This window comes from Aegilops tauschii, chromosome 5, assembly GCF_002575655.3.
Source record: "Aegilops tauschii subsp. strangulata cultivar AL8/78 chromosome 5, Aet v6.0, whole genome shotgun sequence".
Classification (NCBI taxonomy): Eukaryota; Viridiplantae; Streptophyta; class Magnoliopsida; order Poales; family Poaceae; genus Aegilops; species Aegilops tauschii.
The window spans coordinates 504,264,782-504,408,960 of record NC_053039.3 but is presented as its reverse complement, the minus strand read 5'-3'; the positions used below and the strand labels follow the sequence as shown (position 1 = coordinate 504,408,960).

General features: G+C 44.5%; 4 protein-coding genes and 2 pseudogenes across 6 annotated transcripts; 4 read left to right on the top strand and 2 right to left on the bottom strand.

The window, feature by feature from the left end:
* Positions 1-87,377: 87,377 nt before the first annotated feature.
* LOC109732563 (putative ALA-interacting subunit 2) lies at positions 87,378-90,273 on the bottom strand. 2 transcript variants are annotated; one of them, XR_006664616.2, is made up of 9 exons: positions 90,066-90,273; positions 89,521-89,582; positions 89,349-89,423; positions 89,140-89,256; positions 88,843-88,913; positions 88,452-88,746; positions 88,062-88,363; positions 87,777-87,861; positions 87,378-87,665 (listed from the first exon to the last, which is right to left on the bottom strand). XR_006664616.2 is itself a non-coding variant. In XM_020291738.4 (9 exons), the coding sequence occupies exons 1-8, from the start codon at positions 90,133-90,135 to the stop codon at positions 87,807-87,809; spliced, it is 1,035 nt and encodes a 344-aa protein (XP_020147327.1). In that variant the 5' UTR covers positions 90,136-90,273; the 3' UTR covers positions 87,378-87,665; positions 87,777-87,806. The 2 variants fall into 2 exon arrangements, 1 of the variants encoding a protein (XP_020147327.1); XM_020291738.4 differs by having other exon boundaries at positions 88,074-88,363.
* Positions 90,274-90,380: 107 nt separating this feature from the next.
* Positions 90,381-96,873, top strand: LOC109732562 (uncharacterized). The gene is made up of 7 exons (XM_020291736.4): positions 90,381-90,623; positions 91,724-91,970; positions 92,463-92,586; positions 93,234-93,574; positions 93,697-95,437; positions 95,859-96,109; positions 96,334-96,873. The coding sequence occupies exons 1-7, from the start codon at positions 90,529-90,531 to the stop codon at positions 96,403-96,405; spliced, it is 2,871 nt and encodes a 956-aa protein (XP_020147325.1). The 5' UTR covers positions 90,381-90,528; the 3' UTR covers positions 96,406-96,873.
* A 178-nt stretch (positions 96,874-97,051) lies between these two features.
* LOC109732564 (transcription termination factor MTEF1, chloroplastic) lies at positions 97,052-98,536 on the top strand. Its single transcript, XM_020291739.4, has one exon. The coding sequence runs from the start codon at positions 97,190-97,192 to the stop codon at positions 98,171-98,173; it is 984 nt and encodes a 327-aa protein (XP_020147328.1). The 5' UTR covers positions 97,052-97,189; the 3' UTR covers positions 98,174-98,536.
* A 28,229-nt stretch (positions 98,537-126,765) lies between these two features.
* On the top strand, positions 126,766-129,257 carry LOC109732545 (uncharacterized; annotated as a pseudogene).
* Positions 129,258-132,457: 3,200 nt separating this feature from the next.
* LOC109732565 (uncharacterized) lies at positions 132,458-133,744 on the bottom strand. 2 transcript variants are annotated; one of them, XM_040390995.2, is made up of 2 exons: positions 133,486-133,744; positions 132,458-133,377 (listed from the first exon to the last, which is right to left on the bottom strand). In XM_040390995.2, exons 1-2 carry the CDS (start codon positions 133,727-133,729, stop codon positions 132,620-132,622), a joined length of 1,002 nt encoding a protein of 333 aa, XP_040246929.1. In that variant the 5' UTR covers positions 133,730-133,744; the 3' UTR covers positions 132,458-132,619. The 2 variants fall into 2 exon arrangements, with proteins under 2 accessions (XP_040246929.1, XP_020147329.2); XM_020291740.3 differs by having other exon boundaries at positions 133,525-133,744.
* Positions 133,745-135,905: 2,161 nt separating this feature from the next.
* On the top strand, positions 135,906-135,986 carry LOC120965759 (small nucleolar RNA U31b; annotated as a pseudogene).
* Positions 135,987-144,179: the final 8,193 nt, after the last annotated feature.

Below are 144,179 nucleotides of genomic sequence, written 5' to 3'. Positions count from 1 at the left end.
CATATGGATCCGAGTCATCATACGGACCAAATTCCTCACGTGGATCAAATTCCTCTAGAGGATCAAAGTCCTCATACATCATCGTGCTAACACCTCTGTTTCACAGGGAAGAGCTAAGGGCCATGAATATGAGCATTATTATTCTAACCATTATGTTCATAAGTCCTCGAAGAATTTCTCTGCTTATTCATATGCTTATCCTAACCCCTCTTATGAGAAACGAAGTGGACTGGCTTCTATGCCACCTTTCTCGTACGGAGCTCGCGGAGTGATGAACCCTTTGCCACCCCTTCAGATGTGGGTGGTGAAGAAAAAGAACTAATTTCTTCTGCAGGGTCAGGTCTCCAAACATGCTTAAACGTCTGAAGAAATTGCCGGAGACCTAAAAATGCCTGAAAGGACGCAGGTTAATCATGAAGAAATGAATCCTCATTTCTCATGTCCTCATACTGCTTTATCTGTTTTATTGCTTGATGAAATTGATCTGATCAAATTGATGTCATATTCTTCACTGATGAAGTATATGAGTTCGTAAGCTGCACTAATTCATTTGCAGGATGATCAACCCAAAGCCAATGAGTGGGTCCTCGATAGTGTATGTACAAATCACATGACTGGTGACAAGAACCTATTCATGAATGTTCCCTTATCTCCATCGCATCTGAAGCATATCATCTTCGCTGACAAAGGCAAAAGCAAGGTATTGGGTCTAGGTAAGGTTGCAATCACAAAGGATCGACACATGGTCAAAGTCATGCTTGTCGAGTCCTTAGGATACAACCTGATGTCTGTCTCAATGCTTTGTGATCTTGACATGGTTGTTGTCTTTGGCAAGTATCGTTGTGTTGTGATCATGGAATCTGACAATTCCAAAGTCTTCGAAGGCTTTAGGAGAGGAGATTTGTATATTGTTGATTTCTCTACAGGACCTCAACCAGCTGTATGTCTACTTGCAAAAGCTTCAGGAGGCTAGCTATGGCATCGACGACTTGGTCATGCTGGCATGAGGAATTTGGACACGCTCGCGAAGAAGAAGCATGTCATTGGCATCGAGAATGTCAAATTCCTCAAGGATCATTTGTGCGGAGCCTGCGAAGCTGGAAAGATGACCAAGGGCAAACATCCAGCGAAGACTATCATGACTACCACTCGACCATTTGAATTGCTTCACATGGATCTCTTTGGTCCTAATCATTATTCAGCAGTTACAAATGATGCATCTCTATATGGCTTTGTTATTGTTGATGATTATTCTCGTTACACATGGGTGCATATTGTCACTTACAAACATGAGGTGCAGGAAGTCTTCAAACGATTTTCCTCAAGGGCTTCAACCAACTTTGGTGTGAAGATCAAGCACATCAGAAGTGACAATGGAACTGAGTTGAAGAATTCTGGTCTTGATGACTATCTTGATGAACTTGGTATTACTCATGAGTTATCTTCTCCTTATACTCCTCAACAAAATGGCGTCGTGGAGCGCAAGAACAGGACTCTTGTTGAGATGGCTCGCACTATGCTTGATGAATAGAAGACGCCTCGTCGTTTCTGGATTGAGCAATTGATACTGCGTGCCACATCAACAACAGGGTATATCTTCACAAATTCTTCAAGAAGACTGCATACGAACTCCTCACTGACAAGAAACCCAATGTGAGTTATTTCGATGTCTTCGGTGCTAAATGTTGGATTAGAGATCCCCATCACAACTCTAAATTTGCATGGAAAGCACATGAAGGTTTTATGCTTGGTTACGGAAAGGACTCGCACACCTACAGAGTCTTCAACAACGTTCACCACAAGGTTGTTGAAACTGTAGATGTGCGGTTCGATGAAACTAATGGCTCGCAAAGAGAGCACCTACCTTCTGTGTTAGATGAACAGTCACCTGAGGAAACTATCAAGTTCAAGGCTACTGAGGATGTTATTCCTACCGAAGAATCTGCTGAAGAAGTCATTCCAGAACGTGAAGAACGTCATGCTGATGCACCTGAAGAAAATGGCGCTGAAGAAAATGCTGATCAAATTCCTCAACGACAACCCGCTCATCCTCGCGTTGCAAACGAAGTGCAGATTGAGAAAATCATCATCGACATCAACATTCCAGTGATGAATTTGCCTATATGATGAGTGAAGAATATCAAATGTCTATGATGGGAGAATTGAAATTCTTCTTAGGTCTTCAAATTTGTCAACAGCGCAGTGGCATATTCATATCTCAGGAGAAATACCTCAAGGATGTACTGAGGAAATTCGGCATGCAAGATTGCAAAGGGGTCAAAATTCCTATGCCCACAAATGGCCATCTATGCACTGATGAAAATGGTACTGACTTCGATCAAAAGGTATACCGCTCCATGATTGGTTCTTTATTGTACATATGTGCATCTAGGCCAGATATTATGCTTAGTGTTTGCATGTGTGCCCGATTTCAATCTACACCGAAGGAATCACACCATAAGGCTATGAAACATATTCTTCGATATCTAGCTCACACACCAACACTTGGATTATGGTACCGCAAGGGCTCGGCTTTTGATCTCATTGGATATTCAGGCTCTGACTATGCTGGTGATCGTGTGGACCGCAAGTCAACATCAGGCACATGCCATTTCCTCGGACGATCTTTGGTCTGTTGGTCCTTGAAGAAATAGAACTGCGTATCACTATCTACTTCTGAAGCTGAGTACATTGCTGCTGGTTCTTGTTGTGCTCAATTGCTGTGGATGAAGCAAACTCTCAAGGACTACGGCGACAACATGAAGAATGTGCCTCTCTACTGTGACAATGAGAGTGCAATCAAGATTGCTCATAACCCAGTTCAGCACTCGAAGACAAAGCACATTCAGATTCGTCATCATTTTCTTCGTGATCATGTGTGGAAGGGTGACATCTCTATTGAGCATGTACGGATTGAAGAACAGCTAGCCGATATCTTCACTAAGCCCTTGGATGAGAAGAGATTTAGCAAATTGCGATGTGAGCTAAATATCTTAGAATCTTCGAAAGTTCTTTGAAAAGGACACTCATCCTAACACTTACGCAAAATTGATGACTTAGATGTGCAACACATGAAGAAACGTTTTTCTTCAATCAATGAAGACTAACACTCTAAGTGTGAAGAAATTAACGAAGAATTTGATTCTCAGAGCCCTACGACAATTGTACGCGGTGTCTGAAATCGTCATTCTTATACGGTGGGTCACGCCACCACCAAAAGTTAAAAATCTTCAATTTGAGTTTTTCCTCAGTTTTGAAATCAGTTAGTTGTTCAATTTTTTCAACTTTGCAATGTCTTCACCATTTCCGTCGTTTTTCTTCATTGGCTATATATATATATATATATATATATATATATATATGTATGTATATATATATATAGGTAAATTGTGTGGGGCACCTAGGTGCCTGGGCACCTAGACCCATTACGGCAAGTCACATCCATTAGTGCATGCTATACAATCCACGTAATAATAGCTTTCCATATTCTGTTTGCATGCATTATTACCATAATGGTCTACGATTGCTTTCCAAAAAATAGTATTCTATTTATTTGCTAGCAATAGTCCTTTTCAAAACAAAATTGTACGGTGTTTCTTCTATATTAATACATGCTAGTGTCGGTTCTACAAAAAAGATGGTGTATCTACGTATATACACAAGATATATTTAATTTCAAGGTATCTGAACTTTTAAGAAAAATTAAGGCCAGTTTGAAATTTTTAACGACTAATTTATCTATATAATTTAATGTGACCAAATAATATATATGCAGTACGAGCCTTTCCTACTATTTCAATGGTCAACAAAAATATAATACGTCGTCCTATTATGTTTCTTACTTTTAGGTATGTAGAAAGCATGTGCGTACCGAGAAGCAATAGTTTTGCTCGTACATATACCTAAGGTATTGTATCCATATACTTTTTTTAATAAGGTGAATCATGTTGTACAATTGTTACTCAACAGGTATTGGGTGCTTGTATTTTGGGCGTTGCCATATATACACATCAAATGTATGATACCCAATATATCGTATGACTAATGTATGATACCCCATATATCATATGACTAATGTATGATACCCATGGTTTCATATACCCAACGATGATAAGAGTACAACAGATCTCCTATTCGGTATACGTTGGGTATACCCATGGTATCATATACAAATGTACTGTATCCCTAATGTCCACAAAAAATATGTATACTCATTGGGTATATCAATATACCTATTGAGTATCCCATTGGTATCGTATAACCAATGGATGTTCTTGTGTATTTTTTAAATGATTTAATCTTCAAGGTACCTAACATTTAAAGAAAATTAAGGTTGGGTTGCACTTTCTGACAATTAATTTCCCTATACAAATTAACGTGGACAACTAATATAATATGTCATCCTAGTTATTTTTTTGTGTTTTAGGTTTGTACAAAACATGTTGATGCCGACGGCCAATTTTTTCATTCGTACATATACCTAAGATATCGTATCCATATACTTTTTCTAGTACACTTATATTCCTTGGAGATGTACACAAAACTGATATACTTTTGCATGGGGATATACCAGAAAATGATAGACCCTTTGCTGATACATGTATACTCGTTCGAGACATACCTGTAAATGATACTGGAGACATACCCAAAAAAAATGTATACCCCAAGAATATATAAATAAATGTGACATACTCGGAAATTATATACCCAAAATCCATATACTCGCATGTGATGTACCCCAGATTAAGTACGAACTATAGGTCGAGAATACATCAAAGGTAGGTATATACCCAAAACATTAGTATGTGCATTTATATTATATGCATAAGGACGCACATGCATGCCGCATAAAAATACTAAGTTTGTACGTATATACCTTCATAGGAGTTCCCGTTATACGTCCAATGAAATAAATTAAGAAGAAATTGCATTTATCACTTTCCTATTCAACGCATGTTATTAATACACCGAAATCATACATTTATTGGTACTTGCCAATTACTTCCATAAAGCATATATGGAAGCCGCTTAATATACTCGCACCCATTACTATCTACATGCATCTGTCTAAGATCCAACGGTCACGAGGTAAGGAGCCTGGGCACCTAGGTGTCCCAAACTGTTGTCCTATATATATATATATATATATATATATATATATATATATATGTCCTCTACAACATTCACTTCTTGCTATTTCTTTATGTTGTTTTTTTTGCTAAGTGAATGTGATCACACCCTTCCCCCTCTATGCTAAACTCAACCCAAACTATTCACAAATTCTTCATGTGCGTTCTATTTGAAACTCGTTCAAAATCTTCACTGTGTCCTTGTCAGCTGAAGAAATTGCGAACGGAACTTTAAAATATTCTAATCTGAATTTTCGGCTGTTGCCGCCCAAACAATTCCACATTCCACGATAATACTTATCTATTCACCCACGATCTCACACGATCACCACCTCTCAGTACGTGGGTGACACATATCAAGCGAATGAGAAGGGTCAGGGACACGTTCGTCCAATTTCTTCGGACGATTGGTTTTTCACCTCGGCTATAAATACCCCTCCCCTTCCTCACTTCGTTTTTACTCCGCTCGACCTCTCTCTCCCGCTCGAGCTTCTCAAAACCTAGCGCCGCTGCTACTTCATCGTCGCCGGTGAGGAAGAGCTTCACTGCCTCGACCTCGTCGCCGTCGTACTCGCGCCGGCTGCGGATTTCTTCACTCAGCCGCCGCCGTAGCAGTCTTCCTCAGCCAAGTTAGGGCGTGGAAGATCTGAACCGATGAGCTTCACATCTACACTTCCCAGTTCGTCGTGTTCTTCGTCCAGGGTAATTAAAAGTTACTTTTACTGCCCTCTTTGATTCAAATGTTTTCTACAAAATCTTCAAAAGGTGTTTATTCTTCAAATCTTCACACACTGAACACCTCACATGGCATCTGTTCTTGATCCTTTTCTCTAAGCAACATTTTTCTTCAACATTCCTCAATTGTGTGGATTTTTGATCTGTACAACTCTGGAACCTAAGACAAAGAACGCTTAGTGAAATTCTTCAAGACTCATCTGGTCAAATTCCTCAAACTTGTTCTTATTGCAAAACCTTCTGAGAACGCATATGACCTCTCCAAATTCCTCGCAACTATACTCTGTTCACAGGTACAAATGTCCGCTGCTGAATCACTAGGTTCTCATCAACTTAACTCATTTGCAGTGTTCCTTGAAGAAAAGTTGCACACCTCTTCAGAGAATTCCATTGCTCAAATTCCTCAGCTAAAGAAAATGGATGACGGTAAGAAGCCACGGAAGGGAGGAAAGAGGCCTGAGGTCAATACTGCTTTTGAGATTCCTGATGACATATACAAGGATTATTGCACTCCTGATGAGGCCAAGTTTGGCAAGGAGGACAAAAATCAGCGCAAGGTGTGCATACAAAGAATAGAGAGGAGATGGGCACAGGAATGGAGGGAGTACATATATGTTACTCCCAAGTATATGAAGAAATTCGCTCTTAATCCACCATGCCCAAGACCTCCATTGGCACCTGGCCAAGAAGCTGATCCCACCAGCCTCAAGCATGGTGAGGACTATCCTGATGAATGGGCCAAGCGCCAGGCCAAACTTGCCAAAATAGCTAAGGAAGCAGTGAGGAAATTTAATGAAGACTCTGCTGCTGCTGCTACCACTGTTGAGGCCTCTACAAGCAAGCCAAAGAAGGCCATGGCAAAGAAGCCTGCTCATAAGAGAAGTGCTTCACTCCCTATGCCCTCATGGCCAAGTTCCTCAGCAATGCCCTCACGACCAGATTCTTCAAAGCCCTCACGGCCAATTCCTCAAGCTGCTCCAGCTCCTCCAAAGTCCTCAGCTCCTCCGTCAAAATCCTCAGCACCTGTGCATCTCGCCACGTGCCAAAGGACAACAGGCATCTCTATTGCCTCAGGAGCTTCTGCTAGTTCTTCAGCACCACCCAATTCATCAACTGGCCCCTCTCTGCTGAAGAAAAAGGCCACTGCTGGACGAGGCTCTCGACCAACTCCTCACAAGAAGCAGGTCGCCTTTCAAGTGCCGTCTGATGAAGACGAAGATGATGATGAAGAACTTGCTGAAATCATCAGAGACAGGCAACTCAGGGCCGCAAGAGCCAAAGGCACAAACGTGCCTCTGCTTTTGGATCCAAAATTGATCCTTGATTACATTGATCTTTGGCACAAGGACCCCAACACTCCTATGCATGACTTCAAGTTGACTCCTGGCCAAAGTCATATGTTGACTGCCTTCATTCAGGAAGAAAAATGGAAATTTGAAAAGGCCAGGCAGTTGAAGAAAACGCAGTACAAGGAGTGCTTCCTGAAGAAAAACGTTGTCTCTATGATAACTGAAGAAGTTGTCACTAGTCAATCTGAGATCAAGAAACTCAGTGATGAATTTGACGCTTACCGCGCTGATTGGCTGGGAGCCAAGGTCCGTTTTGTGAAACTAGCTGAAAAATTCACTTCCAATGTTGCAGCCCCAACGCAACAAGAAAATCCTCAGGCTGAGGCATCTGCTCAGTCTACTGAAGATAATGCCAGCACCACTAATGAAAATTAGGCTGCTGAAGAAACTCAGAGTACCAGGGCTGATGACTGCATTCCAGCCGCTGAAGAAATTGCCAGGGCAACCACTAGTGTTGCGCCTGAAGAAACTGAAAAAGTTAGGGCAACCGCATCAGTTGTGCCTGAAGTAAATGAGCCAATTCCCTCTGCTCCTCCTGTGCCTACACCAAGTCCAATTCTTCCTTCTGGATCAGATGCGCAGAAGACCAAGGCTACGGAGCGTGCAGCTATGAAGAAAAGGAAAGCATCAACTTCATCAGATTCTTCAGCTCCGAAGAAGATGAAGCCACTGACTAGCTCTTTTGCAAATTCGATTGATGTTATTCCTGTCTCATCCATGCCATCAAAGGACCTTGTTCCTTTTGATGAAGAATATGTGATCCCAAGCGGATCAGATGAAGAGATTCCTTCTGCTGCTTCGTCAGAGCAGTTGGATGAAGAAATTGAAGCGGACGCAATCCCATCAACCCCAATAGTCTCATCGCCCATGCCTCAGTTCACTGCTGAAGAGGCCGGCGTTGAGGAAAAGAGTGAAGAAGAAGATGTGGACATTGGGTGCACAACTCCAGTGTTGAAGGATGACTTTTGGGAAAGTCAGCATCCCAATTCTCCTCTGTTCACACCTTTGCAACAAATTCCTCAGTCCCCAGTGACTACATTTCAAATGGGATCTGAAGATCCTCATGCCACACCGTCTGTCCATGAAGAGATTCCAGCCACTAGTGCTGAAGAATGTAACATCCCAAAATTCTAAATTTTGGAATGTTATAATAAATAGATAGATTTGATTGTTTGTTGGATTGTTGTGTGATTGATTGAGTGAAATTGAGTGGAATTCGAAATCTTTTGAAAGTTAAATGAGAGGGAATAAAAGGACTTTCCCAAACTTTCATTTTTGCTTTTATGATCTCCATGAATTCAAATTCTTTTCACCACAAAACCCTGGAGAGAAGATGACATGACTTCTTCCATTTATTTAAATGACAAGGGGTGTTGAAAATATTTGAATTTTATTTGAAAATATTTTTCATTTCTGAAACTTTAGGCAACTCAATGATTTTCACGAGAGAAGATAAAATGACTTCTTCAAAACAAATGAAATAGGAGTTGGGAGTTTCAAAGGATTTATTAAAAGTCCCATTGAAATTATTTTTCAATATTGGAGTTATTTGAGTTTTATTCAAATTATTTTTCTCCAAAAATAAAATATACAGAAAATAGGGTAACATGATTCCCTACATCAGAAAATTGGAGAAAAATAAATTTGAAATCATTTTGGTATTTTTAAAATGATTTTTATTGGATTTTATTAAGGCAGTAGCACTTTTTGCTTTATTTAAATTTGTGTGGATTTTATTTCACTTTACAAAAATGTCCACGTTGTAGAAAAAAAATTCTGAAAATTTTGATATATTATATGCCTATATAATATTTTTAATTATTTCGTTTTATTATTTTCTTTGTCTGAGAAATGTTTTATAAAAAAAAAACTCCCGCCGAACTGGGCCGGCCCAGCTCCCCAGCCAGGCCCAGCGCAGCTCGTCCCCGACCCCGAGCGGAGCCCGCCGCCCGCACGGCTCGCCGGAGCCGTCTCCCCGCTGGACTCCTCCTCTCCTGCCCCCTCCCGCACGCCACCGCGCCGCCCCTCCCCCCCTCTTAAATAGCCGGCCCCGACCCCTCTCTCTCTCCTCCTCCCCGCCGCAACCGCCGCCCTCGCCGGAGCCCGCCCCGATGAGATCCGCCGCCGCCGCCGCGCTTCGTCCCATCGCCGAGGACCGCCGACGCCGCCGCCATCCTCCTCGCCGCGACGCGCCGCCCCTCCCCGACCCCTCCGTTGCCCTCCTCGACGACCGGAGCCGCCGGACCCGAGCCGCCGCCGCCGTCGCTCCGCCGCACTTCGCCGGCGAACCCCGCCACCGCCGACCCGGTCCGCCGCCAAAAACCGCCGCGAACCGGTATAACCCGATCCGGTTTGTTTTTACTTTTCGGTTTTTCTTTTTAGTCCGGTTTAGTTTTTTTTAGTTAGATCTATTCAATGAACGTTCTCTGTTTAGAACTAGTTAGCGAGCGTTCGCTAATTAGCTTTTTCTTTTTCTGCTATTTTCGCCAGGGACCTAGTTGTAGTTATTTTATTTACAATTTAGTCACTGTTCTTCAAACGTCTATAACTTTTTACTCGTTTGTCCAAATCCAACGAAACCAACGCCCACGTCTTCGTTATGATCTCCTCTATCCAGTAAAACAACTTACACATGTTTAAGTTTTAAAATATGAATTCAAACAGAGTTGTATTCAAACTTCTTTTGTTCATAACTTAAGTTTCGTAACTCCGTTTGAGTTGATTCTTTTTGCAAAGTGAAGCTCTTGACCTAAACTTTCTGATAAGGCCAAATTCATATAATTTTGGTACTGTTAGAAATTGTTTTATGTTGCAAGAGTTATTTGCTTGGTTTTGATGTTTTCCGAAGTGTCTTCTTCATTCTTTCTGATCTTTCGAGTGATTGCTTATGTGTGGTTACCATTGCTGCTCTCGATAGATTGACCGGAGTGTGACGAGTAGATCTATCAAGAGTTTAGAGTGCGAATCATCTTCATCAACATTGCAGGCAAGTTCACACTTTGATCATACCCCGTTCATACCCAGTTTTTATTGCATTAGATCTGTTATCCTCAAACAATACATGATTAGGATCTAATTAAACTGTGGGTATTGGGAAGTAGTTGAGGTAGTACCTATTACCTGTTTTCTTATCAAACCCTTGGGAGTTACTTCTACGTTGCTTTTCTTATTGCCATGCTATGCTCGTAGACGTGGATTGGGTTTGAGTGATATTCATGACAGATGTGAGATGTTTATTAATGGTTCAACTTAAGGTGGCAACTAAAACTCACATCTGGGTGGATTGAGGCACCTGGAGAACCCAGTGTTGTCTGTATGTATAAGGTCCGCCACCCAGGCTCAAAGGGATCATAAGATTATTCATGCTAGAAACTTCCGTGTGCAGCCACAAGCTATTATGGGCTCTAGCATAGCTGAGTAGGTTACAGGATCTCTTGAAGAGGTGGACTAGCAGATGTAGGGGAAAGTAGGTGTACCGGTCCATCCAGAGTAGAGAGTGATTGTTTCTGAAAGACTGTGTCTCGGTCATCCGTTTCTCAAACACCATGTAGTGCGAGAATCAAGCAGAGGCGATCGAGTCTTGTGGGGAAAAGTGCACAAACCTCTGCAGAGTGTACAAACTAATCATGGTTAGCCGTGTCCCCGGTTATGGACATCTTGAGTATCTAGTTCTTGGATTATCCCGTTGATCTCATCATGTTACTTTAATTAATATTGTTGGGTTAATGATGATACTTAATTGGGATTGAGATGCTGTCAACCATCTCAATGTTTCACAACCACCATGATAGTTAAATAAAATTTATTCCTTTGAAGTAGGGAAAAATTGGCTTTTCGCAAAAACATTATAACCATAGAGCTTTTCCACCAGCCATATATGCATGTAGTGATAGCCTTTGTTCATCATTTCTCTATGGTGTGAATTTTGCCAGTACATTCAATGTACTGACCCGTTTTCGGGCTGCAACGTTTCATGTTGCAGGATATCTTACGACGAGTAAGAGATACGTTAGGGTTACGATTTCTACACTCAACTTTGCCGTTGGTGTTGATGGGAATCCACAACCTTGTTACTTCCGCTTTTTGGATGGAGGTAATGGTATTTACGTTACTTTATACATGTGATTTACCTCTGTTATAAATCCTCGAGTACTGTGTGTGTCAGCATACCGATCCAGGGATGACACTTAAGCACAGAGACTTGATCCATTCGGGTCGGGTCGCTACAAAGAAAATGTTAATGAAGAATTGAAGACCCAGGCTGCCACTGACGCAGAAGCTGAAATTCCTCAGCTTGTGGATCCTGAGATTGCGATTCCTGAGGTGGTGATGCAATTGACCGATACCCCTCCGCCCAAGCCAAAGGATCCCTTATCGAAGAAGCAGAAATTCAAGGCTGATGACTTCTTCAGTGAGCATGTGTTCTTCACAGACTATAATCCTTATGACTCTGCTCGTCTTAGAAGGAAGCGCTTCTGGACTGCCAACCAAGCAAATTTTTTTTCTTCACTGCTCTTCAACAAGGACAAAGTCTTCGACCACGAGCATATTCCTCACGTATACATGGAATCACTGCCTTGCTTTACCCCAGTCCTCAGTGTGCTTCATGATGCAAGACTGCTCAAATTTTGCACGGATATTTGCGATTGGAATGAAAAGCTCATTCTTCAATTCTATGCAACTCTGCACATCACCGGAGACGCTGATGATATCAACTCTTGGGCATTGGACTGGATGACCGAAAACACTCACTACAAAGCACCGGCCTCTGAATTACTTCATGCCCTGCTAATCAGTCCTCCCCTTGAAAGAGCTCGTTGCCTGTACCATGAGCCTGAACTCACTGCCCATTACATGCAAGTGTTAATGAAGCCTCTGAAGCCCGGTCAAGCCCCAAGGACCAAATTCCTCGTGAAGGAATTTCTATATGTGCCAAGAACTATCTATCGCATTCTGACGAAGTCTTTGAGTCCTATCAAAGGCCACGACTCAACTGATGAAGAAGTCGTTTGCATCATGAAGAATCTGCTATTCAATATCATGCATGGCATTCCTGTCAACTATCATGATTTCTTCATGAGGACTCTAGCAAATGTTACACTCTCTCCATTTGAGTTGAAGCCTTACACACCTTGGATTATGAGATTCCTCAGAATAAGGTCTTCACTCAACTACAAAGCTGATTTTCAGAATCACCTCAATTACTTGCCCCCAATTGAAGTCCTCAAGCGGACATTTTCCTCAGCTGATGAAAAGGGTAAGGCCACTGTTGTTATTGATGAAGGCAATCGTCCATTGGATGGTCAATTTCGCAAAGCTGCATCTTACTCCACGAATGGTGATTCTGCTACTCATGATTCTGCCGCTAATGCATCAAAGCCAAATACTCATGCCACAGCTCCCAGGGTGATGACTGACCGTGAACTTCTTCTTAGTCTTCACCATAAGGTGGATCGCAACCACAAATGGGTTAAGCGTCAGTTTGGTTCTATTCATCACAACATGACTGCTACACACAATGCAGTGAAGAAAAACCATTACTACCTCCATGAAGTCTTCAGTCGCACATGGGCTATTATGTCACATCTGTATGGTGAAGAAGATCTGAAGCAAATGGGTCTCAAGGAAGATTTTGACTGGTCTGCTCCTCCACCGAAGAAATTCAAGAAAGTCAAGGTTCCTTGCTTGGTGGCCAGCTCATATTCTTCATCGCGCGAAGCCGGTGAGCATGAAGACTTGGACGACACTACGGCAGGCCCTACAACAACAAACGACCCACACAATGTTGGCGCTCCTCCATCAACTTGATTTTCCTCAGGGGCGTTAGTCCTCATTTTTCGATCCTTTTGGTCATTTGATGACAAAGGGGGAGAAATTTGAGTTAGTCTTCAAGCGGGTCAACCTATATGGGCGTTTTTTTTTGCAAAGTTACAACTCTCATTCTTCTCAGACTTTATTTGATCGAGTTGTAAACTTAAACTCTATGGTGGTCTGATACTTTTGCTGTGTTTTTCTGCATGCTTATTCCTCATTAATGTTAATGCCCGCATGTTGAATTACATCAGTCACCATATTTCATCATGCATTTCAAATTCTTCATATTATATGTCAAATGCGTGTATGAATTACAAGATATAGGGGGAGATCTCCATGATTCTACTCTTCAAGTGTGCATTGCTTCAAAAGCAAATTCCCCACTATGCACATCTTCAGGGTGAGTTCTTCTATATCTTGCAATCAAATTCCTCAATATCAGCACATACACTTCATATGTTTATCCCCGTTGAAAACTTAGCCTATATTGTCATCAATCACCAAAAGGGGGAGATTGTAAGTGCATCTAGTGCCCCTTAGTGATTTTGGTGTATTGAAGACTTATAGCTTAAGGGACTAATGTGTTTATGAGTGTACACAGGTCTATAAGTCTATGAGGAGTTTGATATTTACAGAGAAAGTCGACCCCTGAAAATGGAGTTCTTCGACTGAAGACTTTGGATTTCTAAAGACTTTGAAAGTAAAGAAATTGGTGTGACCTTGAAGACTTGGTATTCATTCGAGGAACATGAAGCATGAAGACTTTTGTTTTTGTAGTTTCATTTTCTCTTTCTTGAGTCATAGGAAACACCGTACTATTAAAGCGGGTCGCGGAAATACTATGGAAAAATTTCCAAGTGATGATTAACTCAATATCCTACACCTACCAATCCCTTCGAGTGAAGCTATTGGAAATCTCATACAGCTCAGTCAATTTCTTCAGTGACAGAGACGAAGTTCTTCTGGTCTCTGAGGAATTTGTTCTGACTGAGGAGTTAGGAATTCGCCAGTGCGGATTGCCTACACAGTGAGGAACATGATAGCCCTGAGGAATTTGATAGCTCAAATTTCTGACCGTTGCTGTGCTACGCGCCAGCTGTCCCAAAATATCTACCCATCTAACGGTCATATCATTGAAGGGCATTTATGTTTTATCATGTCGGGCTGCTCCCTAGGCTATAAATAGCCACCCCCTACAACCACTAGCTGGTTGGCTGCTCCGAGAGAAACTGACACTTGTCATTTGAGAGCATCCCATCCTCCGAGGACTTTGAGCGAAAATCATCAAGTGAGGAAAACCCAAATCCAAACACCTACAAACCCAAAGTGATTGAGCATCACTAAAGGGATTGATCCTGCGTGGATCCGACGCTTGTTACCTTTGAAGACTGTGCTTCTTCCAGACGGTTAGGCATCATGGTCCAGAGCATCCAAGAGGAAATTGTGGATCACCGAGGGACCGAGTTTGTGAAGGTTTGGAAGTCACCTGAAGACTTACCACGAGTGATTGGGCGAGGTCTGTGTGACCTTAGCTCAAGGAGAATACGGTGAGGACTGTGTGTCCGGGACTGTGTGTCCTCAGGTTTAAATACCTAGCCACTCCAACTAGACGTACAACTGACACAGCAGTTGGAACTAGTCTACCAAATCATTGTCTTTACCAAGCTTACTGGTTCTATGTCCTCAACTCCTTCATTTCCTCATTACAGTTGTTGTGTGCTTGTTAATATCTGTTTGAAGACTTTGACTGAAGACTTTCTCAATTTCCTCAGTTCAATTTCTTCAGTCTGTTTGTCCTCATCCTGTGTTATCCTGTGTTTACACTTTCTGTACTCTGTGCTTGTCTTCATTTCATCATGATGACCATGCTTGTGTTCTGTTATGTTTACATCTGAGTACTTTTTCCGCTGCAAGTAGTTCTTCGCTTGTGGAATTTCCTCACCCACAAATTACTCGGTGAAGAATTCATAAAAATCGCCTATTCACCCCCCCCCTCTAGTCGATATAACACACTTTCAATTTTGTAGGGATGAGCTTTCTTTGGCTATGTTATTTTGAGAGGGCATAATTGCTTGGTTAGTATGCTTGAAGTATTATTATTTTTATGTAAATATTAAACTTTTGTCTTGAATCTTTCGGATGTGCACATTCATGCCACAATAAAGAAAATTACATTGAAAAATATGTTAGGTAGCATTCCACATCAAAAATTGGGTTTTTATCATTTACCTACTTGAGGACGAGCAGGAATTAAGCTTGGGGATGCTTGATATGTCTCCAACGTATCCATAATTTTTGATTGTTCCATGCAATTATATTATCCATCTAGGATGTTTATATGCTATTTTATATGATTTTTGGGACTAACCTATTAACCTAGAGCCCAGTGCGAGTTTCTGTTTTTCCTTGTTTTTGAGTATCGCAGAAAAGGAAAACCAAATGGAGTCCAATTGACCTGAAATTTCACGGAGATTATTTTTGGACCAGAAGAAGCCCACGCAGTATTGGAGATGGACCAGAAGAGTCCCGAGGCACCCACGAGGGTGGGGGGCGTGACCTACCCCCCTGGGCGCACGCCCCTACCTCGTGGCCGCCTCGGAGACCCCCTAACTTGTTCCCGTCGCCAAAAATCCCTATAAATATAGAAACCCCCGAAAAGAAACCTATACCGGGAGTTCCGCCGCCGCAAGCCTCTGTAGCCACCAAAAACCAATCGGGGCCCTGTTCCGGCACCCTGCCGGAGGGGGGAATACCTCACCGGTGGCCATCTTCATCATCCTGGCGCTCTCCATGATGAGGAGGGAGTAGTTCACCCTTGGGGCTGAGGGTATGTACCAGTAGCTATGTGTTTGATCTCTCTCTCTCTCTCTCATGTTCTTGATTCGGCACGATCTTGATGTATCGCGAGCTTTGCTATTATAGTTGGATCTTATGATGTTTCTCCCCCTCTACTCTCTTGTAATGGATTGAGTTTTGCCTTTGAAGTTATCTTATCGAATAGAGTCTTTAAGGATTTGAGAACACTTGATGTATGTCTTGCATGTGCTTATCTATGGTGACAATGGGATATTCAAGTGATCTACTTGATGTATGTTTTGGTGATCAACTTGCGGGTTCAGTGACCTTGTGAACTTATGCATAGGGGTTGGCACACGTTTTCGTCTTGACTCTCCGGTAGAAACTTTGGGGCACTCTTTGAAGTTCTTTTTGTTGGTTGAATAGATGAATTTGAGATTGTGTGATGCATGTCATATAATCATACCCACGGATACTTGAGGTGACATTGGAGTATCTAGGTGACATTAGGGTTTTGGTTGATATGTGTCTTAAGGTGTTATTCTAGTACGAACTCTAGGATAGATTGAACGGAAAGAATAACTTCGTGTTATTTTACTACGGACTATTGAATAGATCGATCAGAAAGGATATCTTTGAGGTGGTTTCGTACCCGACAATAATCTCTTCGTTTGTTCTCCTCTATTAGTGACTTTGGAGTGACTCTTTGTTGCATGTTGAGGGATAGTTATATGATCCAATTGTGTTATTATTGTTGAGAGAACTTGCACTACTGAAAGTATGAACCCTAGGCCTTGTTTCCTAGAATTGCAATACCGTTTATGCTCACTTTGCTACTAGTTACCTTGCTTTTTTATATTTTCAGATTACAAAAACCTATATCTACCATCCATATTGCACTTGTATCACCATCTCTTCGCCGAACTAGTGCACCTATATAATTTACCTTTGTATTGGGTGTGTTGGGGACACAAGAGACTCTTTGTTATTTGGTTGCAGGGTTGTTTGAGAGAGACCATCTTCATCCTACGCCTCCCACGGATTGATAAACCTTAGGTCATCCACTTGAGGGAAATTTCCTACTGTCCTACAAACCTCTGCACTTGGAGGCCCAACAACGTCTACAAGAAGAAGGTTGTGTAGTAGACATCACTTCACATACTCCATATTCTTCTTCAGAGGAGGATGATCCTGTTGTGCAAAGACAAGAGGACAACTAAATGCTAGCATCTCTGTTTGCTCGGAAAAAAGGAAAGGAAATATTTAAAACAACACAGATGAAGCACTTCTCAAGGACAATACCACACTCTCATGACAGTATCTAAATAGTAGCACAACACCAATAGAGATGACAAAGCTCAGTCATATGGATGAAATCCGTGGGCGAGTACCAACCTTTGTCAGGAGGCTTATTGTGTAGAGCATACACAGATCAAGCACTTCTCCGGAACCATCTATTGTTATCTACTGTGGTTGCCATGCTTACTATATACTCCTCAATTAGTTTAATGTTTCCAACATCTTCTTGTGCATTTCCACTAAAATAAATGGTATCTTCAAAGAAGATCCATGTTTGCACAAGTAGAGATAATTACATATTACATTAAGAGTGGCATCAAGTCAGTGGCAAAACAATTGCTCGTTCCAGCCATAGCAATAAATTAAGATGCAAAACTATATCATTACTTGTGTCATCACAGTTCCAGTGCTTCATTATAGCACCGGGAGTTGATTCTTGTTTTTCTTCTGCTTGTTCTTCCCCTTCATCACTTGGTTCAATAACAGACAAGTTTCGCCTTCAATGTAAGATTTGGCATGTCAATTAGGGAGCACAAGTATAGCACTAAACAACGACATTAATTTTTTGATGAAAGTGGCAAAATACAAGCCAACAGTTGTGAAATATCCTTATCTTACCTCAATGGGATATTACGGTGCACATACAGATTGGAAGTCTTGTCTCCATTTCTGCAGTTCACTAAAATCAAGCAACATTACCGTACAAGTAGCACAACATATGAAAGCACACTGCACAATCATGTGAAAGAAAGCTAGTACTGACCTGTCATGATGCGGAATTCAAACAACTCACAAGAAGAAGATCTGAACCAAATTTGCCAACACGGAAAGGAAGTAAGATCTCCTCTTGTGCAGTTCCACTAAGATCAAGCAATCAAGCAACATTGTCGGTGTGACATTTTGGTTGAACTGCACAAAACACTCTTAAAACAAAAGTGTTTTGTGCAGTGCAACAAAAGGTCACAATAGCAACGAGGTGAAGTAGATAACCCTGTTTACATAGAGGTGCAAAGGAAACAACAAGTGGTCAATAACGGTGGATGACACAGAAGACAACAAAAAGAAGCATCTAACTTATCTAAATGGGAAAGAAAGCAAGACAGTAGCATTTCTCAAATGGTGGCATTGATTAATATTAACAGAGAGATTATATTAACAATAAAATTCATTAAACATGTAATTTGCTTTTAACTGTGGCATTGCATCAATTTTCCAGCGGCATTATTAGAGGGTGTTTGTTTATAGGGACTTTTTGGTGTAGGGACTAAAAAAAGTCTGTGTCAGTCCCATCTAAACCAAACAGGAGGGACTTTTAGGGACTAAAAGTGGGCATTTGGGACTAAAGAAAGAAGACCCCGAGGGAGAGTCTTTTTGGGACTTTTTCCAACAGTTGCCCCTGCCCCGCATCGCACCTTGTCTCTATTAGTTCATTACTAGGGGTAACATGGTCTTTTAGCATGTTATTTAATAACCTCTAGTCCATGTTTAGTCCCTAGAACCAAGCAGGTAGGGACTAGGGACTTTTTAAGCAAACAGGGCCTTAGATTAACAACAGCTAAAGAGTTGCACGGGACAGTGGATGCACCAGCACCATGTGCATCTACCGATGTATGAAGGGGTGATGCACAGTCTGTTGCAACAAAGAACAAACAACCAAGGAGCATATTTGTGTTGGTCCCAGATTTGTTGTCTTTAGACACCTTTCCCTATGTGAGAGCAGCAAATCTAGTCATGCTCAAACTCTACAGCCTTGTCCCCCAAAACAAAAATATCAGTTCGTTACAGATGTGCGTACTGTGTTTGTCATTGTTTTCCCTTTTCGACCAACGTAGGTGCTGGATAACCAATCTGTACTAGTACTTTCCCCCTTCCTTTCCTCTTTGAACCACGTCCTAGATTCATGCTATACGACTTTCCCCACTACGTTCCCCCATTCCTTTCCTCTTTGAACCACGTGTTAGATTCATGCTATACAACTTCCCCACTACTTTCCCCCCTTCCTTTACTTTTCGAACCACGTCCTAGATTCATGCTATACAACTTTCCCCACAATTTCCCCCCCTTCCTTTCCTCTTTGAACCACGTCCTAGATTCATGCTATACAACTTTCCCCACTAGTTTCTTGTTTGATCCAACACCTAGATTCGAGTGCAGAAGCGGAAAAAGCCCACATGGAGCTAGAGCAATGCATGTGGAATAAGTAAATTATACCTTAAGGTTCTTGGGGTGTGGTTCGGTGGGCGACTGGAGGCCGTTCGTCCCACACTACGTACGATGGCGAGGAAGAAGGGGTCGGAGGCCCTCCCGCGCCGCTGCTGGGTGAAAGAGAACAGCTCCGCCGGTGGTGGATTCCCTCCCTCGCCCACGGTGACAGCGTTAAGCCTCCTTCCCTTCCCGGCGGACGGATCCTGCCGGCTCTTTGACCAGCAGTGAGGGGAGAGAGAGGCCAACGAAGTCTTGTTTAGATCTGGAGAGGGTGAGAGAGTGTGAAGAGAGCAACTACAAGCGCTGAGGCTCCAGCGTGTATATATATACTGGAGAGAGAGTGTGAAGAGTGCAAACCCTAGAAAACAAGCGTCGAGGCTGCAACGTAAACATGATGAGGTGATTATACGGTCAATACGAGATCGTATAGCTTCGTATCCATCCATTTTGACTAGTCAAAGAATCCTCCCGGCACCGCCCCAGGTCACTTTCTCTCTCTGTCATGCGGGGCCTACCTGTCATTGGGTGGAAGAAAGAAGTCGAACAAAAATAAAATTATGCTCAAGTGTAGTTATCCAACCCGAGACCTCAAGTTTGATGAGCGAACAGGCTAACCACCTACACCACCCTCCCGTTATGTTCAACGAGAGGAAAATAACATTTTATACATTCCTGCATTCGTGTGACAAGCATGCCGTGTTTTTTTTGCGTGCGAGTCATTGGGATTTAAATCATAATCGTGTCATGTGGCTTTGGTGTAAGGTCTTTTGGGATTTAAAGTAGTGTTGGTAGTTAATACGCGTAGTTGCGCTCCATGCATTGGGTTTCCGGGGGAGATAACAAGGCAGGGTAAGGAGCGTTTGGTTACATTGCTTAGGCTAGTCATAGTGGTGAGTAACTTGGACTAGTAACATGCACGATATTCCTATTCTATGAACCTGTGTGTGCGTCTGCGTGTGTGTTTAACAGTATGTGTGTGTTAGACAGAGCGACACATCGACCTACTCCTACAGAGAGATGGTGTGTAGTGTATGATTAAGCCGCGAAAGTCGGTGCATCCTCTTCCGGGTGTCCGGTCGGGACAGGCGGACCGCTGCCACGCCCGCTCCTGACCACCCTGGCCCACCCAAAGCCCCTCCATCGCCCGCGCGCGCTTCCCACCCGAAACGGTCAGCGCTGCTCCAAAGAATCGGTGCCGCATTCATTCCCGGGCAGAGCGGACGCGACCTCTCACTGGTGCCTGCGTTGAAGAGAGAAGCGGATTCAAGAGTGATGGTTGCTTCGTCCGTCCAACTTACTGCTGAGTCTATGTGATATGACGGCTCATTGGTCACTATTACTGAGGTGGTAGGACTACTAGATGTCCCACGCTTTCGACGAAAGGAGGTACTACTAGATTACAATTTTCTCCATTCTTACATCTGAGGAGTGCGAGAGCAGTGAAAACACGCAGGCTCAGTGATTACATGGCCCACCTTACATTATCACCATATTTTCTGGACACCGTGCGACACCGAACTCTTTACATAGTACTACTAGTATAGTACGTACTGTAATTTATCAGCGAGATAAATTTATACAATGCTATGAAGCTTCCAGCTTCTGTTTCATGTATCTTGCGTCCAAGGTTACCCGTTGCAACAATTCATCAAATACAAAGGAGACTAACATGCATGCTATTGCATCTCAATGATTGACAGATCATAGCCAAGATGTACTCCCTCCATTCCAAAATAAGTGTCTCAACTTTATGCAAACTTTAGTACAAAGTTGTACTACTACTAAAGTTGACACTTATTTTGGAACAGAGACACTTATTTTGGAATGGAGTCCCTAGCCCTTGAACCGTAAACCCTAACCAGGCTTTAATTTGTTGGCAACGCTGGAGCTTCCAAAGAAATGAAGTTTGCAACACTTTGACCATCCGATCATTTTGTGCAGTTTCACAAAAATCTTGATGAGCATCCCTGTGGCAAAGAAATTGCAGAAGCATGATTAGAATAAGATTACTGGGACTAGTTGATGAGACATAAACTCATCACAAATACAGTACGTAGAAGCCAGTAGAGGTATCTGCGGGGCAAAGAAGTAGAGAAATATCCACATGGATTGATGTGGGCAGCTGGAGCAGTGGTGCAAGCCGGCTATAAAGGGAGTTGTACCTGAGGGATGTCGGGACGTAGCTCAACCAAGAGGAGGGCGACGGGAGGCGGCTGTTGGGGAACGTAGTAATTTCAAAAAAAATCCTACGCACACGCAAGATCATGGTGATGCATAGCAACGAGAGGGGAGAGTGTCGTCCACGTACCCTCATAGACCGTAAGCGGAAGCATTATGAGAACGCGGTTGATGTAGCCGTACGTCTTCCCGATCCGATCGAGCCAAGTACCGAACGCACGGCACCTCCGAGTTCAGCGCACGTTCAGCTCGGTGACGTCCCACGAACTCCGATCTAGTAGAGCTTCACAGGAGAGTTCCGTCAGCACGATGGCGTGATGACGGTGTTGATGAAGCTACCGACGCAGGGCTTCACCTAAGCACCGCTACGATATGACCGAGGTGGATTATGGTGGAGGGGGCACCGCACACGGCTAAAAGATCAACTCATCAACTTGTGTGTCTATGGGGTGCCCCCTTCCCCCGTATATAAACGAGTGGAGGAGGGGGAGGGCCAGCCCTGTATGGCGCGCCCTGGAGGAGTCCTACTCCCACCGGTAGTAGGATCCCCCCCTTCCCTAGTTGGACTAGGAGAGAAGGAAGGGGGAAAAAGGGAGGAAGGAAAGGGGGGCGCCGCCCCCTCCTAGTCCAATTCGGACCAGAGGGAGAGGGGGCGCGGCCTGCCCTGGCCTCCTCTCTCTTTCTCTCCACTATGGCCCAATATGGCCCATATACTTACCGGGGGGTTCCGGTAACCTCCCGGTACTCCGGTAAAATCCCGATTTCACCTGGAACTATTCTGATGTCCAAATATAGGCTTCCAATATATAAATCTTTATGTCTCGACCATTTAGAGACTCCTCGTCATGTCCGTGATCAAATCCGGGACTCCGAACTACCTTCGGTACATCAAAACACATAAACTCATAATACCAATCATCACCGAACGTTACGTGTGCGGACCCTACGGGTTCGAGAACTATGTAGACATGACCGAGACACGTCTCCGGTCAATAACCAATAGAGGAACCTGGATGCTCATGTTGGCTCCTACATATTCTACGAAGATCTTTATCGGTCAAACCGCATAACAACATACGTTGTTCCCTTTGTCATCGGTATGCTACTTGCCCGAGATTCGATCATCGGTATCTCAATACCTATTTCAATCTCGTTACCGGTTAGTCTCTTTACTCGTTCCGTAATACATCATCCCGCAACTAACTCATTAGTTGCATTGCTTGCAAGGCTTATAGTGATGTGCATTACCGAGAGGGCCCAGAGATACCTCTCTGACAATCGGAGTGACAAATCCTGATCTTGATCTATGCCAACTCAACAAGTACCATCAGAGACACCTGTAGAGCACCTTTATAATCACCCAGTTACGTTGTGACGTTTGGTAGCACACAAACTATTCCTCCGATATTCGGGAGTTGCATAATCTCATAGTCATAGGAACATGTATAAGTCATGAAGAAAGCAATAGCAATACACTAAACGATCGAATGCTAGGCTAATGGAATGGGTCAAGTCAATCACATCATTCTCTAATGATGTGATCCCGTTAATCAAACGACAACTCATGTCCATGGCTAGGAAACTTAACCATCTTTGATTCAACGAGCTAGTCAAGTAGAGGCATACTAGTGACACTTAGTTTGTCTATATATTCACACATGTACTAAGTTTTCGGTTAATACAATTCTAGCATGAATAATAAACATTTATCATGATATAAGGAAATATAAATAACAACTTTATTATTGCCTCTAGGGCATATTTCCTTCAGTCTCCCACTTGCACTAGAGTCAATAATCTAGATTACACAGTAATGATTCTAACACCCATGGAGTCTTGGTGATGATCATGTTTTGCTCGTGAGAGAGGCTTAGTCAAGGGGTCTGTAACATTCAGATCCGTATGTATCTTGAAAATCTCTATGTCTCCCACCTGGACTTGATCGCAGATGGAATGGAAGCGTCTCTTGATGTGCTTGGTTTTCTTGTGAAATCTGGATTCATTTGCCAAGGCAATTGCACCAGTATTGTCACAAAAGATTTTCAATGGACCCGATGCACTAGGTATGACACCTAGATCGGATATGAACTCCTTCATCCAGACTCCTTCATTTGCTGCTTCCGAAGCAGCTATGTACTCTGCTTCACACGTAGATCCCGCCACGATGCTTTGTTTAGAACTCCACCAACTGACAGCTCCACCGTTCAATAAAAGCACGTATCTGGTTTGCGATTTAGAATCGTCCGGATCAGTGTCAAAGCCTGCATCGATGTAACCATTTACGACGAGCTCTTTGTCACCTCCATAAACGAGAAACATATCCTTAGTCCTTTTCAGGTATTTCAGGATGTTCTTGACCGCTGTCCGGTGATCCACTCCTGGATTACTTTGGTACCTCCCTGCTAAACTAATAGCAAGGCACACATCAGGTCTAGTACATAGCATTGCATACATGATAGAGCCTATGGCTGAAGCATAGGGAACATCTTTCATTTTCTCTCTATCTTCTGCGGTGGTCGGGCATTGAGTCTGACTCAACTTCACACCTTGTAACACAGGCAACAACCCTTTTGAACTTCTTCAAAACTTTATCAAGGTATGTGCTTTGTGAAAGTCCAATTAAGCGTCTTGATCTATCTCTATAGATCTTGATGCCCAATATATAAGCAGCTTCACCGAGGTCTTTCATTGAAAAACTCTTATTCAAGTATCCTTTTCTGCTATTGAGAAATTCTATATCATTTCCAATCAACAATATGTCATCCACATATAATATTAGAAATGCTACAGAGCTCCCACTCACTTTCTTGTAAATACAGGCTTCTCCAAAAGTCTGTATAAAACCATATGCTTTGATCATACTAACAAAACGTTTATTCCAACGCCGAGATGCTTGCACCAGTCCATAGATGGATTGCTGGAGCTTGCACACTTTGTTAGCATCCTTTGGATCGATAAAACCTTCAGGTTGCATCATATACAACTTTTCTTCCAGAAATCCCTTCAGGAACGCAGTCTTTACATCCATTTGCCAAATTTCATAATCATAAAATGCGGCAATTGCTAACATGATTCGGACAGACTTAAGCATCGCTACGGGTGAGAAGGTCTCATCGTAGTCAACTCCTTGAACTTGTCAAAAACCTTTTGCAACAAGTCGAGCTTTGTAGACAGTAACATTACCGTCAGCGTCAGTCTTCTTCTTGAAGATCCATTTATTCTCGATGGCTTGCCGATCATCGGGCAAGTCACCAAAGTCCACACTTTGTTCTCATACATGGATCCCATCTCAAATTTCATGGCCTCAAGCCATTCTGCGGAATCTGGGCTCATCATCGCTTCCTCATAGTTCGTAGGTTCGTCATGGTCAAGTAACATGACCTCCAAAACAGGATTACCGTACCACTCTAGTGCGGATCTTACTTTGGTTGACCTACGAGGTTCGATAGTAACTTGATCTGAAGTTACATGATCATCATCATTAGCTTCCTCACTAATTGGTGTAGAAGTCACAGGAACAGATTTCTGTGATGAACTACTTTCCAATAAGGGAGCAGGTACAGTTACCTCATCAAGTTCTACTTTCCTCCCACTCACTTCTTTCGAGAGAAACTCCTTCTCTAGAAAGGATCCATTCTTAGCAATGAATGTCTTGCCTTCGGATATGTGATAGAAGGTGTACCCAACAGTCTCCTTTGGGTATCCTATGAAGACACATTTCTCCGATTTGGGTTCGGGCTTATCAGGTTGAAGCTTTTTCACATAAGCATCGCAGCCCCAAACTTTAAGAAACGAAACTTTGGTTTCTTGCCAAACCACGGTTCATAAGGCGTCATCTCAACAGATTTAGATGGTGCCCTATTTAACGTGAATGCAGCCGTCTCTAAAGCACAACGCCAAAACGATAGCGGTAAATCAGTAAGAGACATCATAGATCGCACCATATCTAGTAAAGTACGATTATGACGTTCGGACACACCATTACGTTGTGGTGTTCCGGGTGGCGTGAGTTGCGAAACTATTCTGCGTTGTTTCAAATGAAGACCAAACTCGTAACTCAAATATTCTCCACCACGATCAGATCGTAGAAACATTATTTTCTTGTTACGATGATTTTCCACTTCACTCTGAAATTCTTTGAACTTTTCAAATGTTTCAGACTTATGTTTCATCAAGTAGATATACCCATATCTGCTCAAATCATCTGTGAAGGTGGGAAAATAACGATACCCGCCGCGAGCCTCAATATTCATCGGACCACATACATCAGTATGTATGATTTCCAGCAAATCTGTTGCTCGCTCCATAGTTCCGGAGAACGGCGTTTTAGTCATCTTGCCCATGAGGCATGGTTCGCAAGTACCAAGTGATTCATAATCAAGTGATTCCAAATGTTCATCAGAATGGAGTTTCTTCATGCGCTTTATACAAATATGACCTAAACGGCAGTGCCACAAATAAGTTGCACTATCGTTATCAACTCTGCATCTTTTGGCTTCAATATTATGAATATGTGTATCACTACTATCGAGATTCATCAAAAATAGACCACTCTTTAAGGGTTCATGACCATAAAAGATATTACTCATATAAATACAACAACCATTATTCTCAGATTTAAATGAATAACCATCTCGCATCAAATAAGATCCAGATATAATGTTCATGCTCAACGCTGGCACCAAATAACTATTATTCAGGTCTAAAATTAATCCCGAAGGTAGATGTAGAGGTAGCGAGCCGACCGCGATCACATCGACTTTGGAACCATTTCCCACGCGCATCACCACCTCGTCCTTAGCCAATCTTCGCTTAATCCGTAGTCCTTGTTTCGAGTTGCAAATATTAGCAACAGAACCAGTATCAAATACCCAGGTACTACTGCGAGCTTTAGTAAGGTACACATCAATAACATTTATATCACATATACCTTTGTTCATCTTGCCATCCTTCTTATCCGCCAAATACTTGGGGCAGTTCCGCTTCCAGTGGCCAGTCCCTTTGCAGTAGAAGCACTCAGTCTCAGGCTTAGGTCCAGACTTGGGTTTCTTCTCCTGAGCAGCAACTTGTTTGCCGTTCTTCTTGAAGTTCCCCTTCTTCTTGCATTTACCCTTTTTCTTGAAACTGGTGGTCTTGTTGACCATCAACACTTGATGCTCCTTCTTGATTTCTACCTCCGCGGTCTTTAGCATTGCGCCGAGCTCGGGAATTGTCTTATCCATCCCTTGCATGTTATAGTTCATCATGAAGCTTTTGTAGCTTGGTGGTAGTGATTGAAGAATTCTCTCAATGACACTATCATCCGGAAGATTAACTCCCAGTTGAATCAAGTGATTGTTATACCCAGACATTTTGAGTATATGCTCACTGACAGAACTATTCTCCTCCATCTTGCAGCTGTAGAACTTATTGGAGACTTCATATCTCTCAATCTGGGCATTTGCTTGAAATATTAACTTCAACTCTTGGAACATCTCATATGCTCCATGACGTTCAAAACGTCGTTGAAGTCCCGGTTCTAAGCCGTAAAGCATGGCACACTGAACTATCGACTAGTCATCAGCTTTGCTCTGCCAGACGTTCATAACATCTGGCGTTGCTCCTGCAGCGGGTTTGGCACCGAGCGGTGCTTCCAGGACGTAATTCTTCTGTGCAGCAATGAGGATAATCCGCAAGTTACGGACCCAGTCCGTGTAATTGCTACCATCATCTTTCAACTTTGCTTTCTCAAGGAACGCATTAAAATTCAACAGAACAACAGCACGGGCCATCTATCTACAACAACATAGTCATGCAAAATACTATCAGGTACTAAGTTCATGATAAATTAAAGTTCAATTAATCAAATTACTTAAGAACTCCCACTTAGATAGACATCCCTCTAATCATCTAAGTGATCATGTGATCCATATCAACTAAACCATGTCCGATCATCATGTGAGGTGGAGTAGTTTTCAATGGTGAACATCACTATGTTGATCATATCTACTATATGATTCACGCTCGACCTTTCGGTCTCAGTGTTCCGAGGCCATATCTGGATATGCTAGGCTCGTCAAGTTTAACCCGAGTATTCTGCATGTGCAAAACTGGCTTGCACCCGTTGTATATGAACGTAGAGATTATCACACCCGATCATCACGTGGTGTCTCGGCACGACGAACTTTGGCAACGGTGCATACTCAGGGAGAACACTTGTACCTTGAAATTTAGTGAGAGATCATCTTATAATGCTACCGTCAATCAAAGCAGAATAAGATGCATAAAAGATAAACATCACATGCAATCAATATAAGTGATATGATATGGCCATCATCATCTTGTGCCTTTGATCTCCATCTCGAAAGCACCGTCATGATCACCATCGTCACCGGCGCGACTCCTTGATCTCCATCGTAGCATCGTTGTCGTCTCGCCAACTATTGCTTCTACGACTATCGCTACCGCTTAGTGATAAAGTAAAACAATTACATGGCAATTGCATTTCATACAATAAAGCGACAACCATATGGCTCCTGCCAGTTGCCGATAACTTTGTTACAAAACATGACCATCTCATACAATAAAATTTAGCATCATGTCTTGACCATATCACATCATAGCATGCCCTGCAAAAACAAGTTAGACGTCCTCTACTTTGTTGTTGCAAGTTTTACGTCGCTGCTACGGGTTGAGCAAGAACCGTTCTTACCTACGCATCAAAACCACAACGATATTTCGTCAAGTATGTGTTGTTTTAACCTTCTCAAGGACCGGGCGTAGCCATACTCGATTCAACTAAAGTTGGAGAAACTGACACCCGCCAGCCACCTGTGTGCGAAGCACGTCGGTAGAACCAGTCTCGCACAAGCGTACGCGTAATGTCGGTCCGGGCCGCTTCATCCAGCAATACCGCCGAATCAAAGTATGACATGCTGGTAAGCAGTATAACTAGTATCACCCACAACTCACTTGTGTTCTACTCGTGCATATAACATCTATGCATAAACCTTGCTCGGATGCCACTGTTGGGGAACGTAGTAATTTCAAAAAAAATCCTACGCACACGCAATATCATGGTGATGCATAGCAACGAGAGGGGAGAGTGTCGTCCACGTACCCTCGTAGACCGTAAGCGGAAGCATTATGAGAACGCAGTTGATGTAGTCGTACGTCTTCACGATCTGACCGATCCAAGTACCAAACGCACGGCACCTTCGAGTTCAGCACACGTTCAGCTCTGTGACGTCCCACGAACTCCGATCCAGCAGAGCTTCACGGGAGAGTTCTGTCAGCACGACGGCGTGATGACAGTGTTGATGAAGCTACCAACGCAGGGCTTCGCCTAAGCACCGCTACTATATGACCGAGGTGGATTATGGTGGAGGGGGGCACCACACACGGCTAAAAGATCAACTGATCAACTTGTGTGTCTATGGGGTGCCCCCTTCCCCCGTATATAAAGGAGTGGAGGAGGGGGGAGGGCTGCCCCTCTATGGCGCGCCCTGGAGGAGTCCTACTCCCACCGGGAATAGGATTCCCCCCCCCCCCACCTTCCCTAGTTGGACTAGGAGAGAAGGAAGGGGGAGAGAGGGAGCAAGGAAAGGGGGCGCCGCCCCCCCCCCTCCTAGTCCAATTCGGAGCAGGAGGGGAGGGGGCGCGTGGCCTGCCTTGGCCTCCTCTCTCTCTCTCTCCACTATGGCCCAATAAGGCCAATATACTTACCGGGGGGTTCCGGTAACCTCCCGGTACTCCGGTAAAATCCCGATTTCACCCGGAACTATTCCGATGTCCAAATATAGGCTTCCAATATATCAATCTTTATGTCTCGACCATTTCGACACTCCTTGTCATGTCCGTGATCAAATCCGGGACTCCGAACTACCTTCGGTACATCAAAACACATAAACTCATAATACCGATTGTCACCGAACGTTAAGCGTGCAGACCCTACGGGTTCGAGAACTATGTAGACATGACCGAGACACGTTTCCGGTCAATAACCAATAGCGGAACCTGGATGCTCATATTGGCTCCTACATATTCTACGAAGATCTTTATCGGTCAAACCGCATAAAAACATACGTTGTTCCCTTTGTCATCGGTATGTTACTTGCCCGAGATTCGATCGTCGGTATCTCAGTACCTAGTTCAATCTCGTTACCAGCAAGTCTCTTTACTCGTTTCGTAATACATCATCCCGCAACTAACTCATTAGTTGCATTGCTTGCAAGGCTTATAGTGATGTGAATTACCGAGAGGGCCCAGAGATATCTCTCCGACAATCGGAGTGACAAATCATAATCTTGATCTATGCCAACTCAACAAGTACCATCGGAGACACCTGTAGAGCACCTTTATAATCACCCCGTTATCTTGTGACGTTTGGTAGCACACAAAGTGTTCCTCCGGTATTCGGGAGTTGCATAATCTCATAGTCATAGGAACATGTATAAGTCATGAACAAAGCAATAGCAATATACTAAATGATCGAATGCTAAGCTAACAGAATGGGTCAAGTCAATCACATCATTCTCTAATGATGTGATCCCGTTAATCAAACGACAACTCATGTCCATGGCTAGGAAACTTAACCATCTTTGATTCAACGAGCTAGTCAAGTAGAGGCATACTAGTGACACTTAGTTTGTCTATATATTCACACATGTACTAAGTTTCCGGTTAATACAATTCTAGCATGAATAACAAACATTTATCATGATAAAAGGAAATATAAATAACAACTTTATTATTGCCTCTAGGGCATATTTCCTTCAGCGGCAACTGCCCACGTCGCGGCAGTGAGCAAGGGACGAAGGCAACCTCGCCGGCTTTGTGAGAGAGAACGACGGGGACCCCTGATCGGGACGTGCCGACAGTGGGTTTTCGCCGTCGGCGACGGCGACCGCATCTACACTAAGCATCCACCCCTTCCCTCGGCGGACGTGATCCGCCGGGATGTTGGAGAAGTGGCCACAGTCGTTTTGTGCGAGAGAGTGTGAAGAGAGCAACCCCAGCAAGCAACCGTGTAGGCTCGTCCTGCCTACGTATATAGTGGAGCGGTTTCCTTTTCTCTCCATATGAACCTATTTATATTGCGTACGTGCCACTGAAGAAAAAAAACTTTATTTATAAATGACGCGGCACCTACTACTCGTTCTCCTATAAACCTTGCGCTTGGCATCTCCAAAATATTAACCTTGCGATTGGCTCTTCGCCACTTCGGGAAGTCGAGCAATAATAGTACTGCAGTATATATCGTTCTAGCTATATGAGACTGAATGAATTGCTGCACGTCCACCACGTGGGCGAGGGCCGAGGGGCGAGGGAGAGTGCGTACTATTACGTCCGTTTCAATATGGACTACATATGGAGCAAAATGAGTGAATCTACACTAAAATACTTCTATATACATCAGTGTTTGGAGTATGTACTAGTAGTTCATATTGAAATCTACTAAAGGACATATATTCCAAACAATATGATAATCTCTCTAACTAAGGTAGGGACGAGGAGTAAATGGAGGGAGTAGTAAAATTTTCTCCTCGTCCTACGAGCCACCGCGCGCATGGGCGAGGGAGCGGGCGTAAGGCGTAGTACTACTACCTCCGTCCTGGTTTATAGGTCACCTTTGTAGTTCGTGCCAAATTTTTACCAAATATTTAGCTATAAAATGTTAATGCATGTCAACAAAAATTATATCGTTGGATTCGTATTTCAACATAGTTTTCAATGATATAATTTCTGGTAACATGCACGAATGTTTTGTTAGTATCTATAGTCAAAATTTGACACAATATACAATGGGGACCAATAAACCAATATACAATGAGTAGTAGTAAGCAAGCTTCACCTCGTCCAGCGAGTCACCGCGCCCGTGGGCGGGGGAGACGGCGTAGTAAGCAAGCTTCTCCTCGTTCTGCGAGTTGACGGGACACATCAAAAATAATACGTACAGAGCATCTGAGTGTATAGAACCTTGCCTCTAAGGTAGGCCCCACATGGTTTGCGTCTTTTTTAACATAACACGTCAAGTCGCAATTTGTTTATCCACCCGTGGTAGACGATCCTCCATCAAGTGGACAACCAGTACACGTGTCGAATTACCACGTGGGTTGCCTTTTCATACAGAAATGAGCTCCACCGTGTACCCGCGCGAGTGTGGTTGGGAAAGTGACGGGAGTACGTGTGTCGTGCGTGCACCACTTCTCTTCGTGCACGTCCCCCACCTACGTGGGTGTGTGTGAGAGAGATACAAACCTAGACAGATGGCGTGTGCGTTCGTGAGTGTTTTTTGTTTGGGGGGTGTGATTTCATGAATGTATCTATGGGAATATGTGTCGATGACATCTCAAACAAAATTTTGCATGCAATGTGTGTGAAATAGAGGCATATCCATATCATATATAGAGGGGGCGATCCACGAGAAGAGAGGGAGGGGTCATAGATATCGATAGATTCGAAGAGAGAATCAAGTGGGCGGGTCCGTGATCGATGAAGAGAGCCGTCGAAATTATGTGTGTGCAAGTCAAGGATATAGGGCGACTGACCTACCGGAACGTCAGAGAGGGCACAGGGCAAGTTTGTGTGTGGCAGGGAGACATGACTAGAGCACTCGATGTATCGGTGTGTGTGTGGGGGTGGGGGGAGGGGGGAGGTAGAGGCCTAACTAGAGAGGTAGAACGACTCGTATATGTGTTGAGAAGGAGAGGCCCAGCTAGCTATGTCTTGAGGGAGAGCGGTCGACATCCATACATAACTGAAGGACGGGAAATAGGTTGGGACAGAGAGAGAGAGAGAGGAGAGAGAGAGAGGGAGAGGGGTAGAGTGCTGGATGGTGATGGAGTTGCTTCTCGAAGATGGTGGGAGAGGCCTACTAGACAAACTGAGGGTAGAACTGCAATATTATCAATAAGAGTGGCGATGTGTTTCTGTGTGTGCCTGTGCGTGATAGATCTGTCGGGACGCATGCATGGATGATGAAGGGGAACCACTTGTTTGGTAGGCAAACATAACTAGATCGGTAGATCAATTGTTATTTGTCGGAGGAAGGGAGAGACATAACTAATGAGGTAGATCGATCGACGCGTGGGGAAAAACGAGTTATAAGGACCTAGCTAGCTATATGTATAGCGGGAGATCGGTTGGTGTACATCCATTTGTTAGAGGCAAATAAGGCCCAGCGAGACGGATAGACAGAGATAATGGAGCTAGGAGGTGGTGCGAGAGGTCGAGCTACTAGCTAGATAGGGGGAGGAGTGTGCGGTTGTGAGATCGATGAAAAGAGGGGCGAGAGTTTACACGTGTGTGGGACCGTATGAGAACCACGAGGCATGGACACAGAAAGGAGGAGATGGAAGGTGCGTGTGTATGTTGTAGGCAGACATCGCTGGAGAGGTTTATCAATTAGTGTATGTCAGAAAGGAGTTGTGGAGACTGTGGGAGAACGACCTAAAGAAAAAAAATGAATGTGCACGATGGATAGAATGCTGAGGGAGGGGGAGGGCGTGTGCGTGCACGAGTGAAAGTTAGTGCTAGCTACAAAGGTTAGAGGACTGTGGGGGTGTAAGAGACTAACAAATATCATAATTTGATATGAAAATGGATTCATATATTTGAATACGAGATCATAGTGTTATATATAAACATATGCATGCATGAATATAGCGGTGATACACGTGCTGTGGTTTTGCACATGTTATACCATAATGTGATAATGCATGGCGTTTGCAACTCACAGCTAAATGTCGAACAATCTAAACCATACTATACATCGAACAATCTCACATTTTATTTAAATTAGTGATAATGTGTGGCGTTTGCAGCTTACAACTAAATATCGAACAATCTAAACAATACTATATATCGAACAATCTCACATTTTATTTGAATTTGTGGTAATGTGTGGTGTTTGCAACTCACATCTAAATACTTGTAGGCGTAGGGGGCGGGGCACCATACATTATGTAAACACATTATACATATGAGACATGGTTTAGATTATGAAGATCTAGCTAGAGCTTGAAATGTACTGTGATTTGAAAAAAACATAAAGTGGATTCAAAAAATCGAGTTCGAGTTCATATAGTACACATAGTTTAGATCTAACTCGAGAGTAATCATGTGGTGTGCTATGAAGATAATACACAAATGATGGTTTAACTTGACAATAATGATGATTGTAGATCTTATTAAAATAGAGAAACGAATTCAAATGGTTTGACTTCACAACAATCATTATTGTAGGTCTTATTCAAATAGAGAAACAAATTCAAATTCAGGTCATATTGAAATGGTAGTATATACGTTTGGAATGCACTAAAACGTTCATTTGAGTAGCAGGTTGCATGCATTATACATGTAGCGAAATATTTTAATTGAACATAACATGAACTCAAAGTTTTGAATGACATTTGTAGTGCGAATTGATGTGGTACAGTACACGAGACTAGACTCTCTTGTGTGCTGCGAATTGATTTCTTTTTGTTTTTTCGTTGACGGAAGTGCGAATTGATTTGCTACAGTACACGTTAGGCTTGTCCGGAAATTTCAACCCGCGCCTTGTTACCCCGAAATATTTAAGATATATCTTTGTCTCGTTGTGCTCCGACAACTCCCTCCATCTCAACCCGCGCCTTGCTATTCCAAAATTACAACGCGCGCGAAAACTCCCACCTCCTGTGAAATCCCGACACGCGAAATGCCCGTGATACACCTGAGCCGAAAGAATCGCCTAGGTCAAATCAGAGGGGGTATTTTCATAACTTACCCCACATTTCGGACAAGCGCATCCCTAAGCCATGGTTCCCCACTCCCATCCCATCCGCCCACCCATTCGTACACCGAGGCCGCGAAAACCCGCGAAGCCCCACACCCTCCTCCGTCCGCCACCCAGCCGGAGCCTCTTCCCCGACGACGTCGTCCACAGCAACACCTCGACGTCCCTCATCCACCATACCGGATGAGAATCCGTCGTCGATCTCATCGTCCCGCCGGTTCAGCCACCCCGTCCTCCACCTCCAAGGAGCTGCCCCGACGTTCTCCTCGTCTTTTGCGCCACCTCCATTCCCACACCGCCGTCTTCACCTGCACCACCGGAAGAGCATCATCATCACCGTTTCCTCGGATGAAGCTGAGGCCTAATCGGCGCCACCAAAGAGGTTGTACACTAATCGCCGCATTTTCTTCTTGACTCGATCTCACGGTGCTGCCGGCGCTCGGTCCCGAGCTGACACGGTGCAGCTCCATCCACGGTGGCGTCGCCGGCCACTTCCTCCACGGCGTCACTCCCTCGGCGGTGACGTCCACATCAGTAGGATCTGCTGCTGCTTTAGCTCTCGCTCGCGCTGCTGCTCTGCTCTTGCTCTCGGTCCCCTGCTTGGTCTGCTCTTGCTATTGCTCTTGCTCGTGTTGCTGCTCTCGCTCTTGCTCTTGCTTGTGATGCTGCTCCGATTTAGCTACACTTCGGTCGACTGAATCGACTTTTGGGTTAGTCGATTTTCAAGGGGTGGGGGGCTCGCCAGAGTTAACGAAGAACCAGCCGCAGCGGGGAGGGGGGCTCACAAGAGAGGTACCCCACTATCTATCTTAGGGTTCAGGCTGGGGGGCGGTGGTCGCCGGCGGTGGCAGGGCGGTGGCGTGGGGATCGCCGAAGAAAAAGCTTGGCACGGGGTGGCAGTGGTGGGGAGTGGTTTCGGGGCGGTCGGGGCAGCGGGGGGCGGCTCTTTGGCCGGTGGTGGCTGGCGGCTCAGGGGGTGGAGGTTGAAGATGAACAGCAGGCCCTTGATTTCGTATCCAATGGCTGGAAAATTGACTGACCAGAGATGAAAAAGTCAGGCGACTGACGTGTAGCCTCACCTGATGCTACTACGCGACCAGCTGCCCCGGCTCTCGCACGCGCTGCTGCAGCTACTGCTTTTCTGCTACTAGTGCATTCAGTTTCGACAATACAATTCAGTTTCGACAGCAAAATTCAGTTTCGACAGTTAAGTTCAGTTTCGACAGTTCAATTCAATTTCGACAGTTAAGTTCAAAGATGAGTAGCTGATGTATTTTACATCTAGCACTTTGTGGTTATGTATTTTACGTCATCTATTGGAGATGCTATTAGAATTCCACTCAGGTTAACGTTGTCTCTCATGTCCTGCTTCAGCCTCAGCATTGTACAACTCACCGGAGCTGATCCAACGACGAAACCCTCCATCACGGCGAAGTAGTACCCCGAGCTCCATCTCAAGATGCCTAAGATCTTCTTCCCCTCCTCCGACGGCCAAGTCAGCCGGATCATCCTCACTGACCAACCCAATCACGCTGAGATCGACATGGCTTCGCCAAAGAGGTTGTACACTTGTTGCATCTCTTTTTTACTCTACATGTTATATATATTGTCCACTGAGCACACGCAGTAACGTGAAATATGATTAGTTTCTCCTACTATATGACAAGCAGTGAGGTACCAGGCAACTTAGCTATCCGTGATAGACTCTCTTGAACGCCATCATTATTTATCTCTATGCGTTTGAGTTGTGCATTTGTTGATGGGCCTGGGAGTTGAGCTAGTAGGGCAGTTGCCTGGGTCCAAAGTAGTAGAAGTAGCACAAAAACATTTTTTGAGTGTAGGCTTTTCCTTGCTCAAGCCTGCCTACTAGAATCGCCAGTGCTTGAAAGGAAAAGTGAAGGAAAAACATAGGAATTGGAAAGTTTCCTATGGTACTACTATTCATGCATTTGGTTCAAAGGAATGGAGCAAAGGAAAACTGTAGGATTTGTTCCTTTAGTGTCTCCTTGAAAGAAAAACCGTAGGAATTTTAATATCCACTTGTCCTCCTTTTCAAATTCCTATTCCTGTAGCACAAGACTAAGAGATAGTAGCATAATAGCATTATAACCGTACATTTTCTTGTGGTTTGACTTAATCTCACCATGCTTCTTTGCATCCTGTGGTCTTCCAATTCTGGTGAACCAAACACCCAGATTGGCAGAAATCCTGTGTTTTTAAATTCTCTGTTTTGCACGTGCATTCCTATCCTAAAACTGTGTATTTCCTATCCCTGCTTTGTTAGAATCCTCCAATTCAAATGAGCCCTTACAGAATTACTTGTCTTACAGATAGTTGTCAAAGAAAACCTTGTGTGGTTTGTTCCGCTCCTGCTGCGCCATGTCCACCCCAGCTCAGCTGCTCCAATGACAGAAGGGTCCAGCACAGCAGGGATCCGGCCTCCAGACTGTCTTTCGCCGCCTCAGATCTTCTTCCCCGCCACTGGCAGCCATGACAACTGCATTACCATCATCAACCGAGCAGATGACCTCGAGGACTACACGGGTCCGCAAGACAGGTCGCACTCTTTCATGTCTGCTTACGTTATGCATCACTTAATATTACATGCTACTTTATCGTCCTGTTCACCGATTAGACTCTAAGTCAGCTCCAAACTAATGGTCAAACTTGAGTTTTTAAATGGTTGTGGGGTACATATCGAGGCCGCAATCAATAGTATCTATCTACTATCTGGTTAATCTCTGGTGTCTACTATGAGTTTCATGTTGGGTGGGAAACAAACAGTAAAGAAGCCACTATCTGTATTTTTTAACTGAAGCCATTATCTGCCTGCTATCACTGGTTTTGGGTCTATCCACAGATTGCTACCATCACTCTGGGTTTCTGCATGCACTCTTTACATAATCTCACAATGTTTTATTCCTATGCATGTTAGTTATTGTACACAATGGAACTGAACATGTGGAGCAAAAGAGGCGAGCCTTGCATGGCAATAAAATTTCATGCAGACGTCGCTCCATGGTAGGCGCAAAGGCAGCCCCCCCCCCACCCGTTTCGGATTGTAATCGGGAGGCAGATATCTGTTCTGAGGGGGATTCAGAAGGAGAAGACCACTCCTATTTACCCCCTGAGGTCTTTGCTCTAACTTGGCATGCTGATGTTGGTTATATCATGCATATGGTGCCTTCAATTGCTTACTTTATACATCAAATATGTCATCTGCTTAGTTTAGACATGCTTTGTGTGAATGCCATCTGTTTAGTTTATTCATCGTTTATGTGAATTATGCAACGCCTTCTTGTTTATCCAGGCATCATATATGTGAATTTTGCAATGCCATCCTGCTTATCCAGTCATCTTATATGTGAATTATATTAGGCCATCCTTTTTTCGTTACGTATTACATTTGTCAACAATGTTAGTACATTCAACTACTCTTCGTGTGCATCAGCCATTTGACACGGTGATGGAAAATTCTGGAGTGGAAACAAGGTCTTCAGAGCAGACTATGCGATCTGACGAAGCGCATATCTCACTGGTTACGGATAGGTCCTCAGAGGAGGATTCAGAGAAAGATGACCAGTCCTATTTCCCCCCAAGGTGTCTGCTCTAACTTGGCAAGGTTATGTTGCTCATATCGTGTGTATGGTGTCTTGCATTGCTATGTCATTTGATTAGTTTAGACATGCTTTGTGTGAATGCCACTTGTTTAGTGTCTAATTACCATATATGTGAATTATGCATTGCCATCTTGTTGCAAAACATTATATATGTGAATTATGCAATGATGTCTTGTTGCAAAGGCATTATATATGTGAATTATCCAATGCCATGATGTTTAGCCAATCATAATGTATGTGAATTATATCATGCTATCATTTTTTGTATTACGTGTTCCATTTGTCGACAACATTTGTATATTCAACTACTCTTCTTGTGCATCAGCCATTTGAAGCGGTGATGAAAGTATCTGGAGTGAAAACAAGGTATTCAGAGCAGACAATGCTACCTGCTGAAGTAGACATCTTGCTGGTTACAGAGAGCTCCTCAGAGGAGGATTCAGAGACTGATGACCAGTCCTATTTCCCCCCTGAGGTCTATGCTCAAACTTGGCAGGGTTATATTACCCATGGCATGCATGTTGTCTTGCATTGCTTAGTTTTTACATCATATATGGATTGCCATCGGCTTACTTGCTTACTATATAAATCATATATTTGAATTATATCATGCCATCATGTTTACATACACAACATCTATCTGAATTATGGCATGGCAACCCATTTAATAAAGACATCATATAGTTATATCATCTCATCCTGTTTAGTGTTTACAGTCATCATATTTTGAATCATGTCATTCTATCTGTGAATTATATCATGCTATCATGTTTCCATAGGCGGCATGTATGTGAATTATGGCATGCCAACCTATTTAATAAACACATTATATAGTTATATCATGTCATCCTGTTTACATAGTCATCATATTTCGAACTATGTCTTTCCATCTTTTTTAGTTAGCCATCATAATGTGAAATTGTGTCATGCTATCCTGTTTAGTTAGCCATCATATATGTGAAATTGTGTCATGCTATCCTGTTTGGTTAGACAACATAAATGTGAATTATTTCATGCCCTCTTTTATTCCCCACTATCCATTGCACCTGTCTTATCATACAATGTTTGTACATTCAATTACTTTTCTTGTTTATCAGCCATTTGAATTAGAGAGGGTGATGGCAGTATCTAAGGGAGTAACAACACGGTCTTCAGAAAAGATAGTGCTACCAGTTCATGCAAACAGAACCACGGTTGTACTTGCCCAAGAACTAGCCCCACCACACATAACCCAGACTACCACAGATTGTACCCCTACCCAGTTGGACAGAGAACCAGCTACACCCCTTCTAACCCCAACCCCAGCAAATAGTAACCCAGTTCCAGTTGACACAACACCGTATCCACCATAGAGCACCAAAACACAATCAGTTAGTAAGGGAACTACAGTGCCCAAAGCACGAGGACCACCACTCCGAATCCCAACTCAACGCTTAAAGGAGAAGAAGAATTGTTCTCAGGTCAGGTTCTGTAGCTATGGTTCATACTCCTTTGCTCTTGCATCACTGTATTTACTCATTCCAACTATTTTCAAATTTGAAGGATGGAATTGAAACTCCAATGGCGCAACAGGTATGTTTCAAAACCTGTTTCTTTAACTGGTTTGCTGTTGTAACTTGCTCTACGTTGATTTCAGCTTTAATTGAATAAACAGTTATGTTCTCATGCCATGCACATTACAAGTGTTGTTATTGCTCTATAGTTTCCCACACTTATATTCTGTCTATTCTGCTTTGTCTTGAACAAATATTATTTGAACTGTGTCTCTATCTTGATTTGGCAACAAAAACTAGAATGATATAGACCATAAAGTGACCATGGTATATAGATATATGTTTGTTTCATGTTGTTATCCTGTCCACTTTACTGCTAAACTGATTTACCAAAATGAGTTTCATATACAACATGGTAAACCTATGATGTGTCTGCTTGTTTCTCTTTTAGAATGCGGACAAAATATTGGAGAACGGTACCCCGTTATGCAATTGTAAAGGAAGTAATGCAGATAAGGTTCAAGATAGTGAGACATCCTTGTTGGTCTCCCAGAAAGCTGATAAAAATTATCTTGCCGACAGTGAGAGAACCCAAAAGTCATGTCTTGATGTAGTGTTCAAGTTACTGGCCACTACTGCTGGCACAAGCTCTTCGAACTCGCTGCCTGAATCAGTTCGTCTTCTTGAGTCTGAACTTCAAGTTGAAAGACATCAATCAGATGTCCTGCGACAGGAAGCTGAAGGACTGAGGAAGTCCCTGCAGAATTCAGATGCATACTTTCTAGTGCAACAGCAAGCGCTGGAGGATTTAAGCGCCAAACAAGAGAAAGTTAATAAGCTTGCTAAGCATCTTGCAAGCATTACGGGTACCCAGGATATTGTTTCTTGAGATCTTCTAAAGTGGTTTTAGTTCTGGGCTTGTTTTGCTGCGGCGTTTATTTGCATTGGTCGCCAACTTTGACAACCAGTGTATATGATATGCTGCTTTGTTCCCCATATTTGCACTGGTGGCGAACTTTGATGCCCAGTGGATGTAATATGTGTAATAGCGGTGATAGCCTAGCGTAAGTTGCTTGCTTATTTATTTCCTTGTTTTCTTGTTTATTTGTTTGCTTGTAGTCACTGCAGTTCTTTTTCCGTGGTTTGCTAGTGGCCGCAATAACCTATTTTTTAAAACTAGGCCACAATAACCATGGGCTACATATTTACTGTAGTTACCATGGACCTCCTACGGGCCGTAGAAACAATGGGCCTTGTAAGGGCCGTAGAAACAATGGGCCTTGTAAGAGCCGTAGAAACAATGGGCCTTCTACGGGCCGTATGATCGATCGGCCAAAATGGGCCAATAACAGACCGCAGTATGGGCCGTAAACGGGCTAGATTTGGAATCGTCCGTTTATGGGCCAACAATAAAGGGTCGTCGTTAATCGGCTATATTTGATGACGCTATGAAAACGGCCCAACTAATTAACGGGCCGATTGTAACCACGGGCTGAATTTGGCCCACAAGCAGAAAAGGCCAGTAACGGGCCATAAGTAACCGAATGCTGGAAATAAGCCCAATAATAAATGGGCCATGAGAAGGTCAAAAGATAACACGGGTTGGAAACGGCCCAATGGAATAATGGGCTGTTAGTGGGTATGAAGCGATACACTGTTCATTGCGGGCCAGATTCACTACGGGCCATTAATGGGCCAAGAGTTACAAATGGCCTCGTATAGGCCGAAAGACATCATGGGCCATACATGGGCCGGAAGTTACAACGGGCTGGAATCATATTGGACGGCCCAGATGAAGCTACTGGGCTTAATTCCGATAGGCCGTAATGGGCCGTGAGTTAGCGGGCCGTAAATGGGCTATATAGGTAAAGGCTTTCCGCGGGCCGGCCTGATACGTCCATTTTGCATCATGCTTTTATATCGATATTTATTGCATTATGGGCTGTTATTACACATTATGTCACAATACTTATGCCTATTCTCTCTTATTTTACAAGGTTTACATAAGGAGGGAGAATCCCGGCAGCTGGAATTCTGGGCTAGAAAAGGAGCAAATATTAGAGACCTATTCTGCACAACTCCAAAAGTCCTGAAACTCCACGAAAGTTATTTTTGGAAATAATAAAAAATACCGAGCAGAAGAAATACTAGAGGGGGCCCACACCCTGCCCACGAGGGTGGGGGCGCGCCCTACCCCCCTGGGCGCGCCCCCTGCCTCGTGGGCCCCCTGTTGGCCCTCCGGTGCCCATCTTCTGCTATATGAAGTCTTTCGTCCGAAGAAAAATCATAAGCAAGCTTTTGGGACGGGACTCCGCCACCACGAGGCGGAACCTTGGCGGAACCAATCTAGGGCTCCGGCAGAGCTATTCTGCCGGGGACACTTCCCTCCGGGAGGGGGAAATCATCGCCATCGTCATCACCAACGCTCCTCTCATCGGGGGAGGGCCAATCTCCATCAACATCTTCACCAGCACCATCTCATCTAAAACCCTAGTTCATCTCTTGTATCCAATTCTCGTCTCTAAGTCTGGGATTGGTACCTGTAGGTTGCTAGTAGTGTTGATTACTCCTTGTAGTTGATGCTAGTTGGTTTATTTGGTGGAAGATCATATGTTCAGATCCTATATGCATATTAATACTCCTCTGACTATGAACATGAATATGCTTTGTGAGTAGTTATGTTTGTTCCTGAGGACATGGGAGAAGTCTTGCTATTAGTAATCATGTGAATTTGGTATTCGTTCGATATTTTGATGAGATGTATGTTGTCTCTCCTCTAGTGGTGTTATGTGAACGTCGACTACATGACACTTCACCATTATTTGGGCCTAGAGGAAGGCATTGGGAAGTAATAAGTAGATGATGGGTTGCTAGAGTGACAGAACATTAAACCCTAGTTTATGCGTTGCTTCGTAAGGGGCTGATTTGGATCCACTTGTTTCATGCTATGGTTAGGTTTACCTTAATACTTCTTTTGTAGTTGCGGATGCTTGCGATAGGGGTTAATCATAAGTGGGATGCTTGTCCAAGTAAGGACAGCACCCAAGCACCGGTCCACCCACATATCAAATTATCAAAGTACCGAACGCGAATCCTATGAACGTGATGAAAACTAGCTTGACGATAATTCCCATGTGTCCTCGGGAGCGCTTTTCTCTATATAAGAGTTTGTCCAGGCTTGTCCTTTGCTACAAAAAGGATTGGGCCACCTTGCTGCACTTTATTTACTTTTGTTACTTGTTACTCGTTACAAATTATCTTATCACAAAACTATATGTTACCTATAATTTCAGTGCTTGCAGAGAATACCTTGCTGAAAACCGCTTATCATTTCCTTCTGCTCCTCGTTGGGTTCGACACTCTTACTTATCGAAAGGACTACGATAGATCCCCTATACTTGTGGGTCATCACGGCCCGTTACCTTTTGACCAAGTCAAACGGGCCGGCCTTTTCACCGGAATGGGCCTCTGTTGGGTCGTGCCACGTGTCGACCTATCATAGGCGCCTCCTGTCCAATGAATGGATGACATTTGTCCTAACGGTGAGCCAACACGTGTTTCCTCTGGCCAATGACAATTTTACACATGGAAAATCCTCATTGGTCCGGCCTGTTAACAGGTTATCGGAACCAAAACCGGACCCGATAGCTTAACGGCGACCCGTTACGGTGGATGCCACGTGTCGGTCACCCTTGACGAAAGCACTTCCATGACGCGCGATTTATCGTCATGGAAGTGGACACTTCCGTGATGATCATTTTGGTAATGTCATGGAACACTTCTACGACAGCATAGGTATGACTGTCTTGATTCTGTCTAAAAATCGTCATGGATGTACATGCATGACAGAAAACGTGACCTACTGTGACAAACACGTATCATCACGGAAGTGTATTTTTTTGTAGTGTAAGCTAGCTTCTCCTCGTTCGGCGAGTTGACAGGACACATCAAAGCAGTACTAGTACTAGTCCTTTTTGGTAATATGGCTTAACTTGAAACGAAAAAAATACACTGGCGGTCAACATATGTAACAATACGCTCTTTAAGGTCACTACATATAGTTTTGCGGTGATTATACGATCACTAGCTCATCGTAGAGCACCGTATTGCACCCTACTGACCGGCCACATAGTTGACTGGTTAAGTTGTCACCTGGTTTCTAGGTCCCACCTGTCAGTTGGCAGAGCAAAGAAATCAGTTAAACAAAACTTTACGCGGGCGCGACAAGAGTCCAACCCTTGCGCGCAAACCACCCTGTCTGTGTATGTGAGTGCATGCATGTGTACTCCCTCGGTCTTCCAACAAAGAGTGTACATCGGCTAAGAAACAAAGAGTGTACATCTACACTTCCAATGCATTTAGCCTTTAATCTAAAATCGATATTGATTGACTAATGCACCAACTTGTGCTCTAGCTATAGGCTACATGTCTATCCTTAATTACAGCATGCAACAACCTTGATTTAATCTTCTTCTCTCAATGGTCGCATGCACACATACATCTGCTACTTTTGGGCATTAATTATGCCCTGGTCAATGTGTAAATCTCTAAATGTACAATCTTTCACGGACGTAGGGAGTAGGTTGAGCACTTGAGCATGAGCGTGTGTGTTGTGTCGTATGCTGTGTGCCGCATGGGTGTGTGAGTGTTGCGTGCGTCCATGTGTACGTGTGAGTGTTGCATGTTGCATGCATGCATGAGGCTTTTACTCCCTCCCATTGACATGTTCATATTTCAAGCTTCCTCTGTTCCCTCCATATGGTGATACTCCCTCTGTTCCCAAATACGGAGTAAAAGCCTCCCTCTGTTCCGAAATACGGAGTATTTGTCTTTCTAGAGATTTCAACAAGTGACTACGTACGGAGCAAAATGAGTGAATCTACACTCTAAAATATGTCTACATACATCCATATGTTGTATTCCATTTCAATGTCTAAAAAGACAATATTTAGGAACGGAGGGAGTAGCAAATAAACATTAAGTTCTCTTGTTTTTCCCTCCTTGGTCACGGTGCACAACCAAAGATGACTTATTCACCTGGATGGAGGGAGTAGATGGTCAACGTTTGACACAAAATTAATGCATTTGTAAACATAATTTGTTGGGGAAAACAAGTGCATTAATTGAGTGTTTTTGCAAACTACAAAAACTATTCCACCACTCATCATCTACCTTGGTTGATGAGATTTTGAATTGAGCCCTATAAACCGAAAAGGAGGTAGTACTAGTACTCCTACATTATTGGCGTCGGGTGCCTTGGCCAATGTTTCATCTTGTTGGACAGGATGATGAGCATACAGGCATAGGGATACTGTAGCTAGGAATTCTTCGCGATCCAGTATTCCCCATCTCGGTCAGAGAGAACTATTCAACTAGTCTTCACAATGAAGTGACAATACACGCTGCAGCAGATGGGACACTTAATTAATAAGCTGAACTAGCGTGTTGGTGTTAATAAATCAGCCTTACCCAGTACTGCCAATCATGTTTGCCAGTGGAGCACGCTTCCGCAAATACGACTACACACCTCTCTCCTCCATTAACTGACATGTGAGCCCTCTTGAGGTAGACCCACATGTCATCGGCGTAACTATTTACACTCCGAAGGACGGTATATCCTGGTAGTAGTACTAGTAGAATTGAGATTTAATGCACTTTCTTCCCCGTCTTTCACTCTTCTTCCTCCTCTCTTCTTCTTACTCCTCTCTTCCCCATCGTCGGCCGCACACCATTTCCCCCCACGCACTGCTCGCCTACCCGCGCCATCTTCCTTGGTAGCTCGTACGTACCATATCCCCCCGCTCACTGCTCGGCCACACACGCCATCTTCTTCGCTCGCCCGCCCGAATCCACTTCCCCGCCGGCTTGTAGGCACCGAAAACCCCAGTCACTCAGCGCCCTAAAAAACCTATGGCATAACCGACTGACACGCAGATCCGCAATTGGAATTCCCTCCCCGATGTTCTCTTCGAGCAGATCTGTAATCGTATGGACCTGCTCAGCACCGTCCGTATGGCCGCATGCTTGGTGTCTTTGTACCATCTACTCGTCTGCAACCGGTCGTCTCTTTTCAAGACACCCTTCTTGCTGATGCTCGATCCTCGCAGGTGGCCCAGACACCGACTCGACAATCCTACGGAGGTTGTCGTGGTGCCCCTCGACAAGCTACCACTACCCGTCCACCTGTCCTTCATGCGCGGCCACTGCTGGGCGGGCATGAAGGCCAACTGGATCGTCCTCATCCACCAATCCAGTAGTCTGTGGCGTCTCGTGGATATCTACACCTAGCGAGAAATCACCCTTCCATCGTTGGATACCACCGCCATCAAGCCTCGCGGCCCACCGGACACTCCTGCCTACTACGCACGAGACGCGTCGAGCTTTTGGCTCGACCTCTGTTTGCTGAAGGTTGTAATCTGCGAAGTGCCCACACCATCAGAAGACTACATGGATTACAAGCTCATTGCCGTGTTCAACATGGGATTAGCCTATCTGGAATCCGGTCACCAGACATGGTTATGGCTCATCGTCAATCCTCTTCAGCCAACATTTCTGTCTGATGCTATAGTGCACGATGGCATCGTTTACGCGGTCGACGCACAGATTGGCTGCTTATACTGGTGGAATCAATCATCGTGTAATTGTTCTATATCATCTCATCTTTACCTTATGAATACGACTGCATGTTCATTGTTAAATATTTAGAATATATAGTATGTCTATAACCACATCGTTGCTATATGTTCCTCTCAGTTCCTAGATTTTTATTACCACACATGTTATTGTTAGAGTTGATATGAGAACAGTTGGCATCTAATGATTGTTAGAATAGATATTATGAGTATAACCTCATGATTGCTATATGTTACTCTCATTTCCAGGATTTTTATAACAACGCATGTTATTGCTTAGAGTTGATATGATAACTGTAGTAAGTGCTATGGTAGAATATGAGTAGGTCCTGTCATATCTGTTTTCCTCTCATTGTTACATGATGTTTGAACCATGATATATTGCTAGAATATGAAAGCCATTGGCTTATTTTTTTTAACTTGGGGTATGATTATGACCACGGCATTGCAATTCTCTGTCTATGATATGTGTCACCGTTATAATAATCTTAATTCCACACATACTCTGAACATGATTGTTTGTTTTTGTCCTTTTGGTCTCCAATTTGAATTGTTGCAGCAGACGCAAATGCGCTGGCCTTCATGATTCCCAGGCCTGGAATCATACCAGCCGATGGGTGGTGGTTTATCGCTCGTTCAGCTGACGGCGGTCATTTGATGCTCATTTGCACGTACCAAATTGACCAAACCATGTCATCAAACCACATGCAGTACAATGCCTGGGGCATTCGTGACATTGATGGCTATGGCTGCTTTGTGTTCGAGAAAGATCCCAGCTCCGTTGGGCCAGGCGTATTCAAATGGAGGTGGGTTTACAGCCTCGGCAACCACTCGATGTTCCTCGGGCTCAATTATCCGATCAACCAACCAATCCTCAATCATATCACCGGCGATGATTACCGTGCTATGCAACTTCCACTCGCCAGGGGGAACTGTGTTTACACATCGGTCACCGCGCGAACTCTGGCATAGAGCCACGGCTTGCCATAAATTCATGTTTGTCGTGTTGTTCTTGATGAGCCGAGTCACTCCATGGGTTCGAGTTGATCACAGGTGCGCTGTGGGAGTCGGTTTCTTCCTGGGAAGTTTTTGGTCAGAAACTTGTGAGGTTAACTGTGACCAAACCAGAGAGTTTAGGGCTGATTTTTGGTGGTTAGTAGTTTCTTAGGAAGGTAATGAAGCTCAAGAAAAATCAGCCTTATAGGAGCAAGGAAAAATATACTTGCTGTGTAAAGTGCCAAATCTGTCCAGAACAGAAATGATTTTCTGTGGTAAAAATATTACAAAAAGTGATGCAATATTTTTGCTCAGGGAGGTGCCCTAGGGTTAAAATAATATTTGTGAATTTATTCAAGATTTTAGGAGCAAGAAAACTAGGGGTTGCTTTGGAGCATAATTCTCTGAAGTGATTTTCAGGGAAGAAAATGAATATTTTTCTTTTATGAAAAATATTCCTTGGGCTTTTGTTGGAGTTTTTCAGAGAAGGAAAGATGAGCTAGGGGTGGATGGGTCACTTGGGTGAAAATCAAGGGTAGGCCCAAGTGATCAAGTCCATGTGAATTGATTCAAAACTCCAAATCCAAAGCAAATGCAAAAGAAAGTCCGAAAAAAGAGAGAAGGCAAATCCAGGCTGTCACATAGGTTAGTCCCAAAAATAATATAAAATAGCATATTAATGCATATAAAACATCCAAAACAGATAATATAATAGCATGGAACAATCAAAAATTATAGATACGTTGGAGACGTATCAACTACAAAGCAGGATAGTACCATTTGTAAAACACTGTAACTGATATATAATAACAGAGACATTATCTCAACAATACGTTTCTTAAACATGTACTCCCGTCGATCCCTAACAGAAATGGTACTATCCTGCTTTGTAGTTGATACGTCTCCAACGTATATATAATTTTTGTACTCTCGTCGATCCCTAACAAGTTTTGCAGTTTTGAACTCAGATTCAGTAGTTAATTCTAAGAGTGGCATTGCTTAATTTTACCAGTGGCATTAGATTAAAAAAAGCATAAATAGTTCCAGGGGAGAGTGGGCGCAACAGCACCATGTGCTTCCATCTAATTAAAGGGGGTGATGCAGAGTTTGTTGTAACAAAGCAACAAGCATCATGTCTGGGTTGGTCCCATTTTTGTTCACTTAATGGGAAAAGACAGCAATACAATCGCTTTAATTCAACATTTATTTAAAACAGTACCACTACACAATCATGTGGATGAAGGCTGGTACTGACCTTTCATGAGGCAGACAATCTGCCAACACGAATAGGAAATCCAATCTCCTTTTGTGTAGTTCAACCAAATCAAGCAAACTTGCCAGTGTGAGATTTAAGTTGAACTGCAAAAAACACTCTTAAAACATAAGTGTTTTGCGTAGTGAAGCAAATGGTCGCAATAGCAATGAGTTGAATAGATATCCCTATTTTCAGAGGTAAAAAAAGAAACAATTACTAACCAATAAAGGAGGATGAATCATATGGCCACAAAAAGAAGCATCTACCTTATCTTGATGGAAAACAAAGTAGGACAGTAGCATTTCTAAAACCGTTGCATTGATTCATATTAACAGAGACATTCACTTAAAATAACATTCGTTAAAAATGTAATTTACTTTTAACAATGGTATTGCTTCAACTTTCCAGCGGCATTCTTAGATTAACAACAGCAAAATAGTTGTATGGGACATGGGACATGCCAGCACCATGTGCGTTCACACGTATAAATAGGTGATGCAGAGTATGTTGCCAAGCAACATATCTGTGTTGGTCCCATATTTGTTCTCTTTGAACCTTTTTCCTATGTGAGGGCAGTAAATCTAGTCCTGCACAAACTATCCGACCCCCCAATTTCTTTCCTTTTTCAACAAAGAGATCGGTTCCTTACAGATGTGTGTACTGGGTTACCCCCTTTTTCCCTTTTCAACAAACAAAGCAGCTGGACAGCCAGTCTATACTACTTTTCCTCCCTCCTTTCCTCATTGAACCACGTCCTAGATTCATGCTCCACCCCACCCTCCCTTCTTTCCTCTTTGAACCAAGACCTAGATTCGACTACAGAATGGAAACAGATCTGCATGCTAGAGCAATGACGGTTTCAAAGAAAGTTATAACTTAGGGTTGTCGGGATGTGGCTAGGCGTGCGGCGGGAGGCCAGATCTGCCCACACTACGTACGACAGCGAGGAAGAAGGGGTTAGAGGCCCTCCCGCACATGCACTGGGTGAAAGAGAACAACGCAGCCGGTAGTGGATTGCCTCCCTAGCCGAAGGCGACAGAGTGAACGTTGCACCTCCTCTCCTTCTCGGTGCGACGGGATCCGGACGACTCCTTTACCAGCTGTGAGGGGGGGGAGAGAGAGAGAGGGACAGACACAGTCTTGTTTAGATCTGATGAAGAGGTTGAGAGATTGTGAATAGAGCAAACCCTAGCAAAGGAACGCTGAGCCTCCAGCGTGTATATATATATATGTGTAGTGCAGCGAGAGTGTGAACAGTGCAAACCCTTGCGAACAAGCGCTGAGGCTCCAGCTTATATAGTACTAATATAGTGGAGTGGTTTTCTTTTTCTCCCCATAACAATCGTTTTAAATTGTGTATGAAACGAAACTCTTTATTTAACGCACCAGTGAAGAAACCTACGATCAAGTAACGATCCACGCGTCCTAGTCGCACTTCCTGTCGTTCATGTGCGGTACACTACCCTCCGTTAGGTGAACAACCACACACGTGCCAAATTATCGGAAAGGTGTGAGAGTGTGTACAAATAAAGAAATTTAATTTCAATTATTTTGTATGTATAGTTTTCCCTCTCAATAATTATGGTTTGTTGTGTTAAAGTTTGACTTCAGTCAAATCTAATATGCAGAGTAAATAAAAACAGAGGGGTACTACCTCCATCCGGGTTTTTAGTCCACACCATATTTTTAATCAAAGTCAAACCACATATTTAGTTAAAAGCTGGTCAAATAAAATTACAGGGTAGCTGAAGACAAAGTTGTTAGAAGGCTTAGAAATCAATACAAAACTTTTTCTCTTAGTACCAACGTCGATGCTTCTTCGAGGAAACATTTGGCTCATATCCAATTGGGTGATAAAATTGCACCAACGTAAACGACTGCTCCAAGATGAACTGGTGAAGAATATCGTCTTTGTGGTAACAAGCAAAGAGCACTGATGGAAGACAGCCCGTTCTTCATTAAACATCGATCAGCTTCACCAGCCGATGCAGCCATGAGACGCAACCATGAGCATTGATAGCTCATCGTGGTGTGATGCATCATAAATTTTGGCATCATGTTTGGGTCAGGCACCAATGAAGTTTGATAATCCTCACTGTGGTTTGTTTCTTCTCGGTGATCAAGCTTGAGAAAGGAAGAACTGAGCAACAGTGGCCATCCAATTTTGTGCAGTTCCACTAAAAATTGAGGAAGACATGCCCGAGTATGGAGATACGCATCCCTGTTTGCAAAAATATAAAAAATGATATTTAAGTAGTGTCGTTACTTTGTTTTAGCAGTGGAACAAGATTAACAGCGGCATCTTAATTGTCAATAAGAATTAATGAAACGTACACCAGAAAAAAGAAGCATCATCATTATCTTGTTGGGAACTAAAGCAGGATACCCCAAAAAAACTAAAGCAGGACAGAAGCATTCATCGACGCCTCTACATGGGAATTGCTTCATTTTACCAGTGATAGTTTTAGATTAGTAGCAGCGATACGAGCATATGGACAATGACCGCACAACCACCATGTACTTTTTGTCGGGAAAAAAACATGTATACCTCCACCGATGCATAAATGATAAACCTAGACAACTTTTGGAGTGGCATTTCCTCTATAATAGTAAAAATAGGTGATGTTGGACCAGCCAATGAAACCTAGGTATTGTACATGGGGAGCTGGGGAGTAGTGGTATAGAAGAAAACCCGCATGCAGAGTACAATGAAGCATGAAATCCGAATGAAGTTATACCTCAGGTGGGTAAGATGTAGATTAGGCAGGCGGGCGGGATCTGCCCACACGATGGTAGCGAACAAGGGCGCGGAGGACCTTCGTCCGCGCCGGCGCCAGCTCAAAGAGGACGGTGCGCATCGGTTTCCTCCATCGCCGACGGCGACAACATCAACGTTGGACCTCCTCACCTCCCGTAGGGGACGGGATCCGGCCGGATCTGTGACCACCGGTGAGGAGAGAGATAGAGTGGACACTGTCATCTTGTTTAGATATGGAGAGGGTGAAAGAGCGAGATGCGAGAAACCCTATCAAACAAGGGGCTACATATACAATGGAATAAAAAAATCTCTCCATAGCAGTGATTTTAAATAGAATACGCGCATTCCCGAAAAAAAGAAAAGAAAACTGGCGGACAAATCTTTTTTTAATGTACCAAGAAAGAAAACTTGATAAATAACACATCCCTGCTTCCTGGTCACAGTTTGTATCGCTCACGTGTGGTCCCCGACCCTCCATTATTAAGTGAACAAATTAAAGGGTCAAATTATTACGTAAGCTGCCTCTTCGTGTACAAATGCGCTCCAACGTGTACTCGCGGGTATCTCAGAGGCAGAGTGAGTGTGTGTACATTTCTTCTTGTACGTGGTACTCCATTTATCTCACATCATATTTTTTTCCACTCCTATGATATTCCTATCCTAGGAACAAAATGAGGCGGTTAAGTTTGTGTGTGTGTGTTGGGAGAAGGAGACATCGATCATGTGTATGAGTAGTCACGAGAGTCGTCGCACACACACACATAGACATAGACATGCATATCGGTGTTTACGTGCATATTCGTGTTTACATAAAATTCCATCTCCAATCATATTTGTCCAACTAGCACATTATTTATGTTATTAATTACACAGCAATATTTATGTACAGCATCTCTTGTTTGCGGGGCGTCTGGACCGCTGCCACGCCCGCTCCTAACCGCCCTGGCCAACCCGAATCCTCTTCATCACCCGCGCGCGCTTCCCGCCCGAAATGGTTAGTGCCGCCTTCATGCCCGACCAGAGCGGACGCGACCTCTCACTGGCACCGGCATTGAAGCGGTGTGTCGGCTGAGAGAGCGTTGCCCGCGCCGCTTCCCGGTGCACGCGACTGCTCCACGTTCAAATGTCGCCACGGCCGGCCACAACATGCATGTAAAAAAGTTCTTGGGAGTCCATGCTACAGCTAGCTATCCTCCCCCTCCTCGTCAATCTCTTCCAGTAGTGCTAGTGCTCCATGGTGTGATCCATCGACAAGCAGACGGGAAAGTTATCGTATACTCGGTTTGCGGTGAGTGGCATGCCGAGCGACCATGTGGGGTGGAGGAGGGCCAGACACGAACGCGACAGACATGATTTAAACATTGGTTTTGCTCGATGGCGCGATCCAACGAAACGAAACGTTGGTTACCAAAAGAATACTGTACTTCATGAGAGAGATAGAGTGATGGTTTGATTCTTCGGTCCAATAACAATAACGGGTCTATGTGATTTGGCGGCTCATTGGTCACTATTACTGCGGCGGTTGAGCGTCGTAGATCGCCTGCACTCTTATTTATTTATTCTGTGATAAAACTAACTTTCTGCACTCTTACACCAGAGGAGTACGAAACACGGCAGCGCAGTGACTACATGGCCCACCTCCCACTATCACCATATTCCTTGGACATTGTGCGACACCTCCAGTCCTTTTTTCTTTGCGTAGTAGTACATTTTACCACATGACCCACCATACACTCTCACATACTACCTCCGTCTTGGTTTATTAGTCCCCTATGTAATGTATGCATGATACTAGTATATGATACTCCCCACTATGAGTAGCCTTATACGCATACAAAAATGGACCGGAGGGGGTACAAAGCTATATGATTTTGTTTCATGTATGTATACTGACCCCAAGGTTGCCCCGTTACAACATTCCATCAAATACAAAGGAAAACTAACACGCATGCTGATGCATCTCAATGATTCATAGATCATAGCAAATATTTACTTCACAACTAAAGACAAAAGTTGTGAGAGTGTGTACAAAAAAAACAACTGATGGGGTCTCTACGCCGTAAACCCTAAACCCTAAACAGGATTTAATTTCCTGGCTAGGTAGAACCTGTCGAAGGAAAGAAGCCTGGCACCCTCGGATCATACGATGCTTTTGTGCAGTTCCACTAAAATCAAGCTGAGCGTCCCTGTTGGCAAAGATATTGAAGAAGTGTGATTAGAATAATAGTAGTGGCACTAGTTCATGAGACATAAACTCATCACAAATAGAAGCCGGTATAAGTAGAGAAAGATCCACATGGAGATGGAGCAACGTGGGGAGCTGCGGCAGTGGAGCAAGCAGGCTCCAAAAGGAAGTTGTACCTGGGACGTCAGGGTGTAGCTAGAAGGGTGGTTGGGAGGCGGCATCAGCCCATACCGCGGGGACCCCCGATCGGGACGTGCCGACAGTGGGTTTTCTCCCTTGCCGCTGTCGAATGCGTCTACGCAGAACATCGTTCCCTTCCCCCAGCGGCGGGATCAGGCCGGATCTGTGACCAGCGGTGTGGCCACCGTCGTTCTATGCTTGTGAAGAGAGCAACCCAAGCAAGCAGGCTTGTAGCTTAGGCTCCTGCTAGTGTATATATAGTGGAGCGGTTTTATTTTTCTCTCCATATCAACCATTTTATATTGCATACGTGTCATTGAAGAGTGAAATGATGGTTGCTTCGTCCGACTAACTTACTATGTGATTTGACTGCTCATGAGTGGCCCCTACACGTACTCCCCCTACGTGTATGACCGTTCCTGAGTCTCACTTGTACTTATCTCTATTTTCTTGCATGACACGTAGACAGGATGCACATAGACGATTTTTTTACTGCACGTTGTTACGTACTACTAGTACCTACTCCCTCCTTCCGGCTCACTACTAGTACTCCCTCCGTCCTGGCTTATTGGTCCCCTTTGTACTCAATTCATGGGCTCGTTTTCCTCAAGAAATTGTCTTTACCAACGTATTAATATTGGGAATGCATGCGTGAACAAGGAATGATTAAACCTTGCATGCAACATTTTGACAAAGCATTGACTTATGAACATGTGAATGTGAGGGACTACAACCTCGTGGATGCATGCAACATTCACACGTACACATGGACGCAAAAATGCGCACGACGCCCTAATGCATGCATGTCCAAGCACACGACAGAACACACATGGTCACGCTCAAGTGCTCAACCTACACGTGCATGCACACACATACTCAGCCAGGGTGAGCTAGCGACTGTATAAACACCGAAATATGTATATATTGACTGCAATGAGCGTATTATGAAGTCCACTGACCGTATTTTTACATATTTATGGTGACAGACAGTGTATTTATCTCGTTCCAAATTAAGCCATATTAACTGGAAAGGAGGCAGTATGGACTAGCATTACTTTGTTGTGTCCCGTCAACTTGCAGAACAAGGAGAAGCTTGCAGGACAGGAGAAGCTTGCGCGCGCGTGGTGGCTCGCAGGACAAGGAGAAACTTTTGACTAATGCAAGCGCTCCCTCGCTCAGGCGGTGGACGTGCAACAGTTAATTCGGTGTCAGATTGCCAGAAGCATACATTGTACTAGTACCTCACTGTTCAACTTCCCGAAGAGAAGAACAGCCAAGCGCAAAGTTTACTACCCCGAGTACTAGTATTACATAGTACTACTAGTACTACTATACAGGTATGTACTACTAGGAACCGCATGGTGGAGCGTCTGCACTCTTATTTTATTTTAATTTGTGATAAAGCAATCTTAAACACATTTGGTTCTCTTCGAGGGTTCTCGCATGTGGAAGTTGATTGCATGGAACACTCGCCACAATTCTCGCTTAATTCTGGCTCCTATCCTGTTAGAAATAGGAGCGCTCAGTAATATTTTCTTTCTTTTTTGTTATTAAGAATGAAACAGGTCAGCAAACCTTGCGGCGCATCTTTGTGCGAACCGTGCTTGCTACACTTTGAATGTGACTGAGAGCTGGCTTGATGAAACACCTCGCTTCCTTCTTCTTCTTTTTGCGGGGTACCTCGCTTCCTAGTGACCAGTCTCTTGGCTGATTATCCTAAGAATGCTTATATATGAATAAAGCTCTCTTATTTACCTGCAAAAAAGATTAAGCCATATTAATGGAAAGGAGGGAGTATGGACTAGCACTACTTTTTGGTGTGTCCCGTCAACTCGCAGAACGAGGAGAAGCTTGCAGGACAAGGTGAAGCTCGCTTATACCCTCTCCGTCCACCTCAAGCTCGGTGGCTCGCAGGACGAGGAGAAGCTTTTGACTAATGCAACCTACCCTGGCCCAGGCGGTGCACGTGCAGCAGTTTATTTGGTGTCAGATTGCCAGAGGCATACACTGTAGTACCAGCATTGTTCGACTTCCCGAAGAGGCGAAGAGCCAAGCGCAAGGTTTAGTAGTACGAGTAGTACTACTAGTATACAAGTACTAGGAACCACATGGTGGAGCATATGTACTCTTATTTTATTTTAATCTCTGATAAAGTACACATTTATTCGGGAGAAGTGCGGAAAACGGCAGCCCAATAGTACTATTAAAAAACGTCGAACATGTAATGATGATATCGATCAACCATGCTCGAATATATCTTGGCCTCCGTGCGAGCCCGTCTGTGTGTTCTCGCTCCTTGTCTCTCTCAAGGAACGGCGGGTTGGCCATTTTGCCATCAATTGAGATCGGTTTGCTCACACTCCGGTCCCACATGTCAGTGATATGCCAAGAGGAAGTGCGTTGATCGACAGGCCATACGCATACTTGGTTTTGCACCTTCATACTACTCCCTCCATCACAGTTTACAGGGCGCGCTTCATTCTCATCCATTTCTCTCCATGCATTTCCACCACCAGAGAGATTTTAGACACGTTTGGTTTAATGCTCAATTAATTAGGGCGTGGTAACCGCAGTCATGTCCACAATTTTCTCTCTTCATGTAGGCGTGTACGCGGAGTGGAGTAAGTGCATGCATGTGTGTACCCGGGGTGGAAGCACTACATGCATGTGTGTACGCATTATTTCCTCTAGTAATAGACACCGTGCTATAACTACCAATGCTATTTTTCAGGTCGATCGCTAGTCACCTTGGTCCTATAGATTTTTGAAGCATGCTCTATAAACTGTGACGGAGGGAGTAGTATGAGCGGATTCAAAGAAGAGCGTATTGATGGTTGCTTCTTCCGAGCAACTTACAGTGGGAAAGGTGGGGCTTATGATTTGATTTCTCATTACTCACTATTAGTGCGGCGCAACCTCCGGATGCTGCTTTAGTGACTTAGTGCACCTGCCTTTGGGTGTATGACAGGTGGGCCCAACAGGTGGTCGGCTCACCTGTCATACAGCCAAAGGCAGGTGCAGTTAAGGCACTGGAGCTCATTCCCGACCGGGCTGAGTCTCCCATGCAGTTGTGCACTATAATTTGGTGCATGGCACATGGACCCGGATGCTGAAGAGGCTTCTGGCAATGCTATCAAGCTTCCAGCATTTGTTTACATAATTGACGTACTATACAAATAATTTTCCAACGACATGAAATTGTACAATGCTGTGAGCTTTCAGCTTTTGTTTTGTGTGTCTTGCCATCCATGCTCTTTCGGAAAAAATAAAAAACTAACTTCCTTGCTAATGCATCTCAATGATTAGCAGATTAGAGCTAATATTTACATCACAACTAAATACAAAGTTGTGAGAAGGTGTTAAATTAAAATTGATCCATGCTTTCATTGGCGACAACTCCCCCCCCCCCCCCCCCCCCGCTCAGTCTAGATCAACAACGCATGTTGGGAAAAAAGAGTAGCTGTCAGGAGCATGCAACATTCCGATCATTTTGTGCAGTTCCACTAAAATAGAGTTGAGTCCCTGTTCCAAAGATATTAAGTGTGATTACAATAATAGAGGACTGTTGATGAAACAATAAACACACAAATTGAAGCCGATCACCTTTGCAGACTCTCTTAAGACTAACTAGTTGGAGAAGATTAAGCAAATAGTTTGAGAAGATTAGGCTCGGAGTTGGATGAGAAGGATAGATCAAAACCAATCTCCCTTTGCACTACAAAACAAAATACACTTCCGTGATGATACGTGTTTGTCACTGTAGGTCACGTTTTCTGTCATGCATGTACATCCATGACGATTTTATGACAGAATCAAGATAGTCATACCTATGCTGTCGTAGAAGTGTTCCATGACATTACCGAAATTATCATCCCGGAAGTGTCCACTTCCATGACGATAAATCACGCGTCATAGAAGTGCTTTCGTCAAGGGTGACCGACACTTGGCATCCACCATAACGGGTCGCCATTAAGCTATCGGGTTCCGGTTTGGATCCGATAACCCGTTAACAGCCCGGACCAATGGGGATTTTCCATGTGTAAAATTCTCATTCGCCGGCAGATCCACGTGTCGGCCCGGCGTTCGGACAGTTGTCATCCAGCCAATTGATGGGACGCGCATATGATACGTCGACACGTGTCTCGGCCCAATAGTGGCCCATTCAGGTTAAAAGGCCAGGCCTGTCAAAATAAGCAAGCCGATCCTTTAGCGGCCTACTTGAGTCAGGCCCATTCATAAGCACGGCCCATACAAGTTACACAGAATCGGCCCATCAAAGGCCCATTCTAGATTTGACAATTTCCAGCCCATCGTCAGTTTCAGCCCGTTAATGGCCCGCTACGTCTTTGGGCCCAATTACGGCCCGAGCTTCTGTCGGCCTGTTAGCAGCCCATCGTCAGTTCCAGCCCGTTAATGGCCCAGAACATCTTTCGGCCTTTTCTCGGCCCATTCTGCACTTGGGCCAACTTCTAGCCTGTTGTGACTTTAGGCCTATCCTCGGCCCATTCGGTAAATGGGCCAATTCCTAGCCCATTTTGTCTTTCGGCCTGTTAACGGCCCGCACAATAGTTGGGCCTTTGACTGTGCAATCTAATTTTGGGTCCATTAGGGGGCCATGTTCCGCAGGGCAAAATTTTAGCCCGACGCGACTTTCAGCCTGTTAAAAGCCTAGTTTGCAAATTGGGCCTCCTCTGGCCCATAACACTTTCAGCCTCATACTGGCCTGTAAAGTAAAAGGGCCGAGACAAAATTGACATTTATTTCAGCCTGCTAGAGGCCTGTGGGCCATTTCCATTTATATGGCCTTATCGAGCTTTTGGCCTGTTAACGGCCTGCTAAGAGCCGTTGTTACCGTGGGCCACATCATTTGGGATCCACTAAATATTATTTTGACCAGCCCAATTAAGGCCCGCTTTGATTACACATGTTTGTTCGTTCGTATGGTGTCCAGGAAATGTTTGGGCGTGTTGGTCCTCATTTCAACGATATAGCATATTCAAAGAATTATCCTACTCTACACTATCGCCTCTAAAATACATACACTATACAATAAAAAGACTAAGGCATAGAAACGTAGAATAATCCTACACTATACAATAAAGAAATTACAGCTGATTATACCCACTCGGCATTATAGTTCAGCACCAGTGATAATAAAGCATACACAAACAGCAAATTACATACACTGGGCAAATAAATCTCATACATCATGGACATGCATCAACAGAACTTACCATTTGAACTATAATCTCTTCAGAAAATAGGATTGGCCAGATTCAGATAGCACAAATTTCAGTTTGCAAAATCTCCAATTCCTTCATGGTTACCTCAGTGTCTCATTTCATTTTTTTTTGACTCCTGCATCTAATACCTGCAAGTCCAGTCTCAACTTGTTGATTGCACGTTGAGAATCATGTACACGTTGTCTTGCCACCTCTAGTTGATGCTCGAGAACATCAGCACATTCCAATTCCAATCCATAATCATTTGGTAATGGCCATGCCGCACTGCTCGCAGATCTTTGTGTTGATGTCACTTCATCCTGAAATGTTTCTATAAGTACACATGACTAGGGCAAAAATATAGTTACAACAGCGAAGCGAGCAAGACAAACTATTCTGTACATGGCAAAACAGGACTAACAATAATGTTACACATCATGAAGCATAAGTAGGTGATATTCTAAAAATTATAAAAATGGTAGTCTTTGCAGCCCGCATACAGAAATCTCTCTTAGCTCACCAGAGGAGCATGATGTTGGGGCCAAATCCAAAACACAGACAGGTTACAAATTTAGACAACACGTTGCGTATAAGTAAGCAAGTAGTTGGCCATTTTGTAGCTCAATTAAAGTCTTAGGGAGCATAATGAACAGCAGAGGGATTCATACAAACCTACTACAGCAGGCAAAACTATGCAATCATTAGCCTAGTATAAACTAGATTGTGAGCCTCATGCAGTAATAGGTTAGTCCCAAAAAATGATATAAAGTTGCTATAAAATGATTGTAAAACATCCAAGAATGATAATATAACAGCAGGAACAATCAAAAATTATAGATACGTTGGAGACGTATCACGGACTCTTGTGTTGGTTTCACGATTTTAGAGAATTTATAGAGGTGGAGTTAGGTCAAACGGAGCCACGTGGGCCCCACAACACACCAGGCACACCTACCCCCTGGGCGTGCCCTGGTGCCTTGTGGGCCCATGGTCCATCGTCTGGTCTTCTCCCGAAGCTTCTAGTTGATGTTTTGTCCAGAAGAAATCTCCAAAAAGTTTCATGGCATTTGGACCTCGTTTGGTACTGATATTCTACGAAACCAAAAACAAGCAAAAAACAGCAACTGGCACTGGGCAATAAGTTAATAGGTTAGTCCCAAAATAATAATATATTGTTGCTTGAAAGTGTATATAAAACATCCAAGATTGATAATATAGTAGCATGCAACAATCAGAAATTATAGATACGTTGGAGACGTATCAAGCATCCCCAAGCTTAATTCCTGCTCATCCTCGAGTAGGTAAATGATAGAAACAGAATTTTCGGTGTGGAATGCTACCTAACATATTCATCATATATTCTTTTCTTTGTAACATGGATATTTGGACTTGAATGATACAAAGCAATAGTCTATAATTTGACATGAAAACATCAATACTCAAGCATATCAACAAGCAACCATGTCTTTCAAAATATCAACGCTAAAGAAATCTATCCCAAGCCCATTATGCTCAATCATTGATCCATCCATGAAACACACTCAAATATTAGCTACATCCAATAGGCAAGTATGACAATAGTGTTCCCTAGTTGGTGCTTTGTAAGAGAAGATGGAGACTCCAATAAAAATAAAATTGCATAAAAGTAAATAGATAGGACCTTCGCCGAGGGAAGCAGATATTTGCAGAGGTGCCAGAGCTCAAAGCTTAATTTAGAGATAAAATTGTTTTGAGAGACATGCTTTTCCTGTCAACGCTACAACCGAAAGTTCCCAATACCTTCCACGCTAGACACATTATAGGCGGTTCCCAAACAAAAATAAAATTTTATTTCTTTTCCACCTTTCTTTTCACAAGCCATGGCTAGACGTATCCACGAGCGCTTTCCATACAAACACTTTCCAAAGAATTTATTATTATCATCGTATTACTATTTTTTTTCATTTCGGGACCGGGCATCCCTATTACCTGCCACACTCTTGTGCACTGACAAATGAATAAACACTCATCATGAGAATAACCTGCCTAGCATGGAAAACATTGGCCACCCCCTGCCGCCACATCAGTAGTATGGGCACACAAACGGAAATTTATTTTTCCTAATTAGAGTTGGCACATGCAAATTTACTTAGAACGGCATGGAAATACCGCATATAGGTAGGTATGGTGGAGTCATTTGGCACAACTTTGGTTAAAGGAATTGGATGCACAAGAAGCATTCCCGCTTAGTACAAGTGAAGTCTAACAAATAGATTGAGAAGCGACCAACCAAAAAACGAAAATGATCATAGACGCGCATTAAACATAATTAACATTGAATAATGCACCACAAGTAGGATATAACTTCATTGCATAACTATTGACTTTACGTGCTTGCATAGGGAACCAGAAACCTTAACACCAATATTCTTACTAAACCACAATTACTCACCAACATGACTCACATATTATCACCTCCATATCGCAAAACTATTGCAAGGAATCAAACTTATCATATCCAATGATCTATATGAAAGTTTTTATTATATCCCTCTTCAATATCCATCACTTTGGGACCAAATTCATATATTGTGCAAATTACCATTGCTATTATCAACTCTAAAAAAGATATAAGTCAAGCATGAGAGTACAAATATTTCTTCAAAAAAATCAACTCTCAAAATATTATAAGTGAAGCATGAGAGTGCATTTCTTTAAAATTTAATCATATCAACTCTCAGAATAATATAAGTGAAGCATGAGAGTGCATTTCTTTAAAATATAACCACCGTCATGCTCAAAAATATTTAAGTGAAGCATTAGAGCAACTGCCTAGCTCAAAATATTTAAGTGAAGCACATACAGTATTCTAACAAATCATGATAAGCGTGTGGCTCTCTCAAACAAGTGTGTTCAGCAAGGATGATTGTGTCAAACTAAAAAGAAAAACAACCAAAGACTCATATAATACAAGACGCTCAAAGCAAAACTCATGATATGTGACGAATAAAAATATAGCTCCAAGTAAAATTACCAATGGTCGTTAGAAGAAAGAAGGGATGCCTTCCGGGGAATCCCCAAGCTTAGTTGCTTAGGAGTCCTCGAATATTACCTTGGGGTGCCTCGGGCATCCCCAAGCTTAGGCTTCTGCCACTCCTTATTCCTTCATCCATCGTGATCTCACCCAAAACTTGAAAACTTCAATCACACAGAACTTAATGAAACCTTCGTGAGATTCATTAGTATAATAATGCAAATCACCACTTTAAGTATTGTTGCAACCCATAAATATTTTATTATTGCATTATACCTACTGTATTCTAACTTTACCATGACTTATACCCCCCGATGCAATCCATAGATTCATCAAAATAAGAACACAACGCAAAAAAAACATAATCTGTCAAAAACAAAACAGTGTGTAGTAATCTGAACGCTGACCATACTTCTGTAACTCCAAAAAAATTTAAAAATTAGGACAAGGTGGGAAATTTGTATATCAATTATTTGTAAAAAAAATTCAGATCAAAATTATGTTTTTGTGAATTTACAAAATTCCAGAACTGGGCATAAATTTTTTAACAGAATCAAGTCAACTATCACTCCAACCATCCTAAAGGCTTTACTTGGCACAAACACTAATTAAAACATTAAAAATCACAATCATAACAGTAGCATAATTGTGTGTTTTTTAAAAGCATAAAATAAACAAAAAAATAAAGGATAACTATTGGTTTGCCTCCCACAAGTGCTATTGTTTTATGCCCCTAGCTATGCATGATGCATGGTTTCAAGTGTTGTCACCTTTGGTTTTAGTTCCATAGGTGGCCGTCATGATTGACTCATATGGTGGCTTAATTCTAGTTCTAGGGAAGTGTTCCATACCCTTCTTTAATGGAAACTAAAATTTAATATTCCCTTCTTTCATGTCAATGACAGCACCTATAGTTCGTAAAAATGGTCTAGCAAGTATTATGGGGCAAGACGGATTGCAATCAATATCAAGTACAATAAAATCAACGGGCACATAGTTCCTCTTTTCAAGAATAAGAACATCATTAAGTTTACCCAAAGGCTTTTTTATAGTAGAATCCGCCAAGTGCAAATTAAGAGAACATTCATCCATATTGGTAAAACCTAGCACATCACATAGAGATTTCGGAATTGTGGAAACACTAGCACCCAAATCACATAAAGCATTGCACTCATAATTTTTAATCCTGACTTCAATGGTCGGTTCCCATTCATCATATAATTTTCCAGGAATTGATATCTCTAATTCTAACTTTTCTTCTAAAGCATTCATCATCGCTTCTACAATATATTTAGTAAAAGCTTTATTTTGTTCATAGGCATTGGGTGAATTTAGCATGGATTGCAACAAAGAAATACACTCAATCAAAGAACAACTATCATAATTAAAATCTTTGTAATCCAAGAGAGTGGGCACATCACTAGTTAAAGTTTTTATCTCTTCAAACCCACTTTTTAGTAATTTTTTCATCAAGATTTTCACCCTCCGACTTATGGGGACGCCTTCTAGCTAAAGTTGAATCTTCTTCAGTCCCCTCTTCATCAAGTTTTATATTGCTAAACATGGAATCAATAGATGAAACACCAATCAATTTAACCTCTTCATCGTTGCTATGGAAAAAATCGGGTGGAAACGCTTTCTCTAAAAATTCTCGTTTAGCTCTTAGCATAGTGGTTCTTTTCTTATTCTCATCCATGGAGACATTTAAAGCTTTAATTGACTCATTAATATCAACCTTGGGTGGAAAAATTTTAGTCTTAAGATTTTCCACATCATGAATAATTTTATCAATGCTCCTAGACATATCATCAATTTTACTCAATTTTTCTTCTATCGTAGTGTTGAAAACCTTTTGAGCATTGATAAATTGTTTAATATTACTTTCAAGATCAGAGGGCATCCTATTATTATTATTATAAGAATTACTATAGGAATCACGATAGTTACCGTCACCGAGTTTCGGTGAAAGAAAAACATGTCGGTGTTGATGAACGATCCCGCGAACCGCTCACGAACAATCCCTCGAACCAAAGACCCAAAACATGACCTCTCTACTTGGTTGCAAGCATGCAGCCTTCATGATCTGGTAGCGCTTCGCCGTCTAGAGCTAATCATCGCCGAAGAATTAGAGGGAGGAGAGAACCACACTGGGATTCTAATTATGAGGACAAGAGCATTAGCCTAGCTCTAATTAGGCAACTAGGCCAAGTATAACTAGAGCTAGAAGAACTAGAGGAGGCTCCAAAACATGTATATCCAATAGAGCAAAAAACCCTAGTAAATATAGGTTGGAGGAGGACGAGGGGCAGCCACCATGGAGGGGAAGTCCCTCCTTGGGGTGCCAGCCAATGGGGAGAGGATTCCTACTCCTCCCCTAGTCCAATTCGCCCCCCCCCCCCCCCCGCCCCCCGCCCTATATGGCAAGGGGGCGCCACTTCCTTATGCGCCTTTGTGGCGCATGATACGTCTCCAACGTATCTATAATTTTTTATTGTTCCATGCTGTTATGTTATCATTCTTGGATGTTTTATAATCTTTCCCTAATAATAAAGCACGGATTGACTCCGTGGGTTCACTGTCACAATACGCTTCTTCCCGTGAATTTACGCTTTCAGTTTTTTTCACCTATATTATTTTCTACATCCGAGGTGGTACTATTCATGTTCACGGTCATCTAAATCAAGGCCCCACCAATAAGTTTAATGTACGCACTCCCAACCCGTCCGTGTGCTGCGGCTGGTGGCCCAGCCCACCTATCCTCCTGATCCCGACGAGTCAGGCCAGGGCTGGCATGCACTCCAAACCTGCATGTGTGCTGCGGCTGGTGGCCTAGTCCAACCATATATCATGATCCTGAAGAGCCAGGTAGAGGCTGGTATTAGGTGATGTTGGCGTGTTATTAAATTATAAAGTTTGGTCAATTCACATGTTAAATAGTCCCACATCGCCAACTTACATCCAATACATCCAATTTATACACATCTTTGATTTTTCTAGGTGTTAAGAAGCCATCTAGGAATAAGGAATGATCTTAAGGAGGGGGAAAGAGGCCAAAGGGAACAAAATAAAGGATGAATGAACTTCAAATTGGGAATGGATGGAACTGGAACGGAAGAAAAAAGGTCATTATGGCGTCCTCACTGGAGGACAGCCTCGCGAGCAATCGGAGCAGAGGAATGGAATTGAACGGGATGGCAACAAGGCCGGCGTCGGAGCAGAGAAAGAACGGAACAAAAAAGGCAAGGCGACGACAGAACAAAAAAAGGTCATTGTTGGTGTAGTCGCCGCGGGGGTCAGGGGCGGGCGGGAGAGAGGGCAATGCGTGGTCGATCCGGGGTGGGGGGGTCGATCCCCTGCCACATGGCGGCAGTTTGTTGTGAGCAGGGAGGAAGAGAGAGAGGAGGGGGTGTGGCTAGAGCACGCAGGGAACTGGGGCGGGTGCGGGGCGGAGAAGAAGAGCAGCGTTGTGTGGATAAGGGGGAGCTCTCTCGGTGTGGATTTTTGATGCTTTGCTTTTTTGAATGGTAGTTGTACCGATCATAAGCTGCTGGATCAACTATGTGTGCTACAAATTGCAAAAAAAAGTTCTGAATGAGCACCGGCTATATAATTTTTTCTGAATTTACTTCATGTTGTTTGTTGTTACTGTCATAGTTTAATGTTCATGCCTACCACATCTTATCATTATCAGATAAAATAATTAAAAGTGAGTGAAATATTGGAGTTAAAAGTGCACTAATCCTGATCCCAACGAGGCCCGGTGATGTTGTCTAGGGAAGTGGCCATGTTGGCGTGAGGGGTGTCCTCCTACTACTGTCGGCAACATGTCAACAAAAGAGCGCCAAGCATTGTAAACTCTTTACCTTTCGGCCATCATATTTTTGAAGTGGGAAATTATAAATATGAATATAGTGATTGCGAGATATAGGAATTAATATATGATCTACTGAAGCGGTTACATGTATGTGAATGATGCGCAAGCCACTGATCTACCAGATCGATAAATGTTTAGATTTCTGTATTTATTTTTTACGGAGGGTTGTTGAATATCAAAAACTTATTATACATAATCCAATATCTTTTGAGCCAGGTGAAGGAGTAGGTTTTATTAACAAAGAAGAAGATTACGAGCTTTTGGAATACAATGGGATCTTCGTAAAGTGGATCCTTATGAGTCTTACAACCAATTTGATTGGAAAATCTAATTATTTGACCATGACTGCAACTCTTGAATAACATAAGGAGTCAGTCCCCTACGTTGGCCAAAGGGCCCCGCATCTTCTCTCTTCTTATTTTTATTGGGTCATGATACGTCTCCGTCGTATCTATAATTTTTTATTGTTCCATGCCAATATTATTCAACTTTCATATACTTTTTGGCAACTTTTTATACTATTTTTTGGACTAACATATTGATCCAGTGCCCAGTGCCAGTTCCTGTTTTTTGCATGTTTTATGTTTCGCAGAATATCCATATCAAACGGAATCCAAACGGGATAAAAATGGATGGAGCTTATTTTTGGAATATTTGGAAAATTCCGGAAGAAAAATCCACGCGAGACGGTGCCCGAGGTGGCCACGAGGTAGGGGGCACCCCTGCCCCCCCTGGGCGCACCCCTGGCCCTCGTGGGCCACCTGTAAGGCGGTTGATGCCCTTCTTCGGCCGCAAGAAAGCTAATTTTTGGTTAAAAAAATCACGGTGAAGGTTTCAGTCCAATCGGAGTTACGGATCTCCATATATATACGAAACGGTGAAAGGGCAGCAGAGAAGAACGCAGAAACAGAGAGAAACAGAGAGAGACAGAGAGACAGATCCAATCTCGGAGGGGCTCTCGCCCCTCCCACGCCATGGAGGCCAAGGACCAGAGGGGAAACCCTTCTCCCATCTAGGGAGGAGGTCAAGGAAGAAGAAGACGAAGGGGACCCCTCTCCCCTTCTCTTCCGGTGGCGCCGGAACGCTGCCGTGGCCATCATCATCACCGCAATCTTCACCAACAACTTCACCGCCATCATCACCAACTCTTCCCCCCTCTATGCAGCGGTGTAAACTCTCTCTTACCCGTTGTAATCTCTACTTAAACATGGTGCTCAACGCTATATATTATTTCCCAATGATGTATGGCTATCCTATGATGTTTGAGTAGATCCGTTTTGTCCTATGGGTTATTTGATGATCAAGATTGGTTTGAGTTGCATGTTTTATTATTGGTGCTGTCCTATGGTGCTCTCCGTGTCGCGCAAGCGTGAGGGATTCCCGCTGTAGGGTTTGCAATATGTTCATGATTTTCTTATGGTGGGTGGCGTGAGTGACAGAAGCACAGACCCGAGTAAGTAGGTTGTTTGCGTATGGGATAAAGGGGACTTGATACTTTAATTCTATGGTTGGGTTTTACCTTAATGATCTTTAGTAGTTGCGGATGCTTGCTAGAGTTCCAATCATAAGTGCATATGATCCAATTAGAGAAAGTATGTTAGCTTATGCCTCTCCCTCAAATAAAATTGCAATAATGATTACCGGTCTAGTTATCGATTGCCTAGGGACAAATAACTTTCTCGTGACAACAAGCTCTTTACTAAAACTAACTTAGTTGTGTCTTTATCTAAACAGCCCCTAGCTTTTATTTACGCGCTCTTTATTTTCTTGCAAACCTATCCAACAACACCTACAAAGTACTTCTAGTTTCATACTTGTTCTAGGTAAAGCGAACGTCAAGCGTGCGTAGAGTTGTATCGGTGGTCGATAGAACTTGAGGGAATATTTGTTCTACCTTTAGCTCCTCGTTGGGTTCGACACTCTTACTTATCGAAAACTATTGCGATCCCCTATACTTGTGGGTTATCAAGACTCTTTTCTGGCGCCGTTGCCGGGGAGCAATAGCGTGGGGTGAATATTCTCGTGTGTGCTTGTTTGCTTTATCACTAAGTAATTTTTATTTATTGTTCTTAGTTGTTCTCTATCTTTAGTTATGGATATGGAACACGAAATACCAAAAAAATAGTTGTACCTACTGAACCAATGGTTGAAGAACCACTCAAATTCTATCACACTCCTGAAGCTTTTTACTTGGATCATCTTCGATCCCTTTGTGCCCGTGCTGAAACCCCAACTAGCTTAGTTGAGGGCAAATCTTTAGATGAGCATGCTTGTTATGTGCGACACCGAATATCTGAAAAAGGGAAAATTCTATTGGGTCAAATTCATCGTTTGCAATGCTATGCTTGGAATTTATGTTATATGTATGATGTTACATGTTGTTCTGAAAACCCTAAGAAACACCTTCCCTACCAATGTGAGTTTATTGATAATGGAATCTTATCTTCCTATGCTAAAGGTGTTTATAGTTACTATGATGTTCAACAAATTGAAGAATTTGTTGCTTTTAAGGGTGCTTATGAAATTGCTTCTTTGATTGAAAAGTATGGTGCTACTCTTTACAAATCTGAAAATTTTGCCATACTTAAATATTGCTATGATAATTATGCTTCTAATGCCTATGTTCAACCATATATTGAGGATTACCCTGCTGTCCAAGAAGAGACTAATATTTTGCAGGAGTCTATGCAAGAAGAAATTACTGAAACTGTGAGCTCATTGGATGAAAAAGATGATGAGGAGAGCGAAGAACAAAAGGAGGAAGAGCGGATTAGCTACCCGTGCCCACCTTCTAATGAGAGTAACTCTTCAACTCATACATTGTTTAATTTCCCTTCGTGCTTACCGAAGGATGAATGCTATGATGATTGTTATGATCCCATTGATTCTCTTGAAATATCCCTTTTTGATGATGCTTGCTATGCTTGTGGCCAAGATGCCAATATGAATTATGCTTATGGAGATGAACTTGCTATAGTTCCTTATGTTAAACATGAAATTGTTGCTATTGCACCCACGCATGATAGTCCTATTATCTTTTTGAATTCTCCCAACTACACTATATCGGAGAAGTTTACCCTTATTAAGGATTATATTGGTGGGTTGCCTTTTACCGTTGCACATGATGATTTTGATGAATATAATATGCATGTGCTTGCTGCTCCTACTTGCAATTATTATGAGAGAGGAACTATATCTCCACCTCTCTATGTTTCCAACACGATAAAATTGCAAGAAACGGTTTATACTATGCATTGGCCTTTACTTTGTGTGCATGAATTGTTCTTTTATGACATGCCGATGCATAGGAAGAGAGTTAGACTTCGTCATTACATGATATATGTTACTTTTTGCTCACTACTAAATTACAAATCATTGCTAATTAAAATTGGCTTTGATATACCTTGGGATCCGGGTGGATTCACTACTTGAGCACTATATGCCTAGCTTAATGGCTTTAAAGAAAGCGCTGCCAGGGAGACAACCCGGAAGTTTTAGAGAGTCATTTATTTCTGTTGAGTGCTTTCATATAGTTTAAAAACAACAAAAATAAAGAGGGGAACCCATAACTTTTTCAAAAAGGAAAGTGAAAGTGAGAGAGACAAGCATTGTTGAAGTGGGAGCTAGCCTTGAACTTTGTTCATGCTCACGGAAACTTTGTGAATATTGATTACAGAAAATTTTCAATAAAAATAATTATCGCCTTGTACAATTCCATTGTATTATAAAAATAATGTGCCAAAGTTTGCCTTTAGGATGTTTACAATACTTGTTGGTTTGTACGGTGCAGGACAGAAACTTTGGCTGTAGTGCGCGATTTTTAAATTTTTACTGGGACGTCAAATGGTTCTGATTCTTTTTGCAATCTCTTTATATAAAAATTGTTTATTTTTCCTAATTTTGGCAGAATTTTTCAAGTATCAGAAGTATGGTTAATGTTAAGATTATTACAGACTGTTCTGTTTTAGACAGATTCTGTTTTTGATGCATAGTTTGCTTGTTTTGATGAAACTATCAATTTGTATCAGTGGATTAAGCCATGAAAAGGTTATATTACAGTAGACACAATGCAAAAACAAAATATGAATTGGTTTGCAACAGTACTTAGAGTAGTGATTTGCTTTATTATACTAACGGATCTTACCGAGTTTTATGTTGAAGTTTTGTGTGGATGAAGTGTTCGATGATCGAGAAGGTCTCGATGTGAGAAGAAGGAAGAGAGACAAGAGCTCAAGCTTGGGGATTCCCAAGGCACCCCAAGTAAATATTCAAGGAGACTCAAGCATCTAAGCTTGGGGATGCCCCGGAAGGCATCCCCTCTTTCTTCAACAAGTATCGGTATGTTTTCGGATTCGTTTCGTTCATGCGATATGTGCAATCTTGGAGCGTCTTTTGCATTTAGTTTTTTCTTTTACGCACCATGCTGGTATGAGATGGTCCTTGGTTGATTTATAGAATGCTCTTTGCACTTCACTTATATCTTTTGAGAATGGCTTTATAGAATGCTTCATGTGCTTCACTTATATCATTTGAAGCTTGGATTGCCTGTTTCTCTTTACATAGACAACCACCATTTGTATAATGCTCTTTTGCTTCACTTATATTTGTTAGAGCATGGGCATATCTTTTGTAGAAATAATTAAACTCTCGTGCTTCACTTATATCTATTTAGAGAGATGACAGGAACTGGTCATTCACATGGTTAGTCATAAAACCCTACATAAAACTTGTAGATCACTGAATATGATATGTTTGATTCCTTGCAATAGTTTTGCGATATAAAGGTGGTGATATTAGAGTCGTGCTAGTTGAGTAATTGTGAAATTGAGAAATACTTGTGTTGAGGTTTGCAAGTCCTGTAGCATGCACGTATGGTGAACCGTTATGTAACGAAGTTGGAGCATGAGGTGTTTATTGATTGTCTTCCTTATGAGTGGCGGTCGGGGACGAGCGATGGTCTTTTCCTACCAATCTATCCCCCTAGGAGCAGGCGCGTAGTACTTTGTTTCGATGACTAATAGATTTTTGCAATAAGTATGTGAGTTCTTTATGACTAATGTTGAGTCCATGGATTATACGCACTCTCACCCTTCCATCATTGCTAGCCTCTTTGGTACCGTACATTGCCCTTTCTCACCTCAAGAGTTGGTGCAAACTTCGCCAGTGCATCCAAACCCCGTGATACGATACGCTCTATCACACATAAACCTCCTTATATCTTCCTCAAAACAGCCACCATACCTACCTATTATGGCATTTCCATAGCCATTCCGAGATATATTGCCATGCAACTTCCATCATCATCATATACATGACTTGAGCATTTATTGTCATATTGCTTTGCATGATCGTAAGATAGCTAGCATGATGTTTTCATGGCTTGTCCGTTTTTTGATGTCATTGCTACGCTAGATCATTGCACATCCCGGTACACCGCCGGAGGCATTCATATAGAGTCATATCTTTGTTCTAGATATCGAGTTGTAATATTGAGTTGTCGGTAAATAAAAGTGTGATGATCATCATTATTAGAGCACTGCCCCAGTGAGGAAAGGATGATGGAGACTATGATTCCCCCACAAGTCGGGATGAGACTCCGGACGAAAAAAAGAGAAAGGCCAAAAAAAGAGAAGGCCCAAAAAAACAAAAAAATGAGAGAAAAAGAGAGAAGGGGCAATGTTACTATCCTTTTACCACACTTGTGCTTCAAAGTAGCACCATGTTCTTCATATAGAGAGTCTCTTGAGTTATCACTTTCATATACTAGTGGGAATTTTCATTATAGAACTTGGCTTGTATATTCCAACGATGGGCTTCCTCAAATGCCCTAGGTCTTCATGAGCAAGCAAGTTGGATGCACACCCACTTAGTTTCAGTTTGAGCTTTCATATACTTATAGCTCTAGTGCATCCGTTGCATGCCAATCCCTACTCCTCGCATTGACATCAATTGATGGGCATCTCCATAGCCCGTTGATTGGCCGCGTCGATGTGAGACTTTCTCCTTTTTTGTCTTCTCCACATAACCCCCATCATCATATTCTATTCCACCCATAGTGCTATGTCCATGGCTCACGCTCATGTATTGTGTGAAAGTTGAAAAGGTTTGAGAACGTCAAAAGTATGAAACAATTGCTTGGCTTGTCATCGGGGTGTGCATGATGTGAATATTTTGTGTGGTGAAGATGGAGCATAGCCAGATTATATGATTTTGTAGGGATGAGCTTTCTTTGGCTATGTTATTTCAGTAAGACATAATTGCTTGGTTGGTATGCTTGAAGTATTATTGTTTTTATGTCAAAGGATAGACTATTGCTTTGAATCACTCGTGTCTTAATATTCATGCCATGATTAGACATATGATCAAGATTATGCTAGGTAGCATTCCACATCAAAAATTATCTTTTTTATCATTTACCTACTCGAGGACGAGCAGGAATTAAGCTTGGGGATGCTGATACGTCTCCGTCGTATCTATAATTTTTTATTGTTCCATGCCAATATTATTCAACTTTCATATACTTTTTGGCAACTTTTTATACTATTTTTGGGACTAACATATTGATCCAGTGCCCAGTGCCAGTTCCTGTTTGTTGCATGTTTTATGTTTCACAGAATATCCATATCAAACGGAATCCAAACGGGATAAAAACGGACGGAGCTTATTTTTGGAATATTTGGAAAATTCCGGAAGAAAAATCCACGCGAGACGGTGCCCGAGGTGGCCACGAGGCAGGGGGGCGCCCCTGCCCCCCTGGGCGTGCCCCTGACCGTCGTTGGCCACCCATAAGGCGGTTGATGCCCTTCTTCGGCCGCAAGAAAGCTAATTTTTGGTAAAAAATCACGGCGAAGGTTTCAGTCCAATCGGAGTTACGGATCTCCATATATATACGTAATGGTGAAAGGGCGGCAGAGGAGAACGCAGAAACAGAGAGAAACAGAGAGAGACAGAGAGACAAATCCAATCTCGGAGGGGCTCTCGCCCCTCCCACGCCATGGAGGCCACGGACCAGAGGGGAAACCCTTCTCCCATCTAGGGAGGAGGTCAAGGAAGAAGAAGACGAAGGGGACCCCTCTCCCCTTCTCTTCCGGTGGTGCCGGAACGCTGCCGTGGCCATCATCATCACCGCAATCTTCACCAACAACTTCACCGCCATCATCACCAACTCTTCCCCCATCTATGCAGCGGTCTAACCTCTCTCTTACCCGCTGTAATCTCTACTTAAACATGGTGCTCAACGCTATATATTATTTCCCAATGATGTATGGCTATCCTATGATGCTTGAGTAGATCCGTTTTGTCCTATGGGTTATTTGATGATCAAGATTGGTTTGAGTTGCATGTTTTATTATTGGTGCTGTCCTATGGTGCTCTCCATGTCGCGCAAGCGTGAGGGATTCCCGCTGTAGGGTTTGCAATATGTTCATGATTTGCTTATGGTGGGTGGCGTGAGTGACAGAAGCACAGACCCGAGTAAGTAGGTTGTTTGCGTATGGGATAAAGGGGACTTGATACTTTAATGCTATGGTTGGGTTTTACCTTAATGATCTTTAGTAGTTGCGGATGCTTGCTAGAGTTCCAATCATAAGTGCATATGATCCAAGTAGAGAAAGTATGTTAGCTTATGCCTCTCCCTCAAATAAAATTGCAATAATGATTACCGGTCTAGTTATCGATTGCCTAGGGACAAATAACTTTCTCGTGACAACAAGCTCTTTACTAAAACTAACTTAGTTGTGTCTTTATCTAAACAGCCCCTAGCTTTTATTTACGCGCTCTTTATTTTCTTGCAAACCTATCCAACAACACCTACAAAGTACTTCTAGTTTCATACTTGTTCTAGGTAAAGCGAACGTCAAGCGTGCGTAGAGTTGTATCGGTGGTCGATAGAACTTGAGGGAATATTTGTTCTACCTTTAGCTCCACGTTGGGTTCGACACTCTTACTTATTGAAAACTGTTGCGATCCCCTATACTTGTGGGTTATCAGGCCACAAGGAAAAATAAATGCACAAAAATAAATTAGTGTTTTCTCTGTAACCTACGTTGTGAGTAAGTTGAGCGCAGTTACATAACGCATGCTGCATTGGGCCTCTGCTGGGCCTAAAAAAATCACCAACTCAATAAGTTGGGTTCTTCCTATTATCACTAAATATTACCACCTCGCACCCTTAGAACCAAAACAACCAATTTATATATGTCATGGAGTTACCTGTTATCGACCAACTCAATAAGTTAGCTTGGGAATCAATAAGTAGAGGATGAGGATGATGACGTGAGAAGAAGCTAAAGTAAGGAAGGAATATGATGTCCTGTGTGGGCTAATTAAGTGGGAATCAATAAGCTGCATAATTATTGCAGGTTGCACGATGTGCATATTCAGATTCAATAAGTGGTGTGTTGACAAAAGACTACATTCATGAATGCGAAGAAGCTCGCTGCCGGGTATTAGAGAAATTCTCCGAGGGAGAGAAGGAGGACAGTAGGGCGAGACAAACGAAAATAAGTAGATGCATGAGATAGCTAGCAATGTCTCCCGTTGCAATGCACGGGCATTTGTGCTAGTCATTTTATAGTCACTTTATATCAGTTTTTGGTACTAACCTATTGACATAGTGCCAAGTGCGAGTTGCTGTTTTTTGCATGTTTTTTACATCGCAGGAAATCAATACCGTCCAAACGCAACGAAACTTTTTGTGGATTTTTTTGGACCAGAAGACATCCAGTGGGCTGAAGAAGCACCTGGGGGTGCTCCGAGGGGAGCACAACCCACCAGGGCGCGCCTAGAGGCCCAGGCGCGCCCTGGTGGGTTGTGCCCACCCCGGTGCCCCCTGAACCGCCTCTTTGCTCTATAAATACCCCAATATTCCAGAAACCCTAGGGGAGTCGACGAAAATCAATTCCAGCCACCGCAAGTTCCAGAACCACCAGATCCAATCTAGACACCATCACGGAGGGGTGCATCATGTCCATTTGTGCCTCTCCGATGATGCGTGAGTAGTTCTTTGTAGACCTATGGGTCCATAGTTAGTAGCTAGATGGCTTCCTCTCTCTCGTTTGATTCTCAATACAATGGTCTCTTGGAGATCCATATGATGTAATTCTTTTTGCGGTGTGTGTGTTGGGATCCGATGAACTTTGAGTTTATGATCAGATCTATCTTCTTATCCATGAAAGTTATTTGAGTCTTCTTTGATCTCTTATATGCATGATTACTTATAGCCTCGTATTTCTTCTCCGATATTTGGGTTTTGTTTGCCAACTTGATCTATTTATCTTGCAATGGGAAGAGGTGCTTTGTGATGGGTTCGATCTTACGGTGCTTGATCCCAGTGATAGAAAGGGAACCATTCGCCTCCGCGATCAGATCGTAGAAACTTTATTTTCTTGTTACGATGATTCTCCACTTCACTCTGAAATTCTTTGAACTTTTCAAATGTTTCAGACTTATGTTTCATTAAGTTGATATACCCATATCTGCTCAAATCATCTGTGAAGGTCAGAAAATAAAGATACCTGCCGCGAGCCTCAACACTCATGGGACCGCATACATCGGTATGTATTATTTCCAATAAGTCATTGGCTCACTCCATTGTTCCGGAGAACGGAGTTTTAGTCATCTTGCCCATGAGGCATGGTTCACAAGTATCAAATGATTCATAATCAAGTGATTCCAAAAGTCCATCTGCATGGAGTTTCTTCATGCGCTTTGCACCAATATGACCTAAACGGCAGAGCCACAAGTATGTTGCACTATCATTATTAACTTTGCATCTTTTGGCATCAATATTATGAATATGTGTGTCACTACGATCGAGATTCAATAAACCATTAACAATGGGTGTATGACCATATAAGGTTTTATTCATGTAAACAGAACAACAATTATTCTCTGACTTAAATGAATAACCGTATTGCAATAAACATGATCAAATCATATTCATGCTCAACGCAAACACCAAATAATATTTATTTAGGTCCAACACTAATCCCGAAGGTAGAGGGAGTGTGCGATGGTGATCGTATCAACCTTGGAATCACTTCCAACACGCATCGTCACCTCGCCTTTAACTAGTCTATGTTTATTCTGCAAAACCTGTTTTGAGTTGCTAATCTTAGCAACTGAACCGGTATCAAATACCCATGGGCTACTACGAACACTAGCAAGGTACACATCAATAACATGTATATCGAATATACCTTTGTTCACTTTTCCATCCTTCTTATCCGCCAAGTATGTGGGGCAGTTCTGCTTCCAGTGACCGTTTCCTTTGCAGTACAGGTACTCAGTTTCAGGCTTGGGTCCAGCTTTGGGATTCTTCATAGGAGTGGCAACTTGCTTGCCATTCTTCTTGAAGTTCCCTTTCTTTCCCTTGCCCTTTTTCTTGAAACTAGTGGTCTTGTTAATCATCAACACTTGATGCTCTTTCTTGATTTCTACCTTCGCCGATTTCATCATTGCGAAGAGCTAGGGAATCATTTTCGTCATCCCTTCCATATTATAGTTCATCACAAAGTTCTAGTAGCTTGGTGATAGTGACTTGAGAACTCTGTCAATCATTATCTTATCTAGAAGATTAACTCCCACTTGATTCAAGTGATTGTAGTACCCAGACATTCTGAGCACATGCTCACTGGTTGAGATATTCTCCTCCATCTTGTAGGCAAAGTACTTGTCAGAGGTCTCGTACCTCTCGACATGGGCATGAGTCTGAAATACCGATTTCAGCTCTTGGAACATCTCATATGCTCTGTGGCGTTCAAAACGTTTTTGAAGTCCCGGTTCTAAGCCGTAAAGCATGGCGCACTAAACTATCAAGTACTCATCATATCGAGCTTGCCAAACGTTCATAACGTCTACATCTGCTCCTACAATAGGTATGTCACCTAGCGGTGCATCGAGGACATAATTCTTTTGTGCAGCAATGAGGATAATCCTCAAATCACGGACCCAGTCCGCATCATTGCTACTATCATCTTTCAACTTATTTTTCTCTAGGAACATATAAAAAATAAACGCGGAGCTACATCGCTAGTAATTGATCTACAACATAATTTGCAAATACTATCAGGACTAAGTTCATGATAAATTAAGTTCAATTAATAAAATTACTTAAGAACTCCCACTTAGATAGACATCCCTCAAGTCATTTAAATGATATGTGATCCAAATCAACTGTCCATGTCCGATCATCACGTGAGATGGAGTAGTCATCAATGGTGAACATCTCTATGTTGAACATATCTACTATATGATTCACGTTCAACCTTTCGGACTCCAGTGTTCTGAGGCCATGTCTGTACATGCTAGGCTCGTCAAGTTTAACCCAAGTATTCTGCATATGCAAAACTGTCTTGCAACCGTTGTATGTGAACGCTGAGTCTATCACACCAGATCATCACGTGGTGTCTCAACACGACGAACTATCGCAACGGAGCATACTCAGGGAGAACACTTATACCTTGAAATTTAGTTAAGGGATCATCTTATAATGCTACCGCCGTACTAAGCAAAATAAGATGCATAAAAGATAAACATCACATGCAATCAAAATATGTGACATGATATGGCCATCATCATCTTGTGCTTTTGATCTCCATCTCCAAAGCATCGTCATGATCTCCATTGTCACCGGCTCGACAACTTGATCTCCATCGTTGCGTCGTGGTCGTCTCGCCAACTATTGCTTCTACAACTATCATTAACGCATAGTGATAAAGTAAAGCAATTACATGGCGTTTGCATTTCATACAATAAAGAGACAACCATAAGGCTCCTGCCGGTTGCCGACAACTTTTATAAAACATGATCATCTCATACAATAACGTATATCACATCATGTATTGACCATATCACATCACAACATGCCCTGCAAAAACAAGTTAGGCGTCCTCTATTTTGTTGTTGCATGTTTTACGTGGCTGCTACGGGCTTCTAGCAAGAACCGTTCTTACCTACGCATCAAAACCACAACGGTGTTTCATCAAGTTTTTTGTTTTAACCTTCTTCAAGGACCGGCCGTAGTCAAACTCGATTCAACTAAAGTAGGAGAAACAGACACCCGCCAGCCACCTTTATGCAAAACTAGTTGCATGTCTGTCGGTGGAACCGGTCTCATGTACGTGGACATGTAAGGTTGGTCCGGACTGCTTCATCCCACAATACCGCTGAATCAAAATAAGATGTTGGTGGTAAGCAGTATGACTATCACCGCCCACAACTCTTTGTGTTCTACTCGTGCATATCATCTATGCATAGACCTGGCTCGGATGCCACTGTTGGGAAACATAGCATGCAATTTCAAAAAAAATCCTACGCTCACGCAAGATCTATCTTGGAGATGCATAGCAACGAGAAGGGGAGAGTGTGTCTACGTACCCTCGTAGACCGAAAGTGGAAGCGTTTGAAAATGCGGTTGATGTAGTCGAACTTCTTCTAGCTCCGACCAATCAAGCACCGAACATACGGCACCTCCGAGTCCTACACACGTTCAGCGCGATGACGCCCCTCGCCTTCTTGATCCAGCAAGGTGTCGAGGAAGTAGAGGAGTTCCATCAGCACAACGGCGTGGTGACGGTGATGGTGAAGCGTCATGTCTGTGATCTCATCCGGGACTACGAACAACATTCGGTCACAAAACCACATAACTCATATAATACTATATCGTCATCGAACGTTAAGCATGCGGACCCTACGGGTTCGAGAACTATGTAGACATGACCGAGACACCTCTTCGATCAATAACCAATAGCGGAACCTGGATGCCCATATCGGCTCCTACATATTCTACGAAGATCTTTATCGGTCGAACCGTTATGACAACACACGTAATTCCCTTTGTCCATCGGTATGTTACTTGCCTGAGATTTGATCGTCGGTATCTTCATACCTAGTTCAATCTCGTTACCGGCAACTCTCTTTACTCGTTCCGTAATACATCATCCTGTAACTAACTCATTAGTCACTTTGCTTGCAAGGTTTCTTATGATGTGTATTACCGAGAGGGCCCAGAGATACCTCTCCGATACTCGGAGTGACAAATCCTAATATCGATCTATGCCAACCCAACAAACACCTTCGGAGATACCTGTAGAGCATCTTTATAATCACCCACTTACGTTGTGACGTTTGATAGCACACAAGGTATTCCTCCGGTATCCGGGAGTTGCATAATCTCATAGTCGAAGGAATATGTATTTGACATGAAGAATGCAATAGCAATAAAACTGAACGATCATAATTCTAAGCTAATGGATGGGTCTTGTCCATCACATCATTCTCCTAATGATGTGATCCCGTTATCAAACGACAACTCATCTCCATGGTTAGGAAACCTTAACCATCTTTGATCAACGAGCTAGTCAAGTAGAGTCTCACTAGGGACACAGTGTTTTGTCTATGTATCCACACATGTATCAAGTTTCCGGTTAATACAGTTCTAGCATGAATAATAAACATTTATCATGATATAAGGAAATGTAAAATAAAAACTTTATTATTGCCTCTAGGGCATATTTCCTTCACTTAGGGTCCTCTCGGTGTGACGACATCCATCATTGTCTGGCCAGACATAGGTGACTTTGTCACGGGGATGCCAGAACATGACAACGAGAAAGAAGAGCAAAACCGGCAACAAGTAGACTGGTATAATGACCATGTGTATGACTCAAGAGGATACCGATATATCTCACCTCGGATTTTGTAAAGTATCGCAAAGCAAAGGGAACATCACATGATAACCAAAGGTTCACTCCAATATCATTCGTGTAATCATAGGGATCGATATGGATGTCCACGGTTCCGCTATCCGTCATTGAACGAAGGGGTTTCGTTCATGTCTATGATTTACCAAACCTACAGGGTCACAAGTTTAAGGTAATCACAATCTGCTGAGTGTTAGTAGGACAAGAGTATCGAGGGTTTATTTGTGAAATAGTTTTGTTAATATTTGGAATAGCTCCAAGAGGAACCGGAAGCGTTTCGGGGTCACCGGAAGGGTTTCAGAGTTTATCGGGAAATACCGGGTATTCCCGATAAATAATATATAGATGGGAGATGTTTTTGGTGATGTTAAATTATATATAAAAGGCCCTAGTAATTGTTAGAGGGCTTTTATAATTAATTAAATATTAACGCCTTAAAAGGCCTAGTGGTGGAATGCAACTTGGGCTACGTAGGCCCAAGTGGAGGAGCCCCCCTTCCTTGGAGGTGGGGGAATTGGAGTGGGGCCCCCTTGTCCGGCACTCCAAGGAGGCTTTCCCTCCTTGGTGGCTACCCTGGCTTCTCTCCCCCTCTAACCTATATATATAGTGGAGGTATTGTCCCTTTTCTTCATAGAAGTTTTAGTTGCCTCCTCTAGCACAATACCACTAGTTCTAATTGAGATAACTAGAGCTAGTTCTAGTTCCTCTAATCCTCATAATTAGAAGCCCTGAGTGGCTCTAATCTTCACCTCTAATTCTCCGACGGCGATTAGTTCTGGACGGCGAAGCGCTGCCGGATTGTGAAGACCGTACGCTTGCAAACTGTAGAGAGGTCGTGCTTTCAGTCTTCGGTTCGAGGGATTGTTCGAGGGCGGTTTGTGGGATCATTCATCTGCAGTACGAGGAACTCCAAGTATGATCTACACCGACTCGTTTGCTTACTCGATGTTGGTACTGGTCATGATCCAATCCCCTAATGCATCTTCGTATTGTTCCTGGGTGTTCGTAGGCCGAATTTTTTTGTTTTCTACTATGGTTCCCAACAGTAATAGACAAAGGCTTTGACTTGACGACAGTGCTTCGTCTGGGCTTTTGTGAGCAGGTGATGGAGGGGGCAGGGGAAATGTTGAGCAAAATTAAACTGAGCACAACTAAGGAACAGGGGGCATGAAAATAGAAATCCCTTAGCATATTAGCGTTGTCCTCATTTCAAAATTTATATAGTTTGACCAAGTTTATATAAAACAATATGAACATTTATAATAAGAAGTATATATTATGTGAAAATATATTCAATGATGAATCTAATGGTATTTATTTCGTATTGTAGATGTTAATTCTTCATAAACTTGGTCGAAGTTACAAAATTTGACTTGGAACAAAACTAATATGCAGAATAAAGAAATACTTAGGGAAGATTATCACCAATACCCATATAAGATTATCACCAAAGGTTGGAGAGGCAACAGAGCTTGTCGGCGATCCCTTGTTCCTGGTGGTAGAAGGGTCGGACCTTGTCCGCCTCTCTATGTTTTCTACGTGGCACTAAACATGAGGAAGAAGGGTTTGTACGGGAGGGCATGGGAAAGGTGTGCAGAATAGTGACAATTGGGTCCATCATCGGCAGCCGGCCCATACTCACCATTAGGCTAGGACTCACATGGAAAACCTAGAGGGGAGAATAGCACAAGGAAACCAATATTCAAAGAAAACATCATGAAAACCATGTTTCAAAGTCTTGAAAAGATCTAAAAAATACAGAATGATAAGAAGGTGATGTTTTATTGCCATGCAAAATTACAAGTTGAAACACATTACGAGATGTGAGCTATGAAAAAAAATCAGCAATGGCAAGAGATCATCACCCTCTTGACATCCCGTATTTTTTAGATTTTTTCGAAACTTGGAAACATCTTTTTCACGTGGCTTTCACCTATTTCCGCCGAACATTGGTTTCAATGTGATATTCAGAAGAAACTGCAACTCCATAAGTGTCCTTCTAATCCCGAGCTCAAATGAATGCTCCTGCATTGAATAGTACATTAAAAAGTTCATATTTGTCTTTAAAAATATTGCTTAGTTTTCTCCTCATGTGCAATTTTATGTGATGAAATCACATTCGTGGAGGTATGCGCAAAAAAATGATACATGTAGGGATGCAGGCGGGGCGGGCTGTTAGACAATACCGCATAAATATAGTGTTAATTTTAGGCAATTGATGAGCAAATTATGAACTAACTAGCGATTTTTGCAAGACTAAGCAGGATGCCGCTTGCACCCCTATTTACATGTATTTGGACCATTCAAGTTGTAAAAGAAAAAACAGAATTTATTTGTTGTAAAAAAATCAGATTTTTTGTGTTTTAACTGATTTTCTGATTTTTGCAGGGTACATTTAAGATCAAGAGCAGAAACTCCATGTCTTCGCAACTCTCCATTTATAGGGAGCTTAATATGAGTGCAAAGTTACTGAGGACGGGGGCATTGGAGGACTTTTTTCAAATGATTCAAAAATGATTTTTCAAGTTAAAAAAGATTAAAAAATATGTCAACAACATATTCGAGATGGATTTGTAAAAATTCATGCAAAAAAATTATGATTTGCAAGCTGCAAAAAAAAAATCACGGCCCAAAACGACAACAAAAAATGGCCCATTTTCATGTATTTATAAAAAACAATTGTCTACGCCACGTATGAAAATACTCTCTCTGTAAACAAATATACATAGTGATCTAAAATGTCTTATATTTGTTTTCAGAGGGAATATATTATTACGAAATTTTCCTTGAAAGGGATATATATATGTGTGTGTTTATGCACATACATTTTTTTATACTTTTTGCTATGTGGAAATACGTATTCTTTTCAAGTCCTCCGCAGTCCCCGTCCTCCGTTCCCACTTTTGGGCCTAGTATTTCCTTGGCAACTCTCCATTTACAGGGAGATTAATATTTCCTTTGAAACACAGTCTGAGATATATCCAAATCAAGTTTCCTCAAAAAAGATATCCAAATTAAGAATTGCGATCAAGCCACGCATGTTCGCCGCATCACAGCGCGCCACCGGAAAAAGCGCGCACAAGCCATCGACGGTTCGGTTCGGTGGATGGATCGGCGTGGAGCAACAGAAGGTTGAAGTGTTTGTAAATGCAGGACGCCCCCCACTCCTTAATCACGCGGCCACCGCCTGTCTCTCTCCGACACCGCAGCAGCACAGTACGACGTTCATCTCAGCGCCCCTCACTTGCCCACCTTAACACAGTAAAATTCATGCACATTTTCTCAAGCGACGGTAGGTGACCATGCTTTCCGCTGCATTTGCCCGGTTAAGCCGTAGCACGTGATGGCAACGCAACAGGCCGGCAAGGCAAAGTCAAATTATTGGGACGTACGCGTACGACGTGCGTGTCACTTCCATGCAGGCGTCCACATCGGCCATGGATGGACGGATCATCATGGACGCGATTGTTCCCGTTTACTAGAGCTCGATCGAAGCCCGGCCGACCGGCGCCCAATAAAGTCTGCAGCGACGTACGTACGTACATACGCGGCAACGGCTTTTCCTTTTCGGAGCCGGCGGGCGAAAGATCCCAATAATTGCCCACCCAGCTAGCTAGTAGCTCTCTGGCCGCTGCGGCGAGCGAGCGAGCGAGGCAGCGGCAGTGCAGCGCAGGCAGGGGGAAGAGATGATGGAGATGAAACTGCAGGCATGCACAGGCTGATTCAGGTAGTACAGTGACGAGCTTAGTTTATTGCCTCAAGGAATGTGGCACCAGAGCAAGTAGAGGCATCGATGCCCTGAATTTTTTGTTTGGCATCCGCTGGGCAACATAGGGCACCGGTGCCAAATATATAAAAGGTGAATTTGGCATTGGTTTTGGCCTACATAGTGGAAGGCCTAAATGGCCTTCTTTTCTTGACGTTTGCGCTTTTGCATATACATCACCTGTTGGAGCAACCTTTTTAGCACAAGGTGATGTAAACAGCCATTTTTCATGTGGTCTTGCATGATGAAAAAATACATCGCCCACAGCGGTGTTGCAAATATACAGCAGTGGGAGGTGATTTTTTGTGCGTAATGAAAAAATTTGCATCATTGAATGCAGATACATTACTTGCTGGACACCTTTTTTGGCTTTTTTGGGCGCGACATCGTTTTTACATCATCCATTGGAGATGCTTTGGCTCATAGATTCGTGTAGATGACATAGGATTCACATTATGTGTAGCTGAATCCGATGGTGGAGTTTATAGTTTTTGATAATTCGTCCTCGAGTTGGAGCTCCGACTCTATAGTTAAATGTTGGGCGTAGAAGAATATGCGGTAATATTAATGGTCGCTGAATGGTAGCATCCGTCGGATAGAAGAGGAAGCGTCCATGGTCGAGGATTATTCATCAGATATTTTATCAGAACAGAATCAGAGGCTAGGACAGGCTGACGCAAGACTACGTTATGTGGAGTTGTACCTTCTCGCCAGGCGTGTTCCGAAAACACTTTTGCATGACCAAACAGTTGTTCCATTGAATTGCCGATGATGTGGAAGCTGCTGAAATTTCCTCCAACAACGGAGAAATGCCACTGAACCTTTCTTCCAACAATGGATAAATGTCATCAGCCTCTTGGGGTTTTCCATTTTTCAGAAGGTGACTGCAGCACTTCCAATGCTTGCATATGGCTCTCCTGCAAATTTGATGGATGACACTCTTCAAATGGCCGAAGATACAATCGGAAAGTGCACAAAAGTTTTCGCTAATACTGTGGTGAAGGTTTATGAAGAGCAGTATATCGAGCACCCAATGCTCATGACACACGACCAGGCTTCTAGCGACGCATGAAGCAAAAGACTGGAATGCGATGCTAGAGAGTGTTTTAGTGGATGCACTGGAAGTGAAATAATTGCCCTGCAGCTTGACACAACCAATTCATCGGGCATTGCAAGGATCCAACCATAATTTTGCAAGTTGTTGCCTCTGAACATCTGTGAATTTGGCATTGCTACTTTGGGTTGCCTGGATATCACAATGAAGTCAATGTCTTGTAGAGATCTGATATGTTTGCAAGGCTAGCTGTTGGTACTTCTCCATCTTACAACTTCATGGTGAATGTCTGTCAGTATAACCAGGGCTAATGTCTAGCAGATGGCATGTATCCATCTTGGTCAATATTTGTGAAGATAATTTCTAAGCCTGAGAGCAGGAGACATAAACATTTCGCCAAGGCCGAAGAAGCTTAGAGGAAAGACATTGAGAGGGAGTGTTGCAATCAATGTTTGCAATTTTCAAGGGTCTGCTCGTTTCTGGAACAAGTATGTCTTAAGAAATATCATAACATGTTGTATTATTCTACACAACATGACCAATAAAGGACAAGAGGGAAATGCTATGAACCTAATGGCACACCAGACAGGTCTCGCGGGCACATAGTGCGCATTCAAACATTTCTTGAGGCGTACTGAAAGAATGAAGTCTGAGCATCTCATCATCTGTTGAAGGAGGATCTCATTGATCATCATTAATAACTAGCTCGGAGATAGTGCCCTAATTTTATTTATTTGAACTTGAACATTTTATTTTATCAGATTATTGGTTATACTCAGATAAATGGTTAGATCCAAAAATACTAGAAAGAACATATGAAGCAATGACAAATGGATCCTACTTGCAGGAAAATACTAAGGCCGTACATATGACAACTCTATGTTTACGCATAGCCACCACAACCTTCATATCCATATGAACGCGCTCTATATCTCATACGACGACCACATATTAGAGCTGCTAGTATCATTAGAGCATCTACAACCGAGCGCCTCAAACCCCTCTGAAACGACCGGGCGGATGGCCGGGTAAGCGACCGGTCAAAGAAAAAGCGACTAAGACGGGCGTCTCAAACCGGTCTCAAACACCGTACTGATCGGCATCCCTCATATCCATCCCAAATCTGGGACGGATATGGGGCGACTCGGCGCGTCCCCAAGTCGGACCTGACAGCCCAACCCCAACAAAAATTGCACCAAATCCGCCCTCCGACCTGCCTGATTTCACTTGCTCCTCTCCTCTCTTCTTTCTCCTTCGTATCGACGTCTCCTAGCTCCACCGCCACCCTTGCGCCGGACTGCACACCTTGCCCCCTATGTGTTCGACACAATGTCTGACCAGGTTTTTGGCGACTTTTTCTAGGTAGGACGATGCATGGATTCCGAAATGATAGACGTGCATGTGTTTGATATTTTGAAATATAGGAATTGCGATCGCAAACGGCTAAATTTGAGGCCCGTCCGGTCGGACGTATAGGGACCTGGGATTTACCTACCTTGGCTGCATATGCTTTTACTCCTCGCGACGTGGCATCTTCGTTACACGCCAAACCAAACAGTGAAACAGGTCCAGTGTCCGTACTATTTGTAACTAATAATGGTTCTCTTCTCCCGAACAGCACCGGTGACAGCGATCCAAACTGTAGACGTCGTGGTCATGCTCCCCGACGAGGCCCAGATTTGCCCGAAGCCTTCTTGGTGTTAAAATACTGGACGCCATACGCATGTGGGAACGGGGGGCACGGCGACACATCCCTTGCAAAGAGGCGCCTCGTATCTCCAACAAACTTTATCGATGCGGGCTGACAAATAACAAACCCTAATCTTCTAGTACTACTACTCCATGTGAGGCCACAGGCAGGGGGTATCGGCATCGTGTTTTGCTACGAGTGGTAGTAGCCACTTATCAGCCTGCCACTGGCTGATGTCGGACACCTGTCGGTCTCTCAGCACTGAATATCTTATTACTGCCATTTCACGTCTCCAGGTTCAAGTTGGTTTGGTTCCACATTTCGATCGATATATCCGGTGCAGACACGGCGACACGGCGAAGCCGGTAGCCTGAGACATTCTGCAGGCGGAGCCACCGTAAACGCACGCCAAAAACACGGAGATTCATCAGCAGGCAGGCAGGCAGGCATCGTGGCAGGCCACTGCGGCCCGGCGTTATGGGCCATGGACCATGCCTAGTGCTTCACCATCCACGACTGCGCGCCACTGTGCGCACATCATCATCGGCAGCCGCCAGGCATGACAAGGTGGCCGAACAGTGCCAGGCTTGTCGTATCCTTACCGGTAAACGTCCACATGGCAGCTACACCCCCCTGTTCGAACGGTACAGACGTACTTCTCCTTCTACTACTACGATGCACCGGCCTCCGAGCGGGACACGTCGCTGCTGCTAGCATCGCACGCAACGCAACGCAGCACAGGCTTGATCAATCAATCATCTAAAGCGGCGACACAGTAGGTATAATTCCTTCTAGACGGCCAGCCAGCTACAGTAACGTACATAGATGACGCGACGCAAAGACAAGATGACACTCCATCCGTTCCAAAATAAGTGTGTCAACTCTAATACGTACTCCCTCCGTTTTAAAATAGATGACTCAACTTTGTACTAACTTAGTATAAAGTTGAGTCATTTATTTTGGAACGGAGGGAGTATAACTTTAGGGAGTATGATGGTGGAGATACGGGACCGAAAGATAGAGGGGAAAATTAAAAGGCAAATCATGCAGATACAGGGGGGAATTAAAGGGCCAGGGACACAGGGCAGCTTTAGGAAGGGTGTCACGTTCAGCGCCGCATGATGCAGATGCAGGTGCAGGTGCAGGTGCAGCAAACCAAACGGAGCGACGTGTTGCTGCTGTCCTGGCTGAAAAGGAGAGCTGCGCTGGTTGGGCCGTTGATAGGGCGCGTGCGAGTGATGTGATGTGAGCCTCCGATCGATCTTGCGACGCACGACCAAAGGCAGAGTCGTCGATCCTCATGCCTGCGCTGGCTAGTCATCTGCGAGCAAGCTCGGGTGGGACTGTCGTCTGAGGCAATGGGACGTGGAGCGCCGGAGACTATCGGGGGAAGAGATGGTCACGTCGCGGTGGGTTTGGTTTGGTTTGGTTGTTCCGGACGCGATGGAGGAAGCAGGGGAAGATGAAGACACGCCAGAGAAAAGCGTGCGCAAACAAACCTGCTTCCGCGTTCGCGGGACATTACCGTATGCAGCTGTGGTGATCCAACGTCACGTGATAAACGTGCCCGAGCCCTCACTCTCGCCGACGTCGATGTTACCCTAGAAATGCACGCGAAAACGGATTTTGACGCGGAGGCAACGCCATGCTTCACTGTCCATGTGAAAGTGAAACTGAAGCTGAAAGATTGTATGTATATTCATATAGCATCAGTTTTATATGGCGCTTTATACATACATATATCAGTTTTACACGACCCTAGTTTTCTCCAAGGACGCCGTCGCAGGGCCATCCTAAATTCTGCATCAGTGAACCATGGCCGACTAGATATATCCTCAGCAGTCTGCATCCAAGTGTGCATGAAACCTGGACCTGCTATATTCCGGTTCCCTCGAGACAGGGTGCGCTCGTCGAGACAGAACGCCACGGGGAACCTCCGGCAAGGGTGCTATCCTACTAGCTCTGCACGGCAAAGTTACTTGGAACGTCATTTCAACTGCATGTTGTTACAGGAAAAGCTAACATGTTTATGGATGTTTTACAAGGGGACTAGTGTGTTCATCGAGCGCATACCTTACATACAAGAAAACTATGCACGGAAGCTTAGTTATTGCCGTTTTTCCTGCTCCAAGATAGGTAAGCAGCATCGCCATGTGGCCTGCAAATTCATCAGTTATGAGAAAAACATCTAGCCAGTAAGAAAGCAATCATCATTACAGTTATGTGCAGTGTTAGGCTGTTATAGAAACAGAAAACCAAAGCCTAGTACTAGTATTTATCGCCTTGAGACAACATGCTCTAAGAGACATGTGGACGAAGTAGAAGATGGTCACACGGGATATAACTCCAAACATTCACCTTATCGATTACCTTGGGATTTTCACATGGATCAGAGCAAAGAGAATGCACAAGAAAATGCTCGAGGAACCGGTGATAAGGTATGCATATCCAAGAAAGTCATTCTTGCCGCCTAGCCAGGTTGACGTTGTAAGAACCAGGCTTTTCTTTCCACCAAAACTGTAGGTATTGTAATTGTTTGTTATGTGCATGGTAATGGTTTCATCAGCTTGTATATCCTCTTCAATGACACCATACAGCTTTCGGAACTGGGGAAGAGCAGCTGCGCGCATCCACACAATAAGATCTTCCTGATTGCTTAGCTGGCAAAAGGACACAAGTTGTTCATTAAGTGAAAATGTAGACTATTGCATGAGCAACCAACAACAGTCTAGATATAGAAGTACTCACTGGTATATCAGGGTCAAGTTTTCCTCCTCCAATCAAGGATCCATTCTGAAAGTTGAAAGGATAGACATCCTTGCCATACTTATGTTCCCGATCACTTCTCCATGAAATGTTTTTCCTATCAACCATCAATCCCATGGACCCACGGGTAAAATCATAAGTATCATTGAACAAGCTCCAGGCAATCAATCCACAGGGAACAACTGGAAGGCCGTTGCTCCTTTCTATCGGACTGCATGAGCTATCAGTGTATTGGAGCCCATGGCGTAGTTGCTTATCGCTTCTACTTTTGATATACCTGTTCAGCATTTACAGATTCACTTTGTTTAGCAAGAGAGGACATAGTGCTTCTTCTTCTAAGACGCTGACCAGTAAATTAAAGTTGTATAATTACCTACGATGATTCTGGTAGAAGTTGTCGAGTTCGTAATACACATAAATTGGAGCTTTCATATGGTATTGAACCTGTAAATATACACTTTCAAGTCTCAATATTTTTCTGAAGAATTAACATATAAGTAAATACAAATATTACAAAGATAGGACAAGAAAACTGTATTATGTGCCTGATGTAATCTCAAAGTCCCAAACTGAACTCAATCAGTTATACAAAGAAATTATAGTCCAGCCTGTAGTCAGATGACAAGTAAATAGGAGAAATAAGGTCTGACTAGATCTGATAAGAAGCTACCTTCACTTTCTGAATACATTTCTTTGAAATCGAGCTGTCTTTGATATAAGCCTGCTTATTGCTTCTGTAAGCATCAGGTACACAATCAATATCATAACGGTGAACTATTTCTGCAACCTGCACACCCAGAGCAGGAGTGCACATTTAGTATGACAACCAAACTAATGCCAATTCAGCATCCATCAGACAGAAAAGAAATCAATTATTACTCTGTTTGAAGCTTGCAGACAAATTAGCCCAACCGGTACAAAAATAATCCCAATTATCAAGAAAATGGCTATCACCTGCAACAACGGAAGTAATGCCATATAAGGTAGGAGTACTATGCAAATACTTAATGCCATATGTAAAAACCTATATTTAGTGTCAGCGCCAGCTTACGTATCCTGGTGTCATTGCCGGTTTCCAAGCTGGAAGATCCTGCTGGGTGAATTTATAGAATACTGCAAAACCGACATGATCAACCTAGATAGCATCAGGAGGGAAGAAACTTATAGTCTGTAAGTGCGTAAACGACGTTCACTGTCCTACTGTGCAAGAAACAATTTCAGTAAGGCTGAAACAACGAAGCTTGCTGATAGCGCATCGACATTTGCATTTTCCTTGATCTAGATGATGTTGTGGATGACTTATTTCCTCACTGGATTAACCCTATGCGAAATGGCCTCTGGATGCAACACACTAACATAGCATGCCCACACCTAAGATCACCAAAGTCAAAGCGACCACCTTATAAAACACACTAACACGTAGATAGAGGTAAATCCATATATAGCAGCTAAGAGGCATTTATCGCACAAATTTCTCGAGATCGCAGACAGCTACCAACCCTAGCACACGGAGCCACCTAGTCACGCAGACGGATGCGCTACACAGCTCATCAGCGGCCGAATCGAAGCGCGCGGCGTGGTCAAAACCTGGCTCACCTCCCGATCTCGCCGGGCGCCCTCCGCGCGGGGCGGAGCCTGCGGACGCCGAGCTGCCCGCCTCGTCCATCACGGCCGCGAGCTCGACGCGAGAGCCCCTTCCGCTCGCCGGAGTCCGTACTTCGCAGGGGCGACAGATCGGGGGAGAGGAGCCGGAGAAGAAGCAGAAGGGCAGGTGGGAGAGCCCATGGGTCAGGTCAGCACGAAGAGAGAGTGACGAGGATACGGGCCTGGGCTGGACCCACCCGGTGGATAGCTTTGGGCCAGCAAAGGGGGGCCCATGTCCGGCCCATGTAGTGTGGGCTTTGGGTTGAACGGGCCGTGAGGTTGACGGCGTGAGACGGGGCTAACGACCGGTGGCACCGCCGTTAATTCGCTCTGCGCGTCGCGGTCAGGGGCTCATTTCCCCATTTCGCCCCAGGAGAGGAGCGAGAGGCGCCGGAGAGAGAGAGAGAGAGAGGAGATGCGGGAGGAGGTCAGGAGCTCGTCGGGGGCGGCGGCCGAGCCGCAGTTCGCCGTCGTCCGCTCGTCGTCGCCGCCGCCCACCCCGGTCGCCAGGTACGGTCTCCGTCGCTCCCCCCCATCCCCCTTCCCCTGGTGGTAGATTCGCCGAATCGAAACGAAAGCCGGATTTATTTTGGGCACGATTCTGCGGAGACCTAGGGTAGGATCGCAGGTGGGGTTCGCGGGGCAGCCGACAGTGTGTATAAATGTTCGATTAAACCATTGGGTAGGAGGAGGGCTATGAATCTACAGCCATCACGCTGCCACTCTCCTATGGATGGAACATATATCATTTTTAGGTGTAAGCGGAAGATATTTGGTTGCTCAATTCATACCTACTGTTGTGAAAAATATAGGGGGTTTTGCTCTGTATTTTTGTAGCACCTCCCCCTTTTTTTTTCCTTTCAACACTGAACCGAGTTATGATGAGGAAATAACATCCAACAAGTTCAGAAAGGACTAGGGAAAAGGATAGCTGAGTTTGACTTATGCGCTGTTAGCAGTTTCTCTCGATTACAAACTACAGGGCGAAAACCTAGTAGCACTATCGTACAGCCATATAGGAAAAGCACCACCAGCCAAACATGGGCTAACAAAGAGAAGAGGCAGCGAGCAAACGCAACTAACTAGCCATATTGCACATCTGAAATCATCAAAAAGGGGGTACCTCACCATCTGAACAGGGGTTTCAGCAGAGTCCTGAGCAAGTGACCATGTTAATCACAAACCAGTCACCAAATATCTTCGGCCTTCTGCATTAGCTGTTCTGTCCCTAGCTGTGAACCCTAGGATCTGTGCTGTCTAATGGTCGTTGCCTCTGTAAAATGGATAAAGTGATGCACTGTGCCATTGGTACTGGATGATGCCAAACCTTATGGTATTCTTGGAACTTGTGGTGCCATATTGCTTAGTCTTTTTCGAGGGACGTTAGTTTCTCAGACCTGGGTCTGCAGCGCTGCTGTTTCTGCTTGTTAGAATTCTTAAAGCTTTATAAGTGTTTTTGTTTTCCATATTGTTTTGGAGGTAAAATTGATTTCAGTATCATCCTTTTGCAATTTAGTGTTCGGCCAGGCGGCCACAATACTTTGTTGGGAGTCTTGTCATAAACTCCTAATTTTCAATTGCTTGCACTGAACCCTCTTTTGTTTTTTCAGTTCTGCTGGTGCCTCATCACCTGCTATGCAAATTAATATAGTAAGCATAGATTGGTTGGGTAGCAGACAAGCTTCCAGGGTTGATTCCTCGTCACATGTTGCACCACATGCCTATGGGCCTGCTCATAGCTTTGATGCTGCTGGAACTGCTTTGGATTCTGCACCATCTTGTAGACCATGGGAGCGTGGAGACTTACTTCGTCGACTGGCAACATTCAAACCTTCAACTTGGGATGCTAAGCCGAAGGTCATCTCTTCTTTCTTGTTTATAGGAATTTAACATTGTTGAAAGTATCAAGATACAACTGCTGAATGCCGTGGTGTGTTAACTTTGCTTTTTATATTTTAGTCCGCAATAAAATATAATCATGGACTCATGGTAACCTAAATCCATAAGCACAGTCAGTCTTTTCCTATGATATCACTTATGATGTTTATCTCTAGTTTAGTTAATACTGAATTTGATCAAGGCCACAGTTCCTTCCTTTGTTAGCTGCATTGTTTTTAAGGCCTCCTGCCTTAGACGCTTAGGCGATAAGGCCCTGCCGCGCTTAGGCGTTGCCTAGGTGCTAGAGTGGGTGGTGCTCGCCTTAGGTTGCCTTACCGCCTTATAAACAATGGTTAGCTGTAATTGGCATGTTGGTGGTTTTTATTTGGTTCAAATTAGAATAACATTGTGGACTATTTAAGAAAGTTCTACTCCTGCCATCATAAGATATGCTGAAATTAACTTTTGCAGGCTGCCAGTTCATTGGTTTGTGCTCAAAGAGGCTGGGTAAATGTTGACATGGACAAAATTGAATGTGAATCATGTGGTGCGCATCTTTTATTCAGTGCAGTGGCATCCTGGTCCCCAACTGAAGGTATGTGATTTTATTGAAAGTACATTAGTTTGAGAAGTAGCTGGTATTGCTATGTCCTGGTCCACAGGTTTCTTCATGCTACACTGCCTCCTAGTGCTAAAAACCAATACATTCATCACCATGTTTTAAATGTCTTACTCTGAAAGTATTATCCTTTTGATGTATATCTATCCGACATAAACTTAAATTTAGCTCATATCGTTAACCAAGAAATTATGCATTCAACTATGTAATGGCTAGCAATGCACTTATGCTTGCCACCTATCTGATTTGTGCATTTGCAGATGTCTGTATTTTCACCTTTCAGTCTAACTAAATAGATTTGATTTGGTATTAATAATAGTTCCAATTTTACATGAGCCATCGTATATTGTGCTCCTTGCTGATAAAAAATATATCTATAGGTCATATACTCTTGCTTCACAATTATTAATATTCAACAGTTTGATTTACTGATTAACACCTGCCATTGTTTTGATAAAGTAAGTGACAACATTAACATATATGTCCGGTGCTTTTCATAAGTCTCACTGATGTTATTCATGTCTTGCTGTTGTGTTAGGCTGGAAAAAAATTTGTTGTACGCCCCGCTTTGCAAACTGAGTTTTATTTAGCTGTGAAACCTTTCTTTTTGTGTTCTGTATTAGTTACAAATGCTGGAGAAGCCTTTGCGGGGCAGCTTGATGCATCACACAAGAATAGCTGTCCCTGGAGGGGCAATAGCTGTGCTGATAACTTGGTTCAGCTCCACCTTACACAGTCAGCGCTTATTGGAGGTTTTAAAGATCGATGTGATGGACTTCTACAGTTTCTCTCTCTTCCTGTGATTGCTCCATCTGCAATTGAGAACATGAGGTTGACAAGGGCTGCTCAGATTAACCGCCTATTAACCCAATCGATTAGCTTCTTATCTGGGGAGCTGGGTTACAAAGCTGAGAATACACCAGGAGTTGACATCCATCAAGGTTCATCTTGTGGCTACTCAAGAGTACGTTTTTCTGTTTTTTGTACATGTGTGTGATTTGCGGCACCACTGTAGTATTATTATTGGATGCCTTTCGATCTTGCATCTTCCTATAATTTAAACATTTATTCTGGTTTACTTTCCAGGCGCAGAAGCTTATAAGTCTTTGTGGATGGGAGCCTAGGTGGCTTCCAAATGTTCAGGACTGTGAAGAAAATTCAACCCACTCAGCTAAAAATGCACTTTCAAATGAACCAGATGAAATGTTCTATTCCCCCCTTGTTGAACATCAGAAAAGTTCATTCTCTGCATCAGCCAAGAAAGATAAAGGAAAAGGCAAAAGGCCCCTCAAAGATTCGGGGTGCAGCATGAGCTCACCTTTATTAGATTGTAGCCTGTGTGGAGCTACAGTTAGGATCTGGGACTTCAGATCTGTGTCACGTCCTAATCGTATTAGTCCAAATAACACTGATGCACCAGAAACAGGCAAAAAGCTAACACTGACACGTGGAATTAGCGCAGCCAGTGGGATCAACGGATGGGTTAATGATGGGGCGGTAAGAGATCAAGCTGAAGGACGTGATGAAGCAGCAACTTATGAGGGGAAATTAGTATCAAATGCTGGAGTAGACCTTAATCTATCGATGGCTGGAGGACTACCGCCACTTCATTCTTCAATGGCTGTTGCATCTGAGTGTTGTAATGGAGGGATGGGAAGAGATCTGATGATTGCGCAGCCCGCTGGAAGTGAAGTTGGTGATCGTGCAACATCATATGAGTCCCGGGGTCCAAGCTCGCGGAAGCGTAACCTTGAGGAAGGTGGGAGCACAGCTGACAAGCCACAAGACGGGGTTCGACATGCTGACAGCATAGAAGGAACTGTCATTGATCGTGATGGTGAAGAAGTTGACGATGACGTTCAAGATTCAGACACCAAGAATAAAAAACCGCGCGGATTCAACTTTTTTGATGCCAATCTTCCATCTTCTTCTGGAGCTGGTCCTAGTAGAAACTTGGGCTTTGACTTGGATGTGGATATTAGTATGTTCGGTCACTCTAGAGCTGTTGGTCTAGCTCCTGTTGAGCATCCGTCTGCTAGAGATTCTATGAGGGCCTCTTCTGTTATCGCAATGGATGTTCGCAGCGCTGACGAAGATTCGATGGAGAGTGTTGAGTATCATCCAGATGCTGGTATAGATATTAATATGCCTTCATCTAGTGGACACAGGAATATTGAAATGAATGATGCCTTTGATCTCAACGATAGCAACCAAGCACAGCAAAGTGCTTGTGCACAACCTGCTGCTGGAAGTGACGGAAGGGAGATAGGAGGAAGCAGTACTAATGAAGGGGAGGAAGTCCTTAATGCAGGCACAACTCCTGCTTTTGCAAGGGATCAGCTTAGCTTAGGAATTAGTGGTGGAAGTGTTGGCATGGGTGCTAGTGACGAGGCTGAAATTCATGGCATTGATGTATCTGTGCAAAGAACCGAGAGTGGTGTAGGTGATGCAGAACCTATTACTGACCTTACTGAGACAATGGGCCATACCGGTGAATCAGTTCCAGGGCCTGGATTGATGGATGAGTTTGTACCTGAAGAAGTTGATCGGGAAGAACCTCATGGAGACAGCCAAGATATTGTGTTCCGTTCAGCAGGCCGTGCTGACAGTGGATCAAAATATTTTGGTTCTAATAAAGCTGATTCTGGTGAGAGTGGAAAAAAGATAGGACATGCCATTGGTCATGAAAGCAGCATGCATCCTTCTCTCTCTTGCAATGCTGGGGTGTATGCCGGCTTCGATGCATCTAAAGAGGAAGTGACACAGGCTGGCAAAGCAGTGACTACTGATGATCAAGGCTTGCAATATGATCTGCGGAATGGATTAGGTAATTATCATCAACACTTTATCTTGCTACAGATAACCTAAAAGATATTTCTATACATTTTTGGGGGAGAGTTGCTTATCTTTTGTGGCATCACGCTATGTTTTTCCTATTAAACTACGGTCATTCGACTGGTACTGGTACTTGCTAGCCATGCTTCCTTTGAAGTTGAAGTTATTCATAGTGATTTGTTTGTGACCAAGGAGCAGCCAGCTAGACTTTCAGGACAGGTGGTATCGATCTCAGATCGGTTTTAGCACCTGCTACTCCAACAAAATAAATGCCATCCTATACCAACTGCTCCCCACAGAAACACATGTTTTTATTATTTCTTACACCTCTGTTTTTAATGTACTTGTTCTATTGTTTTCTGCTCAGTTATCTGTGTTCTGCTCATCTCAAGACTCTATTATTTGTTTCTCAGGAGCAACAAATGGAGAAAATGACTATGAACCAGGTCTTCCAGATTTTGATCCTGTTAAGCATCACAACAGTTACTGCCCATGGGTCAATGGAATTGTTGCAGCCGCTTGCTGTTATGATACTAGTTCCAGCTCAGGCAGTTCAGAACTTTCTGGCTGGCAGCTAACTGTTGATGCACTTGATACATTCCAGTCTCTTGGTCAATCTCAGAATCAAACTATGCGGTCTGAATCTGCGGCCTCGCTAAACATGGTAATTTTTGCCATGCTCATCTTCTCCATTTCTTCTTTGCACCTCTTCGGAGTTCACCATTAAGGCATTAAACATTGAAAGCTGGTAGCTGTTGTCCATATTTCAAAACCTGGAGTAGGTGATCTTCATCAGCTGTGACATCTAGACGGCCCCACCAGTGCGCCTTGCAGAGTTGAACTGCTCACGTAGTATGTTCTATCCTCACCAAACTCTGGTCTTCGCAGGATGATCAAGCAGCTTCTAACCGCAAACTGGCTAGGAGGACTTCGGTGAACAAAAGCCATGGGAAATGTTGAGTGAAGCTTCTTCCTACCCAGCCAGCTCGTTTCGTCCACCTGCTTCTCAAACATGCATAGCATTCGGCCAAGGTCCAGATTGGCGCATCCGGGTGCTTGTTTACGTGCAGTGCTGCTGCCTGCTGTACCCTTCCAAAATTAGGTCTGGCATCGGACGAAGAAACCAGTTAATAATCCATTTGAGCTAGTCTGTAGATTGTTGTCGCCTATGGTCTCTGGCAATTCGATACATGTTGTTCCAGTGATTTTACTGCGTTTATATCTGAAAGAGTCGATTCAAATCGCCGTCCCTTGTTCCAAAAGGAACATTTGCAGAATTTTGCAAGTGAATTGATTGTTGTTCGCCCCCAGTTTAAACTTGTAAGACACTGTTTATATTCTTGGGAAAGGCCTGACACCTAGTTCGAAGGAACATATATATTTTGTGCGAGTCACCCTTGACCTTGAGAATAAAGAATTTAGCTCGAATCCACAGAGGACATACTTTACTTTCAGTGATGCAAAAAATATCTTTCAGCCTTTTTCACTTTTATTAACGACAAAAATATGAATATCGCGTGTTGTCTCTGTTGGTGCTACTGCTGAGTCTAGCCAGTGGTCTCTTTCTGGTTCAAAATCTGACCACCCAATGAGCAGCACCCAACGCGCCAGGTCATCACCAACGATGAGATAGAGAAGTGGATGAGATTCCACTTCGCTGCGCCCCATCATCGTCTTCCCCCCTCCAATCTCCCAACCATCAGATCAAGAAGCTCTGGGAGAGAAGCTCCGGCCGTGAGCGACAATGCCGCTCTGCAGCTTCTACGCCTCCACGTCCCTCCCGGTGGCCAAGCCCCACTCCCTGCCCTCCTCCGCCAAGCTCCCCTCCACCGCCGCCGCGGCGATCACCACCGTGCAGCCAAAGAAGTCGCCGGCGGCCGTGGCTGCGGCCGCGGCGGCGACCGTCCTGCCGACGACGGCCGAGAACACAGCGTCCATGACGCCGGCGGAGGCGCTGTCGCTGCACCTGCCGGAGCTGCCGTCGGCGATGCGGGACAAGATCCTGAGCCTGGAGCTGATGGGGGTGGACTACGGGCGCGCGCTGTTGCTGAACCCGGCGCTCCGGGACGCGGCGCCGGAGTCCATCCACGCGGTGGTCACCTTCCTGCAGTCGCGCGGGCTCCACTTCAAGGACCTGGGCCGCGTCTTCGGCATGTGCCCGTCCGTGCTCACCGCCAGCGTCCGCGCCGACCTCCGCCCCGTCTTCGCCTTCCTCACCGACGACCTCGGCGTGCCGGAGGCCGCCTACCGCCGCGTGGTCGTCAAGTGCCCGCGGGTGCTCGCCTGCAGCGTCCGCGACCAGCTCCGGCCGGCGCTCATCTACCTCCGCCGCCTCGGCTTCCGGGACAACCGCGCGCTGGCGTTCCAGGACCCCATCCTCCTCGTCTCCAGCGTGGAGCGCACCATGGCGCCCAAGCTGGAGTACCTGGCCGGGCTGGGCATGTCGCGGGACGACGCCGTGGCCATGGCGCTCCGGTGCCCGGCCCTCTTCACCTTCAACGTGGAGAGGAACTACAAGCCCAAGTTCGAGTACCTGGTGGAGGAGATGGGCGGCGGCGTGGAGGACGTCAAGGCCTTCCCGCAGTACTTCACCTTCAGCCTCGAGAAACGGATCGCGCCGCGGCACCGCGCCGCCGCCGACGCCGGCGTCGACCTGCCGCTGGCTGACATGCTCAAGGCCACCGACGAGGAGTTCAGCGAGATGCTCGAGAGGGGAAGGAGCAGATGAAGCATTCAGTATATATGGCCGCCGGCCGGCCGGCTGAGAGCGCCGTGCGCCATGTTCATGCACGCAGGCGGCCGGCGGGTGCATGCTTTGTACACTTACCACCGAGCTATGGCGACCACGGTTTGTACTGTACATAATGATCAATGGTTGATGCCACGGCTCCTGACTCACATCGTGAAGTGATGATGCTTCTTTCTTTCCTAGAGGATGTATAAGTACCATTGTACCAATGAAGTAGTGGGATGTGCCATGTGTATAGTGTTCGTATAACATGTTGGGCTGTAAATAAAGTCATGGAGGAAAGTTCAATCGAGATGAACTCTGTTATAATATCAAGAAGTGTAAAGCAGAGTGAACGTGAAACATTGTGGCCATTGGATCTATTTTTAAATCGGATGGCTCAAGAGCAACCCGCTTCCCTAGTGTAAGTTTGCAACTGGACAGCTGGTGTAATCCTTTCCACCGCAACAGTTGCTCTGTCGCAGGCCAAACGGTTCTGGTAGAGGAATCGAAGGGTGGAAGCAGTGAAAGGCAAGAAGGGGTTTGAGCTCGGTGGCCTCCGCGTTGCGTCGGCTTGCACGCCTCGACGCAATCGTCTTCGAGCGACCGCGTGCCCCCTATCCGGATGGCCGCACGCCTCCTCCGGCTGCTACATGCTATGTGCTGCTCCCTTACCCGGTGGTAGGAGCTCGGCGACCTCCCCATACAACGGTCGCGTGCCTCAGCACCACCGTCGCCCGGCAGTCGGGCTCGCCTCCCCATCGATGGTCGTGCTCTCCTTCCCGCCCGGGAGCCGCGCGCCTCCCCCCTGGCTAAGCGCCTCGTCACCACTCTGTAGGTAGAAGAGTTACATTAAGGACCCCCCTCCCCTCCCCCTCTCCCCGATAGGTGTGAAAGCAAACTAGCTTCGAGAACCAGCAGCTTAGGTATGAACAGAAACCAACTTTGAGAATTAGAGGATCTCCAGCCGTTCGGCCCCCCAGGGCGCCGAAAAAGAGTGGTCTGGGGGCGAACCGGCGCTAGATTGGCCCCTGGGGGCGACCTAGCTCCCAGCCACGCCCCCAGGCGTCGTCCCCCAAGCTGGGGCAAATTCAAACGTAGTCATTCCCGCTCACAAAAGAAAAAAAAGTCCATTTTACTACCCTGAATAAAGTGTGTGGTTCACTTTAACCCCCGATCAATATTTCTGCTCCCTTCACCCCCTGAACAAACACATACCGGTTGAAAGAGACCCCTGGGTGGTTTGTCTCGACTTCCTGCTGACGTGGCACAAGTCAACGGTGGTTTTGACCCATAATCGTCCAAAATGCCCCTGGACATTTGCCGGTGGCTCCCTCCTCACGCCGGTGGCTCCCTGCCGCAGCCGACGAGCGCCCGCATCAGCGGCAGCTCCAGTCGCGCCGCCCCTCTTCCTCCCTTCCCTCCCTTTCTCTTCCTCCCCTTCCTCTCTCTTCTTCTCTCTCTCTTTCCTTCCCTCACGTCTCTCTCCTCTCTTCTCGCAGGAGCACCAGGAGCCGCCATGGAGCTCCGTCCGCCGCCGCCAGCGCCGATTTCGGTGAGAACCGGCCTTCCTCGCCTAGATCCGGATGCTCCCCATCTCCTCCTCCCCGCCGGAAGCCGCGCCCGCCGGCCTCCCCAAACCGCAGCGCCCGAGCTGCACTGCGCCGCCAGGAGGACGACGCTCGCTCCAGCGCCAAGTCCCGTGTCGCCCTGCCAGATCCGCTGGCCCGACGCCCCCGCAAGGCCCAGCCCAGCGCCTCCTGCCCCGCGCAGCCGGGGGTGAGAAGTGGTGCGAAGCGCCACCGCCCCTGCACCCCATTCCCCCATGGTCGGCCGCCTCTGGTCGACGGGAGCCAAGACCTCTCACTCCCAGCTCTGGTCCGCCGCTTCACCGCTCCTGCTCCAACCAGGAGCTCGCCGCCGGCCACCTCCGGGCCTCCTGCAGCACCTCGCCGCCGTCCAGCGACCCCACCATCGGCCTCCACCTCCGGTCCGTGCCCATAGATGCTGCTCTGGTCAGCCGCGCCACCACAACCACCTACAGCGCCGCCGGGAGACAATGATGGGTCACCTGACGAGTGGGCCCCACTAGTCAAATACCGCCGTTGACTACTGCCACATCAGCAGTGGGTGGAGACAAACCAGACAAGGGGGTGTTTTGTCCGGTTTGAGTTTGTTTGGGGGCGACAAGAAGCAGAAATATTGATCAGGGGGTAAAGTGAACCACCCACTTTATTCAGGGTAGTAAAATGGACTTTTTTTCCTCACAAAATAGACGCCACAAATCCGGCGATCAAGCGGCCAAGTTCGACGATCATTACCTCGCCACAGTTCAGCGATCGAATGAAAAGTTCGGCGTACAAAAAAGAAATGACGCGCGTTGTCAGGACCCCGATTCCAAGTCACATCGATCTAGCCGGTAACACCTCATATCACTTTGCGGCCTCACGCACGGTATTCCCACGGGTGTCGCCTTACCATGGCCCGGGACCGTTTGCGTCTTTTAGCTCACGTATATGATAGTGTCGCTAGCATCCATATGACAGAGAACCCGGGCCGACATGACTAGTCGTGAACCCAAAGTGGCACTAACTTACGGGGACAGGCATACATGAATCAACATCGAGCATGTCGGTCAGCAGCGTGCGAATCCGGGCTGTAGCACTGGGCTAACAGGACTCCGGTGAACCGGGCTGTAGCAGGCTAGGCAGGACTCCGGATGTCACCGCGTGACATTTCCCCGAAGGGACAGACACAGGAACGAAGTGAATCACATGCCGGCCAGTCAAGTGTTCCGGAGCAGTAGTGCTGGGCTAGCAGGACTCCGGTGAACCGGGCTGTAGCGGACTACTATGGCTCATGGAAGCACAAGACTACATTTCCCCATAAGAGAGGCTACCAAGGATAAACAACTAGGTTGTCAGATCCCACACATACCAAGCATTTCAATCATACACACAATATGCTCGATATGTGCAAATACAACATGGCATCACAACAAGACTCTACGACTCAGAGTATTTATTCATTAGGCTCCGAAGAGCGAGATATTACAAACATGGGTCTCATGACCCAACATTCAGAGCATACAAGCCAAAGCACATGCGGAAGCTTAACATGTCTGAGTACAGACATCTACAAATGAAAAAGGCTGAGAAGCCTGACTATCTACCAGATCCTGCCAAGGGCACAAGATCGTAGCTGAGGTATCAAGCTAAACGTCGAAGTCCACACGGAACTACTAGCGAGACTGACGTCTCTCTGCAAAACATAAAATAAGCAAACGTGAGTACAAATGTACCCAGCAAGACTTACATCAGGACTATCTACATATGCATCGGTATCAACAAAGGGGGTGGTGGAGTTTAACTGCAGCAAGCCAGCTTTGACTCGGTGGCTATCCTGAACTACGACTGCAAGTAACTCTTTTGAGGTGGCGCACACGAGTCCACATATTCACCATATCAATACACCACTATGGATCTGCTCCCGTCTCCCTACGAGAACGCCATCCATAGCACTCACGCTTATCTTGCGCATTTTAGAGTATCCACTTTTACTTGTCTATGAACTGTACAGGCGACCCAGAAGTCCTTTACCGCGGACACGGCTATTCGAATAGATCATATTAACCCTGCAGGGGTGTACTTCGTCACACACGCTCTCGCCACTTACCACCATGTACACGTCGTGTACCTCGGCAACCTTCAAGCGGAAGCCTGGCGAGGGAGTCGGCCATGACCTGACTAACCACACAAGTCTCTCGTCCAGGTTTATCGCCTATTCGGGTTCCATCCGCAAGGAGATCCGGCCGGGGTGTCGCTCACGGCCCCAAACGATGTGTGCAGGGTTCCCAAGCCCACCTCGACGGATGGATCTACGCTTGGTACACCGTGCCACGGTGCCTAGTCTGTCCCAAGCCCACCTGTACCGGGTGCCACTTGGTAGACTACTAACACTACCTACAAACACCAGAAACTAGTTGCAACTCCTGGACAGAGATCAAGTTGATTAATAAGTCGAGAGGGGCACTTAAGCATTCCAATGTGTGGTAGTAACTGTTCATGGATCACAAACACAGAACTCAGTTCCTGAGGACGGCTGCAATGAGACAACCCACCATGTACTCCTACATGGCCTCTCACCGCTACCTTTACCAAATCATGTTCACACACTTAGCTCTCAACAGTAGGACATGTTCACCACATTCCAATCCATCCCCGATGAATCAGACCTGACACAACTCTAAGCAATAGCAGGCATGACAAACAAGCATGAATGAGTAGGCACATCAGGGCTCAGACAACTCCTACTCATGCTAGTGGGTTTCATCTATTTACTGTGGCAATGACAGGTCATGCAGAGGATAAAGGGGTTCAGCTACCGCGGCAAGTAACAGATGAATCGTTGTTGTCCTAATGCAGTAAAAGAGAGCAGGAGCGAGAGAGTGGGATTGTATCGGGATGAACAAGGGGTTTTGCTTGCCTGGCACTTCTGAAGATAGCATTGAGTCTTCATTAGTGTCAACGATCACAACGCCGGAACATCGTCTACCGAGAGGGGACAAATACCGGCAACAGAGAAGAAATACAATCAATGCAATGCACAATATGATGCATGATCATGACATGGCAATATGAATGTGTTTTGGGCTAATGCAAGCTAGAACAGATTGAGATGAGTCCATTTGAACCAAAGATTCAAATGCAAACCCATTTTATAGAGTCATATAAGTGCATTATCTTGTTTCATCTAAACAGCATGGTTAGGTTGCTCTAACATGCATGAAACCAGTACAGATGGATAGATTGGATTTTTCTGATCATTTTTCATATATAAATCTTTTCATTCTGAGCTATAGATTATTTTCTATGATTTTTAGAAGTTTAGGGTATTTTCTGGAATTTCCTGTATAAAAATAATTCCAGTAATTAAATTAATGCGTCAGCATTAAGTCATGCTGGCGTCAGCTGGTCAACAGGACCGTCCAGGTCAAACCTGACAGGTGTGGCCCACCTGTCATTGACTCAGTGCTAACCAGGGTTTCGTTAAATCCTAACTAAAGTAATTAGAAGGGCTGGGGCCCACAGTCAGCGAGTCAGTGGGTTAGCTAAAATTTAATTAGCATCTAAACTAAATTAGCAGGGCCTCGGGCCCACATGTTAATGACCCAGGGGGGTCAAACCCTGGTCAACTCGGTCAAACCTGCCGGTGACTCGACGCCGGCGAGGCCAGACGCGGCGGCGAACCACGGGTTTGCCCTACGGGGCGCCGTTTGGCGCGCGGAGCACAGCTACGGGATGCGGACGCTCGTCCGCATCCAACCGTGGGGGTGGCGCGGCCGGGGAGTGGCCGGAGTGGCGCCGGCGACGAGCTTTGCGGCAGCCGGAGTCGGCAGAGAGCGGGGACGCGGTTGCGGTGGCCGTGGCGATGTGCGTTTAGCACCTACGGCGTCTACGTGGTGCGGTGAGTACGATGGACGCATGCCCGGGGCCAAATGGTCACCGGAGCAGCACCGGCGACGAGCGCGGGCGACGGCGGGGTTCGGTCTCCGGCGGAGCGACGGCTACAGCGTGCAAATGGAGCGCAGAGGAGGGGGTTCGGGTGAGTGGCTCACGGCGAGTCGGACGAGCAGGTCGGCGAGCTCGGAGACGGTCCGGAGCGGGCGGTGCGGCGGAGGCGATCTCCGGCGGCCGGAGGTTGGAGAAGAGCTTGGGTCGTCGCTTGGGGCGTTCGGCGTCGCGTGCGTCGACGGAGATGGCGATGGCGATGAGGCGGAGCTTGGGGGCGCGTCGGAGAGGCAAGGGGAGCACGGTGGGCGCGACTACGTCGGCAGGACGGCGACGGCTGCTTCGGCCATGGCGAGGAGAGGGCGAGAGAGAGAACCAGGGGGGAAATGAGGTATCGGGGCGGTCGAGCGGGCGACGTGGGCGTCGTCCAGATCCTCTAGAGGCGCGGGCGGCAAGCAAGAGACGCCGTGGCGCGTGCGGCGGCGTCGCGGTGTCCCTCCTCTGCCTACTGGCGGAGGTGGGGGATGACTGGCACGGCGCTGGGCTGGGCCGGCCAGGTGGGCTGGCCAGCTGGGCTGCGACAGGTGAGGCCAGGTAGGTATCCTTTCTCTCCTTTTTTTTATTTGTTTCTGTTTTCTAATATTCTGTAGTCTTTAGGGCTTTATTAAAAATATTTAGACACTTCCTAAACTCATGAAACTACTCATGATCACTGTTGGGAATATATCCTACAGTAAACATTTTAGTTTATGACTATTTGAGCATTTAAAATATTTAATAGCATTTAAATGCCCAAATGCAAATAGAGTATGATTTAATGCAGAGCCCAAATATGTCATGGAAAAATGTGCAGCACCTCTGGTTATTGTTTCCAGCATTTTCCAGAAATGATGAACATTTTTAAAAGCCATTTGGATTTACTGGAAATATTTTGGTTGAACCTAGTGAATTCCTTTAATGCTAGGGTTTAGGCAATCCCCATTTCAATTTTCTGCAAAATTCAAACATGATGCACACATGAAGCTAGCCTAGTGCAATACGAGAAGCTAGGGATGTGTCAACTCACCCCCACTAAACAAGAATCTCGTCCCGAGATTCAAGCGTAGGATAAGAGGAAAAGGGGACACAAAAGCTAACACAATCTTCTTGATCCAATACCCTCATCGAAGATGTTGACTCATTGCTTCAAATTGATCTTGTCGTCTTTGCTTTCGGGATCTTCATCCAACATGATGACGACAGAAGAAACTCTATAGGAATCGATCTTCTTAAAGATCGAGCAACTCACGATCAACTCACGGAATGAGATGTCGAACATCTCTCGAGCCAAGACACGGAACATACATCCAGAGGGAAGAAGTGAAACAGAGAATGAAGATTCAAGTTGATAAGCACAATTCCACGCTGAATAAGACGGTGCATGGTTTCAAGATAACAAGGAGTTATCTGCCATCATTCCATAACGGGGCACCTTAGGGAGGGTGGCTCATAGAAATATTCCCTTAAGTGGCAAAAAGAATTACTTTTGATTCAGAGATCATTGAAACTCTTCATACCAGCGTAAGGCAATTTACAAATGATCGTTTGAAAGAATTCAAAAGAATGGCACACTCAATTTGGAAAGGGAACTATGGTTATAGAACAACTCGGCAAATGGAAGGCACATTCCAGTTGATACCAAGGATATAACCTAGTGACTGAGCGTGCTTTCAAGAACTTGAGCATTTCCATATTCATCAAGGTTTTACCAACATCCGTGCCGAGGATCCTGGCAACACATCATACTACCATGATGAACGGTGATGGAGGATGCAGGTGCAAAGGAGGACAACACTTTCTCAGATTTTTTCCTTAGCAATGCCAAAGAAGCAAATTTGGATGATCGACCGAGAGACATTTAGCATTCCGCTTCTAATGTTCTCCTTGATGTACTAGGTACCACGGTCAATGCTTAAAACATCAACATGGCCATCAGGTAAAGGTCGGACTTCGGAGGCACAAAAATCCATAAGGAACAACCTGTGGGATAAGTCATATGAAATCCTCATGGGAAGTGACCAAACGGCTTAATCAAGATACTACAATAATGGTGCTTCCAGCTAGGTGCATCCACTTCACTGGAACCTATATCATAGTTCTTGGAAGAAGTTCCAACCATCATATCTTCCTGAGACTCAAATCTGGTTGGTAACAGGATATTCCAGACTCATCGAGTCTAGAAGAAAATGAAGGTTTGCAACACAAATCGACGAGATGACGTTGCGAGATTCTCGGGAAATGAGCTACGGTAGCAAGCTCCAAAACATGAGCTGGTTCTGCTAAACACATGTGAACACGCTGTCTCGGACAAGCATGACCACATAGTAGTCTTATGATAAAACACTACCGAGTTTAGGTGGGGAACCATCATCGAGGATATTGGAGTCTTGTGCATGATCTAGAATTAGCACAACAAGCTCCTTTTCCTTGAACAAATCAATCAGTGGCTTGGTGTGCTAGGAACACATATAGAATGGAGGTAGCGAGCCTATCAAACCATAGCATACTTCGCACATGCATGACTGACTTGGGATGGTTCCAGAGAAAACAAAAACAATCTTTCTCGGATCCATGGCGACACCTTACATCAAGTGCACGTGAATTAAAGAAAGTCACTTCTTTCATCCAAACATATCCTTCATGAGATAGCACGAAGAAAATGCTAGCACAAGTTTCCAACACTAACTTAATGTTCAACACGAGTCATGGAGAAGATAAGAATGTTGCTGATGGGCTCAGCAACAATTTATCAAAATTCCAATGGAGATGGACTTCCATAATTATGTGAACAAGTGATAGCATTGGTCAGACCCAAAAGATATAATGGTGTATGCTCGAGGGATCAACCGCGAGTAAGACAACATTATGAACATCGTTGGTTCTGATTTGATTTGATATTAGCCCATACTCAAATCAAAGTTTGGTTAAGATGATAGGTCCATTAATTGATCACGAGGACCAATCGATGAAGAAATCATCTTTCTACAACAAACACACACACAAGAGATATCCTTTGGAATGAACTAAGTTAGGCAAGCTTTTATCTTCCAACTCTCCAAGTTGCTGTTCAGCTTAACCAACTAGCTCAGGGGTATCCAACACAGATTCTTGGAGAAGGGGTGGTTTATAAGAAAACCAACTTGATCACGAGCTCAACATAACAGTCAGGGGATAACCTAGTAACACTTCCGAGAAGATATTCGAAAAATCACGAGCCACCGATATGTTGCTAAGCTCGAGAACAATCTTGCTTTTCAGGGCAAGACGATATGACCAAGGAAGTGATGGATTGGCACAATCCTATCTCATTAATCGAGGAGTGCACCAGGGAAAATGGACTAGGTCGCACGATAAATCTTAGGATGACGATTCAATAACCGGCATACTAAGGATGAGGGTATTGTCCATTAACTACCAAGCAACGGAGTTGCTAGGAGTATCGATTTCACACATCACAATTCACTTGTCGGTATTCCGGTTATAATAACACGGGGACCGAGGAATGAACGATGATGGCGAGGAGTATCACTTAATCAAGAATTCATAAGAGGTGGTGCAATTCTCATGACACTCTTGACATAAAGATGGTAGCACTCCAAGGTAGAGCAGAACAAAAACTGGATTGGCATTTTGATCTGTGGAATACAACTACTTTGACCCATCCTAAATATGGACGAGGTACCGAAGTTTGTTTCTCCTAGTCATTCTGAAATAGAATGGCTTGACAGACAACAAGAATAGAAAGGTATCGATAACACGGATGCACAACTAGTCCTGACTATCAATTGATAGACGAAGGTCAGAATACGACTGAAGAGGGACAACTCAAAGGAACATATAACTTTCTGAGTTGTGGACGCATAGGTTAGTATGTCGAACAAGTTCAACATATTTCTTCCGGATAACCCATGCAGAAAGGTAGAACTGGCAGATTCACAATGTAGAATGGAGAACTCATCGAGAGCACTCTTGTTGTGATCTTTTGGTTCAACGAGGAGGTTCTGCCAAGGATGGTTCATGGTATTTGGAAGAATAGTATACCACGGACCTCGAGGACTATCGCAAAGGTTACTAATATCCTAAAGGTACGAGCAACACTATCAACACGAGGTAAGTGGAGGGAATCTCGAGTTCAGAAACCCGGGAATAGAATGCCTACTAACTAAGTGGCATCACGGGATGCTTTCGAGAATGATGGCCAGAATCATCACACTGGGAATACAAAACATGGCTAGATTACTAGGTGGTTCTCTCGGATGCCTAGGGTCATAATACTAGCTCCAACACATATGTCAAGGCAATGAAGTACCTCAACAGACCGTTAGTGTGGTTAATCTGGCCCAAAGGAACATCGAGAACGGAAAGAAGGGATCTGCAAATGCGTCAGATTATTTAGAAGCCTGGGATGACTCGGACAGCATAACGACTGTAAATGCTCAAAGGATTTGAGACATCCTGCAAAAATGGTGGCATAACCACTTAGAAGTACAATAACAAGGTTTTGAGGCCAGATATGAACATACGGAAGTAGTAGGAACTGAACTGAGGCTTGAAACCAACAATCCTATAAGTCTACGGATTAGTAACACGTGATCCTGATAGGAAGATGAGAAACCTAGTTCTTAATCCCCGCAGAAAAGAAGAGGGTGACTCGGATCAGAAGGGCATAAGGTAAAGGAGTAAAAAGAGCCTTACATTCCCATCCACAATCAATTCCCTTATATAACTAAAGCATTTCTAGACTCGACTTCGACCAGTTTGGCTTGGTAATCCTACAGGCAGTCAGACTCTGATATCAAAGCTGTCAGGACCCCGATTCCAAGTCACATTGATCTAGTCGGTAACACCTCATATCACTTTGCGGCCTCACGCACGGTATTCCCACGGGTGTCGCCTTACCATGGCCCGGGACCGTTTGCGTCTTTTAGCTCACGTATATGATAGTGTCGCTAGCATCCATATGACAGAGAACCCGGGCCGACATGACTAGTCGTGAACCCAAAGTGGCACTAACTTACGGGGACAGGCATACATGAATCAACATCGAGCATGTCGGTCAGCAGCGTACGAATCCGGGCTGTAGCACTGGGCTAACAGGACTCCGGTGAACCGGGCTGTAGCAGGCTAGGCAGGACTCCGGATGTCACCACGTGACATTTCCTCGAAGGGACAGACACAGGAACGAAGTGAATCACATGCCGGCCAGTCAAGTGTTCCGGAGCAGTAGTGCTGGGCTAGCAGGACTCCGGTGAACCGGGCTGTAGCGGACTACTATGGCTCATGGAAGCACAAGACTACATTTCCCCATAAGAGAGGCTACCAAGGATAAACAACTAGGTTGTCGGATCCCACACATACCAAGCATTTCAATCATACACACAATATGCTCGATATGTGCAAATACAACATGGCATCACAACAAGACTCTACGACTCAGAGTATTTATTCATTAGGCTCTGAAGAGCGAGATATTACAAACATGGGTCTCATGACCCAACATTCAGAGCATACAAGCCAAAGCACATGCGGAAGCTTAACATGTCTGAGTACAGACATCTACAAATGAAAAAGGCTGCGAAGCCTGACTATCTACCAGATCCTGCCGAGGGCACAATATCGTAGCTGAGGTATCAAGCTAAACGTCGAAGTCCACACGGAACTACTAGCGAGACTGACGTCTCTCTGCAAAACATAAAATAAGCAAACGTGAGTACAAATGTACCCAGCAAGACTTACACCAGGACTATCTACATATGCATCGGTATCAACAAAGGGGGTGGTGGAGTTTAACTGCAGCAAGCTAGCTTTGACTCGGTGGCTATCCTGAACTACGACTGCAAGTAACTCTTTTGAGGTGGCGCACACGAGTCCACATATTCACCATATCAATACACCACTATGGATCCGCTCCCGTCTCCCTACGAGAATGCCATCCATAGCACTCACGCTTATCTTGCGCATTTTAGAGTATCCACTTTCACTTGTCTATGAACTGTACAGGCGACCCAGAAGTCCTTTACCACGGACACGGCTATTCGAATAGATCATATTAACCCTGCAGGGGTGTACTTCGTCACACACGCTCTCGCCACTTACCACCATGTACACGTCGTGTACCTCGGCAACCTTCAAGCGGAAGCCTGGCGAGGGAGCCGGCCACGACCTGACTAACCACACAAGTCTCTCGTCCAGGTTTATCGCCTATTCGGGTTCCATCCGCAAGGAGATCCGGCCGGGGTGTCGCTCACGGCCCCAAACGATGTGTGCAGGGTTCCCAAGCCCACCTCGACGGATGGATCTACGCTTGGTACACCGTGCCACGGTGCCTAGTCTGTCCCAAGCCCACCTGTACCGGGTGCCACTTGGTAGACTACTAACACTACCTACAAACACCAGAAACTAGTTGCAACTCCTGGACAGAGATCAAGTTGATTAATAAGTCGAGAGGGGCACTTAAGCATTCCAATGTGTGGTAGTAACTGTTCATGGATCACAAACACAGAACTCAGTTCCTGAGGACGGCTGCAATGAGACAACCCACCATGTACTCCTACATGGCCTCTCACCGCTACCTTTACCAAATCGTGTTCACACACTTAGCTCTCAACAGTAGGACATGTTCACCACATTCCAATCCATCCCCGATGAATCAGACCTGACACAACTCTAAGCAATAGCAGGCATGACAAACAAGCATGAATGAGTAGGCACATCAGGGCTCAGACAACTCCTACTCATGCTAGTGGGTTTCATCTATTTACTGTGGCAATGACAGGTCATGCAGAGGATAAAGGGGTTCAACTACCGCAACATTAACAGATGAATCGTTGTTGTCCTAATGCAGTAAAAGAGAGCAGGAGCGAGAGAGTGGGATTGTATCGGGATGAACAAGGGGTTTTGCTTGCCTGGCACTTCTGAAGATAGCATTGAGTCTTCATTAGTGTCAACGATCACAACGCCGGAACATCGTCTACCGAGAGGGGACAAATACCGGCAACAGAGAAGAAATACAATCAATGCAATGCACAATATGATGCATGATCATGACATGGCAATATGAACGTGTTTTGGGCTAATGCAAGCTAGAACAGATCGAGATGAGTCCATTTGAACCAAAGATTCAAATGCAAACCCATTTTATAGAGTCATATAAGTGCATTATCTTGTTTCATCTAAACAGCTTGGTTAGGTTGCTCTAACATGCATGAAACCAGTACAGATGGATAGATTGGATTTTTCTGATCATTTTTCATATATAAATCTTTTCATTCTGAGCTATAGATTATTTTCTATGATTTTTAGAAGTTTAGGGTATTTTCTGGAATTTCCTGTATAAAAATAATTCCAGTAATTAAATTAATGCGTCAGCATTAAGTCATGCTGGCGTCAGCTGGTCAACAGGACCGTCCAGGTCAAACCTGACAGGTGTGGCCCACCTGTCATTGACTCAGTGCTAACCAGGGTTTCGTTAAATCCTAACTAAAGTAATTAGAAGGGCTGGGGCCCACAGTCAGCGAGTCAGTGGGTTAGCTAAAATTTAATTAGCATCTAAACTAAATTAGCAGGGCCTCGGGCCCACATGTTAATGACCCAGGGGGGTCAAACCCTGGTCAACTCGGTCAAACCTGCCGGCGACTCGACGCCGGCGAGGCCAGACGCGGCGTCGAACCACGGGTTTGCCCTACGGGGCGCCGTTTGGCGCGCGGAGCACAGCTACGGGATGCGGACGCTCGTCCGCATCCAACCGTGGGGGTGGCGCGGCCGGGGAGTGGCCGGAGTGGCGCCGGCGACAAGCTTTGCGGCGGCCGGAGTCGGCAGAGAGCGGGGACGCGGTTGCGGTGGCCGTGGCGATGTGCATTTAGCACCTCCGGCATCTACGTGGTGCGGTGAGTATGATGGACGCATGCCCGGGGCCAAATGGTCACCGGAGCAGCACCGGCGACGAGCGCGGGCGACGGCGGGGTTTGGTCTCCGGCGGAGCGATGGCCTCAGCGTGCAAATGGAGCGCAGAGGAGGGGGGTTCGGGTCAGTGGCTCACGGCGAGTCAGACGAGCAGGTCGGCGAGCTCGGAGACGGTCCGGAGCGGGCGGTGCGGCGGAGGCGATCTCCGGCGGCCGGAGGTTGGAGAAGAGCTCGGGTCGTCGCTTGGGGCGTTCGGCGTCACGTGCGTCGACGGAGATGGCGATGGCGATGAGGCGGAGCTTGGGGGCGCGTCGGAGAGGCAAGGGGAGCACGGTGGGCGCGACTACGTCGGCGGGACGGCGACGACTGCTTCGGCCATGGCGAGGAGAGGGCGAGAGAGAGAACCAGGGGGGAAATGAGGTATCGGGGCGGTCGAGCGGGCGACGTGGGCGTCGTCCAGATCCTCTAGAGGCGCGGGCGGCAAGCAGGAGACGCCGTGGCGCGCGCGGCGGCGTCGCGGTGTCCCTCCTCTGCCTACTGGCGGAGGTGGGGGATGACTGGCACGACGCTGGGCTGGGCCGGCCAGGTGGGCTGGCCAGCTGGGCTGCGACAGGTGAGGCCAGGTAGGTATCCTTTCTCTCCTTTTTTTTATTTGTTTCTGTTTTCTAATATTCTGTAGTCTTTAGGGCTTTATTAAAAATATTTAGACACTTCCTAAACTCATGAAACTACTCATGATCACTGTTGGGAATATATCCTACAGTAAACATTTTAGTTTATGACTATTTGAGCATTTAAAATATTTAATAGCATTTAAATGCCCAAATGCAAATAGAGTATGATTTAATGCAGAGCCCAAATATGTCATGGAAAAATGTGCAGCACCTCTGGTTATTGTTTCCAGCATTTTCCAGAAATGATGAACATTTTTAAAAGCCATTTGGATTTACTGGAAATATTTTGGTTGAACCTAGTGAATTCCTTTAATGCTAGGGTTTAGGCAATCCCCATTTCAATTTTCTGCAAAATTCAAACATGATGCACACATGAAGCTAGCCTAGTGCAATACGAGAAGCTAGGGATGTGACACACGTGCAACGCATCACACGGCGGGGTCGGCCTCCGGCGTCGGCGGAGTCGGCGTGCGCGGGCTTGGCGGTGTCGGAGCTTCTTCTGTGCTGGGCAGCGTCGGCGTGGCTTCTATGCTGCTGGGCCTCGTGGAGGCATCATCGCTCAGGCTTGGCGGCGTCGGCGGCGTGGGCGTGGAAGTTGGCGGCGCCATTGGCGGCAGCTGGTTCAGGATAAGGCCGCGCTCCGCCAAGTACCACGCCTTGACCGCCTCGTCGGTGCTCTGGAGCATGTCCGCCCCGCCCAGCAGGAAAGCCAGGCCGGTGTTCCTCTTTTTCGCTGGAGGTACTTGAAGTCTTGGTCGCTGCTGTCCTGGCGATACATGGCAAACATCCGCACCAGCTGCGGCGAGGAACAAACAGTTGGCGGGCGCGCACGGCGAAATGAAAAGTGGGAGACCGGCGTGCCATACCTGATCCTCAATGTTGGCGCCGCTCTCCGGGCGAGCCGCGATCTCCTCGACGATCTCGTGCCATTTGTTGCACGCGCCCTGGATGAGCCCCCAATGGTTCGCCATTGCCTTTGACCCGCGCTGCATGTAGACGCCTTTGAAGTAGGGGTCGACGACCCGTGTCGCCGAGTGAAAGATCGTGGATGTCGCCTAGAGGGGGGTGAATAGGCGCTTTAAAATAATTACGTTTAGGCTTGAACAAATGCGGAATAAACCTAGCGGTTAATTTGTCAAGCACAAAACCTACAACAACTAGGCTCACCTATGTGCACCAACAACTTATGCTAAGCGAGATAAACAACTACGTGATAGCAAAATATATGACAAGAAACAATATGGCTATCACAAAGTAAAGTGCATAAGTAAAGGGCTTGGGTAAGAGATAACCGAGGCACGCGGAGACGACGATGTATCCCGAAGTTCACACCCTTGCGGATGCTAATCTCCGTTTGGAGCGGTGTGAAGGCACAATGCTCCCCAAGAAGCCAGTAGGGCCACCTTAATCTCCTCACGCCCTCGCACAATGCAAGATACCGTGATTTCACTAAGGGACCCTTGAGGGCGGTCACCGAACCCGTACAAATGGCAACCCTTGGGGGCGGTCACCGAACCCGTACAAATTGCTCGGGGCGATCTCCACAACCTAATTGGAGACCCCGACGCTTGCCCGGAGCTTTACACCATAATGATTGAGCTCCGAACACCACCAAGGTTGGGGCTACCTCCACAACTTAATTGAAGGCTCCCAACGACACCACGAAGCTTCACCACAATGGAATATGGCTCCGCGGTGACCTCAACCGTCTAGGGCGCCCAAGCACCCAAGAGGAACAAGCTCAAGGGTACCAAGCACCCAAGAATAATAAGCTTCTCCACTTGTAACTTCCACGTATCACCGTGGAGAACTCAAACCGATGCACCAAATGCAATGGCAAGGGCACGCGGAGTGCCCAATTCCTTCTCTCTCAAATCCCACCAAAGCAACTAATGCTAGGGAGGGAAAAGAGAGGAAGAACAAGAAGGAGACCACCAAGAACTCCAAGATCTAGATCCAAGGGGTTCCCCTCACCTAGAGGAGAAAGTGATTGGTGGAAATGTGGATCTAGATCTCCTCTCTCTTTCCCCCCCAAAACTAGCAAGAATCCATGGAGGGATTGAGAGAGAGCAAGCTCGAAGAAGGTCAACAATGGGGGAAGAACACGAGCTCAAGAGATAAGGTTCATTGGGGAAGAAGACCCCCTTTTATAGGGCCTCCTGAATCCAACCGTTATGTGCTCAGCCCGCACACGAGCGGTACTACCGCTTAGCACGGTCAAAACAGCCCAACAAGAGAGAAAAACACGAGTTGAAGTTTTGCCAGAGAGGTAGTACCGCTCGGGGAGAGGTAGTACCGCTTATAAGAGGTACTACCGCTCGAGGGGAGAGGTAGTACCGCTTATAAGAGGTACTACCCCTCGAGGGGAGAGGTAGTACCGCTTATAGGCTGTACTACCGCTCAACTACCGTGAAACCCTACACGAGAAATGCAAGACAAAATCGAGGCGGTAGTAGAGCGGTACTGGAGCGGTACTACCGCTTGACGCTACAAGCGGTACTACCGCTGCCGACCGCGGTACTACCGCAGGGAGAAAACCAGAACTGCCATAACTTCTTCATATGAGCTCCGAATTGAGCAAACTCAAGCTTGTTGGATAGAAGACGACGAGTAGCATCCAATAGCGGCTGATTATAGTAAGAAGTGGCAGGGGAGGTATGCCTAACAAATAGAGGAGAGAAACCTCCAACAGAGAAAAACCGGCATAACCTCCAACATCGAAAACATCATAGAAGATGCACAAGAACTCCGTTTTCGATGAACTCGAGCTTGTCAAGAAGAAGTGCACAAGCTCTAAAACTCACAAAGAGAAACACCAAACATGAACCAAGAAAGATGATGCAAGGATGCAATGGTTTGAGCTTTCTACGAACAATACAATCAAGCTACTCACCGAGAGCCCCCTTGATAGTACGGCAATCGATCCTATAACCCGGTCTCCCAACTACCACCATGAGACCGGTAAAATAGAAAACCTATCAAGGGCAAACCTTTGCCTTGCACATGGTCCACTTGAGCTAGATGATGACGATCTTGACTCCCTCAAGTTGGACCACCTTTCTTGATTGTGTTGGCTCGATGAAGACTAGTTGATTGCTCCCCCATACTCCACTATGGGTGAGCCACTCTTCCGCACATCTTCACAAGTCCATTTTCACCACAATGGATGGCAAGCTTCAAGCATTTGATCTCTTCATGTTGCTCCACTTGAACTTGCACACCGCAACCTAACCCTACAAAGAACTCTCACGAATACCATGGGTTAGTGCACAAAGCGTAATAGAAAATGCTTACCATACCCTTGATCCCTCGGTACATCTTGTACGCTTTGTGTTTTGATCAACTTGATTCACTCTTGACTTAGTCTTGATCAACCTTGACTCTTTCCAACTCTCTTCATTTGGATGATGTCTTGAAGGTAAACATGAATGATCACACAATCTTCTTCTTCAAGACATGCTTGCAATAAGCTTAACTCTCACATGACCAATCTTTGGATAATTCCTTAATAACACCTTGGTCACCACATAAACTCCTTGAAACCAACACATGGACTTCAAAAAATGCCTATGGACAAATCCTTCAAATATAACTCAAGGCAACCATTAGTCCATAGAGATTGTCATTAATTACCAAAACCAAACATGGGGGCACCGCATGTTCTTTCAATCTCCCCCATTTTGGTAATTGATGACAATCACTTTCAAGAGAGTTTATATAAGGAATTATGCATCACCATGCAATGCAACAACCAATAATGCATGCGTATGAGATGCAAATCCTTAGGAACAAAACCAAAGCAAGAAATAACACTCTAAACTTCTCCGCAAAACTCTCTGAAACTTCTCCCCCATTGGCATCGATTGCCAAAATGGGCGAAAAGCTTAGAAGGCCAATATAAATTGTGGTCCTCCATAAAATGTGTATTTCTCAACAAGAGAGTGGAATGCAATACACATAACCAAAGGTAAATACTTGGAGGAACACAAACTATATTGAGGCGCAAAGATTGCTAAAGAAAGATATGCCACAAAGACATAACAAAAAGAGCCACAGCAATCAAGCAATCAAAAGGTACCAATTGAATCAAGCAATTAAAGGATATCGATTGAACCAACTAGACAAAAGATCCTACGAGCCACATGGATAAAGGATATTATGATATGAGCGAAGGAGTGTTCTAAAGAAACTAGAGAAGCTCCCCATGATTTGTGCACACATAAGAATTTTTGAATTTGGAATACACCTTACACAAAATAGGATCATAGCTCCCCCAAAATCAATAGAAACTCACAACAAGTGCAAGTGAGAATATAGGACACAAAGCCTAGTACTTGCAACAAACAAATGGTTGAGCAACATGTAAAAGAGACAACTTAAGAAAAGGCTCAACCAAAATGATGTGTGTGAGTCATGGCAAAGCACTTGAGAAGACTAATGTAAGGGTGAGCATTAAGCATCAACATAGTCTTGAATAGTGGAGATACAAGGTGCATGACATGTCCTTCCCACACACACCAAGCAAAGGGGTTCACAAGCACACTCAACATGCAAAAAGAATAACCAACGCTTGTGACAACCCATGGTGAAGAAAGAAAGTGAAAGCTATGTCAAGAGGAGGGATACCAATCGAGATGGCAAAAGCCTCATCAAGACAAGCAAGAGACAAAATATCTTCACCACACAAGAGTCCATCAAGATGCAACAAGGTAAGATCCGTACTCAAGGCAAAAGCTTTCACGGGGCCACCAAAGAAATAATACAAGAAAGAAAAATGGACGTGAAAGAATAAGGATATCCACTAAAGATGTAACTTCTCTCAAGTGTGTAAGATTCTAGGTAGATGAAATGATATCAATCCACAAAGAAGGATGCACACAAGAAATGGTTACTCAAGGGAAGAAAAGGATACCCAAACGGAAGACATAAACTATACTGATAAGATCTTTGCTTGAAAAGCATAGCACATGGCTAAATATGGTCTTATTGTATATAAATGAATTCCTACCACACAACCATCAAAGACATCACAACTAGCAACATGAGATTATCGTTGAGATGCTTTGAGAAAGGAAACAAGTATCACAAGATGGAATGAATAGCATGCCAAGATGCAACCTACACAAGGTTGAATGCAAGAAAATAATGCATGAAAAGATACTTGTTATGGAGATATCATTGGAAGGATGTAGAAGAAACCAATTGAAGGTAGTAGATAGTAGTTCATTGTGCATCCTAGCTTGACTCCAATAAGCTCATGGTGACACCACCTTCCTTGTGAGTGAGCCGAGCATCCAATGTATCTCCAATTGTTCCTAGAACGACAACACAAACAAAATGGTACCCAAGCTCATTGGGACCAAAGAGTTAGAGAACCAACAATACATAGGACAAACTCCACATAATATGTGCATATAGATATGAAAATGAATTTCACGCACATCTCATCCAATTTGAGACTTGGTGGAGTTTCCCCTATATGTTGGGTCAAAGAAAGAAAGCATGCCAAAGAGACTACATGAAGTTAATATGCATGCTCAATACTTTCAAGAACCGATACCAATTGACAAAGAAATACCAAGTGAAGAAAAGAAACCAAATGAATAAGTCAACACTTGGAGGATATCCATAACAGATACATCGAGGAATGAGATATCCATTGATACACACTAAATAAAAGATATCAAACTCCCAAAAGAGAGGATGGTTCCAAACAAACCAAGCTCTCTATAAAGTTTCATGATGGCACAAAGTACCAAAAAGAAAACAGCTTGCCTTCCACTAACACACACTTGATAAGGATCACAAGATGAGTGTTTTATAGAAAATAGGATAGCTCCTCCAAGATTAGTGCATTGTAGAGAATTTGCATTTGAATACAAAATGCACAAGGTGGGATCACCACTTTCACTATATCTAAAACACTAGACAAGATCAAGAAAATAACAAGATCCACAAGTGGTATGGAAGACAAAGGGAGTTGACACAAACCTTGGCAAGAGATAAGGCAAATAAATCACAAGCCAACGTAAAGATGACCAACAAATTCTACCACATAAGAGTACCAATTGTCAAAGACAAGAAGTATATGGAAATAATTCCCGGTGTTAGATAGCAAGGATATCCAACATCATCTTCACACCAAACACAAGAAAATTTGCAACTTGTAGAGCTAACATGCCACCTAGGAATAAGATAATTTACAATATCAACTCTAGGTGACAATATCTCAAATGTACACATTTTCTAGGCTAGTAATATACACATAGCATATTACTCCCCCATAATGTGATACCAATTAAAGAAAAACAAGAGTCAAATAAAATGATCCAACAAGAGATAATTAATGGACTATTTAGAATTTGAATTTCTTATGAGAAGACATACCACATAGCGACTAGATAATCTTGTAATATCAATACTAGATGGTATTCCTCATGTATACACATTTATAGGATTGTGAGGTGTACAAAGCACATCACTCCCCCATAATGGGATATTCCATTAATCTCTCACAAGAGCCAACTAAGATACATACAAGATGCAAAAAGGCTCAACACACAACACACACGTACATGATGTGCAAACCAACATACACATACTTGATTTCTCAAGATAAGCAAACTGGAAGCACAACATATACAAGCACATGCAAGGTACAAAACCACAACATGCTAAGGGGCAAGTAACTTTCAATGTAAGCAATTTAAGCACGAGTTACCAAAAGGAGGAACATTGGATATATAGAAAGATAATCCGAATGACTTGGCTTGAGACAATATGAATGATGAAGACCCCTTAAATCTTCATAATGTAGCCAAGTCTCCAATGACCTCCAACAACACCTATTGATCAAGTTTGAGCTTGTTGGTCCCCAACCAAGTTGAGTCCTAAGAGGTTAGTCACAATAGGCTTGGCTACCCAAATGGTTCTTTGCTTGACACCACTTTGAGTACCAACAAACTTGGCAAACACATTGCCAACCTTATCCTTCCCAAGAGAATAGATATCATCAATAATAATTGGGTTGGATAAGATGCCACTAATGCATGAAGAAGCGATGTGACCTTTCTCACGACATAAGTAGCAACGTCTACTCTTCATTTTCTTCTCACTTGATTTCTCAACAAGAGAAGCATGAACTTGAGTCTTCTTGGGAAGTGGCCTTTCTTCAACTTGTGGTTGAGCATGAGATTGAACTTGTGGCCTCTTCCCTTGTTGCTTGTCATTAACGGACTTCTTCTTCAATGGGCAAGATCTAACATGATGCCCTTCAATTTTGCACTTGAAGCAAATAATCTTGGCCGAATTCTTAAGTTGTTCTTGGCCCTTCTTCTTGTTGCTCTTGGACTTCTTCTTCTTATTGGAGTTGAATCCAAGTCCACCTTTGTCATTGGGGGATTTTTGCACACTCAAGATATTGTTGAGTGTGGATTTCCCTTCATGACACTTTTCCAAGTCTTTCTTCAAAGAAGTGACTTGGGCCTTGAGCTCTTTGATTTCCTTTACATGGTTAGTATCAACACAAGTACTAGAGGAAGTATAAGCTTCATTGTTAGAGCAACAAGGCAAGGAAAGTAATTCATCACTAGATGTACTAATGTTATGAGTAGGTGAATTACAAGGACTAGCACATGGCAATATAGCATTTTGACTAGACATAGTGCTTATGTCCACATGAGACTCACTAGATGTTACCCTAGTAATCATAGCCTCATGAGCTAACTTTAGCACATTATGGGATACTAGAAGATCATCATGAGAGCTTGCAAGCTTTACATGACTTTCTTCCAATTTCCTATAATTGCTAGATAGCAACTCAAGTTGAGCCCTTAGCTCAACATTCTCCTTCAAAATGGATGCTTCACTAGAAATAGAGTTAGTATCACAAGCATCATCAATAATAGCAAGAGGAGAAGGTAACTTGGCAAGCTTTTTAGAATATGAAGCTTTAAGTTGAGCATGAGACTCGGTGAGTTTGATGAGCTCACTCTTAATGACCCTCGAGCCATTTTCGAGGTGCTCAAAATCCTCAAGGAGTTTTGCATGCACAACTTCAAGCTTCTCCTTTTTAGTTTCAAAATCATTAGCCACCCCGAGAGCTCTATCACGGGATTCCTTTATTCTAGATAGTTCTAGAGCAAAAGTCCCCTCAAGAGATTCCTTGGTGGTTTGTTCAAGTTCAAGAGCTTGCGAGAGGTCGGCGATCTCATTAGCATAATCACGCTCATGACCTTCCATTTTCTCAATGGTGAACTCATGCTCCTCTAGATGAGATTCCAACTCTTCTATATATTTCTTGCCCTCAATGGCAATAGACATGATTTCCATGAAGTTGGAACGAGCAATTTTATTCTTATGAAGAGCTTTAAAAATCATTTCCCCCTTAATTTTTAAGGAGGCAACATTATCGTTCTCTTCATCATTATCAACATCATCATCATTCTTGTCATCATCACTATCATCACAAGATATATTGGGATTCAAAGTGGGAGATACCTTTGAAGCCTTAGCCATAAGGCAAAACGCAATAGATGATGATGTTGGACCCCTCGAAGCACCATTCAAGGCCACATCTTGTTCCATGGGGTGTTGAATTTCCCATACATTGTTAGTGCAACAATTCGAGGAAATACATGCATTTTTATCATGGCAACGAGACATAAAGAGCATATCATCATGAGTTTTGGTCAAGCAATTTCTACATGATATGCAAGGACTATCAACACAAGCATGTGAAACATTTAGAGTGCTCGAATTGTTAAAGTCCAAAGATGAAGCATTACAATAATAAAGTGATGAAGGATCATCAATAATAAGCTCACTATAATCATTGCAATGAACACCACTACTCACCATATCATTACCTCGTGGCAAACCACATGTAGGGAAGTAGAAGAAGTTGAGAAGACTATACAACCGGAGGTGGAGGGAGGACAATCATCCCCACAAATCTTGGACACGCCATATTTATCTTGAAGCTTTGTCCACAACTCATGAGCATCCCGAAACGGCATGAGTTGAAATATAACTACATTGCTCAAAGCGTCAAAAAGCACATTAGGAGCTTGAGCATTGAGATAAGAGTTTTTCTCATCCTCTAAAGATAATCTTTGGGGATCCTTTGGAGGAGAAAAACCCATATCTACAATTCGCTCTAAATTTGGGTCCATGACCCTAAAGAGATTAAGCATGTGAATTACCCAAACATCAAAATTTGTGCCATCGAAACTAAGAGTGTCAGAGAATCCTAAACCCCTAGTCGACATCCTTACTCTCTAGGCGGTTAAGCCCTATAAAGAGAGACGAGGCTCTGATACCAATTGAAAGATCGTGGATGTCGCCTAGAGGGGGGGTGAATAGGCGCTTTAAAATAATTATGGTTTAGGCTTGAACAAATGCGGAATAAACCTAGCGGTTAATTTGTCAAGCACAAAATCTACAACAACTAGGCTCACCTATGTGCACCAACAACTTATGCTAAGCGAGATAAACAACTAGGTGATAGCAAGATATATGACAAGAAACAATATGGCTATCACAAAGTAAAGTGCACAAGTAAAGGGCTCAGGTAAGAGATAACCGAGGCACGCGGAGACGACGATTTATCCCGAAGTTCACACCCTTGCGGATGCTAATCTCTGTTTGGAGCGGTGTGGAGGCACAATGCTCCCCAACAAGCCACTAGGGCCACCGTAATCTCCTCACGCCCTCGCACAATGCAAGATGCCGTGATTTCACTAAGGGACCCTTGAGGGCGGTCACCGAACCCGTACAAATGGCAACCCTTGGGAGCGGTCACCGAACCCGTACAAATTGCTCGGGGCGATCTCCACAACCTAATTGGAGACCCCGACGCTTTCTCGAAGCTTTACACCACAATGATTGAGCTCCGAACACCACCAAGGTTGGGGCTACCTCCACAACTTAATTGGAGGCTCCCAACGACACCACGAAGCTTCACCACAATGGAATATGGCTCCGCGGTGACCTCAACCGTCTAGAGCGCCCAAGCACCCAAGAGGAACAAGCTCAAGGGTACCAAGCACCCAAGAGTAATAAGCTTCTCAACTTGTAACTTCCACGTATCACCGTGGAGAACTCAAACTGATGCACCAAATGCAATGGCAAGGGCACACGGAGTGCCCAATTCCTTCTCTCTCAAATCCCACCAAAGCAACTAATGCTAGGGAGGGAAAAGAGAGGAAGAACAAGAAGGAGACCACCAAGAACTCCAAGATCTAGATCCAAGGGGTTCCCCTCACCTAGAGGAGAAAGTGATTGGTGGAAATGTGGATCTAGATCTCCTCTCTCTTTTCCCCCCAAAACTAGCAAGAATCCATGGAGGGATTGAGAGAGAGCAAGCTCGAAGAAGGTCAACAATGGGGGAAGAACACGAGCTCAAGAGATAAGGTTCATTGGGGAAGAAGACCCCCTTTTATAGGGCCTCCCGAATCCAACCGTTATGTGGTCAGCCCGCACACGAGTGGTACTACCGCTCCACGAGCGGTACTACCGCTGGAGGAGCGGTACTACCGCTTAGCACGGTCAAAACAGCCCAACGAGGGAGAAAAACGCGAGTTGAAGTTCTGCTAGAGAGGTAGTACCGCTCGGGGAGAGGTAGTACCGCTTATAAGTGGTACTACCGCTCGAGGGTAGAGGTAGTACCGCTTAGGAGAGGTACTACCGCTCGTGGGGAGAGGTAGTACCGCTTATAAGAGGTACTACCGCTCGAGGGGAGAGGTAGTACCGCTTATAAGAGGTACTACCGCTCGAGGGGAGAGGTAGTACCGCTTATAAGCTGTACTACCGCTCAACTACCGTGAAACCCTACACGAGAAATGCAAGACAAAATCGAGGCGGTAGTAGAGCGGTACTGGAGCGGTACTACCGCTTGACGCTACAAGCGGTACTACCGCTACCGACCGCGGTACTACCGCAGGGAGAAAACCAGAACTGCCATAACTTCTTCATATGAGCTCCGAATTGAGCAAACTCAAGCTTGTTGGATAGAAGACGACGAGTAGCATCCAATAGCGGCTGATTATAGTAAGAAGTGGCAGGGGAGGTATGCCTAACAAATAGAGGAGAGAAACCTCCAACAGAGAAAAACCGGCATAACCTCCAACATCGAAAACATCATAGAAGATGCACATGAACTCCATTTTCAATGAACTCGATCTTGTCGAGAAGAAGACCACAAGCTCTAAAACTCACAAAGAGAAACACCAAACACGAACCAAGAAAGATGATGCAAGGATGCAATGGTTTGAGCTTTCTACGAACAATACGATCAAGCTACTCACCGAGAGCCCCCTTGATAGTACGACAATCGATCCTATAACCCAGTCTCCCAACTACTACCATGAGACCGATAAAATAGAAAACCTATCAAGGAAAAACCTTTGCCTTGCACATGGTCCACTTGAGCTAGATGATGACGATCTTGACTCCCTCAAGTTGGACCACCTTTCTTGATTGCATTGGCTCGATGAAGACTAGTTGATTGCTCCCCCATACTCCACTATGGGTGAGCCACTCTTCCGCACATCTTCACAAGTCCATTTTCACCACAATGGACGGCAAGCTTCAAGCATTTGATCTCTTCGTGTTGCTCCACTTGAACTTGCACACCGCAACCTAACCCCACAAAGAACTCTCACGAATACCATGGGTTAGTGCACAAAGCGTAATAGACAATGCTTACCATACCCTTGATCCCTCGGTACATCTTATACGCTTTGTGTTTTGATCAACTTGATTCACTCTTGACTTAGTCTTGATCAACCTTGACTCTTTCCAACTATCTTCATTTGGATGATGTCTTGAAGGTAAACATGAATGATCACACAATCTTCTTCTTCAAGACATGCTTGCAATAAGCTCAACTCTCACATGACCAATCTTTGGATAATTCTTTAATAACACCTTGGTCACCACATAAACTCCTTGAAACCAACACATGGGCTTCAAGAAATGCCTATGGACAAATCCTTCAAATATAACTCAAGGCAACCATTAGTCCATAGAGATTGTCATTAATTACCAAAACCAAACATGGGGGCACCGCATGTTCTTTCACCGAGGTGTGACGTGGACGCTTGTGAGAAGGGCAGCGCGCCACGGCGGAAACGCGGCGTCGGGGAGGACGCGTAGGCCGGCGGTGAGTAGTTGTATGGCGGGTACTGCACGCCGGCGAAGGCGGGCGAGGGCGTGCGCCGGGCGGGGTGACCATGGTGAAGGTGATGTTGGGGTTGAACCCACCGTGCGCGTCCCCGTCGGCGTAGCCCGGCGAAGGCGTGCATCCCCAGGGTTGCGGCGATGACGAGAAGCCAGCCGGTGAACCGACACTCTGCTGGCTCCAGGGCGCGTACTGGGCGTGGCCGCCGGGTGGATTCATCATCCCCACGCGGGCCGCCTCGACTTGTTCGGCCGAGCGCTCCGCTTGATCCGCCGCAGCCGCGGGCGCCGCGCTGTCCCGGGCCTTCTTGGCGTTGGCCCTATTCCGCCGGTCGGTGGTGACAGCCTCCCGATGCTGAACTTCCGCGCTCTAGTCGGCGTTGGACATGCCCGGTGGCTTGGACGACAGCGCCCTCGGCTCCCTCTGCTTCGGCTGGGCGACGGCGGCGGTCGAAGCCGTCACAGCGCGGGGGAGCACGTACTTCTTCGGCGGCATGGCGGCCGGCTGAGGGGGAGGAGGAGGGAGATTGGCGGGAGGAATGGAGCGAATGAGAGGGAAGCCGGGGGGAAAGCGGGAAGAAACGGCAGGAAAAGGCGCTCATCTCGCCGACAGAGCGGCCCCTTGCCCGTTTTCGCTTGTGCTGGCGCCCCCAGCGCGCCGGGTTCGGCTCGGGTGCGTCGGTTGTTATTTCGGCCCAACCCGGCGAAAAGCGGACTCACGGGGGCGCGACTGGGCCGATTTTCGCCCGCCGGCGCTAGAAAAACGCCTGGGTGGCTCTTGGGGGCGCGGCTGGAGATGCTCTTAATGAGGTAGATTCTGGAATTCTCAGGTAATGTGTGGGTAGTTGGTCCTGATTAAACACTGTTTCACCAGAGGTCGGATCATAGTTTCTTCAGCGGAAAACTTATTTCTTCGTGAACTCCTAACTTTGTTTCTTCGACATAAAACATTATTTCTACACAAACGGAAAAGTTGTTGGCCTTTTTCGATATTGTATTTGAGTTCATCCAACAAGAAGATGATGAAAAAACGACCACACTTTCAAGGGAATAAGATAAATTTGAGTTAGCATTCACTTGGTCACGTGTTTGCTTGGCGTGTATAGTGGTTGAGTCGTTGATGGTCTAAGGGGCGTCCATGGCTATCATTCCCTCGTCAAGGAGGAGTAGTAGCAGCTTGTAGTGGCCGCTCGTGAGTCCCGTGCCTACACATACTTTATAGATCTCTTGTGGTTGTCGTCGTCGGAGGAGGACGACTAGAGGCATCGACTCTAGTCGTCGACCACCACTAGTGTAGGTAGTGGCAATACTAGATAGCAATGCCACTAAACGGGCATTTAAAATCATTAATTATATATAAAGCGGCTGATTTTTGCAAAGATTATAATTCATATAAAGTTATTTACCTGATACATCTAATTTAAGCTTAAATTGCCCATACAAAATGGACGATGGTGAAAAAAACCGAATAAAAATAAAGGATTTGAAAGCCAAGGTAGTGACTGAGTTTGCGTCGCCGGCTCTATATCCATATGAATATGAGTGGTGGGTGACGATCGTTGATACTACGAGTCTGATTACTCGGAGTTTGGACGTCACCGACTCTATATCCAATTGAAGTGGTGAATGATGATCGATGATACGACGAATTTGCTAGAGTTGCTCTAAGCTTGCATTACAAGTAAGTAAATGTGGGATCCTAACTCAAGCGAAATTAGTACTCCCCCCGTTTCTAAATACAAATCTTTTTAAAGTTTTCGCTATGGACTATATACGGAGCAAAATGAGTGAATCTACGCTCTAAAATATGTCTACTCCCTCTATCTATCTATATAGGGCCTAATGCATTTTTTGAGGTTAACTTTGACCACATGTTAGAACAATAATATATGATATGCAAGGTACACAAAGCATACCGTCAAAATCGGACGTGAAAGGAGCTTCCAATGGTTTAATTTTCACATTATACAACTCATATACTCTTAATCTTATGAATAGTCAAAGTCAATTTTGAAAAACACATTAGACCCTCTATATATATATATGGATGGAGGGAGTATATACATCCATATGTACTGCTCCTAGTTTGTAATGGAATCTCTCAAAATACTTATATTTATGAACAGTCAATACGCTGGATTAACGCTTCAAATTATAAAACGATCTCGCAAGCCGTGGCAGTAAATATATTGCCATAAACATTCAACCAAGACAGAGAAGCCATTAAATAGTCGAGGATTCGACAGTGACCTTGTCTAATGTCTATGCAGCACAGGGGCAGGCCACTCGGTCGCACCCTGGCCAGTAGGCACCACTCCGGTCCTTTTCAGCTCAGCTCGTCCTCTCTTTACTGCTTCTTCTTCTTCTTCTTCCTCCTCTCGTCCCCTCGAAGCCTCAGCCATGGGAGCCATCCATCCCAAGAGAGCTTCCCCCTCAAGCTGGACCTCTGCGCGCCGCGCACCCCCGCCCGCGCGGCTGTCTCAGTTGATTTAACCCCAATGCCTTGAGACATGGGAGGTCTCACTCCGTGCGGCAACGCAGCCACGGATGGGAGGCCTGGGGCTGACAGAGGGCCCGGAGAGGGGCGCGTTGGGTGTTTGACAGGTGGGCCCCCGGATAAACCCATCCGTCCCCACCTCCCAATTCCCCTCCCCCCGATCCCCACCACCGGCTAGGGTTATGGAGATGGCCAAGCCGCCCCGCCCGCCCGCCCGCCCGCGAGTGGTCGCCTCCCGGAAGGACCACGGCGGCGGGGGCGTTCGCCAGCCGCCGCGTGGCCACGGCCCTCCGCGCGCGCGCCTACCGCCAGCCTCGGCGCCCGCGCCCGCGCCCTCTGCGTCCGGCCTCCTCCCGCCGGCCTCGGCGTCCTCGGCCGCGGCCCCTGCGCCCGTCCTCATCCCGCCTACCTCCGCGCCCCCTGCGCTCGGCCTCCTCCCGCTTACCACGGCGCCCTCGACCGCGACCCCTGCGCCCGACCTCCCCCCGCGTACGCCAGCGCGCTCGCACTCGGTCCCTGAGCCCGCCCGCCTCGGCGCCCTCGCCCGCCGCCCCTGCACCCGACATCCCCCCGCCGGACTGGGTGCCCTGGTACATGGCCCCAGCGTCCTGGTACATGACCCATGAGCGCGCTCACCTCCCGCTGGCCTCTGCGCCCTCACACACGGCCCCTGCGCCCGCCCTCGTCCTGCCGCCCACGGCGCCATCGACCGCGACCCCCGAGCCCTGCGACTACAGCGCCATGGTGAGCTTCACACATCTCCTCACCTGCCCATCCAGAGTCTGAATGATTTGTTCCGTGCAACCAATAAATTGATCTCTTCTGTGCAGCTCTTGGGTCCACGTGTATATGCTCGTCCTCTTCCTCTCGCCACCAGCGTTACTACAGCAGCTCTCTTACCGCCACCTACAGCTAACCCTGTGAGTAACTGCCATGCGTTGCTCTCCTTTCACAAACAAGTTCGTAACAATGAAATGCTCATCGCTATCAAACGATCCACCACATTGAACCGGCAAAAACATCATATCACTGACTAGGTTTTTTCTTCTTTCTTGGTGTAAGACTTGAAACTTGACTGAGTTCTCTGAGCCAAATTGGTTAGCTGATCTTGCACGAGTTCAAAGTCTTGAGGTTTTGGCATTTCCATCTGTGAGCATTGTTGGGCTCCTGCATTTTGGGTTAATAGGAGAGTCAGATACTTTGATCTCATCATCTTTGTTGTCCCCAAGATTAAAATTTATCGTATGAGTTGCCTTAAGATCATCAGTTGGGCTCCTGCATTTTGTGTTATGTGTGCTCGATTGTGGCAACTCTCCTGGTTGCTGGACGACAATGATCACTTCCATCGCTCATGATGTCTTTGCACATCACCTTAAGATTGAATTCCTTTCTTTAGGAACGTGTCATGGCCTGGAATATCAAAGAACAAGGGAACATTAATACTGGAAAAGAAATAGTGGCTGCAGCCTGCAGCAATGATAGTTATGATGAGATGTGAATACATGAAATAACTTGCTATTTTTGCCTTCTTCAACCATTCACTATCCTGGTCGATGGTACCTCTCTTATTATTCCACCTGGCACCTGTCACCTTTTGCATATATTTGTCCATAATATGTTATAATCATTATTTATTTCATCCTATTTGTTGACTCATTGTAAACAAGATTTGTCCTCTCTTTGAAACCTTGCGAAAACCTCATAATATACCATGGAGTTCAAATGGGTGTTTGGCTGGTTCCCTTGCCGCTCTAATAACTCGGTCACTAGCATAGCACTGTCTGTCATCATTCCATTTCACAGTTATTTTTCATATACGTTATGCATAGATTAATTAAACAATGAAACAGACTACAAAAACTCGATATTTTCAGTACACAATACGATTGTTTCTTACGCTTATTTATTTTATATGTTCTCAGCTACTTGTATGCAAGGAGTCTATGGAAGGTTGCAAATATGTGAATTTGGAGATGAGCGATGAAGAAATGGAAGAGGAGTATGAATCGCGCAAGAAGGCGGAGTGGTGCTGTGGAGCCTGATCTATGTGTTGTTGACTCTCAGGATCTGTTTGTGCCCACTCACAAGATGTCTTGATGTGCTTGTGTTTCCTCTCAGATACGTTGGGCCGGGTGTTTCTCCTAAGAAGTTTTGTCCAGAGTTAAGTAGATGCATGTCCATAATACTCTGTTGGAGGTTAGAAAGCATGTATATGTTCTCATCATTTTTCTGAATCTGGTGAAACCAAGTTTTCCTGGGAAATTTGATGTGGCTGAGAAAAATCTTCACTATGGCTTTCCACTCTTTTGAATTTTATTACAGCTCAAAAAATATCTTTTGAATTTTATGCGTTTTGCAATTTGATCCCATACATATTATTGGTTCTCTGCACGTCTAAACTGAATGGTATACCTTTTTTAATGTTTATTATGGAATCTGAAATGGCATTTAATAAATTCACACAGCCCCCTTGCTAATTTTCTTGACAGAAATCCACTCTTTCTATATTAGGGGCGCGTGCGCCGGAGCGGAGTGGCAATCCAGCTTTAATCTGCGGAGCTGATAAAAGGCCGCTCCGCGCGCTCCACTCCGCGGAGGGCTGCCGAACAGGCACTAGATATGCCAGGATTACAATCTGACTGGACCACCCTAGTCAGGAACCCAGGAATTACATCAACAGAGCCTCTCTTGCACAACAATGTGCAGCCTGCTTTGCTTCACGCCTTGCAAAGAGGAAAAGTCCTGGATCACCTCATGTCTTGGAATTCCATCCATATCCCCCCACAAAACATGTCTACCTCCAGAAAGAGAGGTAGAAAATTACACTAAAGCATGTGTTGTTCACAACCTCCAGGCAGTCCGAGATGACCCTGATCTTAAGCGCGCCCAGGTCCGGGGCTCGCCAGAGCTGAGGACAGGGCAGCCCGTGCCTCCAAAACTGCTGGATGAGTCATGCCAATCGTCGCCAGAGCTGATGCAGCTATAAACTTTCATTCCTCATTTCTGCACACCACAGCGGCTGCCCTGTCCTCAGCTCTCTGTCTAATCCTCCATCCACATGGAACACCAGCGACCCTGAGCATTGTTGGCCGATTCAGCTCAGAGATATACCTCCTGATGAACGCATGTGTTGGCAGTAGGGAGTTGAACTCATTTTCATGTATAGCATGCCTTCTCGCCCACCAAATTGACCATAAAATTACCAAGGTTCACTCCGTTTCGATTTCTTTTACCAAGGTTCTGGCCCCAAGCCCTCCAACATATTCACCAGTGCTGCCGATTCAGCATCCATCTCATTTCCAAGTCAATTTCCCTCCACCTATGCAATTTGCTGCCCAGGGAATGCAGCAACAGCAGCCGTGGCAAAACCCTCCGCACCCTCCTACGGGGCAGTGGCCTCCGCAATTCTGCCCCCCACAGCCTCAGTAATGTATCCAGGGCCCGCAGGGGCAGCTCCAAGGGGCTCCTGGTCAGTATTTCCAGTCTGGTTTTGGGGAGGGCCAGTCTAGTTCATTTCAGCAAAACTCTCAAGTGCATGTAGCTACTCAGCAACAGAAGAAAAATCCCAAACCTGTCGGAACTAGCAAGGACCGGCAGAGCAAGACAACCAGTGGGGGTTCAGAGAAGACTGCTGAATCTGCTAGAGAGAGGAAGGAGGAAGTGGTGGTCAATTGTGAATTTATAATCCTAAGCTTTGTGATGTTATTTGTTATAACTCTGGCGAGCCAGCACACTATGTGGGTACTTGCTCCACTCCTAAGCGTTGTTTCATCTGTCATAAGGCTGGGCATCATATTATGGATGTGTGTTCTGAATGGTATAAGCCTACCTTGGGAGTTCAAATGCTGGGCTGGGTTTCTTCCATGTTGAATCTGGGGATCACAAGGCCATAAGTGGTTAAACCTGGCTAACATTTGTACTGATGCGATCGAGGAAGGTGAGATTGCCATGCAGGAACTTAAGCAGGATTTTTCAGCTATTTGGAAGACTGATTGGCCTTGGCAGATGAGACAGCTGTCTGAGAAACATTTCCTCGTAAAACAAAGGAATTGGTTGAGCCGCCTTCCATCAATCTTAAGAAGAAGGGGGCCTCTCTTTCTTTCCTGGCTTGGAATGGGGAGTGTGAACATTATGATGAACCGCAGGATACTTGGTTACTGCTGCTGGGATACCTGTAAACAAAATGACTTGGAAGACTATGGCTCAGGTGGCGTCTGTTCTGGGGACTTCAGTTAATGTTGACTGGCATGGCATCTTTAGGAATTTCTATGAGCAGAAGTTAAACTGCAAATTGCTGTTCGAGACCCTGCCAAGATACCACTCAATAGGTTAGTGGAGATTGATAGATCACTGTACTTATTATCCTTGGTAGTGGATGATGACCCTCTACTTGATGGAGAAGGCTTGCCTGACACCAGCCAGGCTGTTGGTAATGCACGATCTAATGAGGATTTGCTTGGGGAGGTACTTGAGGAACATCAACAGAGACAGGGAGGATCTGCTATGGATACTGATAAATTTAAGCAATGCAATGTTCAAGATCATTTTGCAATTCAAGCAAATACAACAACCCTATATTAAAGAAAATATTGTGCAATTCAGAATTTTCCGACGTCATACTAAATAATTTGTATTGCACATCCTATGCAATGTTACTTTACTAGTAGTTATTAGTTGTCATTCTTTCTCTGGACCATCTATGTTTCTTAGAAAATAAATTTTACTGCACATCTCCATTTGAACTGAAATTTCTGTATTTTAGAAACCAGAACTTATGCGAAGATAACCTACATTTGATGCTTGACTGAATATACTACTCGGTACTCACTATTATCCAAAGGGTAAGCTGAAAGATACAAAATTCTAACCTGCTGATTTGATTGCAGGCATGATATAAATGGAAATTAAGAGACACATATCACACCGCATCAAATTTATTTGAAAGAAAAAAAATCACTGTTTAAACATCTCAACTAAACTAGGAACCAAAAACCCCACATTGATCCACTTCAGTATAACTGCCTAACTGAGGGAAGATATCAGATCAAACAGCACAACAAAAGACTGTTTGATATCAGTGCATTATATTAGCCACTATCAAGATAAATAAATTGCAAACTAACACGTGTAAAGTTATATTAGCCCAGGATGCAGATCCCTAATCCAGCAATCTCCACATGGTAGAATTATATCCTTTCATTTCAAGTTTATACCGCAAAAATATCCCACCACTTTGTTTTCAGCGTATAGGCAAAATGCGGCGACCATAAGTATATCATAACAGAAATTATCAATTTCACTTAATGACTAAACCCATGTGCTTTCCGTTTAGAGAAATACCAAAGCACACACCTATAGCTTGATAATAGCTGAACCTGGACCATCTATGTTCCTTAGAAAAAAATAAATTTCACTGCACATCTCCATTTGAACTGAATTTTTTGTATTTTAGAAACCAGAACTAATGTGAAGATAACCTACATTTGATGCTTGACTGAATATACTACTCAGTACTCACTTTTGAATTATCAGCTGTAGGTTTTACACAAGAAATTATAAATAAAGATGACACAATACAGTCCCATAAACTGGAACCAACTAATCCAACAGCGAAAACTAACAACGAAAACAACTAGTAATACATCTAAGTTATTTTCTTAACACCACTCGCTTGCTTCACGACACCCGGGCGAAATCTTCTCCGGCCTCTTCCTCGTGGAATAATCCAAGGAGAAGATGTCTCTGCTGCATAATCCTTCTCCTCATGAGTAGGAGTCGCTGCTGCATCATCATTCTTGTCGTGAAAAGATGTCGCTGGCACATCATCCTTCTCCTCGTGAATATGAGTCGCTGCTGCATCGTCATTCTTGTCATGAAAAGATGTCGCTGCTGCATTGTCATCCTTCTCCTCATGAGGAGTAGTCGCTGCTGCGTCTTCCTCCTTCTCATCATCGGTGACCTCTGCTTCAAAAGTAGCATAGCCATGGGCCTCATACTCTCGCCTCATCTTCTCCCGCCCGGCCAAAAAGTATTCCTTCATTTTTTCCATCTCTATGGCGGCCGAAGGATAGCGTTTATCCACTTTCGGCCAAGCCGGCACCTGATAGGACAGTATGTCATCCAGCTCATGCTGCGGAACCCGGAAAATCTTCTTCTTCGTCTTCTTCTTCCCCACATTCATACTTTTCCACTTTTCATCATAGAAGGGTCGTGCGCGATTGATGTGATATGACAAAAGTTCAGGCGCCTGTAGACCCATGTTGACATCGGCGATCGCCATCGAGCTGTGCTCTGGCACAAGGCGTCCAGCGGGATCGACGGGGTTTGGTTGAAGCTCAGGCGCCTCCGGACCCATGTTTATGGGTGCTCGGGCGGAAGACCACACCCGCAGTCCGAGTCGATCTGCACAGGAATTGGCCAAAGATTCAAATAGGTAGGTGGGTACAAACCGAATTCAGATTCCAGAATGAAATCGACTTTGGGATCAGCCCGGACTCATCTCATACGTACTATTTACAACGGAATCGGAAAGAAGAAGAAGGCAAGTACCAGTGCGGCCACGGCCGCCGCCGGCGCCGCCGATCTGCTTTCTTCTCCACCTTCTCCTCGCCAAGAATGGTCCCGATTGGGTTGTTTTTTCTTTTGTGAGGGGTGGATTGGGTTCTCTTTGGTGGGCGCTACCACCGGATTGGGTTGGGTGGAAGCCCAAAATGCAGACGCTGTGGCGTCCCTTGGTAGGCCTGCAACAGCCCATCGAGGCCCGTTCCAGTTTCACACCATCTAAAGGCCCACCCTAAGAAGAAACCCTCTTCCCACTGTTAAATAAACGGAAATATATATAGCCTAAAAAAAGGGAAATAGTAGCTGTCGAACGTTCCCCAGAGGGCCAATCTCGGCGCACATGCTCTGTCGCGTCGGATTCGTCTGAATGAATATCGGCACAGGATCGGAGTCACGTCAGACTTTTAAACTAGTTTGCAGTCAGATAAAAGCCATCGAACGCTTTACCATTCAAAACACTACAACCACTGCATTGCCTAGCGCTGCAGCTCTCTATGAGACCTGCGATCAAATCCCAGTCTCTCCTTTTTAGACTACTATATAGGAGTAGATGGCAATTTTTCTAGAAAAAAATTAACATGGCAGTTTATAAATATTCAAACTATGTCACATCGCATTTTAAATATTTTTGTCCTGTGTAAATGGCATTATTATTAAGATATGTCATTTTATTATTACTATTAAGAGATGGCATTTGTTATTTATTAAGGGATGGCATTTTTTTATTATTAATAGATGCATTTTTATATTAAGAGATGACATTTTTATCATGGAATTTTCTTCTTCTTTGTTGACATTGCCAACTCAAATTATAGGGCCACGACAAGATTAAATATATTTTTAATATCCATGGTTAATTTATGATATTAGAGGACGGCGTTTTTCATAAATTCAGAGCATGACATTTCAAAATTTAGGTTTATTCTTCTTTTTAAAATAAAATGTTATTTTGTTCCATGACATTTTTAAATAAAAAATAGTTCACTGGGCCTTCTGGGTCAATCGGGGTCGCCCTAGCCCGCGCCTTGACGAATGATCAGAAACGATTGCTAGGAGCTGCTCCCTCAGCGAACAAATCGTTCGATGGAAGCAGCTCCCAGGCAATCGATCGCCAGCTATTAGGGTCCTAGAATACAGTTCTAATGTCCTTCTTGTTCTTCTGGACCCGAAGATACGAAGCACATATGGTTTCTATGTCATAAAGCAAAGGAGGCTTGAAGAATGTTGGGGATGGACATAATTATTAAAAGAGCTTGTGAAGTTGATCGTGATGGTGAGGCTGTTCTAGAGTTATTACTCATTTTGCAAGTCAGAATTTATGTATTGTGGGTCTTTAGAATGCTCGTGAAATGATCACCATTACCACTATGTGTTTGTGGTGGGAAAACGTAAACTAGTTCATGAAGAGAAAGTTCAGGATATTAGCCAGAGTACTATGAGTGTACATGCTCTAATGACTCATTGTGTTATTGCTTCCTCTCCAAAGGCTACCATGACAGAGGGGCTAGACCTGCCCCGTGTGAGTTTTGTTAAACTTAATATTGATGCTTACTTTGATCAAGACTTGCTTAGGGTCACAGCTGGTGCGGTCCTAAGGGACGATGAAGGCAAATTCATTGTTCGGAGAAAATGGAATTTGGATTGGTGTGCGGATGTCCTGAGGTTGAAGCATCGACACTTAGACTTAGTCCATACCTTGTGGGAAGGACATGCTACAATTGCCTCATTATTAATTCTGATAATTTGGAGGTTATTGACTTCATGAAGAATGGAGGACGTTCTGTGGGAGTAGGGGCAGTGTTTGACGACTGTTATTATTTTGTTTGTGATTTTCCTACCACTAGTTTCGAACATTGTAATAGGAAAGTTAATAAGGTTGCTCATGAGCTTGTTAGGTTGGCTAGATTTTCTCAGGCCAATTGGTTTGAGGAGCCTATGTGTGAAATTGTACCCCCTCCTCGTAAACGATGTAACTGTTATTTCAACTAAATAAAGCCACATCTTTTAAAAAAAATACAGCTGCAGCCCCTGGCTGTAAGCACCATGCATGAAAGAGGCACGAAGGAGGGTCCCTCGGCGTCTTGATCTCATGGATCTTTGGATTTTTCGTTTCTACCTCTGGTTTTCGTCTATGTTTTTGTGTTTTTGATTTTTCTCTTTCCTCGCCCAGAGCATGATGAGCGGATTTTTTTTGCTTCAGTCTTAGGTTTTGGTTCGTTGGCATGTGTTGACTCACATAGTTATGTAATGGACTCTGCGACAAATATACTCCCTCCCTGTTGATGCTCTGCCTTTTTTTGATTGTGTTGTTTAGCTTTGTCGTGGTAGATCGATTCGATGCACTACTGTTTTCTTCAAGCTTGTTGCCCAAGGATGATCATATTTGCCACCCCAATCTTAGGAACCACTTAGGTGGGCCTGTGTTGTTGATATACTTCTGAATCTGACTCTACATAATAAATTTTGATGATCCTGGAGTTTTTGGACGCTTACTAGTAATCATATATGTGTAACGCGCGTCCAATTTGATACTCCCTCCGTTCCACAATGTAGTGCACCCACGCATCCCGAAATCTAAGTTTGACCGTAAATCTAACCAACAAGACCGATTGCGGCTAGAGCAAAAATTATATCACTGAATTCGTATTTCGATACGAATTCAGTGGTATAATTTTTGCTCCCTTCGAGTTGGTCTCGTTGGTTAAATTTACGGTCAAAGATAGATCTTGGAAAGCGCGGGCGCACTACATTGTGAAATGGAGTGAGTAGTACCTTAAAGTGTTTACATGGTCATCTCCCACTCTCACAACTCTCCCCTTTTATGAACAGATGTTACCTAAAGTTTTGCGACTTTCACGCGTCGATATGGCCATGCTCACTTTGCATTGGTTGCAGACCTGCAACAACCCTTCTCTTAAATGATGTGTCACACCATTCTGTCTTGGCTTCTCAGCGCGACAAGATTCTCACTCGTGGTATAGGGGTGGCCATCCATGGCTATGTCGCTTCCTAGTTGATGCAGTTGAGCTCCAGGTCTTATTCCACATGCACCATTGGTAGGGTGGCTCTGGAGCGCACTAATACTGGGATGTGGGGGATTTGACAACGATTTAGTCTTTAATACAGACTGCGTCCACATCAGTGTGAAAGTTCAATCCTTTTCCTTAAGCATGATTTGATGTTGATGACAATATACATATAGGGGACTGATCATGTTTGCTAAGTTTATCACAGGTTTTAGTCTCTTGAAATCATTGTGTGTGGATTATGGACCATTAAAATAAAATATGGCTCAAGAACGGAGAAACAAAGAAATATAGGGGTAGCCATTTTTTTATTCTTGAGTATATGGATCCCACACTATTAAGAGGGATCGATGGGTTTCGCAAAAAGATAAGATCAAGTTCACGGTTTCTAACATATTTCTAACTCACATCCATTACGACATTCCACTCCTACCCAAGGCTATTGGCAATGCCCATACACCTACCAAAACGCCCTAGTCCTACACTTCACGAAAAACCTATGCATGGTTGCCTAAACCCTGTGTGCACCATCTCTGTACACACCGGATATTCGATCTATCATTTTGCTACCAGATGTCCCGTGGCCTTCCGAAATCTGGTCTCCTACCACAGAAGGAATGTCATCTTGGCCAGATGCCCGGTCCATCACATGGGCACTAGATGTCCGGTGCTTAGCGGAAATCAGGCCGCAACCCAACAGAAGCTATGTCATCTGGGGCAGATGTACGGTATACACCGGATGTCTGGTAGCTCATCGGTCCACTGGATGTGTGGTACTTGGTCCCACTTCTGTCTGTGCACGTGTCACAACCACTGGATATCCGGTACTTAACTGCACTTTTCACTCCAAGCGGCTGGTTTTGGGCCACACTATATGACCATCTCCTACTCCGAGAGAGGGTTGACTGAAGGAAATATGCCCTAGAGGCAATAATAAAGTTGTTATTTATATTTCCTTATATCATGATAAATGTTTATTATTCATGCTAGAATTGTATTAACCGGAAACTTAGTACATGTGTAAATGCATAGACAAACAGAATGTCACTAGTATGCCTCTACTTGACTAGCTCGTTGAATCAAAGATGGTTAAGTTTCCTAGCCATAGACATGAGTTGTCATTTGATTAACGGGATCACATCATTAGAGAATGATGTGATTGACTTGACCCATCCGTTAGCTTAGCACGATGATCGTTTAGTTTGTTGCTATTGCATTCTTCATGACTTATACAAATTCCTATGACTATGAGATTATGCAACTCCCGAATACCGGAGGAACACTTTGTGTGCTATCAAACGTCACAACGTAACTGGGTGATTATAAATATGCTCTACAGGTGTCTCCGATGGTGTTTGTTGAGTTGGCATAGATCGAGATTAGGATTTGTCACTTCGATTGTCGGAGAGGTATCTTTGGGCCCTCTCGGTAATGCGCATCACTATAAGCCTTGCAAGCAATGTAACTAATGAGTAAGTTGCAGGATGATGCATTACGGAACGATTAAATAGACTTGTCGGTAACGAGATTGAACTAGGTATTGAGATACCGACGATCGAATCTCGAGCAACTAACATACCGATGACAAAGGGAACAACGTATGTTGTTATGTGGTTTGACCGATAAAGATCTTCATAGAATATGTAGGATCCAATAAGAGCATCCAGGTTCCGCTATTGGTTATTGACCGGAGACGAGTCTCGGTCATGTCTACATAGTTCTCAAACCCGTAGGGTCCGCACGCTTAACGTTCGATGATGATCGATATTATGAGTTTATGTGTTTTGATGTACCGAAGGTTGTTCGGAGTCCCGAATGTGATCACGGACATGACGAGGAGTCTCGAAATGGTCGAGACATAAAGATTGATATATTGGACGGCTATGTTCGGACACCGGAAGTGTTCCGGAGAAGTTTCGGATAAAACCGGAGTGCCGGACGGTTATCGGAAGCCCCGGGGGAACTAATGGGCCTCGATGGGCCTTAGTGGAGAGAGAGAGGGGCGGCCAGGGCAGGCCGCGCGCCTCCTCCCCCTTGAGTCCGAATTGGACTAGGAAGGGGGGCGGGGCCCCCCTTTTCCTTTCCCCTCTCCCTCTCCTTGCTTCCCCCTCTCTCCCTTTTGGTGGAAGCCTACTAGGACTTGGAGTCCTAGTAGGATTCCCCTCTTGGGGGCGCGCCAAGGAGGGCCGGCCGGCCTCCCCCTCCCTCCTTTATATACGTGGGGAGGGGGGCACCCTAGAACACACAAGTTGATTGTTTAGCCGTGTGCGGTGCCCCCCTTCACAGATTTCCACCTCGGTCATATCGTTGTAGTGCTTAGGCGAAGCCCTGCGTCGGTAACTTCATCATCACCGTCATCATGCCGTCGTGCTGACAAAGCTCTCCCTCGACACTCAGCTGGATCTAGAGTTCGTGGGACGTCACCGAGCTGAACGTGTGCAGATCGCGGAGGTGCCGTACTTTCGGTGCTAGGATCGGTCGGATCGTGAACGTACGACTACATCAACCGCGTTGTCATAACGCTTCCGCTTTCGGTCTACGAGGGTACGTGGACTACACTCTCCCCTCTCGTTGCTATGCATCACCTAGATGGATCTTGCATGTGCGTAGGAATTTTTTTGAAATTACTGCATTCCACAACAGTGGCATCAGAGCCAGGTCTGTGCGTAGATGTTATATGCACGAGTAGAACACAAAGAGTTGTGGGCAATAATAGTCATACTGCTTACCAGCATGTCATACTTTGATTCGGCGGTATTGTTGGATGAAGCGGCCCAGACCGACATTACGCGTATGCTTACGCGAGACTGGTTCTACCGACGTGCTTTGCACACAGGTGGCTGGCGGGTGTCAGTTTCTCCAACTTTAGTTGAATCGAGTGTGACTACGCCCGGTCCTTGTTGAAGGTTAAAACAGCACACTTGACGAAAAATCGCTGTGGTTTTGATGCGTAGGTAAGAACGGTTCTTGCTCAGCCCGTAGCAGCCACGTAAAACTTGCAACAACAAAGTAGAGGACGTCTAACTTGTTTTTGTAGGGCATGTTGTGATGTGATATGGTCAAGACATGATGCTAAATTTTATTGTATGAGATGATCATGTTTTGTAACAGAGTTATCGGCAACTGGCAGGACCCATATGGTTGTCGCTTTATTGTATGCAATGTAATCACCTTATAATTGTTTTTACTTTATCACTAAGCGGTAGCGATAGTCGTAGAAACAATAGTTGGCGAGACGACAACGATGGTACAATGGAGATCAAGGTGTCGCGCCGGTGACGATGGTGATCATGACGATGCTTTGGAGATGGTGATCAAAGGCACAAGATGATGATGGCCATATCATATCACTTATATTGATTGCATGTGATGTTTATCCTTTATGCATCTTATTTTTGCTTAGTTCGACGGTAGCATTATAAGATGATCTGTCACTAAATTTCAAGGTACAAGTGTTCTCCCTGAGTATGCACCGTTGCGAAAGTTCGTCGTGCCGAGACACCACGTGATGATCGGGTGTGATAAGCTCTACGTTCACATACAACGGGTGCAAGCCAGTTTTGCACACGCAGAATACTCGGATTAAACTTGACGAGCCTAGCATATGCAGATATGGCCTCGGAACACTGAGACCGAAAGGTCGAGCGTGAATCATATAGTAGATATGATCAACATAGTGATGTTCACCATTGAAAACTACTCCATCTCACGTGATGATCGGACATGGTTTACTTGATTTGGATCACGTGATCACTTAGATGATTAGAGGGATGTCTATCTAAGTGGGAGTTCTTAAGTAATATGATTAATTGAACTTTAATTATCATGAACTTAGTACCTGATAGTATTTTGCATGTCTATGTTGTTGTAGATCAATGGCCCGTGTTACTGTTCCTTTGAATTTTAATGCGTTCCTAGAGAAAGCTAAGTTGAAAGATGATGGTAGCAACTACATGGACTGGGTCCGTAACTTGAGGATTATCCTCATTGCTGCACAGAAGAATTACGTCCTGGAAGCACCGCTAGGTGCCAGGCCTGCTGCAGATGCTGCTGATGACGTTAAAAACGTCTGGCAAAGCAAAGCTGATGACTACTCGATAGTTCAGTGTGCCATGCTTTACGGCTTAGAACAGGGACTTCAACGTCATTTTGAACGTCATGGAGCATATGAGATGTTCAAGGATTTGAAGTTAATATTTCAAGCAAATGCCTGGATTGAGAGATATGAAGTCTCCAATAAGTTCTATAGCTGCAAAATGGAGGAGAATAGTTCTGTCAGTGAACATATACTCAGAATGTCTGGGTACCACAACCACTTGACTCAGCTGGGAGTTAATCTTCCTGATGATAGTGTCATTGACAGAGTTCTTCAATCACTACCACCAAGCTACAAGAGCTTCGTGATGAACTATAATATGCAAGGGATGGATAAGACAATTCCCGAGCTCTTCGTAATGCTAAAGGCTGCGGAGGTAGAAATTAAGAAGGAGCATCAAGTGTTGATGGTCAACAAGACCACCAGTTTCAAGAAAAAGGGTAAAGGGAACAAGGGAAACTTCAAGAAGAACGGCAAGCAAGTTGCTGCTCAAGTGAAGAAGCCCAAGTCTGGACCTAAGCCCGAGACTGAGTGCTTCTACTGCAAAGGGACTGGTTACTGGAAGCGGAACTGCCCCAAGTATTTGGCGGATAAGAAGGATAGCAAGATGAACAAAGGTATATGTGATTTACATGTTATTGATGTGTACCTTACTAATGCTCGCAGTAGTGCCTGGGTATTTGATACTGGTTCTGTTACTAATATTTGCAACTCGAAACAGGGGCTACGGATTAAGCGAAGATTGGCTAAGGACAAGGTGACGATGCGCGTGGGAAATGGTTCCAAAGTCGATGTGATCGCTGTCGGCATGCTACCTCTACATCTACCTTCGGGATTAGTTTTAGACCTGAATAATTGTTATTTGGTGCCAGCGTTAAGCATGAACATTATATCTGGATCTTATTTGATACGAGACGATTATTCATTTAAATCCGAGAATAATGGTTGTTCTATTTATATGAGTAATATCTTTTATGGTCATGCACCCTTGAAGAGTGGTCTATTTTTGTTGAATCTCGATAGTAGTGACACACATATTCATAATATTGAAGCCAAAAGATGCAGAGTTGATAATGATAGTGCAACTTATTTGTGTCACTGCCGTTTGGGTCATATTGGTGTAAAACGCATGAAGAAACTCCATTCTGATGGATTTTTGGAATCACTTGATTATGAATCACTTGGTACTTGCGAACCATGCCTCATGGGCAAGATGACTAAAACTCTGTTCTCCGAAACAATGGAGCGAGCAACAGATTTATTGGAAATCATACATACTGATGTATGTGGTCCAATGAACATTGAGGCTCGCAGCGGGTATCGTTATTTTCTGACCTTCACAGATGATTTGAGCAGATATGGATATATCTACTGGATGAAACATAAGTCTGAAACATTTGAAAAGTTCAAAGAATTTCAGAGTGAAGTGAAAAATCATCGTAACAAGAAAATAAAGTTTTTGCGATCTGATCGTGGAGGAGAATATTTGAGTTACGAGTTTGGTCTTCATTTGAAAAAATGCGGAATAGTTTCGCAACTCACGCCACCCGGAACACCACGGCGTAATGGTGTGTACGAACGTCGTAATCGTACTTTACTAGATATGGTGCAATCTATGATGTCTCTTACTGATTTACCGCTATCGTTCTGGGGTTATGCTTTAGAGACGACTGCATTCACGTTAAATAGGGCACCATCTAATTCCATTGAGACGACACCTTATGAACTGTGGTTTGGCAAGAAACCCAAGTTGTCGTTTCTTAAAGTTTGGGGCTGCGATGCTTATGTGAAAAAGCTTCAACCTGATAAGCTCGGACCCAAATCAGAGAAATGTGTCTTCATAGGATACCCAAAGGAGACTGTTGGGTACACCTTCTATCACAGATCCAAAGGCAAGACATTCGTTGCTAAGAATGGATCCTTTCTAGAGAAGGAGTTTCTCTCGAAAGAAGTGAGTGGGAGGAAAGTAGAACTTGATGAGGTAACTGTACCTGCTCCCTTATTGGAAAGTAGTTCATCACAAAAATCAGTTCATGTGACTCCTACACCAATTAGTGAGGAAGCTAATGATGATGATCATGTAACTTCAGATCAAGTTACTACTGAACCTCGTAGGTCAACCAGAGTAAGATCCGCACGAGAGTTGTACGGTAATCCAGTTCTGGAGGTCATGTTACTTGACCATGACGAACCTACGAACTATGAGGAAGCAATGATGAGCCTAGATTCCACGAAATGGCTTGAGGCCATGAAATCTGAGATGGGATCCATGTATGAGAACAAAGTGTGGACTTTGGTTGACTTGCCCGATGATCGGCAAGCCATCGAGAATAAATGGATCTTCAAGAAGAAGACTGACGCTGACGGTAATGTTACTGTTTACAAAGCTCGACTTGTTGCAAAAGGTTTTCGACAAGTTCAAGGAGTTGACTACGATGAGACCTTCTCACCCGTAGCGATGCTTAAGTCCGTCCAAATCATGTTAGCAATTGCTGCATTTTATGATTATGAAATTTGGCACATGGATGTAAAGACTGCATTCCTGAATGGATTTCTGGAAGAAGAGTTGTATATGATGAAACCCGAAGGTTTTATCAATCCAAAGGATGCTAACAAAGTGTGCAAGCTCCAGCGATCCATTTATGGACCGGTGCAAGCATCTCGGAGTTGGAATAAACATTTTGATAGTGTGATCAAAGCATATGGTTTTATACAGACTTTTGGAGAAGCCTGTATTTACAAGAAAGTGAGTGAGAGCTCTGTAGCATTTCTAATATTATATGTAGATGACATATTGTTGATTGGAAATGATATAGAATTTCTGGATAGCATAAAAGGATACTTGAACAAGAGTTTTTCAATGAAAGACCTCGGTGAAGCTGCTTATATATTGGGCATCAAGATCTATAGAGATAGATCAAGACGCTTAATTGGACTTTCACAAAGCACATACCTTGATAAAGTTTTGAAGAAGTTCAAAATGGATCAAGCAAAGAAAGGGTTCTTGTCTGTGTTACAAGGTGTGAAGTTGAGTCAAACTCAATGCCCGACCACTGCAGAAGATAGAGAGAAAATGAAAGTCATTCCCAATGCTTCAGCCATAGGTTCTATCATGTATGCAATGTTGTGTACCAAACCTGATGTGTGCCTTGCTATTAGTTTAGCAGGGAGGTACTAAAGTAATCCAGGAGTGGATCACTGGACAGCGGTCAAGAACATCCTGAAATACCTGAAAAGGACTAAGGATATATTTCTCGTTTATGGAGGTGACAAAGAACTCGTCGTAAATGGTTACGTCGATGCAAGCTTTGACACTGATTCGGATGACTCCAAGACACAAACCGGATACATATTTATATTGAACGGTGGAGCTGTAAGTTGGTGTAGTTCTAAAAAAAGCGTTGTGGCAGGATCTACTTGTGAAGCGGAGTACATAGCTGCTTCGGAAGCAGCAAATGAAGGAGTCTGGATGAAGGAGTTCATATCCGATCTAGGTGTCATACCTAGTGCATCGAGTCCAA

Coding starts and splice junctions, on each gene's coding strand:
- LOC109732563 (XM_020291738.4), bottom strand. CDS start 90,135: ATGGACGAGGCGGGCAGCTCGGCGTCCGCAGGCTCCGCCCCGCGCGGA. Junction 89,257..89,348: donor GTCTGCAAGCTTCAAACAGA/GTAATAATTGAT, acceptor CTGGGTGTGCAG/GTTGCAGAAATAGTTCACCG. Junction 87,862..88,073: donor ATCCATGTGAAAATCCCAAG/GTAATCGATAAG, acceptor ATGAATTTGCAG/GCCACATGGCGATGCTGCTT.
- LOC109732562 (XM_020291736.4), top strand. CDS start 90,529: ATGCGGGAGGAGGTCAGGAGCTCGTCGGGGGCGGCGGCCGAGCCGCAG. Junction 90,624..91,723: donor CCGCCCACCCCGGTCGCCAG/GTACGGTCTCCG, acceptor TTGTTTTTTCAG/TTCTGCTGGTGCCTCATCAC. Junction 93,575..93,696: donor CATCTTGTGGCTACTCAAGA/GTACGTTTTTCT, acceptor TTTACTTTCCAG/GCGCAGAAGCTTATAAGTCT.
- LOC109732564 (XM_020291739.4), top strand. CDS start 97,190: ATGCCGCTCTGCAGCTTCTACGCCTCCACGTCCCTCCCGGTGGCCAAG.
- LOC109732565 (XM_040390995.2), bottom strand. CDS start 133,729: ATGGGCTGTTGCAGGCCTACCAAGGGACGCCACAGCGTCTGCATTTTG. Junction 133,378..133,485: donor TTCCGATTCCGTTGTAAATA/GTACGTATGAGA, acceptor ATTCCTGTGCAG/ATCGACTCGGACTGCGGGTG.